The sequence below is a fragment of the Amborella trichopoda genome, chromosome 11 (genome assembly GCF_054954075.1).
Source record: "Amborella trichopoda isolate Santa Cruz 75 chromosome 11, AtrichopodaSantaCruz75HAP2 v2.0, whole genome shotgun sequence".
NCBI lineage: Eukaryota > Viridiplantae > Streptophyta > Magnoliopsida > Amborellales > Amborellaceae > Amborella > Amborella trichopoda.
In genome coordinates this window covers 8,464,817-8,579,568 of record NC_142346.1, presented here as the reverse complement: position 1 = coordinate 8,579,568, position 114,752 = coordinate 8,464,817, and the positions used below count along the sequence as shown (strand labels likewise).

General features: G+C 35.4%; 4 protein-coding genes across 6 annotated transcripts; all 4 read right to left on the bottom strand.

The window, feature by feature from the left end:
- Positions 1 to 2,353: 2,353 nt before the first annotated feature.
- LOC18444401 (UBX domain-containing protein) lies at positions 2,354 to 21,184 on the bottom strand. 2 transcript variants are annotated; one of them, XR_002282658.2, is made up of 5 exons: positions 20,071 to 21,184; positions 11,519 to 11,689; positions 11,197 to 11,400; positions 3,573 to 3,908; positions 2,354 to 2,550 (listed from the first exon to the last, which is right to left on the bottom strand). XR_002282658.2 is itself a non-coding variant. In XM_006854574.4 (4 exons), exons 1-4 carry the CDS (start codon positions 20,893 to 20,895, stop codon positions 3,675 to 3,677), a joined length of 1,434 nt encoding a protein of 477 aa, XP_006854636.1. In that variant the 5' UTR covers positions 20,896 to 21,184; the 3' UTR covers positions 3,180 to 3,674. The 2 variants fall into 2 exon arrangements, 1 of the variants encoding a protein (XP_006854636.1); XM_006854574.4 differs by lacking the exon at positions 2,354 to 2,550 and having other exon boundaries at positions 3,180 to 3,908.
- An 18,411-nt stretch (positions 21,185 to 39,595) lies between these two features.
- On the bottom strand, positions 39,596 to 53,539 carry LOC18444399 (F-box/FBD/LRR-repeat protein At1g13570). Of its 2 annotated transcripts, XM_088852602.1 has the most exons (4): positions 52,724 to 53,497; positions 52,411 to 52,575; positions 51,933 to 52,273; positions 39,596 to 39,780 (listed from the first exon to the last, which is right to left on the bottom strand). In XM_088852602.1, the coding sequence occupies exons 1-3, from the start codon at positions 53,414 to 53,416 to the stop codon at positions 51,938 to 51,940; spliced, it is 1,194 nt and encodes a 397-aa protein (XP_088708728.1). In that variant the 5' UTR covers positions 53,417 to 53,497; the 3' UTR covers positions 39,596 to 39,780; positions 51,933 to 51,937. The 2 variants fall into 2 exon arrangements, with proteins under 2 accessions (XP_088708728.1, XP_006854634.3); XM_006854572.3 differs by lacking the exon at positions 39,596 to 39,780 and having other exon boundaries at positions 51,702 to 52,273; positions 52,724 to 53,539.
- A 7,264-nt stretch (positions 53,540 to 60,803) lies between these two features.
- On the bottom strand, positions 60,804 to 69,381 carry LOC18444398 (NC domain-containing protein-like protein). Its single transcript, XM_006854571.4, has 2 exons — positions 69,038 to 69,381; positions 60,804 to 61,706 (listed from the first exon to the last, which is right to left on the bottom strand). Exons 1-2 carry the CDS (start codon positions 69,129 to 69,131, stop codon positions 61,006 to 61,008), a joined length of 795 nt encoding a protein of 264 aa, XP_006854633.1. The 5' UTR covers positions 69,132 to 69,381; the 3' UTR covers positions 60,804 to 61,005.
- A 16,290-nt stretch (positions 69,382 to 85,671) lies between these two features.
- HDA08 (histone deacetylase 8) lies at positions 85,672 to 93,413 on the bottom strand. Its single transcript, XM_006854570.4, has 4 exons — positions 92,857 to 93,413; positions 90,944 to 91,524; positions 89,272 to 89,587; positions 85,672 to 85,867 (listed from the first exon to the last, which is right to left on the bottom strand). The coding sequence occupies exons 1-3, from the start codon at positions 93,122 to 93,124 to the stop codon at positions 89,276 to 89,278; spliced, it is 1,161 nt and encodes a 386-aa protein (XP_006854632.1). The 5' UTR covers positions 93,125 to 93,413; the 3' UTR covers positions 85,672 to 85,867; positions 89,272 to 89,275.
- Positions 93,414 to 114,752: the final 21,339 nt, after the last annotated feature.

The window sequence follows — 114,752 nt, the reverse complement described above, 5'->3', positions numbered from 1 at the left end:
GATGAGGGGGAGATGGACGTTTAAACTACTGTAAGGTTCATGGGATGAGAGAGATGGGACTCTTTAAAGGAGGTTGAGAGAGGGTGGAAGGGGGGGGAATGGGATTTGTTTGTCTTAGGGGTTATTTTGGGATTATAATTACCTGAAGGGGGTTATATCTTTTCCCCTAGAAAAAATTGTTTTAGGTGAGATAGATAAAAAAAAAAAAAAAACTAGTTTTAAATACATACTGAAGAATTTTCAGATAGGATATGTTAAATATGTATAGAAAAAGTTGGGATTAACCCATTAGCTTATAAACATGTGAGTCCAACCATTTAGATTGAATTTGGGCTGATCTGACGATCACGGATGTCCGGTGGTGTTTGAATTTTATTTTATTTTTCTACAAATATAAATCACTTGAAATTTTAGGCGTGTGTTTATAAAAAATAGGTGAATATTCGAAAAATATCAAAAAAATATTTTACGTGAAATAAATTGATCAAAATACCACTGAAAAGTTTCGCATGGTATTTTGGTCTTTTTTTTTACAAATATATTTTTTTATATTTTTATTAGGTGCGCTTTGATGAAAAGAACACACCTAAAATTTCAAGTGATTTGGATTTATAGAAAAATAAAATAAAATTTAAGCACTACCGGACATCCGTGATCGTCAGATCGGTCCAGATTCAATCTAGACCATTGAGCTCATATATTCATATGAGCTAGTGGGCTAATCCCAGCTTTTTTCAGATCGGGCTTGGGCCTCATTACCATGATTTCAGGTCAGGCACGTTTTTAAACTAATTTTTTGTCACCCGATTTTGGCATGTTATCATGATTTTTTGCTGGGCTTGGGCGACCGCTGGTCTGCCGGCCTGTTAGCTGCATCTTACTGGCCTTCTTTAAAAACCAAAACAGCATCTTGCTGATCGCGATTGTCTTGTTGGGCCATGTATATGATTGGTCATACGAGACCAAATTGTATATTTGGTTTTCAGGTCAAGATATCTTCAAAATCCAAAAATTTTTCAATCTTTGATTCATGCACAATTTCAAAGAAGAAAAAAAAAGGACAGTTGATTTCCATGGCCTTTCAAACTTTATCGTTCAACAATCGATCATCAAATGGATTATCCATGGGGAAAACAGTTATGATCAACTCTTGGACTCAAATTATATTTCTAAATTGGACATAGAGATGAAAAAAGGTGAATTTTTTGAGAATCTGGGAGCAAAGGGACCCGAACAGTATCCATCGAATGCGTGGCCCGTAGGAACGATTTGAACAATTCTTTGGGCTCTATATTATATTTCTAAATTGATGATAGTGATAAGCAAAGGTGTTGGGAGAGTTAGGGGTCAGAAAGATAGCGAGACAAAATGCACCACTTTGCTCCATTATTTGGCTCCACATCCATGGTGTTCTATCCGGCTAAACCAATTAATAGCATTTAAGGAATTTCCTGCATATTCCTTCATTTGTATATCCAATTGTGGATATATCCCTAAATTCCTAATTCTCTTGTCTTCAAAGCCAAAAAAAAAAAGGAAAATTGTTTCATGTGGGGACCACATTTCAACAGTTGCGATCCGAGGTATAAAACATCCATATTAAAAGATGATGCAAATAGGTGGTCCATTTAAAAATAATTAAAACTAACGGTCCAAACATTTTCTTAATAAAACTATTACTTTTAATTTTCAAAATTTATTTATTCTTTCATATTCATGGTCTCCATATTAGAGATTGCATATCCATCCAAAAATCCATTTTAAATATATATTTTGAAGAGGTGACTCAATTTATACATGTACTCAAAAATTGTGACCAATAAAAAAAGGGCCAAAAACCCTTTTTCCTGTTATTAATTTTTAAAAAGGTTATTAGCATTTTTTTAAAACTGTTAATTGTTTTCCAAAAGGGTTATTAGCATTGACAAGAATAGAAACTGAGACAAGTAGCTGAAACTGTTAATTGTTTTCCGAAAAGGTTATTAGCATTGGCAATAGAAACTGAGACGAATAGCTGAGTCACGAGTAATGCTACCATCTTGACCTCAACCCCATTTCTAATTTTTTTCCAACCCCATTTTTAACTTTTTTTTTTTTTCCAATTCGTAATTTTTTCTTTCCCGGAGTTGTGAAACTGCATAAAATATGGCCAACAAAGCATTTGCCTTCACGCAACTACTTTCTGATCAGAATTAGCCCCCAAAAAAAAACTACAAATTACTTGTTGGCAGGGTGATTACCTATCAGAAGTGAAAGACCCATCACGAATTTGCTTTTACAAAAAAAGCGTCAGTTTTTTTTGTTTGAGAAAAGAAAAAAGGCGTCGATTATAGTTACCTAATAATTACACCTATTTTTATGAAACTGAATAATTACACTTATTGAAGAAGGTGATTACAAAGTAGCAACGTTTTAAACCAATACAATCCCAGCCAATATCACTGGTTAACTGGAAGGGCTCCAGAAATACATTTCTAGAAAGGGAACGTGTTATATGCGTCGGGGAATGCATCTCCACACTTGCATCTCCCAAGGAACAAGCTACCCACCCTGCATGGAAATGATCACTCCTCAAAAAGTAAAATCTTCGGCTTGAATCAAAAACATCATTTTTAATTTTTAAAATTATTATTTTTTACCTATGAATGATCTCCATGTTAGGGATTACATATTTCCTAAAAATTAGGGTCAAAATCTATTCCAAAAATAGATTATTAAAGGAGGTCGCCTTTCTACATATAAAATGAAATATCATGTGAATGGCTAAATATCCAATAAGTAAAAAATATGAAATTATATACTATTAAATCATTTATTTTTGATACAAAGAGGTCACAATCATTTTTACTTATTGGATGTAAAATCTAATAGATAAAAATATATAATAATATTAAAATTTTTTTGTTTTGAACTTTGTATCAATATAATGATATATCCTCAACCGCCCAATTTCAAATCTAACGGTCAATAATGTTTGTGACGATCTTGTATCAAATGTAAATGATCTCATTCTATACAGTTCTAGAAAATATACCTCCCAATAGTTGAAAAAAAAAAAAACCCAATAATAAGGACTGACAACAACGAATGAAACAATCGCACAAAAAAAGGCATTAAACATAGACAGAAGCAAGATAAGTTAATCCATGTCTCCTTGATCCAGACGAAAACTACAAGGCTATTCAGAAGACAGTTTCATTAAAAAAAAATATACTTGAAACAAATTTCAGCTCTCTTATTTACTAGCATTCGATGAAAGTCGTCTTGATCTGGATTGGTGCAATACATTCCCACCCATACCAGCATTTCCATTTGATCCACTAGAAATGATATTAGCCCTGACTAAGAAATTGAAATATGGACCTTCTATCTGATCCCAGCATTAAATAAGTGCTATGAAAATGGCTTCGTGGTGCACACTTTTTTAGAAACCCATTTCGGTACATTAAAAATAGACAAGGCCCTTGAAGACCAAGGACGAGAAAGTAAAGTTGCAGGATAAAATAGACCAAAGCGAGAAGATGACTAATGCAGATTAAGGCATTGAATTCATGTTGATCCATACAACTCACCTCGGGCTCAAACTTGTGGCTTCTACCTTAGTCGCTGCTAATTTTTCTCATATGAATGAGAATGAGATGATCTGCGTGCTTAAATTTGGTAGGTCCGGAACTTTAGGAGTCCTCAACCTGAACATACAAACTAACCTGTGGGTGCAAACCTGCCACTTTCAATGACAAGTCAAACTTATCTGGACCATACACAACCCTGGGGAAATTTGTAACCAGGCTGTATTTCTCGGCATTTAAGCAGTTCAATGAATCAACATAGTCATAAAGAGAGTGGATTGTTGCAGAGCTATGGAACCTCCGCTCTTTGCGCTCTCCAGTTGGGAACCGTACAAGAACCTGGGAGTGAGCATTGAAATTTGCATCAATTATCAGTTTTTCTACGAGCTTAATCTCGAAGGTGAATCAAAACAGAAAGATGAACAATAGCAATCAATACCTCAAAGAGCATATAGAGCATACTATTTCCCAGCACTGATACGAACAGCATTTAGATATTCAAGGCACAATTTCACTCCTTTGATGTGTGTGTATGTGTGTGTGTGTGTGTGAGAGAGAGAGAGAGAGAGAGAGAGAGAGAGAACTAGGTCTAGACATTTTGGTCCCTTCTTTTCCCAATCTTTATTTTGAAAAAACCAAATCACCCTGATCATATTAATTTCTCACCATGCAAACTTTCACAACCAACCTTTAGATATCACGTGAGATGCTGACTATAATCTCCTCGTCTTCTTTAAAGATGAACATGGAAAACCTGAATCTTTTCAAGAAAGGACTTTTTTTTCTTTTCTGATAATTAAAAAGGACCATTCTTTTGTATTTGAAAAACGAATGCGGTCTCTAAATGAAGTGATTCAGAAATCTCTACAAAATTAAAATATGAGAGGTTACACAATTGCAAGGTCCTTGACAACCAAGCATGCAATTACTTCAACCCCTCGTTATGGATGGAAATCCCTAACTTAATTATTGGCAGAAAGAAAGGTACTCGAAGGGCCGAGGTGCATGATGAAGAATATGGCATGACTGATTCAGCAGAAGGGGCAAGAATACATGTGGAGTTGAAACCAATTTGAATTGTCTATTACAGAATTTAATTGACCTCTCCAGTAAATTCATCCTTCTCAACGTAAAATAACAAGCCTCTTGTTGCATCAGGAATGGGAGTAGGCTAAAGGGTGCAAACTGAGGTAGAAGAATGCGGAGCAGTCAGGAGTTGGTATTTTGCAATCTATGTTGAACTTGAACTTTGGGCTTAACTGACAGGTGTAACCAAACCATAAGGGGATTCGGGACCAAAGATGGAAGAGATCTAGGTGACGCAGGGGGTTGGGATTAAAATGCATCCCCTGTATATTATCCAGAAATCATGTAAGTCCCCCTGAACCTTGAAGAAACTCCAAAATAATAGGAGAATATGATATGTGGGTATGACCTTTTTCTCTTTCTCAGAGTTTTTGGTTATTTTTAAAAAAGGCGAACTCTCAATGTTGTTTAAATATTATGGGAGCTTAGCAGCGGATTTCTTTGTCCTTTGTTCTACAACTATCTCCCATAGAGTAGGTATTCATATATTTTACGACCCCATACAAATATTTCTCCCATTCTCCAAATGATCGTCACCTATATATAATCAACAGTATTATTAACTCACAGTTGATATTCTCTTGAAATAAAATGACAGTTGACATTAAACAGGAAAACAAATAAATAATCAGAGCATGAAGATGTGGGAGGGATATATATTTAGGTGATAATAGCCACTTGTCGCATCCAAGGATTGTCTAGAGGGTCCACACTCTGCTCCAGGTCTTAGCTGTTGGATGGTTGGCATGCCATGGTGTATTGACGATTGATCGCCTTCGGAGGAGAGATGCAGATTCCGTATTTTATGTTGAGCTGAGGAGGAAATAGCAAGCCTCCTTATTCATTATAGGTATACCATGACCATATATAGACCTATTTTCTGTCATGCGGTACCAATTTCAGCTTCTGTGGATGACCTTATGGTGATGTGTCTAAGGGAATCCCACCTAGGTCCAGGTGCTTTGGTAATAAGCATTACAGCCATTATTTGGTGCATTTGAATTGAACGGAATTATCGTATTTCCTAGGATCAAAAGGGTGCACTAGTTGGTCCTTCGGGAGATAATTAGGAATGTGGAGACTTTCTGGGTGTTGCTTCTACCAGACTTCGAGGTTTCAAGGCACTTCATCAAGGATTGGAAGATTTCACCTTATCAGGTCCACCCTTGCTTCAATCTAGGGCAGTTTGGATTGCTCTGGTGGAGGGTCATATGAAGCTAAGTTTTGATGGATATTCATGAGGTAACCTGGGAGTAGCAGGTGAGTGGAATTCATAGATATTAAGGTAGGAAGCTTAAAAGACATCTGGGCCCACTGGGAACACGTGATTCTACATAAGCAGAGGCCCGTGCAATTGTAAGTCTGCAAATCAGTCACTTAGACGTCAATTAGTAGTAAGAAAGTAATATCATGATATCATAAGATGGGCCAGAAAAGCGTCCTCTATTCCATAACGGTTGGCTATGATATTTGTGAGATCTTCAACATTCATAACACTCGTAATGTGACGTGCACATTCTTTGGGGAGCTAAACCAAGAGGCAGATACTCTTGCCAATGGAGTTATTCAAGAATCACTCTATGTTGACGCAAGTTCAATTTTGTAATCCTAAGATGTTGTCGTGATATCTCTTGGCCTTTGTTTTATGCTATTGATTTTCTTTATAATTTTATTTTAATAATAAAATTTATTGCTATAAAGAATAGTATTAATCATCCCTCCTTCAAATACTTTTTTTTGGTATAATACCTTCCTCAAATACTTATTTTTTGAAAAGATCATCCTTCTCTCAAATTAATATATGAACAATTTTGATGTAGATGTACAAGATTATCTTCCTTTCAGTTGGATATTTTATGTATTTATTTTCGAAGTGTTAAAATTATTTTTTACGAGATAAAATTATCTTAAATGTTCAAAATTTCTATATTTGACCTCCCAATTGCGCCACCTAGTCTTACGTCGATTTGACTCAGTGATTGACCAAGTCAGGATCTAGGTTTGGGGTTGTGAAATATGGTTGAGATGCACAAGGAACCATTCCCACACAACCACCTGAGATCCTAACATACAAGTATGGCCATGCAAAGCTTTGCCACGAATACCTCTTTGATCCCCAACGACTGCTGTCAATGGCAAGTAGACACCTTGCTTTTTTGTACCGCGTGTTAGAACTCCAATACATGCCATTGATTAGACCACAGTTGTTGGAAACGCCTAGGAACCTGAATCGTTTAGGAACCGGAATCACAGCCAGTTAGAAGATTCCTGTTTTAGGAATCATTGTCCGTACAATAGGAATCGCTAGGAATGAGATTCCTAGTTTTTGAGAATCGTGTTTCAACTGAAATAGATCTAAGTTTCATCCACATATGGAATCGAGATTCCCATCCCCCTAGAATCGACACTCCAGAAGTAAAGATTCATTAATATACGGAATCGAGTTTCCGACATCTATGGAATCGAGTTTTTGACATATGTGGAACTGAGATATGTTGCTGTTTCGAATCGTGATTCTAACATATTTGGAATCAAGTTTTTGAAGTATATGGATAAGGGGTCCATGCCAGTTTGAGATCGAGATTTATAATAATATCGACTATGGAATGTGTTTGATGACCCCTACCAGAAATCGAGATTTCATTTTTATGGAGAAGGGAGCCACAAGCACATCTTGAACCTCATCAACTTTAGAACCTATATTGGATGTCTCTTATTAGAAGGTTTCCCAAATTTTAAAGTGATTGTGTTGACTATTGAACTTAAAGTCATTATATACAAAAGACAAGTATTTCTAAATTGTGATTTTGACTTCATTATTATAAAAACAAAATAGGATTATGTCTACGCCATGGTTTTACTTTTAATTGTATGCGTTGTATTTATCAGCTATATTTTAAATTTAAAGGCCATCCAGGGTGACACAAGTAAAATAATGAAATCCTGCTACCGCTAGAAGCATTCGAAAGAAGATTTCTACTCGAATTGATGTGGAATCAAAATTTAATCCTCACTATCCAGATTCGATATATTTGGGAACGGCTACCCACAATTAATAGGTCCAAGTTTCTAAATATGTGTTGGATCGAGATTCCGAAATTCAGCAATCGAGTTTCCTTGGTTCTGATAAATGGTTTCTAAAGATGTGTTGAATCGAGATTTTGAAATTAAGGAATCAAATTTCCCTGGTTCCAAAAAATGGTTTCTAAAGATGTGTCGAATCGAGATTCCGAAATTAAAGAATCGAGTTTTCTTGATTCCGAAAAACGGTTTCCGTGGAGATTTCTTAACGGAAACGTGGAATTGGGTTTCAAAACCGGAAACGTGAGGTCGGGGAACAGATTCCGGTAACTATGGATCAGACATATGGAACATACATGTTTCCATGTCAAGGCTCTAAACAAAACATCTCAACGGACATGTAAGAAGTGTTGTTCAGTTAAAAACAAATGCAATGACGGCACAAAATCCAAGGTAGCAAAGAGATGGCATGAAAAAGTGGACCGTGAAATGAATACAAATGAAAATATGAAGCCTAGAGGAACTTTAAGATCGGCATGGGTCCCCAGGCGGATTTCCTAGTAAAAGTGGAGTACTTTTTGGTTCCAATTAGATTAGGATTTGTTTGTATAGTTTCTCCAATAGATTCTCAAAATTGATAATAGTTTCTTTTCTAATTATTTCCTAGTTGTAATGGGTTTAAAGTTAGTGTCCCAAGGAACTAAAGAAGTTCTCTCGGGACACTAAAGAAGTTCTTTCCTATAAGGACTAGAACCCTTTTCATTGTCTTCTAGTTTGATGGGGAAGCTTTTTTTTATTGTTTTATAATTCGACTATGGAAGATTAGGATTTGGAAACCACTATAAGTAGATGCACAGGCCATTGGCCAAGCAATCAATTCTTGAGAAATAGAACTTAAGTTTTCAATTGTGATGAAACACCACCTTTGGATGAGAGATTTTTATTTTATTTTATTTTTTTTAATTCTTTGGTTGAGAAATTCTTTAAACTCTTTTTGTAGAGAGGGTGATTCTACAAATCTAGTTTACGATTAAGGAGATCTCCCCAACAAGCTAAGCCTTCAGTGGCACATCCCCAACTAAGATCCTCAATAACCAAATTTGTCACCCATTCAAATCCTTCCATAAACCCTAGCCAAACTTCTCCAAACCCTACATAAATAAACTGGTTCACAAGCTACCCTAATGCCTCCATAACCTTCAAACTTAAGTTTAAACCCTAGATTTGCCCCTAGTCCTAAGTCCTAATAACCCAAAATCTTTCTCATCATCCTCCTACCTTCCTAGACCTCCTAGATTCCAGCATCTTTAACACTAAACCTGAAACCTACCTAGACCTCGTCCAACCCAACCAAACCCTTCTCTATGACCTTTTACGTGGTTCTACTTCAAATAGACCTCATTATCCAAATCTCAATTCAGAAATCTTCATAAGGCCCAAAACCTGCCATCCCAATTTTCATAGGAACCTAAATCCTTTTAGGACTCTTAATCCAAACCTATTCAGAACTCCTAGTCATCCCCAAAATCTTTCTTTCTACACCAGCCTCGTGTGCCATACGTTAGGAATCAAACCCCTTAGTCCTACATCATGTGAGCCGTGAGATAAAATGGCTAATCTAAAGCAAGGTTTCTCTCTCTAACTCTCACATCATCATCATTATCATCCGAACCTTTTCCCAACTATTTGGGGTCGGCTACATGAATCCTAGTCCGTTCTATCAAGGGCCATTACCCTCAATGAGGCCATAAGTCCTCGTATCTCTTCTTATTACTTCCAACCGTATCCTTCCAGCCTATCCCTTTCCCTTTTTGAGCCTTTCACTTGAAGCAACTCGCACCTCCTGATAGGTGCTAGTACATGGTCAGCACTACACATGGTCAGCCCGCCTCAGTCTACTTTCTCTCCTCTTATCACCTATTGGAGCCACACCTAAGTTCTCTCGAATGTATTCATTTCAAATTCTATTTCCACTTGTCTTGCCACTCATCCATCTCAACATCCTCATCTCAACTACCTATAGGTATGCCGTTTCTTGACCGCCCAATATTCCGCCCCATAAAGTAAAGCTAATGTCATAGCTGTCCTAAAGAAGTTTCCATTCAGCTTCATTGATATGCGACGGTCACATAAAACTCCGGTGCACATCTCCACTTCGTCCACCCAGCTCTAATTACACGTGCGACATCTTCCTCAATCTCTCAATATTCCTGGATTATCGACCCAAAAGATATCAAAAGTATACTCTTTTTGGTATTTCTTGGTTGTCAATTTTAACTACTACTTCTAACACCTAAAGTGACAATTATTATATAGTTTGCACAATTATATCAATAGGTTGTCTAAGAAACTCTATGTTCAAAAAGAAAAGTAAAAAACTACTTATGTGGCATATTTTTTAAACTTTGTTACGACAAAATTTCAGATTATGTTTTTATTTTTCTATTTTCGCATATCTTTTCATTACATTAAAGTTTTCTATAATATTTATCTATACATAATACAGAGTTTCTATATAAATACTTGCATAGACATGTAAAGCTGTATTGGCTTTTTGGCCCAAATTATTGGGATACCTTAGACACGTTCACCCATGGCAGGGTTCACCCACAGAAAGAGCTTTATGTTTCACTCACAGGAAAACAACTAAGATATTATCATTGGGAAAACCCATTCCGTGAATATGTAAATATTGAAGAAGACTCAACAATCATGAGAAAACAACCTGGTAATAACATGAGTAGAAGTTAAAATGTCGAATGGCTCCTTCCTGTCACTATAAACCACATGGAAAACCACGTCGGTTAGGGCATGCATAGATGCATATCATATGCCAATACAATTGGTAAATGATAGCGGCAAGACTTTTTATGCAAATTATTGATACTCCTGGAGATAAATAATCATAGCCACAAAAACCAAACACATGGTGGCACCAAAGATGAAGTTTAACAATGAGAAGTTGACAAGGACACATGACTGGGGTACCAAAATGTTGGATTGGCAGTCAATCTCTATATGGGACAGGGAAAGCAGTTGGAGATACAACTGCTTTTCACATCTAAAACTACTTAATCCTAACAGATCCTGTTAATTATTCTATATTTAATCAATCCAGATGATAATGAACAATATACTGACAGTAAATGTTTTCGAGCGGATGCAGTTGCGTGTCCGACAAAAATGGACAGCGTAAGATGCACCGACACTGAGATGGTGACAGTGCATCTTCTGCTGCCTGTTTCAATTGGACGGCACAAAAGGCTACAGCTACATGCAAATGCAGACCTGCTGGATCCCCGTTCTATACTGAACTGGCTCCTACCAATTAAAACTGAAAACATATAAAACATCCATGAAATTCAGCAAGAAAAGGGATTCCAGATGACTCTGGAAGACATGGATCAATAAGAAGTTGGGCATTCAATGTTAACAGTTGTAAACTTCTATAGAAATACAATGTTAACAGTTCTCAAAAAAAAGAAAAGAAGTTGGGCATTCAAAGAAAGCAGTAGTTTACTTCTGTCACATCTGGTCCTTTTTCAGGTTCAGCACCCAATGACAACGCTTTCTCCTGACGCCTTCTTTCCAGAGCAGCTTCTTTCTCAGCAGTCTCTCGGGCTGCCTTGGCCAAGGCCTCTTCTTCTTCCTTCTTCTTTCTCTCAGCTTCAGCAGCCTCTCTTTCCAATCTTTCTTGCTCTTCTTTTCTTTGGCGCTCCCTAGCCTGAGGTTCAAGAAGATATCAACATCATACACAGCAATAAAAATTATGGTTGTAAAATAATATACGTGAAGAGAGGAGAGAGAGAGAAACAAAAAATAGTTAAAAAGACACAGCATACTTGGTCAGCTTCAAGTGCTGCACGATATGCAGCATCCTGCTCTTCCCTCAAACGTCTGTCGTGTCTCCTTTCTTCTTCCTCAATCCTAGCGGCAACAAGCACTGTGCCACTCTCTTCAACTACTTTCTGAAGAATGGGAATAAACACCTCTATGGATTTTGGTCCCTCAATCTGCATAGCCAACACACATTAAAAGAAATCTATCATCTGAAAAAACAGAATAACAGGGTATCTGCATAGGTGAAATAATTGGACTATTGGACACTGGTGCGGTTACTCTCTCCTCGACATGGATGGCAAATGATAAGTCATTTGATCTTGACAACTTGATATCACTCTAAGATACATATGCTTCCAGACTAACAGTGAATGCAGAAATATCCTTCTGTTTCTTTTTTTCTTTTGCTTCCTTGGAAACATTAGAAATGTCCATTTTTTTATTAGTAAGGTTTTGTTATTGGTGTGAGTGTCGAAACTGATACTTTTGATCATTATATGTACAAATTAATGCCAGTCCCCACGCTTCAAGCTGCATTTCATCCTGAATTTTCCACATCCAAGAGTGGAAATGTTGCTTACATAGAAAGTGCTCCCATGGACATTGCACAAAAATTGTTGTCACAATCAATTGCACAACCATAAGCTTTACTTTCCATTTTTAATCAGTATCCTTAACATATGCAAGGGCCAAGAAGTAACTAAAAGAGACTATTTTCGATATATGGGGCCATAAGAATGGAGAGATTGAAGAAGATGTCGCACATAAAATTAGTAGGGCGGGTAAAGTGGAGATGTACTTCTAGAGTTTTATGTGATCACCACATATCAATGAAACTGAAGGGCAAGTTTTATGGCTGTAAGACCAGCCATGTTTTATGCATCGGAATGTTAGGTGGTCAATAAGTAACATATCTATAATGAGTGTAGTTGAGATGGATGCGTGGCAAGATAAGAAAGAATAAAATTCGGAATGAATACATCCGAGGGAACTTAAGGTAGTTCCACTTGGCAACAAGAGGCGCGAAAGTGATTTAGGTGGGCTGGCCATGTATAGTGTCGACCTAGAACAACACCAGTGAGAAGGGGCAATTTGGTCTAAGTGGAAGGCTCTAAAAGGTAAGTACATGGATAGTAAGAAGAGATATGGTGACTTGTGTTCTAATTGAGGAGATGGCCCTTGATAGAGTGGAATGGTGGAACAGGATTCGTGTAGCCAACGCCAAATAGTTGGGATAATGCTTAGATGATGATGATGATAATCCTTAACATATGCATTATTGCAGCTGTCTTACCCAAACATTGATACGAATGTCCATTTCTCACACATACCTTTCAGATATGCTGCCTAAAAATTAAGACATTAGACAAGTCCACGCATAAATTAAATCAAAATAAAAGTAAAAGAAACTACTGATATGTCAAAAAAAAGCATGCCCACTATGCTCTCATGGAAGCAAATTGTACATTTGCTCCCTCGGCCCCATCCATCATTCGTTGAAATGAATGGTGGATTGAGCTTTGATTCAAAAACAATAAAACCAATACTACCAATTACCTCATTGTAAATAAAAATTTAGGGAAAGTATACCTATACAACTGCGAACACCATACACCAACACTCCTTTCCTTCTCTCTCTCTCTCTCTCTCTCTCTCTCTCACTCTCTCTCTCTCTCTCTCTCTCTCACACACACACACACACACACACACCACACACACCACACACCCCACCCACAACACCACTTATGCCCTCTCTTCTCTTCATCATTCCCCACAACCTTCCTCCCATCTTAGCTCAACCTTATTTCTACTGTCTCTTACAAATCCTGTAACTCAACAAAGGGAGCTCTCAAATGCCACTCAAAAACCAAGAACCCCTCTGGTTCATAGGCAGAGACTTCTCCATGTAGCTAAACACTGAAACCCACTTTTTTATGCATAGTAGGAAGAGAAATGAGATAGAGAGAAATTTACAATCATATATATCATTACTGAAGAATTTATTATTAAAGAAGTTGAGTACGAATTTACAGCTTCAAGTGTCGTTCTATATCAAGGGCAAACTCAATAAGGGGCTGATTACAATGCCTAGGTTACAGCATTCCACCTTCAACCAAAATGACCAAGGTAGAGCTTACCACCTTCAACCAAAAAACAATACAAGTACTTAGCAATCATGGAGTTCCATGAAACCAAACTTTTTAGCTTTTCACTGGCAATTTATCAAAAACGTGGTGAGGACACTATAACCCACCGATTAAAAAAACATACACTTGTACAATCATTACTTGCTTAACCAAATGGGCCTTGTTCACCTTCTCTAAGAGCCATTAGAGACGAGCAAAAGTCTTGAGCACCATTGTGAAGTCAAAAAGTCTTTTGGTGTGATTCAAACTTAAGGAAGCCAATATTTTGGCTTGATTCAAACCTCATAGAAAAGAGCAAGCCTTTAGCACTATGTGAGCTATACTCCATCTTTTCAAATATGACAAATAAGAGTTGAGACTCCCTGTTACTATTAAAGGAAATTGGACCTACGGCAGAAGGGTTGGGCAAGGAAGCAAGAAAAGCAAAAAGCCATGAGGCAAAAATCCAACCCCATTGACTTGATATGCACAGCAAAATATGAATACAATGAGCTAAAGCAAAATTTTTGGTTCATAACACTGAATCCCTACGAGAAAATCTCCTTATGCAGATAACCTAACGGAGAAGCTGACTCTCACATATAAGTCTCATGTCTAAGGCAGCGACCCTACTGTATGGGGGCTTGGAGATGGATCCAAGGTAGAGAGAGAGAGAGAGAGAGGCAAAAAATAAGGCAATGAGCCTATTGCACGAAGCGTTAGAGATGGATCCAAGGTTGAGATATAGAGAGAACGAGATGAAAAAGGGTTTATGTCTTCAAAGAGATGAAGATGGATTCAAAGTAGATAGACAAGGAGAGGAGAGCCTAGATGGAAACAAAGAAGAGATGAAGAGCAAAGAGAGAGAAAGAGGGATGATAGAGGAAGAGACAGATTAAGTGGTGAGATAGAGAGAGACAGGCATCGAAGCATAAAGAAGGAGATACACTAGGTGCACATGTACAGACCTACAACTGCACACCTTTATAATAAACATGCAGATTAAGTGGTGAGATAGAGAGAGATATAGATAGATAAAGAGAGAGGAAAGGCGGTGGGAGAGGCTGAGGCATCAAAGAATAAAGAAGGAGATACAAGAGGTGCAAATGTACCTACAACTGCACAACTTTATAATAAAGAGAGAGGAAAGGCGGTGGGAGAGGCTGAGGCATCAAAGAATACAGAAGGAGATACACTAGGTGCAAATGTACCTACAACTGCACAACTTTATAATAAAGGTGAACCAGCTACTCCGGTTCCTCTTTTTGAATGTCACCTATCCAACGATGGATATAATGAGTGGTAGATAAGGCCGAGAGAGCATATCCAAAATCTGCTCCTGCGAGAGCAATAAATCTTTTTGTATTTAAAAAATAAAGGAAAAATAAAAATGCAACACAAACTGAATTATGTACTATAGTAATATCATTATGATTTTAATCCATGATCAATTGTGTGTGTGTGTGTGTGTGTGTGTGTGTGTGTATAAACATATATAATATACGAGGAAACTTGGGTGTGGGCTTCAATAGGCGATAAAATGAGGATGAGTAGACTTAGGTGGGCTAGCCATGTGCAACGTAAGCCTACCGCAACACCAGTTAGGAGGTGCTATTTGGTTCAAGTGAAAGACTCTAAAGGGACAAGGGGAAGACTAAAAAAAACATGGATCGAAGTAGTGAGAAAACATATGGTGACTTTTAGTCTTACTAAAGGTATGACCCTTGACAGAGAAGAATGGAAGAACATGATTCATGTAGCGGACCCAAATCATTGGGATAAGGCCTAGATAATGATGATGATGATGATGATGATGATGATGATGATGATGAAGTATATATATATATATATATATATATATATATATATATATATATATATATATATATATATATATATATATATATATATATATATTGTAATATGTACCAAAAAATACTGTTCCAAAAAAACATCAGGCATTATTTATTACACTATGTTACCGAGACATCTTGATTTGGGTAACATTTCACGTTTTCACATGGAGAAGCATGCCGATACTTTCAAAACATATCACACTCTTTGCTTGAACAGATTTATAGTGTACTGAATAAATGCGTATGATAGAATAGACACTCAATGACTAGCAAAAACCAAAAAATACAAATAATGTTGACAAACCAAAATATAATGTATATATTACCTATGGGGTGGTCTAAGAAGGTTAAGGGCCTTAAACTTTTCCTTAACCTGTCCCAAGCCTGGGAAAAGGAGGTGGGTTGTGTTATGTAGGCAGCCAATGTAAAAATTTGCCAAAACTTTTCATGAATCCTGAATCTACATTATCTGCTTATGCTAGCCCGTTCCCCATAAGTGACGTGCTGTACCGGAAGCTAGACACAGTGAGAAATGAGCAAGGGTTAGCTAGGGCATTTTCCAAAAGCGACAAGCCGCAACGCCACCTAGGTGCGGTGAAAAATAGGTAAGGGTTCCCGTGACATTCTGGACAAGTGCAGGTAAAGAAGCTAGTCCAAGAGAATAGGATTCACCTAGTCACATGGAATGTAGGAACACTTACAAGGTAAAGAGTGGATTTCGTGGATATAATAAGACGAAGGAGAATAAACATAGCTTGTCTACAGGAAACTAAATGGAAGGAAAAAAAACTAAGGAAATAGATGAGTATAAACTTTGCTATAGATGCAAGTATAATAATAGAAATGGCGCAAGTACAATAGAAGGCAAAGTTTTAAAAGATACAATAATTAATTTCAAGAGAGTAGGTGATAGACTTCTAGTAATTAAATTTGAATTAGGAAAAGAGATAATTAACGTAAATAGTACTTATTCACCACAAGTAGGACTAGAGGATATTATTAAAAGACAATTATGGGAGGACATGGATGGATTAGTTCAAGACATACCAAATAGAGAGAAGACCTTTTTAGGAGGGGACTTAAATGGTCACACAGGGAAGGACAGTAGAGGATTTGAACGGATACATAGGGGATATGGGTTTGGTGAAAGAAATGAGATGGGTGAGGCTATTTTAGATTTTTTTATGGCCTAGGACCTAGCAATAGTAAACACTTACTTTACAAAGTGAGAGGAATATTTAATAACTTATAAAAGTGGATCACATAAACGCTAAATAGATCTATTCATAGTTAAGAAGGTAGATCGATCATCATGTAAAGAGGGAGAGTTTGACTACATAGCATAGGCTCGGAGTTATGGATGTCTGCATAAAGAGATGGAAGACAAGGGGTGAAATTAATAAGTGTCCAAGAACTAGGTTTTAAAATTTTAAAAATGATAAGATAGACTTATTTAAGGATAAATTAGTTGAAGAAAGACAATAGAACACTGACTACGATATCGATGTTAGGTGAAATGAGATTGCTGACTGTATTAAAAAAGTTTTAAGAGAAACTAGAGGACAAAGAAATACTGATAAATAGTAAGGCTAAACTTAACGCACATAATAATCTATACAGTAAATTGGGAACTAGAAAAAGTGAAAAGATGTCTTCAAATTAGTAAAAATGAGAGAAAAAAAAAGAATCTAGACCATATTAAATGCATTAAGAGTGATGATCAAAGGGTCTTGGTGAGGGATGAAGAGGTCAATGAAAAGTGGAGAGCTTATTTTCAGAAATTATTAAAATGACTAATACAATGGGAACACAGCGGCAGAAGGAACCATTGGCAAAAATGAGGACGGAGGTCATATATATATTCATAGAATTACGATATTGGAAGTGAAAGAAGCTTTGAAGAGGATGCAAATAGGAAAGGCTTAAGGACTAGGTGTATCCTGATAAAGGTTTGTAAGTGCATGGGGACATCGGCATTGACTGGCTGACCAAGTTATTCAACAAGGTGTTGAGAACAAAGAAAATGCTAGACGAATGGAGGAAAAGTACTGTGTACCTATTTACAAGAACAAAGGAGACATACAAATTTTTGCGAACTATCAAGGGATCAAACTTATGAACCACACTATGCAGCAGAGTACCTCAAGATTTAATTTGGTGGGTGTTGGATAATAAAAGAGTCTCCAAAGACTATATCGACTTGGTGAGAGATATGTACAAGGGAGCGTTGACTAGTGTGCGAACTAGTGGAAAGACGAGTGAGATTTCGATAACAATAAGTTTATATCATGGGTCAACATTGAGCCGGATGACTTAACTAAGCACCTACAAGATGACATACCGTGGTGTATGTTGTTCACAGATGGTATAGTTTTAATTAATGAGACCTGAAGCAACATCAACACAAAGAACTTTGGAAGGATACACTAGATCCTAAAGGTTTTAAAATTGGACACAGTTTGTATGAGTCCATGTAAAAATGAGTCACCTCTTACAAATCTATTTTTGAGATGGATTTTTAGACCTAATTTTTAAAGACATGTAATCTCTAACATGGAGAGCATGCATATGAAAAAAATAAAGAAATTTTGAAAATTAAAAATAATAATTCTATTAAGAAAACATTTGGACTGTTAGTTGCAATTGTTTTTAGATGGACCGCCTATTTGCATCCATCTTTAAGATGGATTCTTTATACCTCGGGGACCGCAAATGTAGAAATGCGATCCCCACCGCATGAAACAAATTTCTTTTAAAATTAACCGGACTAAGGCATAGTAATGGAATGCAAGTTTAGTAATAATAGCAGTAGAGGTGCGGAAGTAATTAACATTGATGGCCAAGAAATACGAAAAAAGAACACACTTTCGATATCTTGGGTCGATAATCTAAGAAAATAATGAGATGGACGAAGACGTCACGCATAGAATTAAAATTGGGTAGACAAAGTGGAGATGTGCAACCGGAGTTTTATGTAATCGCCGCATACCAATAAAGTTAAAGGGAAAACTCTATAGGAAAATTGTGAGACTAGCTTTGCTTTATGCGGTAGAATGTTGGGCGGTCAGGAAACAACATACCCATTGGATGAATGTAGTTGAGATGAAGATGCTAAGATGGATGAGTGGCAAGACAAGAAGGGATAGAATTTGAAATGAATACATTGAGAGAACTTAGGTGTAGCTCCAATAGGCGATAAGATGAGAGACATAGAGTATGACACATGTAGGAGGTATGAATCGGTTCAAGTGGAAGGCTAAAAAAGGGTAAGGGGTAAGCCCAAAAGGATATGGTTGGAAGTAGCGAGAAAAGATACGAGGGTTTATGACCTCACTGAGGATATGACCCTTGATAGAGTAAAATGGCGTACTAGAATTCGTGTAGCCGACCCCAAATAGTTGAGAAAAGGCTATGATGATAATGATGATGATATTACCTATGGGGCCCAAGTCACCTATCATGACTAGTTTACTCATATAGAATAGCTATCCTCGCATTTATGGGGGGTGGTAAATTGGAACATGGGGCTGCAAGCCTTAGTAAGCTATAATATTATATTTATTATTATAACGGAAGTTAACCCTTTCCATTTCAATGTAAATGATACACTATAGTTTTGTATAATATATAATTCAAAAGTCAAGATAAACAATCAATATTCAGATTAATGTCATAACTAAAGTATGATATTATTTATTGCAGGTAATTCTCTTTATGATAGTTTTATGTTCTATCTTTATAAGGTGTTTTACAATGTATCAACGATTTTTATTTGTTTACTAAATTATTAATATTATCTATTTTTAATTTACTTGGGCAAACATGCCTACTTGTGCCTTAATTTTCAGGCAACATATATGAAACTTATACAAGTGTCAGAAACATACACCTGTGTCCTTGTCTGCATAACATACACTCAGTAAATTTCAGAATAATAGCTAGTCATACTTACCAAGGTTTAGACCAAAGCTACATTTTCAACACCAGTAATCCTTAAAATTATGAAATCTTTGCCGTATATTATGTAATAAGCATAAAGAACCATCCTCAGATTTCAGATTATCTGTGTAAACCACCATTCTAGATCTCTCTTTTATCAAAAAGTCACAGTGCCACGCTAAATTTACGATTCTCTTCATGAGAAGTCTTCTAGCTACGGTTATCTGCCAATTCAATAAGGAACTCATACCATAACTCAATATCGTGCTATTTCAATATAGAAGCAAAGGAATATTAAAAGCAAATGAATAATACCTTGCATATTATTACATTTACCCAGACGAAAAGAAGAACTAGAGAACACCATACCACCAAAAAATTTCATTCAGTACTCAAGCCATTGCATAATTTGACTCAAATATCATTCCAACACATTGCTATCATTCGAACGCATTGCACATGTAAAAGAACTCTGTAAAGAACATGAAAACACCTTGCAAAACTAACTCCAAAGAAGAAATAAATTCAGATAAAATACCAATTTGAGAAAAATTAGAAAATGATGTCTCAATCAAAATAAAAGCAAAATATAAATCACCACCAAAACCCTTAATTTAGCTCCAACTATAGTACCTGTTGAAGAAGCGCAATCCTCTGATTAGAAGCCGCCATGACCACTGCACAGAATGGAAACTTCGAAGCCCTCAAACTGTTACTCATCTTGAAACCTTCACTTGACCTAACACTCCCACCCCAACAAACAAAATTCTCATTCAAAAACTCTACAACAGGCTGAGCACACAAGGTATCACGGCAAAAAGCTGAAGTATCAGGGTGATCAGGAGAGTGCAAATACACAAACAACAGCTTGAAAGCCTCTCTAGACCTTCCTAATGATTCCATGAACCCAAGAACTGCGAAATTAGGGTGAAATTCCCCATATTCACTCTCAAAACCATCGATGAATGCTCGAGCTTCTACTGCACCAGAAGAAAGAGAAACAAATGAAGAATTCTCCTCACCTCTCTCATTCCCTTGACTCCCCAAAGCCCATCGAAGAGCCCCTATCGAGTACGAGAAAGCCCCGCCTGCTGCCCATAAACCAAACCCAATTGCCCCTGAAATTAATCCTAAACTCCCTCTGATCAGAGAAAATGGAAGCTTTACGACCTTCCATACAATACCAGGAGAATTAGGATATGGAACAAACTCTTCTTCTCCATGATTGGAAACCCTAGTTTCACCCCTGAATCCCAGCTCTGCAAACCCTAATTCTGAGGGCCCGCCATCCAAACCAGAGGAAGTAACAGAGGGCTCAGAGGTAGAAGTAAATGAAGAGACAGCGAGTTCAAGATCCCAGCCATGGGCTTCAAGGATCTCTTGACATAGAGCGAGGTCCTCAACCCCTGTAATCGCTTGGAAATAGGTTACTTTATCGTCAATTCCAGGATCCACCATTTCTGACTGGAATAAAGTACTCGAAAGCTTAATCAGAAACCCTAACCGGGGGACAACAGAACCAGTTCGTAAGGTTCAAAGGAAAGTAGAGAGGAACAGAATGATAAACCCTAAAGTGAAGGATCTCTCCATATACGTGAGAAATAGGGTTACCTTGTTGGCAATCCCACAGACTTGGCTTACTGCTCGAGCGAAAACGAACTGGAGCAAAAAGCGATACTCCTGAAATCAATCCAGACTTTGTAGAGAGAGAGAACTTTTCCTGCAGCTTGAGAGAGATATCCAAAAGGTGCACGATTCTACAGGCGATCGTAATAAAAGCAGCTGTGTTTCTTACCGAAAAAATGCAAAAAGCACGTATAGTACGCTCCCCCGGGATCGTACTGTGCAAATAATCACACTTTTTAGCAATGGTGTACGCATAGAGCGTACAGGCGGCAATGGAACTGGACCGACCCGGGACCCGGCGGGAATACCCGACACTGGTCCGCGTATGGGTCCAATATTTGGACCTACGGGTCGGGTTGGGTCCAAAACCTGGATCCAAATACTATTCGGCCATATTCATTTGGGTGTATTAAGGATCATATAGAATAAGAATCCGTAGTCATCTTTAGCTATTAAAGAGCAAATTAGATGGGTTGAAATTTAAGAGGGGTAATTTTGACCTTGTTACCACTAATATAGGTACATGATGGAAAAAAAAAAATAAAAATAAAATAAAAGAGGCTCATAACGACAATAGCAATGGACCCAACCAAACTCATATAGGTATGGACTTTTAGACCCGATAGGTCGGGATCGAGTTCAAAACCTAGACCCGAATTCCAGGTCCGGCCAGACCGAACCTATTGCCACCCCTAATACAACACTCTCGGGAGATCATACTATGCAAAAGAGTTGGGACAATTTTCTCTAGAAGTTAGGGATGATCAACGCTAGATCCACAATGGATGACGTTTTTATGAGAGCTAGGTTTTATAAAAACAAAATATATTTTCACCTCAAATCCTTGTCAAGAGAACACTTTCGGTAACGAAAATCTCCACGATGGATCTAAAATCAATTTGCGACACTTACAATAAGATTAGAAATTCAAAAAATGGTACAAATCTTGCATATCCATAAAATCATTTTTAGAGGGAAATGGATGGCCTAGATAATTGATTATAATATACATAATTTTTAGAGCTTAAAATGTTAATTTTTTTCACAACCATAATGCTCACACCAAGATGACCAATTTAAAGGTTTTTCATACTTAAACTGTAATATTTTATGATTACAAGGTGATGCTTTACTTATTTTGATTTGATAGGGCTGCAGCCCTATCAAACCATTTTCCTTCTAAAAATACTTCTAAATACAGAGTTTTAAAATTTATGATCCGGATTGGGAATGCCCATCCCGATTGAGACTTGTCCACGAACCAACAAATGAAAAATGCTCTAGATATCTTTTTACACAAGTGTCAAGTAGTGAAACCCCAGCATGCTCTTTATTTTACAAGCGAGCTGTATATGATACTAATTTTTTAGATTTTGTTTTTTAATATTTTCTCAGATAAGTCAATCGCGCCCCATCCGGATTATTGATCTTGCGATCAAACATGGGAACTTACCTATTCATTTTTTCAAACACTCTTTTTCCAATGGAAGCAAGTAACTTACAAAATACAAAATCTAAATGATTGTGCGCCTACTTAGGCTAAAAACAAGACCCCATATTCTAGGATGTAACATCGTTGTGGGGAACAATTTTAGAAAAATTGGAAAAACTACCATTTATGGGGGATCAAAGTCCTTAAAAAATTATTAAGGGTTCTATTTAATTTTCATTTGACTTAGGTATCTTTTCAAAAATGCCCAAATTGCAATATTTGGATGAGGGACCGTCAACAAGTAATGACATTTCAATAATTTTATCCACTTAAGAGGCCCCAAATGACAGTACCCCTGCTTATTTAGGTGGATCAATTTACTAAAATGCCCCATGAATATTCAAAGGGCAATTTAAATATTATGAAACTATTTTTTAAGGAGTTATTTGAGTAAAATGAAAATTTAAAAAGTAAACTCTCTTATGGCAATTGTACTTGAGTAAAATAAAAATTAAAGTGTAACCTCTTTAATGTTAATCGGGACTTTTTTACTTCTTGTAATAATTTGGTCAGGACTTTTGACCTTTAATTGACATTTTTCCAAAAGTAAAAAAAAAGAAATTATCACAAATATACCTTAATCTTTGTCTATTTAGAAAACTAATCCATTTTATACGATATTTTAAGTACCATAAAAACTAACCCATATTATACGGTATTTTAAGTACCATAAAAACTAATCAATGTTATACGACACTCAAAATGTGGTAAACCCTCTTCTCCTGTTCACATTTATCTCTTTCATCTCTCTAATTTTGTTTTTTTTTTATGTTCATCTCTTTTTTCTTTCTAATATTTATCTCTTCTTTCTCTCTATAAATCTTTTCTTCACTAACTCTCTTTCTCTCTCTCTACTTACTTACTTCATCAACTCAACAAACATGATTCTAACGCGATACAAATCTGACTCCGCCTAATTTTCATTCGTAAGGTACGCATAGGTTGTTTTACAAATCTCCTTGGAGAGAGAAAGAGAGTTAGTGAGATAAAGAAGAGTTAATGATAGAAATAAGAGATAAATATTAAAAAGAATTAGAGAAAAAAATAAGAGATAAACATAAAAAGAATTAAAGAGATAAATAGATAAATATAAACATGATGAAAGAGATAAATATAAACAGTAGAAATGAGTTTACAACATTTTGAGTGCCGTATAACATGGGTTAGTTTTTATTGTACTTAAAATACCGTATTACATGGGTTAGTTTTTAGAGAAAGTTACTAAAACCCCCCTAGAATGTACTCTATAGGCATTCTACCCCTACCCCAAACTTTTCTCACTTCTTTTTATAAAAAACCAACTTTTATAACTAAAACCCCCATAATTAAAAAAGTTGTAATTTTTTTGACGAAACTACCCCATCCCGTACCTTCACTTTATGAACGACGGACTCCAATAATACATTCGCCCGACCACGATACTAATTTGCCAAACTCATCACATATGTCAGTCTGATTTACTACAATACTGGATTGCTTATTTAGATAGTGATACGTCGGATTGTAGATAACTAACGCCGGACCCAGACAATGAATTGCCGGACTTCCTACTCCAGTTAACAAACCACCGGAGCGTAGCTCTACAACGCCGGAGTTCTTCTTTAACAGTATCAAAAATGCCAAACCAAGCACACTAAATGGTGGAATGATCGAGAAAACCACTAGATTGATGCTATAAAAAATCGGACCGATGATCTCAGTAAATAATCGTCGGAGTACAATACATAAAAGCCGGACTGTTCGATGATATCGTCGGACTGGTCATAACTAAAGCCGGACTGACCTTTGCTAGAATGAACATCACCGAGCTGCTGCGTGATTGTGACGGGGTGCCATGAATCCAGTAAGATAATCGTCAGACTCTAGCGGTGCCTGTGCCGGAATGCTTAAGAGTTGCCGGACTTCCGCGTGACTTTGCCGGACGGCAATCCATCCACCAAATCGCCGAACTGCCACGGTTAGAGTGTCGGAGTGGCGATGAATCCAGGAAAAATATCACCGGACTACTGCATGATTGTGCCGGTGTGGCAATGAAGCCAATCGCCGGACCCACCCCTACGGCATCCTTGCAAGAGTTTCCATGCTTTGCCGGACTGCTGCGTGACTCTGCTAGAGTGCCATGACTCCAGGAAACGAATCGCCAAATTGCCGCAGTTACAGTGCCGGAGTGCCAATGAAGCCAGTAACGAGACCGCCTGACTGGGGCATGAATGTGCCGGAGTACCAGGAAGCAAATTGTCGGACTGCAATGGTGAGTGTGCCGAAGCCCCCAGAAGCCTAGGAAACAAATCGACGGACCCCTGCGGTGACAGTGTCGGAGTGCCGACAATCTGCCGGACTGACGTGTGACTCTGTTGGAGTGCCATGAGTCCAGGAACCAAATCGCTGGATTGCCATGGTATGTGTGCCGGAGTGCCCATAAGTCCAGGAACCAAATCGCCAGATTGCCATGGTGCATGTGCCGGAGTGCCCATAATTATAGGAATCAAATCACCGGACCGCTATGCATGAATTGCCGGAACGCTCTTCATGGAGTGTTGATGAGTATGCTGGAGCGCCTTCAGGAAGTGCCGGAGTGCTATGAATGGTGGTCCAAACTCTTTGTGTTGGGCAATGAATGATCATCTTTATTAGCAAATCTGTGGTCCAACCTCTTTTTGTTGATCAAATTACTACGACTAATTATTAAGACAATAAATGATTATCAACCATCAAATGAATTTCAAATCCATTGAGACTGTTTGCTGATTATCAACCACCATATTTTCCATCATCTTAAATTATCAACCACCATATTTTCTCAATCTTTTCAAACTCATGGCGTATGCTTGACCAAGGTTCAAAACAGGAACTACATTGATAAACAATACATTGAGCTGTTTGCAGATATCATTTGAAAGGATATTGATATTAGATTTTGCTTCTTAACATAACGACAATAGAAAGAATGAACATTTCATTAACTGGCTATTATGATATAGTAGCTTCAATTGTATAAAAATGACTTAACATATGTCTCAAAAAAAGAAAATGAACGTAACATATGTCTCAAAAAAAGGTTTATAACCTTTTAAATTTACATTTTCATGTGTTATCTAAAATGCACATGTCAAAATGAAAAATACATGATATTCCCTTTCTTGGCCTCAACCATTTTTTGGGCCAACTTGCAATACCCTTGCCCTTATCATTTCTGCTCTTTGTTCTCCTCTCATTTTCCTCATCAGTCTTGCTCTCTCTTTCCTCATCTCCACCATCTGCATCCTCAGTCTCTCTTTTCTCATCTCCACCATCTTTCTCCTCAATTTTGCTTTCCTTATCTCTATTTTCTTCTTCCTCGCTTTCACTTTTGTCATCTCCACCATCTCTCTCGTCGCCCTCGCTTTCACTATCTCCCTCCACAATCTCCTCGACATTCTCTACAGGAGTGTGCTATAATAACAAATCGTGGGTCGTTTGTACATAATTTCTGGATTCCCCTGCTAATACTTCAACATGAAGTGCAGCTTGTAACATCCCTATATAGGTTAATCGCTGCAAGTAGACAATAAAAAATAATATAAATAACTGATTTGAATAGATAATTATTTTAAGTCAATGAAAACTAAAATGTATAATATAACATCTCATCTCGTCATCATGGCCTGCGAGGGGGAGAACATTTGATTGCGACTGTGAGAGAGTAGGGGGGGGGAAGAGTATTTCCATATCTATGAGTGAATATGATGTACAAGGGCATATAATCTTTGGTAGGCATTCCACTATATTTATCTACAATTGCCTTGATATTGTGTTCTCATTGCCGCCAATCGTTTATCTCGCTAGCCAACTCGTCAATTCAACTAGTGGGGTATAGACCGACCTTCTCTCTCATCTCTCACTTGGGTGGCCTACCAAAAATCACTTGCATCTTCCTAAATTGTAGCAACACACAATCCAACATATAGTACTCTGTAATGTGGAAACGTATAAGATATGATCGACACAATGCATTTTCTTTACAAAGTGTATCTAATGGGCTGAAGTCCTCATATGGTTACTAATTTACCGACAACAATAATATAACACAACATCGTTAATGGGTCTTTGCATTAAAGGCTGTCAATTGAGATGTCGTAAAAAACATAACACTAACACTTACAAGACAAATATAACACTAACCATGTCTATTGAGATGCCATCAAATACTGTTAATGGGTATTTGCAGCGTGATTCTTTCTTCCACTTACAAGCTCTAAGCATTTCTATAGTGATAGTATTAGGTTTGGTGCCTAGAGCTGGGAAATGCCCATAAATCCAACACTGCACAAGAAAACTAAAAGTATTACTTTGAAGCAAAAAAGACTGCAAATATTTAAATATTGATTAAAGATAGGTGAAAATTACCTATTGTAGTGTTGCTGATCCACTAAAATGCATATCCTCGTCTATGACCTTAGACAATGAACGAACAATAAGGCAAGTGTTGTTGCTCCCTATGCATACTTCCATGCCTAATTAAGATCTCGAAATAGTTGTAGGTAACTTGTAAGCGTGGACCCTTGAGATGCATCAGCAAATATAGTTGTGCCAACTAAATAAAGGAGATAAGCTCGAGTGTGTTGAAACAATTTTAATTTGGTAGGCTTTTTTAGTAGTTACCCGAATTTCGTCATCAATCAAGTATGTTTAAGGCGACTTAACTTATCGCCTTTGGCCAATCACCTAAATACTCTATAATGAAAGCCTTGTAGTCTGTAGGTTTGATGCATGTTACATGCTCTCGTGTCACAAGTATCTTTAATATATGCCATACATCATACAAGATTGGAGTCATCTCACCAACAGTTAGACACGCGGTGCTTGTCACCTTGTACAATTTACCTATAAAGCTCCTCAATAGACTGCAGTCGATATGGGAAACCCCAATGTCTATCAAGGAGCTCAATTTGGTCTTTTCAACCAAAGGTAATAGTCGTGGATCTAGCTCCCATTTGCCTAGGGTCTTAGTTGATTCATTAACAAGAAAATTTTGTTTCCTCTGAAACAAACATCACAATAAAAAATGACAATAGTTATTAACAATATAATAATTACCTAATTTATGTAAATCATGAAGTAAAGTAAATAGACTATCGTACATTTTCCATGTGCTCGGACGAAGTTGATGGGCCCCTTGTTCCTCTTGACTGTTGTGGGTTTTGCATCGCTAAATCTATTTATATTATCAGAGTTTTACATGTGCACATCACATCAATTAACAGAATATATCCATATGAATGGGCAAAAAGAGGATAATATAATAATAAAGAAACAAACATAAATATATGTGCCCCAAAAGTGTAAAATTAACATAAGTGGAACAAATACTAAAATCAAACACCATTAATATATGTAATAACAAAATTTCCAATACGTGGGTGTTACAAATTAATAATATAGAATAAAAAGGACAGATAAATACAAGTATATGCCTTTAAGTGGGTGCTTTACATGTTGCCCTGTTATGACTAATTCCTTTCCACCGACTACAATGAATAGGTTGCACAAATACTTCTTGGGACTCGATGCGCTTCTTTTTAGGTTGGCCAGGGGGGTATTGAGTGAGGTGGAAACACTCTTTCTCCATCTGGAGGTAGTTGTCCATGTAAACTATGCACAGACAAGTCGATCAAAGAAATTGACATGATATGTATGGAATATGTTTCACAAAATTTTGCAACTGTGAAATATTCTTCACAATAGTCAACATGATCCCTATTCAGTACTTGTAGGGCTTTACAAGCATGTTTACAAGGCAAACATGTTATTTGCCAACCCCGACATTCACATTCTCGTGCAATAATATTTACTGTATAATTCAAGTGATCACCCCTTGCTTCATACACTGCTCCATTTGATGCCATCGTGACCTCATGGAAAGAGATTGCTTTATGATATTTTTTAGTTCATTTTGAGCTTTCGAGGTAAGTAATGTAGTCCACGTTTCAGCTTTCAAGCTGCGAGTGCCCATTAGTTCCATGAATTGTCTCATAATCAAGTTAACGCACTGAAGAATTGACATATCTCATGCTTCTAGAATCTACTTGTTATATGACTCGGCCACATTAGTTGTTACTTGGTCATATCGCTTACCCCTGAACTGTGATGTAGCCCAACGGTTTGGTGATGCGTCCTCCAAAAGTGATCTAATTTCCATCATCTTATCAAAATACTACTGTTGCCTTTATGCTTTACATGCTCCGATAAGGGCACAGACAACTGCTTTCTTAACATCATTAGGTATGTGTTTTCCTTCATTCTTGAAATTCTCTGCTAAATGACGCTCACAGAAGGCATAATGAACATTCTAAAAAATGATAATATCTACTAGACCAGGGTGTTTATCTGACAAAAAAATGATTTCACGATCCGTCCCAATAGCAATCTTTAGAGATTCAATAAACCATAACAAGTTATTAGTACTTTTGACATCCACAATTGCAAATGCAATGGGAAATATTTGTCCATCCCCATTGAGTGAATTGGCAGCAAGTAGAGTCCCAAGGTATCGTGCTTTCAGTGATATCCCATCGAGAAATACAAGTGGACAATATCTATTTTTGAAACTATGTATTGACCCATAAAAGCATAAGAATAATCGACGAAATCTGTCTCCTAGCCATACTTGTCCTATGGCATAATTACTAGGATTCATCTCCATCACACAGTTTACATATACTGGTAACTGCTTGTATACCTCCTTTTATGAACCATATATGTCTTTGATGATCGTTTCTTTTCCTCGCCAAGCCTTCCAATAAAGTACTTCTAACCCATAATCTCGAGACAAATCACTCATGATTTCTCTAGCTTTGTAATGCGCAATGTCACTTAATTTATCCTTGATTAAGGATGTAATAAATTTTCGTGATGCTCTTCTCTGTACATCATTGTTTGTCCCAATATTGTATGAGTGATCTTTTTTCCATGTTTGGATTTTAAAAACATTTGTCAAACCAAGCTTTGCAGCATATATCTCTCAATTGCATCCATCACCCTTGCATTTTGCTCTTATATGATACCCCTCGTTTTAAACGAGACTGTATGCGAAATGGTTTGCTATAGCAAACTTGCTAAGCACTTTGCGGAAATTTTCCAAAGATTCAAATTGTTGTCCTACCCCAACAAGTGCATCCTCCCATATGTTAAGCAACCTTGGTGCATTGCTTTATTCAGAGCCAAAGATCAAAACATTAGATGGTTCTGCAGGTTTGACCTCTTCTTCTGCCATAGTGTTATGTGAAGTACTTCTACTGCTACATTCACTCCCATGAAATACATAGAAGAACACTTGATTCTCCCCTTCCTGTGCATTCAACATCCTAACAATATCATCGTCAATGAATATGTTCATAAAAAATCTCTTATTTCTTGGGACAAAATACCTCAGTGATATCAAGTGCATGTCAAGTGAAAAACGCTCTGCTACGTATTTTCGCATGTCATCTAACTTAGTTCTACAGTCAGTAAAAAAGGTAAATACATCACCACCAATATAATCTAAAGTCTCATCAACACTTGTTCAGAGTTCTCCACTAAAAATACAATAAATTAATCTGCTATTACCCATTTTTTTTTGTATTTGTAGTAACTTACATAGACAACATCTTCATTACTACCTTGAACTTGCCATATGCTTATTGTTTTTTAATAACAAATTATATTTTAACAAGAGCTCTACAAATTTCCTAAGAAATTCTATAATAAATAGATGTTGGGGAACTGAATCTAGCTGTTCTAGGGAATGTCACTTAGAGGGATTGATCTACATAGACGAGCCAACCAAAGAGCAAGGCTATTAGGTAGGCTGGGTTCCCCTATGATGGAATGTTGAGGATCTGACATGTTTCATACAGTGAAGCATGCTGATATGGTAAAAATTACAAAGTACAACAAGATATCAAGGGCAACATTGATTGTCAGTAATAGGGCACTTAATTTCATAAATTGGAAGAGAGCCAGTGATTTAAGATGGTAATGAACCAGAAGCTCTCAGAATCTTTTTTGAAAACTATTAGTTGTCTTCAATTAGACAGCTAGTCATTCCAAAAAATTACAAAAGAAATAACACTCATTTAAACTTCATGAGAATTAGTGAATATAAACACAATTTTCTCCATTAGTTTTTCAATGATGGCTAAAGTTACATTAGAAATTGAAGAGACAAACACCAAAATTACTAAAGATTCCACTATACCTTTGACAAAATCATAAAACAGGAACTTGTATAGTAACCAATTTGGTTTGGACAAAATTAGACAGAAATAACCAACCATTTTTGTGGGGTAAGTAGCAATAATCCAATACTACATCTTTGAACCCGGAATCACATAATTGAATTCAAGTTCCAAGTGACTTACCCCAGCGGAAATACAAAAAATGGACAATGATAAATGGCAAACAAAATTCAAAGCCAAAAACAAATTACCTATCCATTCTTTTATTGCATACACCTGAGTTTTGTTTGCCATTTATCATAACAAATTAAGAACAAAAAAATCAATACATCTTAAGAATCACCTATCCATTCTTTCAGTTGTCAATGAAAAATTAAATCTAACCAATGTGGCTAAATAAAAACCCAACAACAGATTTTTAGGATACATTTGCATCCACCTTTTGATAAAAACCAACATACTTTTTATTTTCCCTAAATTTAAAGACAATCTATTTTGATTCACATTTTTACTTCATATGATTAAGAAAAAGGTTTTCATGCCAAGCTTTAACCACAAAGTTGAAGTTACAACATAAATAACGTTATCAAAAATGTTTTTAAATGTTTAATTGAACTATTCTTTCATACCTGCTCTTAAAAAATCGAGCTCGGCTTGTGATGGGATCCGAGCTCTATGAGACCTTTGTAGAGAGTTGTGGGACCTTCGTGGGGGAGAGAAAAACCTTCGTAGAGACTGTGACAAAGTTATGAGACCTTTGATTGAACAGAGAGAAAAAAAACCATGATACTTTGTGGGAGAGAGTGAGTTAGTGGAGCTTTCGTAAAAAGAGAGATTGAGAGAGAAGTAGAGTTTTGGCATAAGTAGAGAGAGAAAGTAGGGCCAAAAGTAGAGAGAGGGGGAGAGTAAAAAAATAGGTAAGGAGAGAGAGAGTGGGCCTTGTAGAAAGAGAGGGAGACAAGAACTCACATTTGAAGAGAGAAACGAAAAGGGGAAAATCGTGGAGTTGGAAACGGGAATACCGTGACGAAGGAGAAAGAATGGAGAAGGGCGTGAGGGAAAATGGTGGAGACAGAAAGGGGAAATACGCTAATGAAGGAGAAGGAAAGGGGAAATTTCGTAAGGGAAGGAGGAGGAATGGAGCAAAGGTAAAAAACACAAGGGCGTAGGGTAAGGGTAAAAAAAGAAGAAGAAAAAATGTACATTAAAAAGGAGGGGTAATTTTGCCCTAATTTTTATGTTTTTTAGGTTGGGGGGTTTTAGTTATAGAATTTGGTTTTTTATAAAAAGAAGTGAGAAAATTTTGGGGTGGGGGTAAAGTGTCTATAGAGTACATTCTAAGGGGTTTTTAGCAATTTTCCCTAGTTTTTACGGTACTTAAAATTTTCCCTAGTTTTTACGGTACCATCTGTAGCCATGAGAGATAACTGAACACACTCAATTTATAAAAGGACTAATGCCTTATTTTAATGAATATTAAACCATGTTTTAAAACCCTGGATAGGCCAAGGGAGCTGGCCATCGAGAAATCCAATCCGAATAAGCAAATTGGACCGATTATCATGTTGAAAATTGATCCCAAAAAATAAACGAATATAAGAAATGAAAAATAACAAAAATTATTGTGTTGAGATTAGGCGATCCAGTTGGTGATCGCCTAGTCTGCATCACCCAGTTCCTTTATAGACTCGCATGAGTCCAAGCAAATTGGTCCAATTCTTAGTTTCGATAAGGACCCAGATTGGTATGGACTGATTCCTATTCCTGATCAGCGATTCCCCGATCGAATTGCCCGTTACTTAAACATTGATATAAAGTAAGGAGATTTATGTTAATGACCCCTATGAGTTGCGGTATCGAAAAAATGAAAGTAGTGCATCCATCATGGGATGCACTTCTACAATAGTGTCCCCTGATGCATGTAACATCCATCTTGTAGATGGACGTTGGAAAATGGTAGCTCTCAAAAAGTTTAAATTCGGTGGTGTAAAAATTGTGTAAAAACATTTTAGTTTTATTTGTAATATATATATATTTTTTTAAGAGTTTCTACTCATCATAGTTGAGATTTCAATCCTTAGAATTTTAAATCCAAAATCTATAATTAAAATACATATAGGAAAGCGGACTTCAGTTGATTCAGCCGATTCCTAGAAACCATATCTTAGGGCCAGTTTGGATGTCAAATAAAAAAAATTTGTTATCCAATAAAAATACATTTTTTTCAAATACCAATTGTAAAAAGTACCAAGCCTTTTTTCTTTTCTTATAAAGCCGTTTGGGTGTTAAAGTCTATTTTTCTCTCCGCGTGTCTCTCCCTAAACAAGAAGGGGACAACTACGCAAATTAACACTCATTCTCTCACCTTGCTGCAGGTTTCTCCCAACCACAAATCGTAATGGTGAATTAATGATCTACTTGCTTCCCTCTGCTCTGCTCCCCTTTAACAAGAGACCCTAGTTAACAAACTTCAATGATGATAACAAACTTCAATGATGAATTAAATATCTTCTTGCTTCCCTCTTCTCTTTTCCCCTTTAACAAGAGACCCAATGTCACACCCCAAGAATTTACAATACTGTTATTCCTGAGATGTGACAGGCAAAACATATATACATCTATTGATAGGACAAATTTACAGTGGCGAGGTCTTACAAAGTAAATAAAGAAAGCTAGCACAACAACAGTATCTTCCAAGGTTGATCTTGACTAGCACTCAAAATGAATCCGCAGTTATCCTGAAAAATGTTTACCATAGTTTGATGAGTTTGGCTACTCAATAAGTGATCATCATAATCCCAAAAATAATAATGTTTGAAAGATATCAATATTTTCCAAAATGAGATCTATTAACAGAAATGCATCAGCAGTTTCACTTTCAATAAATGCATAATTAAGTATAATCCGAGTAATTGAAATGCTTATAACACTTTAACGCGTCAATGCATAATTCAAAGGATTTCACAAAATACCCTACTGGCGTCCCAAGTAGGTCACCTATATACCCTATTAGCGTCCTGATGGGTCCACTTAATCCCTATCGGCGTCCCAGATAGGTTCACTTAATCCCTGCAGGTCCACTTATACCTCACGGACGTACCGGATGAGTCCACTTAATCCCTACCGGCGTCCCAGATAGGTCCACTTATACCTCACCGGCGAACCGGATGAGTTCACTTGCATACTTAAATTATTTCTAAATCTCTTTAAACATTCGAAAGCAGCAATATCATGTACTCAACATATCACTGAAATCATTAATATGAATTTCACTTAAACCATTAATAACAGTCACTCTCTATAACATTTCAAAAATAACCAATCAAATATTTTGAGCTCAAATTTAGAAAGGTAGCAGTTTGTAAAGGCATTCTAGCATAATTGCCAATTTAATAAGTATAGAAAAACTCTTATAGAAATTCAAGAATACGGAATTATCACAATTTATGGGATATCAATCCACAAATAAACATTTCACAACAATACTATAATCAAATTGCAAAAATGTCAATTTTTAAATAATAAGGCAGTCATTTGCACATGAATTTTACAATGTCTAAATATTCAAAACAGTAGAAAGAAATATCACAATTTTACTAAAAGCAGAAATATCACATTTATTTCTAACAATAGACAAGAAAAATAAATAAATTTATTTTTCTAATTTACAGCATTCAAAATTTCTAACATAGATAAAATATCACAATTTTTATTAAAAAGATTATTTTTCAAGATAATGAGGTCGTGTGCGCATAAAATTTATCATGCCTAAAATTCATGATAATAAGGAAAAATAATTATTTCATTTTATTTTTAAAAAGAATGGATTATTTTTCGAGACAATGAGGTCACTTACACATAAAATTAATAAACTAAAGATCCTAGACGGAAATATCACTATTTATTAAAAATAGACTAATTTTCGGGAAGACGATGTCACTTACCCACAATTATTTGAGAGGGAACTTCGATAAAAATTCGGCTAGAGAGAGAGAGAGATCTCAAAATTTTCTAGGGTAGGAGTGCTCACCTCCCCTATTTAAATTCTTAGAACGTATTATTATAATATTTTATTACGCTCTACCTCATACCTGAGGTGTCGCGTTAAGCGTTTGCTTTTAACATACGAAAACCACGTCCGCTAAAGGACGTGGCGAGCAGCAGGCAGCAAGAAGCAAAAGCAACAGGCAAAGGCAAAAGCAAAAGTTTAAACCAAAGTAAAAACTTTTGAAAATAGTGATGGTCCTCAAGGACCATCATACTCAAACAGACCATCACCTATTTAAAAGCATCTTTTCTCCACTTTTTTTTTTTTTTTTTTTTTATAATTTTAGGATTGTTACATTCTTCCCCCCTTAAAGAAATTTAGTCCTCTAAATTTGTGTACCTGATTACTGGAAAAGATATGGGTTTTTTTCTCGGATTTCGTCTTTTCGTTCCCAAGTCGACTCTTCTCTTGAATGGTACTGCCATAATGCACGGACTAAAGGAATCTCCTTGTTACGCAACACTTGCACCCTTCTATCCAGTTTCAAAATTGGCTGCTCAATGAAGGATAGGTCCTTCCTGATCGGTAAAGGTTCATATTTTAAGATATGGGACGGGTCGGGTTGATATTTTCGTAGTGAAGATACATGAAAGACATTATGGATATTTGCCAATTCGGGTGGTAAGGCAAGTCTATAAGCGACACCTCCGATTCTTTCTAGGATTTCAAATGGTCCGATGTAACGTGGGCTCAACTTTCCTCTCTTGCCGAATCTCATAATACCCTTTATTGGTGAGATTTTTAGGAAAACTTGATCACCTTCCTTAAATTCAAGATCTCTCCTTCGGTTATCGGCATAACTCTTTTGCTGACACTGAGCTGTCCTGAGCCTTTCATGAATTAATGTTATTTTATCTGTGGTTATCTGGACAATTTCGGGCCCCAAAAGCTTTCTTTCACCAACCTCGTTCCAACATATGGGTGACCTGCATTTCCTTCCATACAGGGCTTCATATGGTGCCATCTGAATACTGGCTTGGAAGCTATTATTATAAGCAAACTCAATCAGGGGTAAATGGTCATCCCAGCTTATTGTAAGGTCAATAACACAGGCCCTCAGCATATCTTCCAAGGTTTGGATGGTCCTCTCCGATTGTTCATCAGTTTGGGGGTGAAAGGCAGTACTAAAGGTGAGTCTCGTCCCCATGGCTGACTGTAGTCTAGCCCAAAATTTAGAAGTAAACCGAATATCCCTGTCCGATACAATACTGACAGGAACTCCATGCAACCGCACTATTTCCTTAATGTACAGCTGAGCCAGTCGATCCAAAGTGTACGTCGTGCGAATCGGTAGAAAGTGAGCAGCTTTGGTTAACCGGTCCACAATGACCCAAATGCTATCATGTCCTGAATTTGTTCTAGGCAAGCCAGAGACAAAATCCATAAAGATGTGCTCCCATTTCCATTCTGGCACCGGTAAAGGCTGCAACAACCCAGCGGGCCTTTGATGTTCAGCTTTTACTTGCTGGCATGTTAGGCATTTAGACACAAATAATGCTACCTCTTTTTTCATATTATTCCACTAAAAGGTTTTCTTCAGATTCTGATACATTTTAATACTTCCGGGATGTATCGTATAACGAGAATGATGTGCTTCTTCTAAGATAGCTTTCTTTACACTCTCATCATTCGGGACACAAACCCGACTTTTGAATTTTAGCAAATCCTCACTACATATAGAGAATTCATCTCTCTTTCCTTGCTTCACCTCTTCTATAATTGTTATAAGCTGATGGTCTTTCTTTTGTGTCAATCGAATCTGTTGGATTAATTGGGGTTCCGCCTTAATATTGGCAATCATACTTACCACACCATTAATGGACGGAGTTGGATGCCAATCCACTATTTCCTCTAACAATCGCATTTCTTGGATCATTAGATGAGCTAAGACTCCCGTAGATTTTCTACTTAGAGCGTCGGCCACAACGTTAGCTTTTCCTGAATGATAATGGATTGTACAATCATAATCTTTTAAGAAATCCATCCATCTTATCTACCGCATATTTAAATCCTTCTGAGAGAAAACGTATTTCAAACTCTTATGATCCGTGTATATTACGAATTGCTCACCATAGATAATGCCTCCATATTTTCAAAGCGAATACTATTGCAGCTAGCTCCAAATCATGAATTGGATATTTTTTCTCATATTCTTTCAACTGTCTGGATGCATATGCCACTACTTTCCCATATTGCATTAATACATAGCCCAAATCTTTATGTGAAGCATCACTATAAAGCACAAATCCCCCACTCCCTTCAGGAATAGTTAAAATAGGTGCTGAAGTTAATCGAACTTTTAGTTCTTGAAAACTCTCCTCACATTCACTTATTCACTCAAATTTGACATTTTTCTGTGTCAATCGAGTCAATGGAATTGCGATTCGAGAAAATCCTTCTACAAATTTTCTGTAATATCCTGCCAATCCCAAAAAGCTTCGAACTTCAGTCACATTACTTGATTGTTTTCAATTAACAACGGCTTCAACCTTTGAAGGATCAACTGATATACCTTCTTTTAATATGACATGTCCTAAAAATGTCACTTGTTCAAGTCAAAATTCACATTTACTAAGTTTGGCATACAATTTCTTTTCTCTTAATATTTGCAATACCATTCTTACATGCTGCTCATGTTCCTTCTGATTCTTGAAATAAATTAAAATATCATCGATGAATACCACAATAAATTTATCCAAAAAGGGCCTAAAGATTCGATTCATCAAATCCATAAATGCAGCTGGTGCATTAGTTAATCCAAAAGGCATAACTAAAAATTCATAATGACCATACCTTGTTCTGAAAGTTGTCTTGAGTATATCTTCACTTTTAATCTTAAGCTGATGGTATCCAGATCTAAGATCAATTTTTGAAAACACTTGTGATCCTTGTAATTGATCAAATAAATCATCAATTCTAGGTAATGGATACTTATTTTTCACTGTCACTTGGTTCAACTGTCTATAATCAATACACAATCTCATAGTCCCATCTCTCTTTTTGACAAACAGTACTGGAGCACCCGAAGGTGACACACTGGGCCTGATAAAACCTTTATCTAATAATTCTTCCAATTGTTGTTTCAGTTCTTTAAGTTCTGCAGGAGCCATTCTGTAAGGTGCCTTAGAAATTGGTGCTACCCCTGGCAATAATTCAATGGAGAATTCAATTTCCCTGTCAGGCGGTAATCCTGGCAATTCTTCAGGAAAAACGTCGGGAAATTCTTGGATAACCGGAGTGGTATCCAAATTTATTTCTTCCTTCCTATCTTCTTTGATATAGGCAAGAAAGCCTTGACACCCTTTTCGAAGGAGGCGATTAGCTCGAATACAAGAGATTAAATATGATGGGGAGTCTTCTTTGACACCATTGAAGTAAAATACTGGTTGATTCGGAATGCTAAAGGTAACAATTTTCTTCTAACAATCAATACTTGCATGGTATGCAGAGAGCCAATCCATGCCTAAGATTACATCAAAATCTTGAATTTTCAGGAGTATTAAATCAACCAACAGTTCATTTTCTTCTATCTTTATTACACATGATTTGTACATTATATTGGTGTTAATTGAATCTCCCATCGGTGTGGCTACCTCTAGAATGTATTTTAATTGTTCTGGTTCTACCTTTAAGTGGCATGCAAAATGTTGTGACACAAATGAATGAGTAGATCCAAGATCAATCAAAACATGAGCTACTTTTTGGACGATAGTAAGAGTACCTTGGATCATTGATTTTGAGGCCTGAGCGTCTTGCTCGATAATCGCAAATACTCTTCCCTTCATCTGAGGCTTCGGAGCTATCTCTCCTTGCTTTGGAAGCTGTTGTGTCTGTAAGCTAGGACATTGTTTAATCTGGTGTCCCAATTTTTCACATTTAAAACAGGCTCCGGTATTCCAATAACAAGGGCTTGATCCATGATTTTTCCCACATTTTCTACATGGTTCTATTGGGTTTTGAAATGGCGAGGGCCTTGGCTTCTTGTTTGGCCTTTCAAACTGTTGTCGATTAGATGATGTAGGTCTAACATGACCGTTCTGATTTTTTGTCTTTTGGTAATCTTCAAAATCTTTTTCGACAATTTGGGCACGATCCACTATTTCTTAATTTCAAGACTGATATTCTGCTTCTAATAGCTGGCCTGAGACCCCTTTCAAATTTCTTCACCTTTCTTGCCTCATTGTTAATCATATGTGGTGCAAACTTGGCCAATTCAGTAAACTTGGCCTTGTACCGTGCTACTGTCCTATTTCCTTGGATTAATTCTAGAAATTCCATTTCTTTTTGGTCTCGAATAAAATCTGGGAAATATTTTTCATTAAATGCCTCTAGAAATACTTCCCAAGTCAAAGTTTTATTTTCTTTGACCAATACTCCTTTTGCCATTCGCCACCAGTGTTGTGCCTCACCTTCTAACATAAAAACTGCCAAGGCCACCTTCCTATCATCAGGACATTCCATAACCTCGAATATTTTTTCCAATTGCATAATCCATCCCTCGGCTTCCAGTGGGTTTACAACACCCTTAAAAAAAGGTGGGTTTAATTTCTTAAATTGTTCGATATTGCTCCCACCATTTCCTGTAACTGACTGCCTGGGTGGATTGTTGTTTTCCATCTGATGTTGCATTAGAGCAACCATATTTTCCAAGGCTTTGTGAATTCCTTCCATATTGGCTTCAGCTATTCTGGATCCTGACTTTATCCCGGTCTGTACACACAATAAATGTGATTTTTAAGTACATTCTTTTTAAATTTCCTAAGGATCTTAAACCTATTGCTCTGATACCATAATTGTCACACCCTAAGAATTTACAATACTGTTATTCTTGAGAGGTGACAGACAAAGCATATATACATCTATTGATAGGACAAATTTACAGTGGCGAGGTCTTACAAAGTAAATAAAGAAAGCTAGCACAACAACAGTATCTTCCAAGGTTGATCTTGACTAGCACTCAAAATGAATCCGCAGTTATCCTGAAAAATGTTTACCATAGTTTGATAAGTTTGGCTACTCAATAAGTGATCATCATAATCCCAAAAATAATCATGTTTGAAAGATATCAATATTTTCCAAAATGAGATCTATTAACAGAAATGCATCAGCAGTTTCACTTTCAATAAATACATAATTGATTATAATCCGATTAATTGAAATGCTTATAACACTTTAACGCGTCACTGCATAATTCAAAGGATTTCACAAAATACCCTATTGGCGTCCCAAGTAGGTCACCTATATACCCCATCAGCGTCCTGATGGGTCCACTTAATCCTTATCGGCGTCCCAGATAGGTTCACTTAATCTCTGCAGGTCCACTTATATCTCACCGGCGTACCGGATGAGTCCACTTAATCCCTACCGGCGTCCCAGATAGGTCCACTTATACCTCACCGGCGAACCGGATGGGTCCACTTGCATACTTAAATTATTTCTAAATCTCTTTAAACATTCGAAAGCAGCAATATCATGTACTCAACATATCACTGAAATCATTAATATGAATTTCACTTAAACCATTAATAACAGTCACTCTCTATAACATTTCAAAAATAACCAATCAAATATTTTGGGCTCAAATTTAGAAAGGTAGCAGTTTGTAAAGGCATTCTAGCATAATTGCCAATTTAATATGTATAGAAAAACTCTTATAGAAATTCAAGAATACGGAATTATCACAATTTATGGGATATCAATCCACAAATAAACATTTCACAACAATACTATAATCAAATTGCAAAAATGTCAATTTTTAAATAATAAGGCAGTCATTTGCACATGAATTTTACAATGTCTAAATATTCAAAACAGTAGAAAGAAATATCACAATTTTACTAAAAGCAGAAATATCACATTTATTTCTAACAATAGACAAGAAAAATAAATAAATTTATTTTTCTAATTTACAGCATTCAAAATTTCTAACATAGATAAAATATCACAATTTTTATTAAAAAGATTATTTTTCAAGATAATGAGGTCGTGTGCGCATAAAATTTATCATGCTTAAAATTCATGATAATAAGCAGAAATAATTATTTCATTTTATTTTTAAAAAGAATGGATTATTTTTCGAGACAATGAGGTCACTTACACATAAAATTAATAAAATAAAGATCCTAGACGGAAATATCACTATTTATTAAAAATAGACTAATTTTCGGGAAGACGATGTCACTTACCCACAATTATTTGAGAGGGAACTTCGATAAAAATTCGGCTAGAGAGAGAGATCTCAAAATTTTCTAGGGTAGGAGTGCTCACCTCCCCTATTTAAATTCTTAGAACGTATTATTATAATATTTTATTACGCTCTACCTCATACCTGAGGTGTCGCGTTAAGCGTCTGCTTTTAACATATGAAAACCACGTCCGCTAAAGGACGTGGCGAGCAGCAGGCAGCAAGAAGCAAAAGCAACAGGCAAATGCAAAAGCAAAAGTTTAAACCAAAGTAAAAACTTTTGAAAATAGTGATGGTCCTCAAGGACCATCATACTCAAACAGACCATCACCTATTTAAAAGCATCTTTTCTCCTCTTTTTTTTTTTTTTTTTTGAAATTTTAGGATTGGTACACCTAACCTCTTGTTATTGTTGTTCCTCTTCTCTGCCTTATTTGAGCTTCATCTTTTACCTCTGTTTTGGAGGTATGATGAGAGTCTACTCCTAGTTTTAGAAAAGAGAGAGAGAGAAAGAGAGAGAGAGAGAGAGAGAGAGAGAGAGAGAGAGAGAGAGAGAGAGAGAGAGAGAGAGAGAGGAGGAGCTCGGTCATTCTTGAGAGGGACAAACAGGCTTTAGTCCAGCCTGTTTTGGAACTTCTGTGAGCAAACAGAAACTCAAGTGGCTATCTCCTTCAGAATTTCTTTGTAACAGTTGATTTTCCTTTAAAGATTTTGGGTTAAGTAGTTGAGAGAGAAAGAGATAGAGTAGATTTGGGGTTTATGAGGCAGAGATAGAGATTTGCGGTTTCCAAGGTAGAGAAAGAGAGAGAGAGTAGTAGATTTGGGATTTATAAGTCTTGAAGGTAAGAAGAGACCGAGTCAAATTGCTTGGTCATAAGTTGGTTATTGGTGATAAAGTCTCTTACGATTTACCTCTATCTCCAAGATTCATTGCGATTGTTCTCTATATATAGAGGCACATATTTGTGTAATCTTTATCCAAAATAGTGAAGATATAGGCGGTTGGGGTTTTAGATCTGTGGACGTAAGGCTTCTGCTTGAACCACGTAAATATTGTGTTTTCTCTTCTTCTCTCCATTCTCCATTTAATGTATGTACATTCTTTAGTGGTTTCTCTTCTTTTCTCCATTCTTCATTCAATGTCGGTACATTCTCCATTCAATGTTTGTACATATATGCTCCCACGAATTCTAACATGGTGTCAAAGCAAGGTTAATGTATGCATAATTTTTTTGGGGTTATCATACTTTCTCTCTCTACTTTTGGATTTATGTTTTGGGGGCCTACCTACTCATTTGCCACATCTTCCATTTTTGGGGGTGACTTTCTCTCTCTATATTTAGGTTTTTGATTTTGAGGGCTTGCGTCGTTTCTCTACTGTGCCTTCCCTCTCTCTCTTCCTCTGCCTTCACTCTGCTCTGGGGCAAGAGCATTCCCTATCAGGTGTCTTCTCTCTCTGTTGTGCTTTCTTCCCATAAACACTCTACTCATCTTTTGTTTATGGTATTTGGGATTTCTATTTTTGATCCCACTTCAAAGAAACCCACTTTTCTCTCTTTACTCTGCAATACCCTGAGTCTCCCTTTCTCTCTCATCGCAAGAACTCCCCCTTTCTAAGGTTCACACCGGTTACTAAGGGACTTAATAACTCCATTAAACCCTTGAATTTAACCACTAAACCAAGGCAAACCTCTTCTCTCTGTTTCTCTGAATAACTTTCCATCGAGGGTTAACATATAGGGTTTTGTTCTTTCCTTGTTTGCAGGTGCTCTCTACATATATATCAGTGGTATTAGTTTCATGGCGATCCATAGGGAGTGAATTAGGGTTTGCTGGTCAATGAACATGGCGAATGGGTACATGTATGCTGCCGATACGGGATGTAGGAAATCAATTACAGGTGAGGATTTTGAGGAAGAGGATGTGGGATGTTATCAACGAGAATAGTAATGGCAGTCTCCAATTTACAGAGAAAAAGTCACACGTTCCTCCGTCAAGGTGCATTTCCTCTGCTTTTAGAACGATACCGAGAAGCAGCAGTGGCGTTGCCTTAGAACAAAGAATCGTGGTGCAACAACTATTGGCGCCTGTAAACATACCTGACTGGTGGAAGATTTACAGCAACAGGGTAGTCAAGTGCAATCACATGGATGACAATAATGACGATAATGGGGAGGAGTCTCAAAAAAAAAAAAAAAAAAAAAAAAAAAATTCCAGCCTAGAGCAAGTAAAAAAAAAAAAAAAAAAAAAGGAAAAGAAAAAAAAAGAGTGGTTTTTTTTCTAAGACGTGGGTTATTGGCTAGAAGCCAAGTTTCATTGGCATTTTTTTTTATATATCAGTGTACTCAAAAAAAAAAGAAAAAAAAAGAAAGAAAGAGTATTTTGCAAGTTGGGTGTTTCTTAGCATCTGCACTCAATTTGAGGGAGAGAATACATGAGATATGGAGATGAGATGAGTATAGATGAAATCAACATCTCTAATGTAACCGCTATATGGACAAGAACATCTGTTCTTGCCGTGATTCACCCATTTTTCAGTTGTTTCAAGTGTTATTTGCTCTTAGGACATCGTCATGAAGCAGAGGACTTCGTCACACCATTGTTGTAGTGACATCGTCAGGGGAAGCACATTCATGATTGACAGATTTTTCAAAGAGAAGTTTTTCACCAATCTTCAGTGTTTGTTGCGATTTTATTCGTCACAGAGCCATCTTCGTTGTGCCTTTGTAGCACTTTTAGAAGTCTTTAGACCAAGTTTGGTGATCACGTGTCCCGGATCACATCTCGACACTAACTTGAGAGGGAGTCTTGAAGATAAAAAGAGACCAAGTAAAATTGCTTGGTCATAAGTTGGTTGTTGGCGATATGGTCTCTTACGATTTTCTTCTATTTCCAAAATTCATTGCGATTGCCCTCTATATATAGAGGCATATATTTGTGTAATCTTTATCCAAAATAGTGAAGATATAGGCGGTTGGGGCTTTGGATCCGTGGACGTAAGGCTTCGGCCTGAACTACGTAAATATTGTATTTTCTCTTCATCTCTCTATTCTCCATTTAATGTTTATGCATTCTTCAGTATTTTATCTATTCTCCATTCAATGTTTGTGCATTCTCCATTTAATGTCTGTGCATGTACTCTCCCACAAATTCTAACTATAAGGTAGAGAAAGAAAAACTAGATTTGGGGTTTTGAGGTAAAGAAACAGATAGAGTAGATTTTAGGTTTCTAAGGTTTAACGGGGTTGTTGGGTCACAAGGTGGGGTTTGCACGGTTTTGTTTTGATGCTGTAGAATTTTTTATTTCAATCTAAAAATCTAATAAAATATTGTGTTGTCCAATCGTTTAAATCTATATCACAAGATTTTTGGATTACAATAAAAAAATATTGCAATTTTGGGTACATCCAAACTAGCACTTAACTATTTCAAGCCAATTTTGTACTCTTACTTTTCTTTATTTTTCCAAAATATCCCCAATTTGGAATCTAACTTTTGAATCAGGATCCTTTCCTTTATTATTCGTGGGCGAGAGATCAGCTTGGAATTGAAGTTTTGAATCCAATTTATTATGTAACTAGAGCAACTCAAAGCTTGATGTCCCAAACCAGTTCTTCACTCTTAAAAGCCAAGTGAAAAGTTCGGAACTTCAAATTGCCTACCGCCCCAAACTGTTTTTTAGAGCCCAAAATTATAATATGGTAGGATGATGTACTCTTGGCAGAGCGCATTGTACATTTAGTCCCTGAATAGAAAACCTATTCAAATTGAAGCTCCTATTTTTAAAGGTTAATTATCGGGCTATTCTAAACTCTAAAAACATTTATTTATTTATTTTTTAAACACCCCAAATTAAAAAATTCAAGTTCTAGACTGAGGCTTTTTTTATTTTTTATTTTTCTTACTCTTACTCAAAAATTAGTTTGGAACTAGAAATTCCAAACCATTTTTTTTTTTTTTGTAAACTGAGGCAATTCGAAGTTGAAGTTTGAAGTTGGTCCTTCACTCCAAAAAGTCAAGTGAAATGACCAATTTACACTTCAAGTTCCCCATTGTCAAAAGCAAATGAAAATGGGTATGGTATAGTGTGCTATTGTGGGAGCACATTGTACAATTAGCCCTTCAAAGATAAATATCAATTTAGATTGGATAAGACATTCTTTTAGTGGATAATCATCATATAATTCTAAAGTAGTTTTCAAAATTTTATGCATTTTGATCTTTATTTTTCTTGTCAAAATATGCGTATGCATGCGCACTCTTATGCTTGTTCCCTTGGGTAAAATGTATTTTGTTTTCTAAATTTTTTAGATCTTATCTCAAATTTTGGAATCCTGCGTATAATTATTTATGAAAAATATTGGAATGTTCAATCTAAATTGATATTTTGTTCTAGAGTCTAAGTGTATAATGTGCTCCAATAGGAGCACACTATACCTCTTTTAATTTGGGTCTCACTGCTGCTATATAGGTGACCGGTGAGATAAGCTTTGATCTATGTGACAGAATGTTGGAAAAACAATATACCCATAGAATGAGTGTAGCAGAGATAAGAATGTTGAGATGGATGAGTGGTAAGACAAGAAGGGATAGAATTTGAAATGAATCTATTCGAAAGAATTCAGGCATGACACCAATAGGTGATAAAATGAGAGAGAGTAGACTTAAGTAGGCTGGCCATGTGGAGCACCGACCAAGCACAACACATGTTAGGAGGTGTGAGATAATTCAAGTGGAATGGCTGAAAAGGGCAAGGGGTATTTCCAAAAGGACATGGTTGAAAGTATATCGAAAAGATATAGGAACTTATGACCTCACTGATATGACCTTTAATAGAGCAGGATGGCGAATCAGAATTTATGTAGCTGATCCCAATTAATTGAAAAAATCCTAAAATGATGATGATGATGATGAAGAAGTTATAAACCACTCTTTTAATTTAGTCTCTTTTTGAAGTGAATGACCATTTCCAAACTTTAAGCTACGAACCACCTCAAAATGGAAAAAGTTCAGAATTTATCTCTTAGCTATAAAAAAGAAGAAGAAGAATCCTCGGTTTGGACCTTGAAGTTCTAGACTTGGGGTATTTTGGAAAAAATAAAGAAAAATAAAAAAAATGAATAGGAAATATGAGATATTGGGATAGTTTTCAATGTTCCAAATTGCAGGAATATAGGAGATATTAGCATAGAATTCCCTATAAAGTAAGACTTAGCTTTTATTAATTATAAAGATGTCACATTACTCATAAGCGTAGTCTGTGAAATGAGAAGAGTTTAGCATTAACTGCATTGGAGAATAAAAAAAAAAAAAAAAAAATTCAATTTTGGGGGGTGAAATGACATACCCGAGTCCTTTGATTCTACAACTAGTGTATGGATATCTATCGTGTTAGTATTGATATACATCATTATAGATACATATCAATATAGATGTATATCTGTATATATCTTGATTATAATAATATTAGTTAGTAATTATCTATAACTGTTGGTATCTATCCAAAACTCTATTATTAGTTATATATTTATGCGGGTCTTATATATTCGTTATCAATCAATACACAAAGAGTTCTCTGCGGTATTTTGAGATTCTCACATGGTATTAGAGCCCTAGACTCCTCAACCTCATATCTGAGCTCGCATTGCTGTTGGCTCGGATTCGTGAAAAAAAGTCTTTCTATGTTTCATGTCAGAAATTCTCTCTGTCAAGTTGTGTTTCAACTCCCAGCTGAGTCATGTTTCGACTCTCTGTCAAACAGCTGCCACACCCTCTCTGATGTTGTCTTTCTCTTTCTCTCTCTAGAATTCATCTATCAAGAAAGCATATGTTCATCATGAGGGTTGCGAGATAAGGGTTTTCTTGAAGAAGTGACGTGACGAATTTCCATATTCAATCACTACATCGGCACAAAGACGAATTTTCTTTTGTTAGACAACCTTTACAAATTTTTTTCTCTTGAAAATTTGCAAAATTGGTTGTGAAGCCACCCGCTGCCCGTGTAACTGAGATTTGCCTTTGCTTTGCAATTTGATTCAATCACTACAAGTCTGCTTGGCAAATTTGCTTTTGCAAATTTGCTTCATGTTATCAACTCCCCACAACTCCTGATGAATTGGAATAGGTTTTCACTCTTCGAACAACTTCGTAAACAAGTCTTCTTCACTTAATTCAGTGTCACATCTATTGCTGCTCTCTGCCGTGACCTTTGTATCTTTTCTTCTTTGATGTCAGAGCCAACAGTGGGCAGGGAGGCCGCGTCCTCATCTAGCACTTGTGATGGCTCTTTGGTCTTAACCAATTGTGACTGTGTTGCCCAGCTTTGCTTATTCAGCAGTTGTTGTATATCTTTGCTTTTGACTAAAGGAGCCTGAGTGGCCTGGCATTGCTTGTTCCTCTCCTCAAGAATATGTTGTCATCTTTGTATTTTGGAACTGTGTACTCACGTACACATGGCTTTGGATCTGAAACTTGCCTCTAAATCCACCTCTAAAAAATAACATCTGAAAAATGGCAGATCTACCCCATCTGAAAAACCTGATCTGCACCATTTGAAAAACCACCCCTCTGTCTGTTTGTTTTTGCCTTTGGATCTTAATCTCACGGTCCAGATCTGGCTTAAATCTTTAGTGACCTATTGTGTTTTCGTTTTCTTATCTTTTTTTATGATCGATTTTTTCGTTACTCGATGTTGTCTGATGATCGAGTTTTTCGTTACTCGATCGTGTGTGTTCTGATTTATGAGATGTTGAATCAGTCTCGATTCTGCAAGTTGTTGAATCCGTCTCGAATTCAAACCGAGTTTTATTGGCTCTTCTAAGTATCATTTTGTTGGTGAATCAATTTCGAATCCAAACCGAATTCTGTTGGCTCTTCCAAGTGTCATTCTGTTTTCTCAGCTGTCTCGATAGTTTTTCTATCCTTGGTGAAGATCTGGAGATTTTTTGTGTGATGGCTCAAATATGTTTATGAGGCTTGTTGATATGCCACTGCAATTTGTGCTTGTTGTTCAATCAATATGAGCATGGAGACCACTGCTTCTATCGGTCACACCATGCACCTGAAGACTTGAAGATCTAGAAGACCCAACTCGTTTGTTTATGCAACTTAGTATTCAAATTCCATCTCCTTTGTATCAAAGGTTCTTGAGTTTTAGGGGGAGTCTTAGAGTTAGTATATCTATTGTGTTAGCATTGATATACATCATTATGGATACATATCAGAATAGATACACTGAAGATCTAACTCGTTTATTTATGCAACTTATCAAACTCCAACTCCTTTGTATCAAAGCATCTCGAGTTCGAGGGGAATGTTAGCATATGAATATCTATCGTTTTCATATTTATATACATTATTATGGATACGTATAGATATGTATCTGTATGGGGTATATATCTTTTGATTATGATAATATTAGTTAGTAATTATCAATAATTGTTGGTATCTATCCAAATCTCTATTATTAGCTCTATAAACGTATTTTAGGATTTTAACACTTTGGGGTCTTGGGATACAGTTCAATGGTCAACACCAACTTGAAGTTTGAATCATAATTGCTTGCAAATGATACAATTATGGGAAGGGGAGAGTGGTAGCAATGCTAGCTCGATGGTCAAAAAATTTCTAATACATTATCGTGGTGCGGTTTGGTTTCTCTATTCATTAGTAGATGCAGCTTTTATAAGGTTTAGGCTTTATGAAAACAAAGTAAAGCCTCACTTCAAATCGTTAGAAAATACTTTGGGCATTAAACTCCATGATGACTCTAAAATCATTTTTCAATACGACTATAAAATATGAAGCTCAACAAATCATACCCTCTCTCGTACTTTCTCTACCTCTCTCCACCCATCCTCTCTCTTTCTCTTTGTACCCATTTTTTTCTCTTTCTACCTTCCCTGACATTCTCTCTATCTCTTTCTCTCTCTATCTCTCTCTACCCTCCCTCACTGTTTCTCTCTGCCGACACACCGAGAGAAAGAGTGAGGGAGGGTAGAGAGAGATAGAGAGAGAAAGAGATAGAAACATGTGTGATAGTTTTTTTGGCTAAGTAGAGAGAGTTTGAGAGAGAAATATAAAAAAGTTCTTTGAAAAGGGGAAGAGAGAGGGGACATGTCATTTTGGTCTTAAAATACTTCAAATATTGAATATTTGACTATGAGTAAATACAAGAAAAAATTGTCTTAGGGTTTAGGGTATAATACAAAAAGTATTGAGGGTAAGATATGTAGAAAGTTGAAACTAGAGATACTTATAATTTTCCAAAATAAAAACTACTATGGGAACTGGTTGAAGATCATGGCGGTTTCATTTTGACATAATGCTTATAGACCGGCCTGACCCCGATGATATTGGGGGACAATGGTCGGTTCCAGATTGCCATCAACGATTTTCGATTTGGATAAGGCGGTTTCGATCTGGATCAATGATTTTTCGATTTTTTTTTTTTTTGCACATTAAAATGGCAATCAAGAATGCCAATTCACCAATTTGAACTACTTTTTGGGGTGCCCGATCCGGATCACCGCTTTGTTTTTAAAGTCAGAGGTTCTTGCCAAAGCTGCTGCGATCGTCTACTATTGGAATTTTGCTACACAACCTGGAAAATTTTGGAAAATTGCCTTTACCGTGGTACCAAATTCTTTACCATACGTAGCATGTAGAATGGGGCGTAAAACTCATATTTACATCAATATTTACATAAACTATCTGGTTTCCATTATGAATCGAGTTCCATTTATCTTTTTAGACTAATGACTATTATAACAACCATGTTTCATTTTCAGATACTATTTATACTCCTTGATTTTCTATTTCTAATCCACTTTTGCAGCCTTTACATTAGGTAAGAGCCCTTATTTCGAACATTTATCTTAAGAATTTCTCCATGAGCTAAACCCTAGGTTACAAAGAGCTTGTGTTTTTTATTTCCACGTCTTATTTATTGTCGAACGATGCATGGACATGAGAAAAAAAATGGATTTCAAGTTTTGGAAATAGTGTATTTTTTAATGCATTTTTGGACCATCAGTTTTCATGATTTTCAAGTTTTCATAGATATGTCGATTGACACTATTTTTTAAGTTTTAAACTTTATAAATAAATATGAAAATATATTTTAAAGCTATCACAAAGATTTTCAATATTGAAACTCTATTTCTCGACACTATTTGAAGGTAGGCTCTAATTTGATGGCACCCGATTGATTTTAATCGGGTGCATATTAAATATATAGAGGGGATTGTTAAGTACCGGGTAAAATTACCAAATTTATCTTTTGGTCTACAAGTTACATAATTTTACTGTGAGGTCCCCCAATTTTTACTTTTTATTTTTCTAATTTTCCCCTGTCCACTTAATCTTTTTTTATTTTTATTTTTCTGACACTTGTAAGGTGTATTCCCTAGAACTCGTCGATTTGATACTAAAGACAGCCCCACAAATATAAAAAACAGTAACAAAATGAAGAGTTTTATGTTTGAAACGTTGAACGCGGGGCAGAATTGAAAAACGAATAATAAAAATCACAGTACGATCTTGCGGTAAAATCAGCTAAATTTCCGCGGCGGTCATAAAAAAGGTTAGTCCATGGCTGAATGATAGATGGTACTCCCACGGTATCAATATATACGAGCGTTTTAAAAAACGCCGAGTCGAACCGGACTCGGAAATCGTAAAAGGGGACCGGATCGCCTAAAAAATCGGAAATCGTCTGGTTCTAGAGAGAACCGGACGATTCTGTACAGTGAATACGGAATCGGTGAGTCCGAACAGTGAATCGGCTAGTCCGTACGGAATTTTTTATTTTTATTTTTTTTTTATTTTTTTATTTTTTTTGTAATCCATGATAGATTTTTTTGTAATACTTGATCGATTATTTTGTAATCCATGATCGAATTATTTTTGTTTTTTTGTAATCCATGATCGAATTTTTTGGTTTTTTGTAACCCATAATAGAATTTTTTGTAACCCATGATCGAAATGTTTGTTTTCTTTTCTTGTAATCCATGATCGATTTTTTTGTTTTTTTGTTTTTGTTTGTAACCCATGATAGAATTTTTTGTAATCCATGATCGAATGTTTTGTAATACATGATCGAAATGTTTGTTTTTTTTTTGTAATCCATGATCGAAATGTTTGTTTTTTTTTTTGTAATCCATGATTGAATTTTTTGTTTTTTGTTTTTTTTGTAACCCATGATAGAGTTTTTTGTAATCCATGATTGAATTTTTTGTAATCCATGATCGAACTATTTTTTTCTTTTTTTGTAATCCACGATTGAATTTTTTGTTTTTTTTTGTTTGTTTTTTTTTTGTAATCCATGATCGAATTTTATGTAATCCATGATCGAATTTTATGTAATCCATGATTGAATTTTTTGAAAATTTGTGATTTTTTTTTTTAAATCCATGATCGAATTTTTTTTTGTAATCCATGATAGAATTTTTTGAAAATTTGTAATTTTTTTTTTAATCCATGATCGATTTTTTTGAAAATTTGTTATTTTTTTTTTTTAATCCATATTATTCAAAGAGAAAATGAGAGAGATGATGATTCTGAGGCCACCTTATCCCAGCCATATTATTCACATATCGAGTCCCAACAGCAACAGTGTAGGGATGAGCACGAAATACTGTAAATTAAATGCCGAATGGCGGTTCATGCAGGGGAGGAACATATAAATATTCGCATATTCATTCAAAAATATGAAAATTCTTAATGGAGTACCTTCATTTTTTATTGAATTCCTAAAAAACAATATTTATAATGAATTTTAATAATTTTTTCGAATTTTTTTTAAGCTTTATTCTGACCGATTCACCCGATTCCCGATCCGAATAGCCGATTCGCCTATCCGGATCGGTTTTTTGGAGTGGAGGGAAATAACTATCAAAATAACAAGTTCAACCCATAACAATAGAAAAATATCACAACACAACATACCATGATCAGGTGAACACAATCTTGGCATGAGAAGAAGCTTTAGGAAAGGAAGCCAACCGCTCCATCAGATTACATTCAGCCATTTCTTCTTTCTCTGGGCTAATCTTTATATTCAAGACTTCCAATGCCGAGGCATTTAACAGCAAGAGCTTCACCATTGCGATATCCTTGGCAAAATCCACAAAGGGTGACTCTATCTCCACTGTTTTAAGGCAGACCAACCATGCTCTTGATTTACTCCAGTACTCTTCAATACATCTATCTCCTTCTTCTTCGTCTGTGCCTTCAACAGGTTTCAACATGCTATAAATTTCTAGTATTAGTTCTGATGGATTAGCAACCTGCAAAAGTGAGAAGAAAGAAAAGAAAAGAAAGTTAAATCCACACATAAAGGTTAATAATACAATATTTGAAACATGAAAGCGCAGAGAAAGAATCATTACTCATAGTAAACCCGGTATTTTTGACAAAAATGTACCTTGATACGAAGAACCTCTAAGTAAGGGAAATTCTTTAGGAAGCTGACAAGTTCCAATGCTTCAGAGGTGGATAGTGTATCAAGAAATATGTCAAACTCCTTTAGATGAAAGTACATCCTAGAAAGTGTCTCAAACTCAAAATCTGGAATATCTTCATAAATTTCCTGCATATCATTGACTATATGAGAGGTCGAAAGCACAAATAAAATGGTAGTACCACAACATGAGACCAATAAAGAAAAACCATCAAGAACACTAAAGAAAAATCACTTAAAAGCAGTTCAGTAAATTAAAAAAAAAAAAAACGCTTACATCTGCACTCCAACCATACAAGCACAGAGATTTCAATCCGCATATGCCCTTAATAATCCAACTCAAATCGCTATTTGGAGCTTGAGTGTAATGCCAATCAATGGTGATTTTGATTATGTTGGTGCTACCTTGCAAATCAATCTCACTGAACTCACTTTGGAGATGGAAAGATAGGAGGTTTGGGGCATGAACCCTAATAACATCGAGTCGAGTGCAATGCACTACCTTCAGAGACTCCAAACTCTCACTTCTGGAAACCAATAACTCAAGAGATTTTTCTTTGATCCAAACGTCTTCTAGAGAGAGAAACTTAAGAGAGCTAAAACCTGGAAAATCAAGCGGGGGATCGAAAATACAGGAGCACAAATCCAGCGATACTAAGGAGTTGAATGAAAACAAAGATGAAGGCAATATGTATGGACAAATCCCACTCCTCAATCTTTTGGGTTCTTGGGTTCCTCTCTCTTTTTGGGCATTGATCCATTGATCCATGTTGAGGAGGCTACAATTATTCATGGATTCTTGCAATCTAAACCTTAGAATGTGCACATGTTTGTCGACTACGAGACCTCTATCACAGTTTTTCTCTCTCTTTCTCTGTCTTTGATAAAGTCCACAGCAGTTTAAATCAAGAATGGCATCAGAACAGAAGCGTGCCTTCATTGATGAGAGAGAACTGAAATCTTGTTCCATTGATGAGAGAGAATTGAAACCTAGTTTTAGAAGCTCTCTATGAACGTCTCTCCTATAATCCCTCTCTCCTTTCTCTACAACTCTGTTAGCCAATTGCACGTCAAAACTTAACCAAAAAAATAGGAAACAGAATATTTAGCCTTATCTCATTCAATTTAACCTTAATAATTCCTCTAGGAACCAATCCCAATGGAATGTAGAAGGATTAGGAAGAGGAAAGTTGCTAAGATTTAGGAAAACAAGAAAAAGGGCAAACGATTTTTTTAAACGCCAGGCTGGGTTTGTTTAAATTTGGTTAGTAAATAATCAAGAAACACTTTCTATATATTTATTGAAGGCATTGTGGAGATTAACATATCCTTTCTTATGGAAAACAAAGAACACGTACTCTTTAAATATAGAAAGTTTTGGGACTTTTAATCGCTCTTGAAATAAACTTCTCTTGAATTATGAATATCACAATGAATTTGTCGCATTTCTTTTGATATTTACATATGCAGAAAGTTTCCTATTACCGTGGATAGGTGTATATTATCTGTTTCCTCCCTCAAGCAAAACTCGTTCAAGGGACACTTTTTCAATCTCAAATTTTGGGATATAATCTCTACACCCATATACTAATCTCAGGTTAAAAATAAAAATAAAAAAAAAAGAAAAAAAAAAGAAGAAAAAAAAGAAAAAGATAAACTCTCTTCGTACTAGAAAACAATAATGCCTCAATAGAGAGGCTTCAATATTTGGAGGGCTAAATGTGTGCCTTAACTCAAAATAAATTTCTTCTTATGAAAATAACCTAGTAATTTTTATATGGTTTTCAAAATTTTAGACTATATAAAATCCTCTTAAATAGGTGACAGGTGTTTTGAGCGAGGGAGTAGCCCCGAGAGCATACTATACGTAAATGATCACTCGGTATCGTATTTATCTTAGATAATTATATTCTTGCTTTTTCAATATAAATACACTATTTACATTTGGTTATATATTCGTTGCTGTTTCAATATAAACACACTATTTACATTTGCTTTAGAGGGATCCTATTTTTTGGTCCCGGCTTAACTCTTCTTTTTTTTGGAAATATATTGAAATGCATATGAAATATTACATATTTAACTCAAATAGTTGGAAAGGATAAATTATTAAATTGTCAAAAAATTATATGTATTTTGATAAATTTCCCTTATTTAAATAAAATTCGCTTTGTCTTTATTTTTTTAATTAAGACACAATATACATATTAGACTCGATTTTTTTGGGTAATTCAGTGGGGATGACAAGTAATTCAGTGGGGATGACAAGCCCCTACCCTTTTTTCAAATTGTTAGTGGTTTTTGAATGAGTTAGGTGAGAATAAAAGCCCAGACCTTAGCTGAATCACAAGTGGTACTATCACCATGACCCAAACCCATTCTCCATTAGACTCGATTTCCAAAAAAAGCATTACCACTTCAAAAACTTGATACTGGAATTTCTCGAATTGAATACCTCTAGTCACCACGTTGTGGTTTCCATTCCGACCAGTAATACCTTCAAAAAGCTAACTCCTAATCTACTTGAAGAAATGCTTAGAGACCTGTCTTTCCCATTGGATTACCCAAAAAATTAGCACCCCATTTGCTTCCCTATATATGGATTCAAAAAATATCTAAATCCCCTCATATATATCAATTTTTTAACAGCTGCTTTCTCAACCTCCACCGGTTCCTTCTTGCACCACTTCACTACATTTAGGTTATCAAACGCCCTAAACAAAGTTGTTTATTCTAAATAATTCTAAATCCTTGCTCTCTTCTTTGCTTTTTTAGTAGATGTCTTACCGTTGGGCTCATATGTTCATATAAGCTAGTGGGCTGACCCCAGCTTTTTCCACATATATATATATATATATATATATATATATATATATATATATATATATATATATATATATATATATATATATATATATATATATATATATATCCTGTCAAATCACAAGCTGACTGCTTATCTGCCAACGACTTAGATTGATTTAACCAATCTAACGGTAACGATTTCATTTTGTATTTGAGTTTTCATTTTTTTTCTACAAATCCAAATCATCTGAAATTTTAAGTGTTCATTCTTCACATCAAAACGTACCTAATAAAAATAATAATTTGTAAAATATAAATCGATCAAGATACCCTAAAAACTAATAAATTTTATTATTTCATTGACATGTAACACAAAACAATTGACAATTCTTTTGCATTAATGGATTTTATGCTTATGTTAATAACAATCCTATAGTAAGGGCCTCTTTCTCTCATAACCTGGGATTACAATTTTTTGCCCGGTAGGCCCTAAATAGTATCAAGTAATGATATATAATTATTGTTCGATCACTTTAATGTATCTTTATACTTATTGTAAACTATAATTCCTTCTATAATTCCATCATATGTCATCCTTGCATATCTGATTTGTTTCATACACTTTTTTTTTTTTTTTAAGTCGCTTCTCTTTGAGCGAAGCACCATAAATCTTCGGGTTTTCAAATACCGAAACTCACGCGGTTACCTGTTACATTTTATAACTTCCCATAAGCAATCAAGGACGTGTAACTGATTATGCTACGTAGAGAGAGTACAAAAAGGAAAATGCCACCTTAATTCTTTGACACATAAAGAGATATATATAAAAAAAAAAAAACAGAAGTAATACCCCCCTCAAAATAAAAGTCAAAAGTACCCATATTTTTTAAATTTAAAAGAAATTTAAGTATTTTTCATTACTATGCTCTTAATTCTAAGGGCATTAAAAAGTAAACTTAAAATCAGTAATACTAGAATAATATTTCAAACCATTTTATTTATTTACTATTAAGTGTGATAATAAATATATATATTATTAAGAAAAAATTATATTATTTATAAAATTTTAAAAATAAAATTCTATTTATTTTAAAATAAATAAATAAGAACTGAAATCTTCGTGCATCACCAAATTGCTTCATTTATTGACTCGTATTTGTGCCACAATTTTACACCCAATCTTTTTGACAAAACCGATTTAGTACAAATACTGGTTAACCGATATAATGTTATTCCCCGCCTTGCTTACTATGGCACTACCTATGGATTCTCTCTTTCGTATTGACCAGTTTCCTCTTTCAGCAACAAAATAGGTTTACTCAACAGCTCATTTGCTCCTGCTCTTTTGGAATCTAATTTGATTATTTGCAGTTTATTCAATTTAATGCCTCCAAGTCACTTGGCAAATAGGCAGTTCTTTCTTTTCATATTCCCGGGTTTGCACATTTCCAACTTATATTTTATTTGAAAAAAAAAAAAATTAAGTTGAATACTCAAAACAAAAAAAAAGGAAAAAATTGCCGCCAGTACTCGATGAAGTCCGTGCAGAAGTAAAAATCAGGTGGACTGTCTGAATGGTCTGTAAAAATACCAAGAGCAAATTTTATTTGCTAGATGACTGTTTGAATGCTTTCCAAATTTTAATAAAGCAATTTTTATTGTATATAAATATCAAAATTTTGGAGTTTTCATTCCACCCCTCCAAAGTTGTTTGGCCATTCTCGAAGCTTTTTTTTTTTGTATCACTCCCATCGGTCAAAGAATTCCATGCTTCCATACAACAATCTCTCTCTAAAAGCTGAAGACCTCAAATATCTTGGATAAACTCCCACCCCAAAGCCCCCAAAGATTAACATAACCCCACAGACCACTTGAAAGTAAAGATCATTAGCCCCAAAACCTCCAATTAAGCAAATCTTGGATTTATGGTTTCGCTTTATAAAACAAAAGAAAGAATCACGAGAATGGACTATTAGCGCTGCCAGAAAACTAAGCGGTGAACACCCACAAAGAGTTGAAAGTTAGAGAGAAGCGACCATAGAAAATGAGGATTTCATAGGATAGCCTAAGAAGGGAACTGAAGAGAGAGATGAGCTTGGCTTTTGAGATGGCCCTAGAGAGAGAAAGGTTGAAGGCACTGTAAAATGAATTAGTTTAAAATTTTAAATAGACTGCAAATGAAGGTAAAATGTTGCCAACTGCATTATTAATGCAATACACCACTCGCTATTTCCTCTAGCCTAACAAATCTTAACATATGCCTCGTCCTCTAATTCAATCTGTAAAGAAAATATATGTACGAAAGGACGACTCTACTTGAAAGTTTTCAGTAAGTACAAAGCCCCACAAAAGTTGAGTCACGTACCCCATGTCCAATGGGTTAGAGAATGATCAGAATCCCTGGAAGAAAATCTCAAAAAGAAAAAGGTGGCCCATTTATCTCGAACACCTCTCCATACATGAGGTCGAAAAATCAAAACTAGAATCTCACGTATGGAGATGGTTGCTATAATAATCGTAGCTTGACAGCCTACAGCCCAAAACCAATCAGCTGACATGATTAAGAACCTCCTCGTAACACAAAAACCTCACAGAAATAACCCCAGTAAAGCTCTCGTTGAATCTTAATTCCAGTTTCTTCATTCAATTCCCAACTAGAAATAACGATATCATCAAGCAACTGTTGCAGACAAGTTGACAACCTGAAACTTTTGCATCTAGCTATCTTCAAACATGTTAAAATCCTCTGAAAGACAGCCCAAACCTAGGATGTTAAATGCCTTATCCATATTAACCTTCGAAAACTCAGCAATATAAACCTCCCGAAGACAAACATAACCACACCTGGGCAGCATTCGCACACAACATGTTCTCCAAGAAGCCTATTCTAATCCATTCCCACCAATAGAAAATTCTTCTCAAATTCAACCTTCAGCCTTAATGCCAACTTGCAAGATACAGATAAATCTTAGGAACTATGTAACACATGGCATGAAAAGCTTCTCATCATGAGAAGCCATCTCAACATCGTTCATTACGCTTAATAGACAAGTTAATTGGGTTCAGGGTCTCAATAGTAAAAGTATTGGGGACCCTTGCTCTCATGATGAGCTCGAGTCTAAGTTCTTTGCTTTGAAGTTTGGAACAACCAAAGCATAATGAAAATCCATAAAAAGCCAAAATTAGTCAATGTTTCAATGCCACCCACCTCGACTCCACTTCGCACAATCATAAATAGCAAGTGATAGGGGATTCCACTACCTTGGATCATGCATGTTGCACAGCAATAATATAATCAAACATGTATGCCCCCAGTATCCATCCCCTCAAACTGCTTTTGAAAATCAATGGCTCATCCAACCAAATATGTATAGTAAAAAAATCTTTAAATCATGCAGTTATACACCATTTCTGTATATACCACGCATACCCCTCTGCGTTACTGTTCCTTGAAGTCAAGCATAGATGTGAACTGTATCATCCACTGTCCACAGTGGACAAACAGATCCTAACCGGGATTATATCCAGCCCAACACTTGCTCCAGCGTCATGGACAAGTGCATAACTAAAATCCTAAAATCCTATTCAATCTTTCATCCAAGTCGAGTATACAGAAAAAAAATCCGAAGTTCCAGATGTCTTCATCTGCAACTTCCAAATAAGAATTACAAAGGCTTCCTGTTTGCATAATGAACTTCATTAAAATTCAAAGGAGAGTACAAATATCAGAATCAAAAGGCAGGCAATCTGTGCAATCAAACTGAGTTACAAATATTGCATCAGCTATGAAAGACTGCAATCAACTAGAGTTACGAAGACTTAGATTCATCCCCTCGATAATCTAGCTTCCATATGGAAATTTTAAAAAATTTCATCCCTTTCATACTCATCCGAGACACCAGATAATAGCAATCTCAAAAACCTGCCAAGAATAAGGGCCATATCTCCACCACATTGTTTTGATACTTCTTATTGTCTCACATCAAGGACAGACCGGTCTATGAACACCTTACCTTCAAAACTGCATTCCAACCATGCAGGTCCATTGCAAGCACTGCAAACCCTATCACATGCATTTGAGGAAACCTCAAAACAATCAGTATATGGTCAATGTAGAAGTGACCATTACTGCATCTATAGTGAGAGGTCCTTCCGGTACCCAATCCACCAGCAGAGACAATCACATTCTACAAACATTAGCCTCCTTAATGCAAAGTCGTGTATCTATAGACACCTCTTTAGCCATCTCATTATTGATGGCTACTCCACACAAATCATATTTACTTAACTACACACCCAATACACCAGCAGAGACAATAAAGTTTCCTACCTCAAAACAAGAAAATGGAAGTTCCATAATTCTATGCACATTAACCCACTCAATGGAAAAAATCATGTATATATATGTCCTCTTAGCAATCAAAACTTTTACTCTTCATTTATTTCGGAAGCATCAGATTAATAGTCATTATATTCTATTCTTCTTATAATGTCATCTAAAGTAGTTTTCTTGCTAAATTAGAAAATGACCTATGAATTAGGTCACAAATACTAAAAAATATTCATGGTCGCCAACTAACTTCATACTTCCCTTCATTACGATCTCTTTCTCCTCTCTAACCCATATGCACAAATTGAGCCTGATGCTTCAGTAAATCATCCTTCTCTTATGCTACCATACATAAAACAATTTAATAATGTTAGTCAACCATTTTATGCTCTCTGTCTTAACCCGAACTCCACACTGAACCCAAGTCAAGGAAGAGAAATGCTTTTGACATTTGGTCATCCACAAGGAAAATTCATATATTGTAAATAATTATAACAGAAAAAGAGAATTTTATGATTAAGATAAATCATAACAATACTTGTGAAAACATAAAAATAGGATCGTATACTCCATATGTAATTAATCAAAATCACTAACATCCACCACTTTTATATGGATTCACACCATCAAAATCATAATAATAAGAATAATAATAATTAACCACTTCCACTTCCATGTATTCCAAAATCAATTAATATTCATTTTTTCATGAAAGCTTAAATTCAAAGAGTCAAAATAATAATTACATAACATAATTAACAGTAACAGTTTAGTAACGATTAAAACAGGAAACAAAATTAATTTCACTTCAAAATAACCTATTATAATGAATTTTGAGCATTGATCACCGACAAAGATCTTAATAGGGATAAATCTTACTTTTTTCATCGTTATGTTATAATTTAGCATAAAGGTTTTAACATGAATGTTAAAACACAAGACAAGCTTTTAAATCTTAAAAAAAAAGAAGAAAATTTTCTTCCTCTTAAGCACCACCTTAAATAAAATATGAGTTGAAAGTAAAAGCTTATTTGACCCCAACAGTTTTCTCGTAAAAATGACTGAGATAAAAGAAGTAACAGAACTGGCCACTGTACAGACCTTTTGCTGAGGAACATCTTATTCCAGTTGCTAAAAAATTCTCCGAACTGGTTTTCTCAGAGGCTCCCATTGGTCAGAAGCTAAAGCAGAACTATTTGACCTTCGTCAAAGAGAAGTAAAATTTACACAACTAGTCAAAATATTTATATCAGTAGTTCTTTTGTTCATTTACTACTACTACTACTGAAATTGAAACTAAATCCTTACTGCTCCACATCACAAAAAGTCCCATAATCCATGTCATAAGCATCACATGTCTTTACATTAACATCGCCACATCAATCAATATAAGGATACATAAAGCATTAATCAGAGAGACCACATCAATCCACTGACCTAACAGCTTGCGCAACCGGTGCAAAGCCAGCACTTGCCGCAATCCCTGCCATCGCTGCCAGCTTTGTTGTGAGCTCCTCAACTTCGATCTTCACAACATCAGGGCGAACACTAATGTCACATGCATACCGACTCGCGCAATAAACGCCAGCTGCTGTAACTGCCATCCCATAAATGTTCGTGCTCACGACCCTCAGTGGCGTTGAGAACACTGCAGCAAGGGGTGCGCCCAAGATAGAGATTGCTTGCCCACTTTGCCCAATCCTCCCATTATCCAACACAAGTGAGCCAGTCTTGCAATATATTGCAAAGTCCTCGCAATTGTTTTTGAACACGTTATAGCAACCGAACCCATGGTTTAGCAAGTGCAAGGCTCGATGGATCACGGTTTCGGGAGGGTCAGCGCTTGCGAGGGTGCACGTGCCCCCACGTGCCTTAGCAAGGAAAACCCCGGGAGTGACTGAGTACTCGAAGCGGTAGAGGACACCGCCAGCAAGGAAGCAGTCAAGGCATGAGGAGACGACACCGTGGGCATCTTCTACTGACGAATGGCCACAGGTGGGGCAGGGATCGAGGGTGCGGGTTGGGGCAGAGCTCAAAAGGAGGATGTCAAGGGCAGTCCCGGTGCCCACTTCTTGGCCTCGGCCTCGGGTGAAATGGATGACCCTGTTGTCTCCGACATAGATGCCTAAGTATTAACCATGGTAATACATTAGGCCAAGGTTTGAATTATCTAAATTGGAATGAAACTGCATAGGTGCATGGGTGTGTGTGTGTGTGTGTGAGAGAGAGAGAGAGAGAGAGGAGAGAGAGAGACGTTTGGGGACTGCACTCCTAATACTAAGGAGTATAGCGGGTATATAGGTCCCCCCATTCTCTCTCTCTCTCTCTCTCTCTCTCTCTCTCTCTCTCTCTCTCTCTCTTTTTTTTAGTGGAGGTTGGGCATCTAGTACTACAGAATGTAGTGGTACCATAGTTTCAAAAAGCACTAGGCGGCACCCAAGCGGCCATGGGGTCCAGGCTGCCCAAAGCCTAGGCGGCCCGCCTAGGCAATCGCCCAGAACCTGGGCAGCCCAGTTATAAAAAAAAAAAAAAAAAAACTGATGAGTGACTGATGACTGATAATGATTAATCCATAAGAATTTTTATAATCCATAAGATCATAATCCCAATTAAAAAAAAAGATAGCAGTTGAGAAGAGAATTTTGATAATCCATAAGACCATAATCCATATTTTCATACAATGCTAAAACAGTAAAACCATACAAGTATACACTGATAGTCTGATACACTGTAAACTGTACACACAAAAGTTAGATAGTAGAACTAGAAAGTAGAAACTAAAAATAAGAAAAATAAAATATACAGAAATGCAGAAAATATATAGTCTAGGATACAATAGTCAACACTCAACACCAAGAGTCTTCAGTCATCATTATTATCATCCTCATCAGAAGGAATAAGGTCAGCTTCATCATATGCATCAGAATCGAAGCCATCATCATCAGAGTCATCTCCCTCTTCAATATAATGCTTGTCCTCCTATGTTTCTTCTGAATCTGCCTCTTCCTCCTCTTCTTCTACCTCCCTCTTACTAGTATGTGCAGATCAGGCCCTAAGAGTCTTGGCTGCTTTACCCTTTTTTATCTTTTTGTGCTTCTCTAAACTCAAATATTGTATAATCTCCTCCCTGGTAGCCTCAGGAACAATTTTATACAGGGCAACATCCCCCTTAATACCGACAAGATGTCTTTTAAACCGGTAAATGCCCCCATTAGTATCCTTTCCACAATAATTACATTTAATACGATTTTTATCATTCGGATTCGAGTTATAGTCATACTTCCAACCCGGATCACCACTTCTAAAAGAACCTGGAGAAGATATTTCTGTTCCGTAGAACAAGGCTCATTTTCATCATTTTTTGGTTCTTTTAAATTCAAAAGCTGTCTAATCTTATCCCGAATAGCTTTAGGAACCTTTATACAAGAAGCAACATTACCATTAATACCAGTAAGGTGTTTCTTCAATTAGTTAATACCCTAATTGATATCTTTTTCACAAAAATTACACCTTATATAATTTTTATCATTTGGTTTTGGGTTATAACCATACTTCCAACCTGGATCGCCTCTTCTAGAAGTAGCAGAAATAGATTTATTCAAATGACACGGATTTTGTTCTTATTTTTGTTTTACAAAACTCATATATTGCTTAATCTCCTCTCTGATAGCTTCAGGCACATTTTTACAAGGGGCAACATCCCCCTTAATACCAACAAAATGCTTCTTAAACCCGTTTATTCCCCTATTCGTATCTTTTTCACAAAAATTGCATCTAATGCAATTTGTGTCATTTGGATTCGGGTTATATCCATATTTCCAACCCAGATCTCCACTTCGACTAGATCTTGAAGAAGACATCTCAAAATAAAACAAGCAATCTAAAAAATAAATTTTTGCACTTACTTTGATTGTTCGAACTCCAAACTCCCACCTCTGAGATGTTGTCTGGTGCTAAAATAATAAAAACACCTTTTAATAGGATTATAAAACTCCAAACTAAATCAAACCTACCTGGGTGATGTTTGGATCCATTTTCCGTAACTTTGAGAAGCACTTCGATCCAATTAAAATCAGAAAATTTAGTTTTCTTGAGGTTTATTTCTCTCTAAAATGGGCTATTGTGGATTTAAGTTTGAAATGAACCTAAAACCCATCCTTCAAACCCTTTATATTTAAAAAACAAATCAATACAACTAAAAATAAATAAAATTTTTTCGCATCTAGGCGGGACGCAGGCCGAGGGCAGGCCGCCCAGGGCTAGGCGCTGGGCACCCGCCTAGGCGGGTTCCGTACTGCCTCAGCGGCCGCCCAGGGATTGCCGCTCAATTTGTCCGCCTAGGCCTAGGCGCTAGGCAGTCCGCTTTTTTTAACACTGAGTAGTATCGGTAACATCTATTTTCATCTTAATGGATGACCTTATCTTCTCAATCATAGAAGCGCATGGGAGAGTTTTGGATCTTGTCCCTAGGGATATTCTTCCATATACTATTAAATAATAAGGGAAAAGTAGTTTTTTTCCCTCTAAGAGCCAAATAGGCACCATTTGGCAGTGTTTCCTACACAAGTGGATTCAAAAAGTGATGGGCACAAATGACTTGGGGTGGGATGCTCGCATGAGCAGGGGAAGTTAATAGCAGAAAACCCATTTGGTGGTCCATTGGCCATAAATGGGGAGAATGAACCGCCTTGATTAACCTTAGTACTGGTTTGGACTGAGGTTCCTGTATTTATACTTGAGATAGGGCTGCTGTCAAAAAGTAATACTAACTAAATTGCTCACACACACAAGGAAAGTGTGAGGCACCAAGAACTGAAGAATTGGTAATTTGGTTTTAAAATCTTTACGGTCCCTAGTTATGTCATAAAACAATATCTGCAATCACAACTTAAATCTTAAGTAATGAGTCTATGTCCCATAAGAAAATTGAAACAGTCTGTAACATGAGATTTCCTATGCAGATCACATGTGAATTTTGTTTTTCTGCAAAGAACAAGAAGAAGGGGCGCATGTGAATTTTGTTTTTCTACAAAGAACAAGAAGAAAGGGGTCAAATTTGCCAAGATTTCAAGTGCTTCCTACCTACCAAATTAATCCACTTGAATACATAAACTCAGATTTCTAGCTAGAGTTTCTTACACATCCCAAATTATTGACACCAGAAGTCATATATAACGAGCATGTAGATGAGATTTCATATATCCCTGGGTGGCAAGTCCAAAACTGGAAAATATACACTGAAATCTATTAACACGAAATCCAAAACTCAAGTTATATGCTATGTTCTATAGTTTCTACTACCCACACCAGAACAAAAGAAAAAAGAAATCGTGTCATCCAACAGAATTAAATGATCTCTTCGTTGTTGTTCACCTGGGACATCTCTATATTTTCAGCACCCTTTTCCCTCTTCCTTGGTTCCTTTTTGGCTACCTCTCACTTTTTGGTTCAATGGCTCCCAAGAAGGCACCACCCAAGTCTACTGAGAAGAAAGAGGGGGGAAGCTATGGTTCCTTTCTGTCAAATTCGATGATCCCCCCACTTCCTTACCACCCGTATTTCAAACGGTTTTTTGGGAGGAGAATTGGCCCGTAGAGTGCAGGGATTCCCTATTCTTCCAGAATGGTTCTGCGAATGGTATGATTCGACCCGACAATGCCAAGAATTAAGACCATTCATCATCTTTCAATTCCAAGGTGGGTGCCAAACTGTTTAGCGCAAATCTGGAGAGATCTCCTCCAATTCGTGTCAAATAGTTAAAAATGAATAAATCGATCGAAAAGTGGGGTCGATCGAATTACAATTTCAAAACTGATGCAGATCTAAGCAAATCTGACACGTCTAAATCTGCTGGCAACATGAGTAGAAATCTCACACCAAATAATTTTTTTTAAAACCAATAATGTAAACTAAACTGGAATAATCACAAATAAATCAAGAAATCAGAAAATAAATGAAATAAATAAAGAAGAAGAGAAAGCAATTTATGATGCAAATAAAAAAGTTATTTTTTAAAATTTTTATATTTTTCTAGGACTTAGAAAATATGCTATTTGGATTTTTAGTTTTCTTTAGTGTTACTCTTAACTTTTTTTAGTTGTAGAGATTTAAGCGGTAAAATTGAAAGCTTAGTTGTTTTTTAAAAAAATATGGATATGGATGATTATGGTTGAGTTGGTTACATTAGATTTGTTTTTAAGAAACAAGAGAGAAAGATTTTAGTTTTTTATTTTTATATTATTTTTATTTATTATTCCTTATAAGTTTGGATTTAAAGGGACGAGATCCCTTCTTTATAGAAAGTAATTATAGAATAAAGAAAGAGTTTGATCTTGTGAAAATATCTTGGGGGACTCCTTGCAGACCAAAAGGGTAATAATCTCTCAAAATTTTATTTTCGTTTTATTTTTTAGTTTATTATTTTCATCAACCATATTGGGATTAGGTTTTTGTGGCATTGCGATGACTGGATCTTAAACCGGCTTGGATACCAACTGATGTAGGACGAAAATAATAAACTAAAAAAAAAAAAAAAAAATAAGGGTTAAAGAGATTATACCCTCTGGGTTTGCAAAGATGTTTGCAAAGAAGTCTACCCCAAGGTCTTTTCACAAAATCAAACTCTTCCTTTATTCTCCAATTCTATCTACAAAGAAGGGATCTCTTCCCTTTAAATATAAACTTATAGGGAATAATAAATAAACAAATAAATAAATAAATAAATAAATAAGAAACTAAACTCTATCTCTCCATTTTCTTTTAACAAATCTAACATACCCTAACCACCTCAACCATGCTAATCCTTACCCATATCCATATTTTTTTTTAAAAAAAATTAAGCTTCCAATTTTACCCCTTAAATATCTACAGCTAAAAAAATCAAGAATGACCCTAAAAAAACCTAAAAATCCAAATAACATATTTTCTAAGTCTTAGAAAAATATAAAAATAAAAAATTTTAAAAATCACTTTTTTATTTGCATCACTTGCCGAAGACCCGAAAGCCAAAACCCGGAGTATCGGGCTCGAATTAGGCTGCTCTCATGCATACATTCTCCTTTTTGGATGCTTTTTGGAGAGCATTGAGTGGGAAGCACTATGGCTACAAAAATTGAAGGAATTAGGATTTCCCAACTAGGATTATTTCCTAAGATTTTTCCTATTTTCTTACAGTTTTCCCTAGGGTTTTAGGCAACTTTGGGTATTTGGGGATTTTTAGATTTTTTTGGATTTTTCTGAACTTTTTGGGAATTTTGGATTTTTAAGTATTTTCTAGACGATTTTCTAGGAATCCTATTAGCCAGAACTTTAGAGGGGGGTGTCCACATCTCTATACATCAATGTTCTTAAGATTGGATTGGACCTACCGGTCCAACCAGGAACAACTAGACGTACACCTCTGTGCACTGTGTGGCATGGGTGTCTAGCTCACCTACCCGTGATGTGTGCTAGGCACTGCAACTGTGTGGGTGTGCCTAGCTTGAGCTTCCAGCTGGTGGTGGCCATCATGATCCCTTCTTGTTGTAGCTTGCATGGGCTGCTTGGATGGCTATAAACCCCCTAAACTGGAATATTCATTGAACCGATGCCGAACCAACGGCCAGGCCAATTCCATGTATAGATCGACTGGTTCAACATTAAATGGGCCAATCTCAATATAGATCCTAAACGACCAAAAATAATTTTGAGATGAGTGGCCTTTTCATCCTTTGAGATATCTTCTAGGCCTAAGTTTATTACACCCTTTTTCTATTTGTTTTTATATTAAGAAAAGAACAGAAAAAATTCCTAATGTTTTGGGTTTTTACCAAAAATGATGTTTATTTTTTAAAAAAATCAAAATAGGTTGCTTCTTGTATTCAATTAATACATGTTTGTGCTTTAATAGTTTCATCTTGTATATAGATATTAGGTTTTATTGGTTTTTGTTTTATTTATTTTTACATTTTATTTTTGGTCCTTTAATACTTCAATGGAACTATCATAAGATATGGAGATATTGTGCGTTATAATTACATTTTGGTTCTATTTTTATATTTTCTGGTTTTTCCATATTTCAATTTTCTATATTTTACGGTTTGGCTGAGTTACTCAGGCATATTAAAATAAATAAACAAAAATAACATAAATTTGTGGGGGATCAATGTATTAGAATTATTCATGTAATTTGGATTTTTTAAAATGATTTATGAGTTTCACTTGTGGTATGCCTTATTATCGGATTCTCCTCTTCTGGTTTTTTATTTTTCTAAAACGCCTCCAACCGCAAATCAATTTTCTTCTAAATCCATATTTTATATTTTTTTCATCTTATTTGGATATTTAGGTTGTTTGTGGTTTTGTTCCAGCTCTTAATCTTCTTCTTCTTTTTCTTATCCTTTTAGCAAATTTTGACTTATTTTAAAAAAAAATTAGGCTTTTTGTGTCCTATACATTAGTCGGCCGACTCGGCTCAGATACTCGGCTCTGGCAAGGGCCAAGCCTAAGGCCGAGCTGGTTTTAAAAACATTGCTAGAGACATATGAAAAGGTCTGAATTATTCTGATCAACTTTCTTCTTTCGAAAAGTGGTATAATTTCCAAGAAAACAATTCATTCAATTAGAGAATGTGATCTTTCGCAGCCGTATTCATTTCTAGTACGCTAAACCCCAAACATTCATTGCATATATATGTCGTCCAAATACAGTCACCTTTCATTAGAAAAAAAAAAAAAAAAAACAGCCCTATCAAAATGGGTGAGGTGTGCACCTCTAAATTTTGCCAAAAGAAGTGTAGTTCGACCTTACTATTTGCTTGAAAATTTCTCTGAAAATTCCTCTCGAACCCTAATTATAAATTTAAAATTATAAAAAACAGGGCAGTTGGAGCAGATCTATAAACACTTGAAAATCTTTACCGGTCCAAATGGCTTAATCCCTATTACAAAATAGCCTATTTTTAGGACCTAACATATGATCAATTGAAAAGGTTTTCCAATTTCGGATAACTCTTTTTTCCAGGATTTTTGAGATGTACCTAACTTCTATAATATAAGGTTGCAACCTTATATAAACCTTTCCTATCCAAATAGACGCCGTGCCAGAAACAATAGTTACACTGGATAAAAATAGTGTTCATTGGAACTTGAATACTCCAAAGTAAGATATAATAGCTCCAAGATCCCCACGAATTACTTCATTTTCCCTTCATTTTATTTGAAATTTAGGCTTTTGCTTCCCAATGCAGCATCAAACCATAGAATCCGCATATTATCCTTGAACTTATACATATACATGTAATCGTCTTTAGAAAAAGAACAAATCAGCACTTATACATATATATGTAATCGTCTTTAGAAAAAGAACAAATCAGCAAAACACAGTAAAAAATAATAATCACACCAATTAATACACCTCATATCATGAACAAAATAAAAGAAACAAGAATATTCATTGGGAAAGGGACATAAAGAATACCATGATGAGCATAAATATAGGCAGTTCTCCACGAGTATATGTGATCCCCTGGCGTGATCAATGCCCTATTGATCCTATTTGAGAGAACACCCATCTCTCACTCTCTGTAAATCCAGAGGCAAACCCTAAAAACTGGAGTCACCCTCTGCAGATCGAGGGGCAAACCCTAAACGAAAGATTTGCTCTCTCAAAATCGAGGGGCAAGCCCTACAGTTGGAATGTCACTCTGCAAATCCAAAATTAAACCTTAGAAATGGAGAGTATCTTTGTAAATCAAGAGGCAAACCCTAGACATGGAGAGCAGCTCTATCCCTCTCTGCAAATCCCGAGAATCTAATCGCGAGAATGTAAAAAGGCAGAGTGAGAAGGATTAAAGAGGGGTTTCAAACTTTCAGAGCGGTACATCTATCCTTACCGATTAAGGAAAGGCTCGATACGTGTACACGTGTCGCGTTTGGAGGAACTCCCGCCATGCTTCAGGTCATGTAATGTGTCTCTGTAAATTGTGCCAAATCGGATTAACTTTTTGGGTCACGGCTATTAACGGGCCCTTTTTGCCCTGCCCGACCCTAGCCCGAAATAGTGCAGGGTCATCCTTGGTTTTGTCTAAACCACAGTTTTAAAAAACGCTCACTTACTCGAATCGCTTTTCTGGATTTACAATCCAGTTCAGCGATTCAGTCTACCAAAATAGTCACTAAAAAATTTAAAATTTGATAAAAGTGGAGCTAGAGAACCAACCAAAACACGCTATCTCATAGGGAAAATGGTCGGTTCCAATATTCAATAGAAACCGCATCGTCCCTTGTAATTCACAACCCAGATCAGCTGGTTCTTATCCAGATCAACATTTTAACCTATAGAAACAAGTTAGAAGTTTCGCCATTTTTTTTTTTTCTTTTTAAATGTTATATTAATAACATGATATTGATAAAAATATTATAAATAATAATATAGTAAACGAGAAAATATAACTATGCCTCGCTTCTTATGCCATGTGACAGAATATTGGGCATTTGTCTCGCGGAATGATTAAATGGATATGAAATTTCTACACAAAAATTTGACATAACAAATTAAGTACGATAGAGAGGATATTATTGTAATTATAGTTAATTCAATTATATATGTATTTAATACTCATAAAATATATTAATTAATAATGTTGTTATTCTAAAAATATATGTTATAGACCACCCTTTGAATTTTGGCAAGGGGGAAAACTCAAAAGCCTACAATCCTAAACCTTAGGGACCACACTAATACAAATGAATCACAGAACTAACTAGACTATATAGTTCACACCCAAACATAGACTAGACTTTAAAGCCTAATAATTAGACAAAGAAAGGTATACGGCTAGGGAAGCCTATGCTCATGTAGAAGAGAGGTTATGGACGTTAGAATCTTGAATCCTAATTCTTTTTGTTTTTTTTAATTTTATTTTCTTCTTTCTTTTGTTTTTAAACCTAGTTTGCCTCCCACCTTTCTTTTCTGGTCCCACTGTTACATAGACACCAACATGGATGTCGTGGGTGTCTAGTACTTTGACTTAAAATAAATTTTTAAATATTGCAAATTCTAATTTGAAGAATGGAAGTATAAACTTTAAAAATATAAATTTATTCTTTAAAAGAAAAGCAAAATCATATTCCATTTATTTCATGCAAAGCAATTGGTAGATCTGTTGAAAAATCTAATATATTTAAATTTTAATCCCATAAAGTTTAATTTGGATTTTAAAATGTAAATTATATTGAATTTATTCATATTTTATTAATATGGTAATAATGAATATACAAACATCAAAGATATGCGTAAGAGATAATATTTTATAAGAGACCTTCTCTTTATGCGTAAGCATATGTATGAGATAATATTTTATAAGAGATTTTCTCTTTCTTTTAAATATCATTTTATTTTTAACTTTTCCGCTTGCAATAAATGCAATGTCCTTTTTATTATTACATTTGTGTTAAATGCAATGTGTTTTTTACTAGTAAATTGTGCATTATTTAAAGGAAAAAAATTAATAAGTGTAAAGCTATAAACAATCAAATTAGGGCACACCTCAAAACTTTCATTAGAAGAGGTGGTTTTGATGCCCAAATATCTTCAAATTAATCATCTTGACACCTTAAGATGAATGTACATGAGAAAAAAAATAGATTTTAAGTTTTGGAAATAATGCATCTTGTAATGCAGTTTTTTACCGTCAAATTTCGAGGCTTTCAAGTTTTCATGGATCTGCTCGATCTACCCTATTTTTGAAGCGTTAAATTTTATAATTAGATATGAATATATATTTTAAGGCTATCTCAAATATTTTCAATGTTAAAATTATATTTTGGATATATTTGAAGGTGTGCTTTATTTTGATTGTTTAAAACCTCCGTTCTATACAAACCGTACCCTTATTTAAATGTAAAAGAGTTCATTTCTTAACTACTGGTAGAATACTTGTTGACTTTACACTTTTTTATAGTAATAATTACAATAGACTTCCTCTCATTACCATCATTGAAGTTGACAGTGTTGTAGTAGAGTTTTTAACATCGGGAAGTTCAAAACCCATTACAGAAAGGGAAAGGTTTATACAGAGCCGAGGCTTTAAACAATCAAATTTGAGCCTACCTCAATACTTTTACTAGAAGAAATTGTTTTGATGCTCAAATATCATCAAATTGATCATCCCGACATCAAGATGCATAGACATGAAAAGAAAATGGATTCTAAGTTTTGAAATAGTGCATTTTGTAACGCATTTTTGGAATATCAATTTTCAAGATTTTCAAATTTTTATAGATTTATAGATCTAAACTATTTTTGAACTTTTAAACTTTATAAATAAAGATGAAAATATATTTTAAGGCTATCACAAAGATTTTCAGTATTGAAACCACATTTCTCTATACTATTTGAAGGTAGGCTCTAATTTGATTGTTTAGAGCCTAGGCTCTCTACAAACCGCACCCTTAAAGAAAACCCAAACCCCTTTTATTTTATTTAACGAAAAAGTTTATATAAAGATGCAACCTTATATTGTAGAACTATGGATGCACCTCAAAAATCTATCGAAAAAGGTAGTTTTAATATTGAAAAACCCTTTGATAGATCATCTGGACATCAAGATGTATGACCATGAAAAATAAAAGGATTTTAAGTCTAAAAAATAGTGCATTTTACAACATATTATGTACACCGTCCATTTTCAAGATTTTCATATGTTTATAGATCTACTTGATTTTAACCATTTTTTAAATTTAAAAATTTATAATTAGATATAAAAATTGATTTTGAGATAATACTAAGAACATTTTACATCAAAATTATATACTATGATAAAATTTGAGGGGCACCTTACCTCTACAGCTACAGATGCATTTGCATGCCAACTACACCATTTATTTAAATAAATAAAAGTATTATGACATTTTTTAGAAGACGATACAAATTGTCGGTACAATAAGTGTCTGAACATGTCAACATACATTGGAGTGTTTGCTTATCCCCTATTCTGATATTAATCCAACATCTTCTGAAATTATCTCTGTATTTTATGATATTGATCCAACATCATCTGAAAGCTCTAATATTGTCCCCTTATTTTATGATATTGATCCAACATCTTCTGAAAGCTCTAATATTGTCCTTGTATTGGAAGATTAGGGAGATGATCAACCAACTACTATTAGAAAGCTCTAATATTGTTCCTATATTAGAAGATCAACCAACTACTGTAGAAAGTTCCAATCAGACACCCCCCATTTGCAAAGCTCTAATATTGTCCCCATATTAGAAGATCAACCAACCACTGTAGAAAGTTCCAATCAGACACTCCCCATTTGCTGATCCTCTAGAATGGTAGACAAAACATGTTAATCCGTTCCACTTGTACGGTTTCCTGAATATGAAACTTTCTTACATCAACACCAAGTCTTTCATGCTTTAGTTTATTCTTATTTTGAAATCTAGACTTATAAAGAAGTTGCAAGTTAGCTTGAGTGGGAATAAACAATGGCAAATGAGTTGAATGTTCTTCATAGAATACATGCTTAGGATCTTGTGCCTCTTTCGAAAGGAAAGAAAGCTATTGGATGTCAATGGGTATATGAATTAAAATGAAAGCAAATGGCAACATTGAACAATATAAAGCTTGTTTTTGGTGGCAAAATAATGTAACCAACAATATAGAATTGTCTTTGTAGAAACTTTTGCCCCAGTGTCCCATATGATTGTTGTTTAGACACTAATTTCTGCAGTATATATATGACAGTGGCCTCTATATCAGCTAGGTGCTATAAATGCATTTCTCAATGGGGATCTTGATGAAGACGTTTCTATGAAGTCACCTCCTAGAGTTATAGATCCTCAAAATAGAGCGTGTAGACTTCGGCGATCTCTATACAAACCCAAACAAGCTCCTCGGGCTTGGTTTGAAAAAATTCGATGCAGTAGTGTCAATAGGATTTCGACAAAGCCATCATGATTTGACTATGTTTATGTTTGAGACTCTTCAAGGAAATTGTTCTATTAATTTATGTGGATTATATGATTATCTCTAGTGATGATGTGGGCGCTATTAACAAGATTAAACAAAAACTCAATCCAATATTTGAAATGAAAATCTTGGGCTTCCTACGCTATTTCTTTAGTTTAGAAGTTCCTTATTCTTCTCATGGTATCTACTCTCTCAGCTTAGGTGTGCCTCAGAAATTGTCCTCCAAACACGCCTAGATGATGATACCAAGTGAGTTGATACCCCAACTGAATTGAATGTCAAACTTCGGTCTACGGATGGTGAACTAAACTTCTCCTTAACCCAACTTTTTATAGACAACTAGTTGGAAAATTGATATATCTCACAATTTAACAACCATATATTAGTCTTGCAGCTCGTTCGGTCAACCGATTTCTGAATGCTCCTCTATCTTTTCATCTAGATATGGTATTGTAAACAATTCATTATGTTAGGGATACTATGCATTATTCTTTTCTACTTCTTCCTCACTTGAGCTTGGACAGTGACTCAGATTTTGCAGGAAATCCGATTGACCAAAAATCCACTACATGATTTTGCATTTTTCTAAGAGATTATTTTATATATTGGAAAAGTAAGAAACAAAAACGTATTGCCCAGTCTACAAATGAAGCCAAAATATATAGCCATGGCACAACTTATCACAGATATTGTTTGGCTTTACTGGTTACTTAGGAACATGGGCCCACACCATTATATTGCAATAATAAGAGTGTTATTTATATTTCAAACAAATCTAGAGTTTTGTGAACGCTCTAAAAATATTGAAGTTAATTGCCACTTTGTTCAACGAGAATATTAGTACGTATTATTTCTCTCCCTTATGTGTCCTCTTCTGAGTAGCTCGCCTACCTTCTCACCAAATCGTATTTAGTACGTCATTTCTCACAGTTTCTCTATACACTCTCCATGATTTCTTTCAAGTCATCTCGAGTTTGAGGGGAGTGTGAACACATATAGAAATTGTATATTGCATAAGGATATAGAAACTAATTGTATACTGAATGTACACCCATGTATGACTTTCATGTACAAGCCTCTTCAACTATACTCAAAATGCTCACAATTACTTTTCCTTGCACTAAGTGATCTCTCTGTCAGCCCTATATGTTTTGGAGCGAGGCTGAGGAGCCATTTATAAGAGCTAGCTCCTCAATGCTGGTCCTTAGTCATTTCTTTAGCTTTGCTTACAGTAGTTATGTAGTTCCTACTTTTTTACATTTTAGCATTCTTTGTTCAAGAATGTGCAAGAAAGATGAGACAGTATTCCCACTTCTAAGTTGGCATTAACTCCAAATACTATTCCACATGTCACCCTTTGCACTTCTATGCATTGTTCCTTCAATAGATTTGCCCCTGGAATTTTCTTAAGCAATTCATCCTATTCTTTGAGTGCTTCAATTGTAATATTTAGATTACAGCCATGGCACGCTTTAGAATAGCTTTGCTTCACAATAAACTCATCCAAAGGTTTTGATTGTATGATGGACCAGGTCATACAACTTGGATCAGCCTTCATGGGCCACTCACATTTTACAGAGAGAGAGAGAGAGAGAGATATTTATTTTCTTTAAGTCTCATGGAGAGAGATAGAGAGAGAGGTTGAAAGTTTTGGACTTCATGGTTTCTTAAGCTGAATTTGAAAACTATTATTGTGGGTTTAAGATTGAATAAATTTATGGAAATGTAATTCAATTGAAATGGTCTTATTTTGGATCCAAAATTTGCAAAATCCCTCGAATTGAGCCTAATGTAATACGAAAACTGAGAAAACATTTTTGAAACAGAACTTTGGGATAAAGATTTATAACAGTCTTTGACTTAATACCAATTTCTCATTATGTGGAACATTTTTTTTATGGTGATGTTGTGAATGTCATGGAAAGAATATGTAGAACAATGTTCGAAGGTGCAATCACAAGGTTGGAATGTTCAAAGGTGCGATGAGTTGTAGCTTGGAATGTTCGGGGCCTTTGAGGTCATTGTAGGGTTTCTGATGTTGGTGTTAACAAGAATCAACATAATATTGGTCTTCTTTTTCTCCTAGAAACAAAGTTGCATTTAGATTTGAATCATGTTTGGTCCAAGAAGTTGGGGTTTTACAGTAATTTTAATGCTAATGAGGTTGATGGTAGATCTAGAATCGTATTTCTTTGGAATCCTATGATTTATTCAGTCAAAATGATCAATCTGAATGATCAAATGATAACTATTGAGGCCAATCGTTTATGCAATGGGAAAATCTCAGTCATTTTAGGGGTATATGCTTTTAATTCTGTCTTAGAGAGTTATGCTTCGGGGACTATATGAGGAGTATTGGGGCCTCCATTACGGTTCCTTGGCTGGTAACTGGGGATTTTTACACACTATTGGATAACTCATAAAAAATGGGGGGAGGTGCTCTTTACCCCCATATTCAAGAGATTTTGCTCAGATCATGTCTGATTGTGCTCTAACCGACTTTGGTGTAGCCCGAGGGTGGTTCTCTTGGTCTAATAATTAGCTTAACAAAATATACATAAGAAGGACATTGGATCGTGCAATGGCTACCACAGACTGGGTCTTGGCCTATCCAGAATCCAAAGTCGAGCTTCTTCCTAAAGGGACTTCATATCATTGTCCTCTACTTGTGTTAATTTCAGATTTGGGGCCGTTGGGCCTAAACACTTCAAGTATTTCTCAACATGAGAAAAGTCACATGGTTTCATTGAAATAATTTCAGCATCTTGGTAAGGCAGAGTGGGGGTTACACCCATGTTTCGATTTGTTACAAAGTTGAAAAGGTTGAGGGGGGACCTGCGAGCATGGAACAAGAAAGTATTTAGTCATGTGTGTCAATTTATTGCAGTAGTCAGGCTGCAACAGTCTTTTTTACATGATAGCGTTCACAACGATCCTTCCAATGAGGCATTCATGATAGAACAGAAGGAGTACGCCCAGAGGTTATAGACACTATTGGAGCATGAGGAGAGACAATGGAGGCAGAAGTCAAGACAGAATTCGCTAAAAGCAGGGGATTCCAGTACCAAGTTTTTCCATCTATCTACTATGATAGGAAGAAGAAGTGATTGTATTGTTTCTCTGAAAGATCAGAATGAGAATGCTCTACTTGAGGCTACAATTGAATGTCATATGATTGGATTTTTTTTAAGATCTTCTTGCCCAAGAGAGTGACACTAACATTCATTTGGTTGATCAATTTCTACCACCATATTCTCTCAGCCTTTATCAGAAGGAAAAGGTGGTTGAGGAGCTTAGCAAGGAGGAGATCAAGGCTTGTATTTGGAACATAAAGTGTGAGAGTGCTCCAGGTCCCGATGGCTTCTCGGTGGAGTTTTACAAATTTGGATGGGAAATAATTAAGAAAGATATTTTTCTAACACTTAAGGACTTCTTCAAAAAATGTAAACTTCTCAAGCAAATCAACTCTACTTTTATATGTTTAATTCCCCTAGTGTGATGAAAAACTTTCGCTCTATTGGTTTGTGTAATGTCCTGTACAAAGTCATTAGCAAAATCATCTCCAATCGACTATGAGCAATTCTGGATGATAGTGTTGACCCTAGGCAGGTTGCTTTCTTGAAAGGGAGAATGATCTCAGATAACATTTTTATGGCAAATGAAGTCACTTCTCTTTGCTATAAGGATTCAGCTCGGCCTAAAATGTGCTTGCAGATTGACCTAAGCAGGGTGTATGATCAGGTATCCTGCGCCCTTATTTTGGCTAAGCTACATACATTGGGTTTTTTGGAGTCGTTTGTTTCTTGGATACATCTTTTCATTTCCACTACTTATTTTTCTGTATTAAGGAATGGCTCTCCAAAAGGCTACTTTAAAGGGAGGAGGGGGTTAAGGCAAGGGGATCCTTTATCCCCATATTTATTCTTATTGGTCATGGATTTTCTAAGTAGGCAGTTGGAAGATGCTATGGTGCAAGACATGGCTCCTAGGGCCTTTCCTTCAGGGTGTGATCATGGAGTTTCACACCTATTTTATGCTGACAATATTGTTATTTTCTGTCAAGCATCTATTTCCTCTGTTGTTACTATGATACAGGTTCCTACCAATCTTGAGGTCACCACTGGACAGATGTTCAATGCCTCAAAAAGCAAGGTTTTCCTCTTTGGCGTGTCACAGGCCGGACGAACTAGAATTTTGAGGGAGTTGGAATTCAGGGAAGGCTCCTTACCAGTTTGATACTTGGGGCTACCTTTATTCCATGGCCATCTAAAGCACAATTATTGTCACAGTTTGGTGGGCAAGGTCATTGGCAAGATTGATACTTGGCAAGCTTTGTATCTATCCTATGCAGGTCGTCTTCAGTTGCTGAAATCCGAATTCAGTGCATCATCAATTTTTTCAATTTTATCATTTATTCTTCCGAAGAAACATGTAATATGATAGAGAGACTGCAGAGACCAAGTGTGCTGATCTTGTTAAATGGAAAACAGTTTGCCTTTCTCAGGAAGAAGGTGGGCTAGGAGTACAAGATATTGGTGATTTCAATACTACAGGAATGATAAAGTATGCTTGGAGGATATTGGTAAATCCCTCATCTTTATTAGCTCATTTTTTCAAGCATAGATATTTCAGAAACTCTTCTATATGGGATGTCAAACTGAAGAGATACTACTTTTATGCATGGAAGGGGATTCTATTTGGTTTATTGTATCTGTAGAAGAATGTACAATGGATTATTGGTAATGGTCAGATGTTGGATTTCTGAAAGAACCCGTGGCTATTAGGGTAGTCGATATGCGAATCTCATGATTCCCAAGAGGATCTAGGGGACTTAGTAGGGAGGAAGGTCTGTCACTATATAGACGGTTCCCCTCAAGCTTGGGCCTTAGCTTTACCTATATCAAACGTCTCGAGTAATATATCGATGGAAGTAGAGACCTATACTCTCACCTTAGAGCCTCAAAATGATTTGTTGGTATGGATTAATTCTGCTAATGGTTTGTTTTCAATCAAAGCAGCATGGGATTTTATTCGAGAGAAATGTTCTTCACAACCTATGTTTAGACTACTTTGGTCCTCTAAATGCCACCCTCGAGCTAAATGGTTCTCTTAGCTGGCTCTGCGCAATTGATTGCCTACTACAATTTTATTTCAGCAGTGTGACATTCATCTGGCCACTTTATGCCCTTTTTGTACGAACAGTGATGATAGTTTCTGTCATCTACTGTTTCATTGTGCTTTCTCGCAGGGGGTATGGAGGTCGGTGGCATAACGTTGTGGTAAGCTGTTCATTAGTGGTATCTCTACTCCTGCTATACTCAAAAGTTGGTTGGCCTTCAGGTTTAAATCAGACGGCTTACTCAATATTTGGACATTTACCTTCTTCATAACAATTTGATTTTTATGGGATGTGAGAAATAGGAAAATTTTCCAGTCAAGGTCCACAAGAAGGGAACAAGTTGTCAAGCGTATCTCTTCACATGTGAAGGAGTTAGCAGATGTAAAAAAATGGACTAATCATTTGTCAGAAAAGGCAATTATTGAAAATTTTAAGATCACATGGCAGCAGCAGAAATCCAGATCTCTTATTCAAGTGGCATGGTCATTTCCTGACGATCAGATTTTTAAGTTGAATATCGATGGTGCCTCACTATAGAACCTGGGGTTAGCAGTTGGTGGGGGTGTTATTAGAGACAGTATTGGGGGTTTTGTTGCTGTATTTGTGAAGCCCTTTGGTATTACTTCTAATTATCAAGCAGAATTATGGCCCTTGAAGAAGGTATCCAACTTGCTATACAGGAACATTGTTTTCCCCTTTAGATAGAAAATGATTCGTCTCTGCTCGTAAATGTCATCCAGGATCGTTGTCGTGCCCCTTGGAGATTATAGACAGTTGTAGTCAATTGTCGAAGCATGCTCTCTACCCACATGTGGTCCATCTCATATGTCTTTCGTGGGACGAATATGGTAGTTGATGCACTTGTTAAGAGAGCATCTTCTAGCTCTAATGCCACTATGTGGCGCTGTCGGTCTCCATATTTTATTTGCACACTGTTATTTCATGACTTTGCGCAATTAAACTACTATAGGGTTGTAAAATAATGTGTTATCTTTGTTCTTATCTATTATTAATGAAAATCGGGTAGGGAGCCTTCTCCCCCACTGACTTACCCAAAAGAAAAAAAGTTCGATCACAAAGTAAACCGTCTAAAATCGCAAATTATGGCCTAAGGCCATCTCTCAGGCTACCTTTGGCCACTTCTAACTCATTGAACGATCATGTCGCAACAAGGATTGAAGGTATACTCAAAGACCAACTAGGTTGAATATTCCTGGTAATGTTATGGGACTTGGCTGGATTCACTCAGACTCGGTTGAGTTACTTAGATGAGGCTGAGTTGCAGCAAGTTTTGTATACAACTCAAGGGTACAAAAGAAATTTTAAAAACATCCCACAAAAATAATAAAAAATGGGATTGTTGTATAAATTTTTTTTCTATATAACTTGGATTTTATGGTGAAGATTGGTAATCACTATAATGCTTGTTTTTATATTTTCCTTTTCTTTGATTTTTTTTTTTAAAATGTCGCCAACTATAAGTCAAAATTTTTAGATCATTTTTTGTATGTTCTTTTTAAAATTTATTTGGGCTTTTAATGTTGCTTTTGATTCTTTTTAACTTTTAATACCTTTATTTATTTTTCATATCTTTTCAATTATTTTTCCAGTAACTCGCCTTGGGGGGCCGAGTACCTAGCCCAATGTGAATTTCTAGGCCTTGCTTATTTGCTTAGAGCCCAATTTGTTGTTCACAAAATGTTCGTAAAATCGAACCGAAACGGTTAACCGGTCATGAGGTTGGGAGCGGTTCGAACCGGAACCAGACTACCGAAGCGATTAACCGGACTAACCGGTCAAGTAGATTTCTTTAAAAAAAAAAGAGTCAAAATTCCCCAAAAAAATGAAAACAAATAGAAAAACTTAGATCAAGTATACACCATCATATTATATACATTTATCTTATAAAAAGTTTTGATACAACTTTTTCTATAATTTAATAGTTAAATATTATGAAAATATGCAAGACAATTTATAATTTCACATAAATTCAATGGGTGAAGTTACAAAGTCCAACTAACAATGGATGATGCAAGAATATATGCTTCTATATTGTTTTAATGTTGATGTTGAAAAATGTTGTTTTAATGTTAAAAAACATTTTAATGCAGTTTAGAATCGGGTTTGAGAGTGAATTTTTTATAGCACGATGTTCCCAGCTTTACGAATGGTTGTGAATCAAGGTAGTAAGAGAGAGCACCTCATTTACTTAGTAACTTGGTTATCAAATGCAGGGTGTGGGTCAAGGTGTTAAGTGCTGCTTCAAATAGCCAAATCACATATTTTAAAAAATTATGGCCAAGTCGATTTTCAAATGGCCAAATCGATTTTGAAATGATCAAATCAATTTTGAAATGGCCAAACCTCATTTACTCAGTAACCTTTTGAGTTGGGTTTTAACATGAAAAAAAAAATATATATATATAAGATGGCAACTGTAAAATGTAGAATTAAGATGCATATTTAAAATAAAATAAAAAACAGGTTAAGTTTTTATCGATTTCAGCATGCGGAAATATAAGAGATGAGTAAAACAGTTTTTAGCTTCTACCTCTTTTCTTTATAGAGGCTAATAAACAGATTTAAGGACTCTGAAGTTGCAACAAATAATAGATAGCTCGTAACAAATAAAAAAATAAATTAGCAGAAAATGTCACAACTAGACAAGATGTTGAGAACACATACATCAGTAACATACATAAAAAATAACCTTAAAAAGAAATAATTTTTTTCTCATATTCATTACAAAATAATATTTTTATAAAAAATATATATAAAACATTAAAAACAATCCAACAAGCTCACCAAAAATGTATAACATTAAAAAGAAACAAAGTTTTTCCTCATATTCATCACAGATAAACATACTTTTGTAAAAAAAAATATAACATTAAAAACAATCCAACAAGCTCACCAAAAATATATAAATTTAGAAAGAAAAAAAGTATATTAATTTTTTCTCATATTCATCACAAATTTCATATTTTTATAAAAACAAAACGAATTTTATTTAAAAAAGTTTGTTTTAAGAACCCTAAAATTGAGCCAAAGAATACGTAAACTTTAGAGTCGAAATCAACCCCAAATCTTTCATTTTTTGAACAAATTGATATGAGGATATGATAGATACTTGAATTAATATTCAAATGCATCAAATTTCATGAAAACTTATTCACTATTGAGATCTTTATTAAAAAAATTGCGCTACTTCACGCAAATTTCAAGAAAAAAAGCAGCAAAAAAAAATTGATATAAAAAAATTTGATCATATTTATTTGATAGATAAGGACTTTATGATCAAAATTCAGTGATTAATTCGATGTTCGATCAATTGATCAATTAGAAATCAATTTGTTTGGATAAAAATAGTTCTTTGAGCAGCAGTACTTCGGCCTCAAAAAAACCTCAAATCTTCATCGTTTTGGAAAAATTGAAATATATAAACATTGAATCCTTCAACAATCAATCAAAGCCCTCCATTTATATGAAAATCTATGAGGTATTTGATAGAATGGCGGAAATTTCTAATTTTCAAATATCTCCATTTCAATCAGCCAAGAACCCTTTGTTTTTTGACTTCTGATTCAATAATAGATAATCTATAGAAACTTTATGGTGTATAACATTAATATTTGATTGTAAAAACAAAAAAAAAAATACTACAACATGGAAGAAACAAATGCTACAAAATCTTGATATATGAAAATAACGGGCATGTGTAAAATAACGACCGTTAGTTTATGCGTTATAAAGTACGAAAACAACAGTAAACCAGACTGGTTAGGAAAACCTGCCGGTTTTGAAAAAAAACCACCGGTTAGACATTGAACAGGCCGATTTTGGCCCCGATTTTTTTTGGAGTTCCGTCTTACCATGTGTACCGCAAAACCGGTCCTAACCGAAATCGCCACCCCACTAGTAGCGATCTAACAGGCCGATTTTGCAAACAATGTGTACTGCTAATGAGGGGTATCAATTTATTTGGATTCTTAGAAGTTAAATAAAAAGAAATGGATGATGTTAAATACTTCATAGCTTGAGTGTTTTTTGATGAATTTCCATCCTTAATATATTCTTAAATATTTATTATATTATATAATTTGATTTCTACTCCAATCTAAACTCGAATAGATTAAATAAATCTCACCAAATAACTCATCGAAAATTGCTATTCAAGCATTAAAAAACCTTTACATCGATCATCTTGACTTGAACATTATAGTTGTGAAAAAAAAAAAAGATTTCAAACTCGAAAAACAATGTTATTGTAACAAATTATCTAGAACGTCTATTTCGCCCTAAAAATAAGTATTCATAGTTCTACAAGATTTGTACAATTTTTTGAATTTCAAATTTCATTACTGGTGGTAGAAATTAATTTTAGAGCCATGATGTAGGTTTCCGTTGCTATAAGTGCTTTTCGGACGAGGATTTGAGATTAGGCTTTATTTTGTTTTCATAAAGGTCCTACACAAAGAAATCCCCGTTAAAGTATTTAACACTATACACCTTGTGAATGGTTTTTTTCTCATCCGCTCCCCCCACCCCCCTCCCCTTCAGCAAATTTACAAATACTTGTAGGATGAAATTGCTCCTTAACGAATGGAACAAAAATAGATTTAAACGCTTCATCTTTCTCTCTTCCCAGGTTTCTTCTCTCTCTAGATCTCTTCCGTGCTTGATTTTCTCTCATCATTCTATTTCTCAAGAGTACTATTCTTTACTTGAATTACCAATCGAAGGAAAAATAATTCCAACAAACGAGAGAAAAGTTCTACTAATTTCAAGAGAGAACATTTCCCCATGAGTAGTTTTCGAGCCCAAAAACCTTTCTTTTCTAATCCAATCAAAGTGGATTTACTTCATGAGCTCAGCTCAAAAGGAGCGCCTTTATCTTGCCTCTTGCACAGGAATGGGCTCAAGACCAGGTGGTCAGGTGTCGCAGGGCACCAAAACTTGATGCCTTGAGTTCCATTTCTAGACTGAACTACCCGAAAAAAAAAAAACAGATGGCCCCTTGCACCATTAGAGCTATCATCAAGAGTTCCAAGATTAGGATTGGCCAAAAGCAAGCAGCAAGTGATAGGCCTATAGCCAAAAACACCAGTCAAGAGGAGAATGCCATAAAGCATCCATAATTGCAAGATTTAGAATGGAAGCATTAGCAAGACCTGGCCCACCTTCACTCATGGAGAAAGGATAGCCAATTCCAAATTCCCCACTCTGTCAACATATCAATGAGTACAATCCATGTAGTTTTTGTGGCAATCGCACAGTAATTTCATCTACTTTTTCTTTCCAAAAATGATGAAAAAAACTCGCTTTAAAACATCGAAAGAAACCCATGCACAATTTGAGACCACTCTAAGGCGACCAACTTTCCCTCTCAGTAAGAAGATAGAGAAAATTTAAAGAAGCAAGGTAATCCATGTAGTTTGGGACAAATTCTGGTTTTAACTCTATCTGGAATGATCAATGAAGAAACATAGTGATCCACTTGCATGTTCTCACTTGGTTTGACACAACTGAAATGGGCATCGTGGATGGAGCCACCATGCCACAGGAGGCTCTTCATGCTGAATTTTGGTTTCTCTTTTCTCTCTTCCTAGTCATCAATCGCTTCCTATTCTTGCGTTTTTCTTTGAGGAAACATATTTTTCTCTCTAGCCATTAGAGTCTTCAAATAATTGGGACAAAAGACAACATGAAATCCTTCAGATATGATCTGTTTCTCTCTATAACCTCTGGTTTAGAACTTTAGATCAGTGAGTCAGGCCAGTTCGCGCTGATTCAGTCACGTAAAGCCTAGAAAAAATCTGAGAAAAATGTCGATTTTTTGAAATTGAGGTAGGTGTAAAAGAGTTGATGATTGTAATATTTATTTTGATGAGGTTATTGAAACACATAAATGCTAAGATTCTAGCTCTTGTCAGAGTACTGTATATTTATTTTATAGTCTAAAATAGATGAAGTAAATATCAAAAATAGAGAGTTGAAGACGAGGCAGACCCATTTGTTAGGCAGATCACATATAGATAAACAGTTGGGCCAAATAAGGTAGGAGGATATAATGCATCAAAATCTCCTATGAAAAATTTGGGGGACTTAAAAGGCAGATCACATATAGATAAACAGTTGGGCCAAAATAAGGAAGGAGGATATAATGCATCAAAATCTCCTATGAAAATTTTGGGGGACTTAAAAGGAGAAGTACAAGGCGTTTCAAAAGTTTGTGATGCCAGGTGAAGAGGATAATACAGGAATTGTTTCCAATTTGAACAAGACAGACTATTGGGCCACAAAATATGGAATTTTTTAAGGGTAGAGGAGGGATTGATGATAGAGATACTAGTGTAAAGTTTGATTGCTATTTCCAAAAAAGGTTGCATGATCACAAGAGATATGGGGAAGGAAAGCGTAAGGGTTTATCATGATGAGCTTCCCAAGTATGAGGTTACCTTCAAAGATCTTGTTATATATCCTCATACCAGGAATGGTTTAATCCAAATTTTGCTGTGATATGTCTATTCCTAGTGATATAAATTTCTCTCTTAAGTGCTCTACCTCAAGAAAGAATTATTCCTTTGCTTCCTAAATTCGTTTCTAATGAGGGAGCCAGAAAGACTGCTTCTAATGAGGGAGCCAGAAAGACTGCTACCTTTCAGGCTAGTTGTGAAGGAGAAGATTAAAGATCCAAATAAGCCGAAGGTTCCTCCTGAGGAACAAGGGATTCCCACAATTGATCTTAAGCTTAATATTCTTGAGGAAACATAGCAAACTGCACTAATTCCAGTCACCATGCGACTGGGGTGGCAACTCCGAGAAGGTGGGAAGCAGGGGCAGAGCTCTGCTATGCCTATTGAGCAATAGAGACTTTGAACATTGTGCTTAATTGGAGGTCACTCTATTACAGAATGTATGTCACACCCCAAGTTTTATGACACTAACAATCCTGAGGTGTGACAATCTATTCTTAAAGTATAAATAGAACAAATTCGGAAATTCTACTATATATTGCATCAAAACTTATTTTTTTCCATTCAGAAATTTTCAAACTTGTACAAAGTCTACTCACAACTTATATTATCATGAAGGTTTATATATATACAATTTTGATAGAACAAAAGGTACAAAAACGAGTTTAATCATGATTACAAACTTCTTTCAAGCTACTCCTGCTGTACATACGAACAATAAGGCTGCAATTACTCTGAAAAGAATTCACAATAGTTTAGTTTGATGAGTTTGACTACTCAGCAAGTAACTATCATAATCATTAAAAATCATGGTTAGAAAATGTAAATATTTTCTAAAAGAATGCATATTGAAACAAGATAAAGAAGAGCATATAATTCAACTACATAAGTTAAAAGATTTCACAAATACCCTACTAGAGTCCGAAATAGGTCACCTATATACCCTACCAACATCTTGGATGGGTCCACATAATTCCTACCGATGTACCAGATAGGTCCACTCATATCTCATCAGCGTACCGGATGAGCCCACATAATCCCTACCGACGTACCGGGTAGGTCCACTTATATCTCACCGGCATACCGGACGAGTCCACTTAACCCCTAACTCCGTACCAAATAGTAAGTCCACTTAATCCCTACTGACATACTGGATAGGTCTACTTATATCTTACTGGAGTACCGAATGCGTCTACTTATTCCCTACCAGCATACCGGGTAAGTCCACTTGTATACTTAAAGTATCTTTGAAACTTTTTATCACTAAACATCAGGAAACAACAATATTGTATATTTAAAATATCCTTGAAATCAATAGCATGAATTCACATGAAGCAATTTATAGCAAACACTTTCACTGATATTTCTATAAATACCCAATCAAACATTTTGGACTCAATTTCTTAGAGATAGCAGTTATGAGAGACATTCTTAAAAATTGAAATCTAAGTTTCAGAAAGATAGCAGTTATGAGAGACATTCTTAAAAATTGAAATCTAACAAGCTAAGCAATCTACTGACAGTAGAAGAATTCTTATGGAAATTCAGAGTTGAATACTAAATTTTCAACTATCTAAAATCCTTAATAATAGTGGGAAATATTACAAGTTTATTAAATACAGAAATACCAGTTTTCCATTAAACTATTTTACAGGAAAATAATGTTACTTACACATAAAACTTACAGTATCTAAAATTCATATCGATAGAAGGAAATATTACAATTAAATGCAGAAATACTAGTTTTTAAATAATTATTTTACAGAAAAATAAGGCCACTTACACATAAACCTTATAGTATCTAAAATTCATAATGATATACGGTAATATTAAAATTAAATGCAAAAATATCAGTTTTCAAATATCTATTTTATAGGAAAATAATGTTACTTACTATTAAAACTTATACGCCACTTTGAGATGGATATGTTGCTACCGTTGCTAGAGTAAGACCAGGATCAATGGTGTTTAGCTAAGGTATGGGAAGACACCAAATGAGTTTATATGGGGAGAGGGAGCATAAAAAAATGGATGTATTACAAGAGAGAGACAGAGAAAAAAAAAAATTATATGAAGAAAAGAGAATTATTTTTATCGTAATGAGAACATTATGAGAGAGAAAACCTTTTATGAGATTCTTATGAGAGAGAAAGAAATATTATATGAGAGAAAAGAGTATAATTTTTATTATAGTGAGATCATTATGAGAAAGCGAGCATGAAGAGAGAGAAAAAAAATTGTTATGAGAGAGAGAAGGAGAACTTACATATGGGAAGAGAGAGAAAAGCCAACATGATAAGCTAATGATGAGCCCGTAAGGGGAGAAGGGTTTTTAAACGTGAGGGAGGACAATCCTTCATTTGACACATGTCAAATTATGTGTCCCTTTCTTTTTTTAACTCTTCACTTATATGTGCCACCTCATGACACATGATCATTTTATAATGCACATTATTACCTTATAATGCCACCTCACGACACATTATTTCCTTATAATGCCACATCATCCGTATGAGTGTATGAGTGTTACATGAGTGTTCAAATCATGTTATACCTACTTATCTCAATTAACTAATCTTTTTAATGTAAAAAAAGGGTGGAAATGAAAAGTTTAAAAAAAAATGGTCCCATGGTGAATTCTTAGCATAATGAACTATCACTCAAAATTATATGAGTATTTTATATTTTCATAATTATTTTATATTTTCATTATCATTATTATTATTATTATTATTATTATTTTATTATTATTATTATTTTATTATTATTATTATTATTTTTTCTTTTAGTTCCAAAAGTTTAGGGTCGTCACAATGTAGACAGGGTGGTGAAAAAAATATAATCCAATCCAATTCACCTAAGGTAGAGCAGAGGTTGTTCAAGATAACTTGGGGTCCCTTGAAGATTCAGAAAAAGAATATCCAGAGATTGTTTGAGGCAATGGGAGTGGGTCTGAACGAGCCTTTAACATAAGTAGTGGCACCGATAAAGAGGAATATAAAGAAATCGAAAGAAGAAGCTGATATAGGACGGAGAAGAACGTGAAGGCTCCTAGGAAAGTTGGTGCTAGGAAAGCAAACCAGCTAGGATAAATACATATAGTAAAGTTCCTAAGAGTAAAAAGGATCACAAAGATAAGGACAAGGAAGAGTCAGTTTCTGATGATTCTTTCAATTCCATGCCTGCTATTAGGGGCATGCATTACTCCTTGGTGTGGAGCCTCTTCTAGAGCCAAATGAAAATTATCCGTTGGAATATTAGGGGTATAGGGGATCTTAAGACAAGAAAGGAGGTTTTGCTGATACTACGAAAGGAAAAACCTGAAGTCTTTATTTTGCAGGAAATATAGATCCCAATACCAATTATCCAAACCAATGACACATATTTGGGGTGGAGGGTTTGTTGAATTTTTTGGAAAAGACGTGGTTGGTCGATCTGGTGGCTTCTGGATAGTGTGGAATCCAACATTGTTGAAGGGACTCAATTTTGTATGAGGGGAAAGATCACTATCAGTATTTTTTTGGGTCCTGTAAGCGAGTTTAAGTGGTTGCTGATTAATGAATATACTCCTAATATATCTTATTTAAGAAGAAATTTTTGGTTTGAAATTTCAGATGTGGTGGGTGAATGAATGTGGTCTACCATGGTGTGCTGGGGGGGTGATAAGGTGGCCTGAAAAGTCTACTTCCATGAATAAACGGAACACATGTATGAGGTCCTTGAGTGACTTTATTTTATATCACGACTTCATTGATGTTTCAATTTGACAATCCCCCAAAACATTTGTGAGATTATAATAAATATTATTCATCGTATCGGAATAACACTGTGTTAAGGGGCTTACGAGCCACAACAAATTCCAAAGTTCAAATCTCAGATTTCCCAGCCAAAATAATTATTGCAATAGTTTTGAAATATGCAATGTATTGTAATGGATCCCCACAATCTCTTTTTTCTCTTTGTATGTGTCTCTTTGTTTCATTTTTCCTTTATTCTCACAAAATTTCACATAATATGATGTCATATATACATTTTCCAAATGCATGCACAAGCACAGCATGCTATTGCACATGCATACATGCCGTCACATGTACATGCACACAAACTCCCCATAATCTAAGGATAGATGAGGATGTACCTCTTTAAGATGATCTATCTGTCACCATCCATGGCAAATTCTCTCCCCAATACTTCCTTATGAAGTCCACTACTTTAACCGGTAAGGCCTCATCTTCTGGATAATAAGCAATGGGATCTGAGAGCAAACGAAGAGGCAGGTTGAGAACACCTTCTAGTGTGGCATGAAGACAATATGCAGAGTATGTGCGGTGGTATCCCCCTTCTTGAACTATGAGTATCCGGCCCTTGGCATGCTTATCAGATAAATTCCGAATTATGCGACCAATTTCCCGGTAACCCTCCATTGTGAGACATTGTCTTCCATTTGGATCAAACTAGTGCAAAAAACAGAAAAACACAGTTAGGATTTGAAAAGTTCCAGATTTGAAGGAACATGCAGCTTCGATTGAAGCTTGGCCAAAATTATTCTATAAAAGGAAACTTTAATTGCAACAGGAAGAACATATGTATATGGATGTCTAGATGAAGTTTCAAGCCTTGAAGAAACTAAAGGCGAATATTGAGGTTGCTTTGGCCACAACATTTGAGGGGACAGTGATCAATGGGGTTGATATAGGCTTATCTACGAAGAATCAACAAGTAAACAACTCATGATTGATCGCTCAAGAGATTATGCAAATAAAAGAAACTCAAAAGAAAAATATGAGGTTTCAAAACAAATAAAGTAGTTCATGTTTTATGTAAGGTTTCAGCTTACAAGAAAGTAGCTTATTGATAAGTTCCCACGAAGAACTTTATTGACTAAATGAAGAACATACTTGTTCACACAAGAATGATAAGTCACAGTGACCAGTAAACACTCAACACCCTAAAATAATATCAATAGAAGTACAATAAATTTACATTACTAATGTATCCATCAGAAAACAAAAATAACAACTTATAACACCTCTTCCTTTAACCTGAGGCCATGACATCAATTAGATGCAATTTGGTTCTCAAAGTAACTTTTCCCTCTCTAGTAGCTCAAGTTAGGAGTTCATCATCATCATCATAATAATAATAATAATAATAAATATAATAATAATATTATTATTATTATTCCTATTATTATTATTAGTTGTAGTAGTAGATATATATTGAAGGCAAGAAAGCTCCAAAACAAAGAGGTTATCTGCATACTAATGTCACTCAAATAGAAAAGGCTAATTGAGGGCAATTTGTATGGTACTCAAATCGCCACAATGTAATGGGAGGAGTCCAATTCCAAAGCCAATCAGTAGAATTTCAAACAGCACAACCCGGCAGTATGCCTGAGCATTTGATATGGAAACCAATGATTAATGCACCAGAAAAAAGCCAACAAACGGATAATATCATCAAGAAAACTGAAGTTCATCCTCATGGACAAGCATTTAACATCCAGTGTGAGTACAACTTTCAACTGTTGTGCAATTTCTCATTCACCGGTAGCATGTGAAAACACACAACTCCTAGCTTGGTAGTCTTCAGATGCCACAGGAACAAGTTCTTTCACATGAAACCATGAAGCTCAATTGAGATTCAATTTTAAAAAATATTCTAATTATAAACTCTTACAAGTTACAACTGTCTATGCAAATGGAAAGAATGGGGCCATCAGTCACAGAACCCTCAACTCTTAAAACAACATGAAAACAGAGAGATGAACAAACTCAACAACATGAAAACAGAGAGATGAACAAACTCACCGCACTGGCATCTTGGCCAATAACAAGAACCACAACCTTAGGACCAAATTTATCGATAGCTGGAACAACCAACTTGGTCATTGCATATTCATATCCCTTATCTCCTGTTCCATTTGGTAATGGTATATTCAGATTAAAGCCACTTCCCTTGCCTTTCCCAATCTCATCAATTGAACCTTTTTGGGGATGTGATGGTCCCCATGACCCATGATTCATGTGTAGAGAGATGGAAAGGACATCACATGTATCATAAAACCCTTCAGCTGTACCATTGCCATAATGGACATCAATATCAACAACTGCAACTCTTTTGATACCAGAGTTTAAAGCCAGCTTAATTGCAAGCCCGGCATTGTTTAGAAAGCAATACCCATCCGCTTGAGAAGGCTGAGCATGATGGCCAGGTGGCCTCACTAACGCATATGCAATCTTTCCATTTCTGTTTAATATGTGTTCCATCGCTGAGATTGTAGTACCAGAGGCAAGAAGAGAAGCACCCCATGAACCCGGGTTCAAAACAGTACCAGCACAAAGTTGCTTGCCACCATTTTCATCAGCTTCGATAAGCTCCTTAATATAATCTGTCAATTGATGGATAACAACAATGTGCTTGATTTTCACTGATAAAACTATTTTTTTGGGCTTTTCCCAATGAAAGGCCAGGATATGAGTAAGGTATTTTAGTTCTAGTGAAACAACCATCATACTAATCCAAGTTTTAGTCCTGCTACTTTTGAATTAGTTGAACTAAATTTTAGTACCACACAAAGCCAGGTGATTGGATGACACAATCTTTAGTATTCACTAATAAAACTGCCTTGTCATGTTTTTTTATTTGGAAACATTTTATATAGAACCGAGGCTCCAAACAATCAAATTACAGCCCACCTCAAAAATTTCACTAGAAGAGGTTGTTTTGATGCCCAAATATCCTCAAATTGATCATCTTGACATTAAGATGCATGGACATGAGAAAAAGTGGATTTCAAGTTTTGGAAATGGTGCCTCTTGTAACGCATTTTTGGACGGTCAATTTTCAAGATTTTCAAGTTTTCATAGATATGCTCGATCTACACTAAGTTTGAACCTTTAAATTTTTACAATTAACTATGGAAATATATTTTAAGGCTCTCACAAAGATTTCCAGTATTGAAACCATATTTCTGGACACTATTACAAGGTGTGCTTTACTTTGAATGCTTAGAACGATCAGCTCTATACAAACCGCACCCTTTTTATTTTTAACCCCTAATGAAGGCTAAAATGTGAAAATATGCAATTTTTGTTCTACTGAAGCAGCAAACATTTCTAAATCTGAGTTTAAGCCCAGCTAAGTAGTAATGGTCTCTAGGCCTTTGTGGTCAGGGTGCTTGCCTAGAGTTCCATTCCTACCAAAGTCGAAGTTAACATTAAAAAGAAAACAATAATAATAATTTAAGCCCTGCTATGTTCTTATTACAAGTTTCATATCCTATGAATGCGTCCTGAATTCGTGCTCCACAGCAAAATTGAAAAAGCGCAATTCATCACAAGCCCACAAATTTCTAGTACCTTGATGGATAACACAATGCTTAGTTTTCACTTCAACACTAATTGTAACCTTTTTCTTTTTGGTTCCTTCAAAGAAAGGCTAAAACGACAATCCACCGGAAAAGCAGCCCCATTATTTTCTCAATAATAAAACAAAATTTAATATGACGCAAATGTTTCCTGTAAACTCAGGCTTCCATTTCTATCAAAAGAGCCAATTCAAGAACAATTATTTATTACCAAGAAATTTTGTGGCTCATTTATTGCAAGAAAACAAATGTAAGCAGCTGATTTTTTAGTGAGATATCTCTGCAAGAAGAAGATGATGATGATGAAGAAGAAGCAAGAGAAGTTTGCTAAGAAGAATTAGAGTTAGGGAAAACCTGGAGTATGAAATAAATATAACTCAGAAATTAGAGCTGGCCTTCCTAAATGCCATGAAATGTAAGGCGAAATAGGCCCCCTTTTGAGGATAGAAACCATATTTTTGACTCTATCTCCATTTTCAGGGTGCTTTTCAAGAACATCAAGAAAACCAGGGTCATGTAAAGTATCAAAGACCCCTTTTCCTGTGTCATGTTGTAGCATTCCAGGGTGCCAAAATACATGGAGAAGTTCATCTGTTTCAGATGAAGCCGAAGAAGAATCCATGAGCCAAAACCCTTAGGTGTTGCAGATGCATGAGAAGAGAGAAACCCTAAAATGATTTAGAAGTTGCGGAGGAAGGAAAACTCGAAGTGTAAGATTGTTGTAGAGTAGACATAAAGTTCAAAAAATAATAACCCTTTGAACTTGGTGAGTCCTCCAAGCCATCTAATTTTAGATCTAATAAATTGAAACGCATGCATAAAAGATAAAGAAGATTAATGATCTCTTCATAGACAATCTCAAAAATAATAATATGAAAAATATTTATACAAGTGTGAGGCTCTAAACCACCAAACTAAAGCACACCTCAAAATTTTCACTAATAGAGATTGTTTGGATGCTCAAAATCTTCAAATTGATCATCTCGACCTCAAATTGTATAAACATGAAAAAAAATAGATTTCAAGTTTTAGAAATAGTACATATTATAATGTATTTTTAGACAATCAATTCTCAAGATTTTCAAATGTTCATAGATCCGCTCGATCTATACTATTTTGAAGCTTTAAATTCAAATTTTATAATTAGAGATGAAAAATAATATTTTTTAATACTATTTGAAGGTGTGCCCTACCTTTATTGTTTAGAGCCTCGGCCTTATACAAACTATAACCAATTAATATTGCTCTCGAGTTTTATTTATTTTGTCTTTTTTTGTGTGTGCCTGAAAATACTGATAAATCCACCTATTACCCTTTTCTATAGTTGCTATCTATTAAAAGTTGCTCTACAAATTTTGTAGCTCTTGCATAAAAGAATGCATTATCCCAATACCACTAATGGTGAACTTACAAAAACGTGCTCTATACTGATTTGATACAAGAAACGCTCTCACATTGTTTATTGCAAATTAATTTAGGGTGAAATGTGTATAATGGGTGCAGTTTGTATAGAGCCTAGGCTCTAAATAATCAAATTAGAGCCTACCTTCAAATAGTATCGAGAAATATGGTTTCAATACCGGAAATCTTTTTGATAGCCTTAAAATATATTTTTATTTTTATTTATAAAGTTTAAAGCTTCAAAAATAATGTAGATTGAGAGATCTATGACAACTTGAAAATCTTGAAATTTGACAGTCCAAAACTGTATTACAAAATACACTATTTCCAAAACTTGAAATCTATTTTTTTATCATGTCCATGTATCTTGATATCGAGATGATGAATTTGAGGATATTTGGGCATCAAAACAATATCTTCTAGTGAAATTTTTGAGGTAGGCTCGAATTTGATTGTTTAGAGCCGTGGCTCTATATAAACTTTTCCCATATATAATGAGAGTATATTTGCAACTAAAACATAGTCTTGAATGTGAATACATGCTATACTTTTTGGGGAAAGGTTTCTACTTCCCCTACAGCATATAAGATATATGTTTCTATAAAAAAAAAAAAGCATATAAGATATATGTTTCCCCCTTTATCTACCCGTCCAATTTAGATCAAGTGAGCCACTCATTGTTTGATCTAGGTCTGACGCTTCAGATTATTTTATTTTTAATTTTTTTTACATATTATATGAATATAAAATTTGGTACATGCCATCTTCCCAATGGTACGCACATAAACAAAATATTAAAAAGAATATTTCAACAAAATATAATAACCAAAGTACCCCTTGAAACTTGGAGGGATATTTTGATCATTTTATTTTATTGATAATATTTTTTATAAATGCGAGTTTAAGAGAGGAGTGGACACCCAAAATTTGGTGTCAAAATAATTTGTATAGAAAAACTTAAAAATAAAATAGTGTAGAGAGGTGATATTGTGATTGGAGCCATCTCAGCCGTCCATTCAGAATGAACGGTTGGATAAGGGGAAGCATATAAGTTTCATGCTATAGGGGAAGCATAAAAAGCTTACCCGACTTCTTGACCACTAAATATTATGCCTTCCTTTGCATTACTCTTTTATTATTATATCCTTGGCAACTTATATAAATGATAAACATGATTCGATGTCTTTAAAACACATTCCGCATTGCCTAATAAAACATAAAGGGACAATAATTCAATTAAATCACTTCTATAAGTACCTTTAAAAGAATATCTTAAAAAATGAATAAATTATCTATGTTCAGGATTGAATACTTAAACAAACATGAACATTTTAGCAATTTGACACTATTCAAATGGCATGACGAAAAAAACCTTGGTTGTTCAAAGATAGCAACATAAAATACTGATTTACAATGAAAATAAGTGAACTCCATGTTGTGAGCCCTAAATCAATAATGTATTATCCGAAGTTGCAAAAAAACTAGAGATATTATCATCATTTTAGCTTTGCTAGTCAAATAACTAAAATATCCATAATTTCAAGGTTTCCAGCGGGGTTGGTAACATGCCAGCTAACCCTATCCGGAGCTCGGACCGGGTCCCTATATGACAGGCTTGAGGCTGGCCTGGGTTGGACTAGCCTGAAGGCCCATGGCTGTAGGCCAGAACTAGGGCTAATAGACTCCAAGAAAAAATAACCTACGGAAAACATAGTGCCAGGCCAGGGCCAGCCCTATCGGAACCATAGCCAAGGCCCAGTCCTTGAGCCATGTGGCTTGAAACTCACGTCACATTTTGTGACCTAGGCCCTAGTCAAGACCAGACCCGGTCGACTAGGCTGGGGAGGGCCTCTTGCCCATTGCCAGGCCTAGTTTCTAATCCTAGACAAGGGTAGTTTGTTCTCTTTTACATCTTTTTGGAGAGGCACTTGATTGAAATAAGAGTCAAAATGCAACCATCCTAATATTGAGGTTTCTGTTAGGTGATTTGACAATTTAATCAATACTTTCCCATAACTTCCCACTCTTCAATGAGGCCTAAAAACTTCGTGACAGAGTAGTTTAAACATCCCCAATATTTGCATTAGAGATGAAGGCGATTGTTGCTACAGTGAAAAAGGCTTCGGGAAAGTGTATTGTGCAAGGGGGCGCAATTCAACATTAGCGTCCCCGGTGCACCTAGCCTCTATGGAAACAAAGAAATTGTGGTGCCACCGAAAGGATAAAACTAACCATAAAAAATTGTTCTTCAAATAATATCATTTTTACTTTTAAAAATTTAATTAGTTTTATACATTAATGATCCCCATGTGAGAGATTATATATTCCTACAAAAATAAATTATTTTTACTAACCTATTAAGTCTAAATCCATAATATTAAAATGTACTTTCTCGTTAGAAATCTACTTATTATGTTTACCGATAAGTAGAAAACATAAATGTGTTTCAACTATTAAATAAATGTTTTTCTTCTCTATATTTGAAAACAATACCAAAAAATTCATTGTAAAAATAAAAAATAAAAATAAAAATTAAAAATTAAAAAACCAAAAATTATTAAATAAACTTTGATATTTTTCGCAATATGTCTTGAAGAAAGCATAAATGCATCATAATATTGGAGAAAATGCATTTTTGGCATTTTTCTAGAAGACAGAGTTGTTCCGTTATTGAGGAACTTTGAGCCCTTCTCGAATTTGTCATTTTATGTGATCCTTTTATACTAACTTTTTTGCACAAAAACACAAGTTTTTTATTCGAGGAGTGACTCATGTAATGGTTTTTTTTTAAACGGTAACGTATGACTTATCATTAATTCAAATGTAAAATACAAGATATTTTAGCAAGGACACAAGATTACAAAAATGAAGTTACCATCATTAATTCAAGTGTAAAATACAAGATATTTTAGCAAGGACACAAGATTACAAAAATGAAGCAACCAACAGAGATGGAGTATGGACTCCTTCTTTGGCAAGAACAGCGACACCTTCATTCGTCTCTCTATAACAATATTGCACCATTGCCATAGAGGTTGACAAAATATCCCAAATTTGATGAAAAATAATCCTTAATCTCCAAAGAATATGGGCCTTTCTCTTGCTCCAAGCAAGGACATTTGCCGAGTCTCCTTCGATAATAATGCCCCCTTCCAAAGTGCATAGCAATTTCAAACCTTCTAATAAACATCGTGCTTCCGCCTCATTTGCTATTGTAATACCACAAGGACATGAGTAAGAGAATATAATGTGGCCCAAATTATTTCTAAAGAGACAACCATAGCTAATTGGTCTTAGATTCCCAAGTGAACTTCCATCAAAATCAAGTTTGAAGGAATTCACTGGTAGTAGTATCTAAACAACCTCACTACGAGTGTTAGTGCTAACACCTATAGTTGCAATTGTCAAGAGATTACTAATGATAATACTTTTAGGAATAGAGCTACTATCCTTATGAGTGAGGAACCAGTCAGCTGTAACTGCCAAAATATTCGATTTTAATGTCGACAAATCTGTACTTATACTATAAAAAACTCTTCTATGTATTTCCTTCCACACACTCCAAAGAAGACTAACCCAAATAGATCTCCAAAGAATACTTCTCAACTTTGAAATATTGGGTGTGATCCATTGGTCAAGAAGAGTTCTGACATTATGGAGCAAAAGTAATAACAGATTGAGGCACTATCGAGCCCAATGCCAAGCAAAAATGCATGAGAGGAAAAGATGTTGCAAAGTTTCATCACTGTCTTTGCATAGGATACATACATTAGGGATAATAAATCCCCTCTTTCTCAAGTTGTCAACAGTTGCTAATTTATCTTGGCATAACATCCATAAGAATAGCTGCACTTTAAAAGGCACATGCAATTTCTTAATCTTGAATAAACTAGGATCCAACTCTCTCCAACAATCTGAAAATAATAAATTATAGGTTGACTTAACCGAAAAATCTCCCGAGGAGGTAAGATCCCAAATAAAGCTATTATCTATATTTGGAGTCAAATATATGTCATTTAATAATTCCAATAATGTTTGATACTCCTCAATGAATCTGTTAGTACCTCTCCTGTACCTGTAAGGAATTGACCAAACAATATTAGTATAAACACCCCCACTAGCCTCCTTGACATATGCTAGTGGGTTTAAAGGTTTTAAGAAAACCTCAGGGAAAAGGTATCTCAACGGGTCGTCTCCAATCCATTTGTCAAACCAAAAGAGAGTGGATTCTCTATTCCCTACTATTTTTCAGAATTGGCGTAGATAAACATATCTCTCATAGTGAATACCTCTCCAACCATGGGACAAACTTGTTTTGTTTTTTGGACTTTTAATAAGGCCAAAGTTCAAATCCATTCAATATTTATCTCTCAGAACAATCACTCAGAAAGAATCAGATTGTGTATGGATCCTCAACCACCATTTTATTAAAAGTGCCGCGTTCATATAATTCAGTCTTTTAACACCTAATCCTCCCTCTTTCATTGGTCTACAAACTTTTTCCCAACTCAAAAGATGGAATCTTTTCCTTCTTATGTCATCTCCCCACAAGAAATTTCTTATAATTCTCTCTAGTTGCTTTTCAACTTCTTTTGGCATCTTAAATAAGGACATAAAATATACTGGGAGGTTGGACAAACTGGATTTAATCAACATATATCTTCCCCCCATAGAAAGAGTTTTAGCTTTCTAAGTGTCCAGTTTCTTGCTAAATCTCTCCACCACCGGATCCCAAATTGATCTTGAAGGCTTTGAATCCATTAAGTGAATTCCCAAATAAGTACAAGGTAAGGACTCAACCCTACAACCTAATAAGTGTGTCATTCTTGACACAACCATTTGCGGACATCCAATACCAATGATGTTGGTTTTACTCAAATTAACTATAAGTCTGGTTGATAGTCCCACACTTTTCAAGAAAATCCATAGGCAAGTGATTTCCTTAACCGTGGGATCACAGAATATAATGGTATCATCATCATACTGTAAATGTGAAACTATAAGACCATTATTACTAATATTAACACCTGATATGATCCTTTGCACTATCAATCTATTAAGCGTAACACTAAAGCTCTCAACTACCAAAGTATATAAAAATGGTGAAAGATGGTCCCCTTGTCTCAATCCTCTTGATCCTTTGAAAAAACTAGTTGGTTTGCCATTAACAAGAACTGAAAAATAGGTAAAAGACAGGCAACCAATTCACAATCTCCACCTTGAACGAAAACCCACTTTAGCCATGATACTTTATAGTACTCCCCAATCAACCTTATCATATGCCTTCTCAAAGTCTAGCTTACAAATAAGGCCCGGTTTGTCATCCTTGATTCTCGATTGGATACATTCTTGTACAACCAAAATACTATCCATAATTTGCTTATCTTTCTATAATATTGATTGTAGTCCTTTAATAACCATATGAATCACTTGACGCAGTCTATTGGTTAAAATCTTTGATATGATTTTATATAGACTACCAATAAGATTAATAGGCCGAATATCCTTGATCTCCGTAATGACATTTTTTTTGGAATTAAAGCAATAAAAATGGAATTCATGGCAATATTAATTTTACCTCTCCAATAAAATTCTTCCAATAATTGAATAATATCATCTTTCAAGATATCCCAAAAAGATTGAAAAAAAGCCATTGGGTATCCATCTGGGCCAGGAGCCTTATCTCTGCCTAGGCCAAAGATTGCATATCTGATTTCTTACTCTTCAAATTTTTTCTCCAACCACTGAGCTTGTTCAACGGCAACCTAGTAAAAGGTAGATATTGAATGGATAGTTGAATCCCACTATTAATCTCATAAGAACTCTTGAAATGATCAATCAGTGCCCTTTCAATCTCTGACATGTTCTCATAATCTATTCCTTCAATATGGAGGCTTTGAATTGAGTTAACCATTTTCCTTGCATTAGCAATAACATAGAAGAATCTCGTGTTTTTTATCTCCCTCCTTGAACCATTTCAAACGAGATTTTTCCTCCAATGAATTTCCTCTAAATGAAGCAACTGTTTTATATGTAGCCACCCATAAGCTTTTGTCTCTGAATTGATCATGTGTTAGAGTCTTTCCCATAAAATGAACATTTTCTAACTCCTCTACATGAGACTTTACTGCCCCAATTTTAGATTGTAAATCTCCCCAAATATTCCTCTTGCATGTAATAATCTTTTGTTTCAATAGTTGGAGCTTCTTTGATATTTGGAAACCTTTCCAACTTCAATGGTAATATTTTCCAGAAATCTTGAATCAGGCTGAATAAAGATCTCTCTGATAGCCACGCCAATTTAAATCTAAACGGGGATGGTCCAGACAAGAAACCGTTAGAGTTAAGGAGAAGAGGGACATGATCAGAAGAAATTTTTGGCTAGGCTTTCACACTTATTTTTGGGAAAAGAGTAACAACCTCAGAAGAGACAAGAAACTGTCTAATCTTGTTAAAATAGCATCGTGTGAATTATGATTGGACCAGGTATAGTTAGTCCCAGCAGAAGGAAGATCAAGCAATTCATGCTGTTGTATAAAACCTTCAACTAATCTCATACAAAAAGACATAGGAGGAGAAGATGTAGATTCACTGAGCCATCTAATAATATTAAAGTCACCACAAACGGACCAAGGCATATTGAAATTTAACTGAATATTTGCTAGTTTCTCAAAAAAAGTCGATCTGTCAGCAGCTCTGTCAAGCCGATATACCATAGATAAATGCCAAGAAAAACTATCTAAAAGCCCTTGGAAAACAATAGAAATGTGTTTACTTTAAATAAAGTTTTGTGAAGCACTCAAAACTAAAAGGTCCTAGAGGATCCAAATACCACCAGAAGAATCAGAAGCATCTACTCCCAAAAAATCCAAAGAACTGTTTTGCGAAACCAGTCTAGCAGTGTTGGGGCTGCAATTAGTTTCCTGGAGAAGTAAGGGCTACATGTACTGATTGCAACGGCCCGGACTAGCCTTCACCCTAGGCCAGCCATTGTCCCCATAGGGCTGGCCATGGTCTTGTTAGGGCCGGCCTAGGCCCAACCATGGTCTTGTTAGGGCCAGGACTGAGCACAAACAAATGAAAAAAAATCAAGGAGAAAATAAGAAAAAAAAGACGGCTAAATCGGGTTGGCACTTGCCCTAGCCCGGCCCTCGGGCCACAGTTTATGGCCCAAGCCCTACTTTTACCCCGGTTCATTACCAGCCCTACTAACATGCATAAGACCTAAATACTTTTATATACTATTTATTTATTTATTTGTAACAATCAGCTTAATTATCCTTATTTAAATTTTTTTAACATACTAATACACTTTCTTAAACCAGACAACTTATGTTGAAGTTGAGCCTGTTAGATTTGAGGCTATCCAAAATCACCCACATAAAGAAATCCCATATTTTGAATCTGTGAGTACTTTAAATCGGGCCCCATAGAGATACTGCCTCTAGATCTTTAATGCAAACCCTACAGCTGCAAGCTCTAAGTCATGTGTTGGATAGTTCTGCTCATACGTTTCAATTGTCTGGAGGCGTATGCAATAACCTTTCCCCTTTGCATGAGTACACCCCCGAGTCCTTTATGGGATGCGTCGGTATAAACTACAAAGTCTTCATTCCCTCCGGGTAAGGATAATATTGGGGCCGTGGTTGATCTCTTCTTAAGTTCCTAAAAACTTCTCTCATAGTCATCTGACCACAAAAATTTCGTATGCTTTTGGGTCAGTCGAGTAAGGGGAAGTGCCATTTTCGAGAATCCCTCTACAAAGCGTCGGTAGTATCATGCTAACCCTAGAAAGCTATGAACTTCGATTACATTTGTTGGTTTCTCCCACTTAAGCACTGCTTCAATCTTAAAGGGATCGACCGTGATCCCATCCTTAGAAATGATGTGACCAAGGAAGGCTACACTAGGGAGCCAAAATTCTGGCATTCAATCTTTTCGACCTCAAAGTTTGCAAGACTGTTCTCAAATGCTGCTCATGTAGTTCCCAACTCTTCAAATACACCAAAATATCATCAATAAAAACTACTAAGAAATCGTCTAGGAAAGGTCGGAACAGTCGATTCATCAAATCCATGAATACCGTAGGGACGTTGGTTAACCCGAATGACATTACAAGAAACTCGTAGTGGCCATATCGGATTCTAAAAGTAGTCTTTAGGACATCTCCCTCATTAATTTGCAATTGGTGATACCCCGATCGGAGGTCGATCTTTGAAAACACCTTAGCCCCCTGGAGTTGATCACAGAGGTCATCAATCCTAGATAGAGGATACTTATTTTTCACCGTCACTTGGTTCAACTGCCTTTAGTCAATATATAGCCTCAGGGACCCATCCTTCTTTTTCCCAAATAGGACAGGTACACCCCAGGGTGACACACTAGGTCGGATGAACCCCTTATCCAATAATTCATGCAACTGCTCTTATAACTCCTTCAACTCAACTGGGGCCATTCTATATGGGGCTTTAGAGACGGGAACCGTGTCTGGGACTACATCTATCTCAAATTCAATTTCCCTTGTTGGAGGCAGGGAGGGTAACTCTTCTGGGAATCCTCAGGGTACTCCCTAACAATCGGTATTTCCTCTAGTTGGGCCTGAACACCCCTATTCTCTACTACATAAGCCAGATACCCTTTACATTTATTAGTCAGGAGGGGAGAGCCCGAAGGGCAGAAATGAGGTGCAGAGGGGAAATGTCCCTAGTGCCCTCAAAGTGCAGTACTGCTTGATCAGGACATTTAAAGGTTAGCGTCTTTTCATGACAATTGACGGTGGCATGATGGGTGTACAACTAATCCATACCCAGAATAACATCAAAGATCTGAATATCTAAGAGGATCAAGTCTACAGGTAGGTCGCACCCATCAATTTTAATCCCACATTATCTAAATATCCTATCAGTTTCCAGGGAATCCCCCATGGGTGTGCTTACTACCAGAGTATAATTGAGATATGCAGGTGTAACATTTAAATGGCAAGCAAAATGGGATGCAACAAATGAATGAGAGGAACCAGGATCAAGTAAGGCTTTGGCTCTAGCACCATAAATAGAGTGCGTACCTCTGATCACCAAGGTGGGCATTATATATATGAGATGAAAGTGTAGAGAATTTGTGTGCCCTATTTGGGTCATTATATGGGAATGGTGGTTCCTCTAGAGAGCAAGTGAGATAGAGCTTCCTGTACATAAGATGCGATTTCCTCACAGAGAAGAGAGCTTCATTTAGACAGAAACATTGTGATGGTGCCTCTTTTGGACTCCCGAAGATTGAGAATTTTGGTTTTTGTAGAGAAGCGGTTCCCATTGAGATTTTGGGTGATTTCCCTTTTAGTGAGATAAAGTTTCGTTTGCTCTCAAAGTTGTTATCTTCCTAGATATTGGTCTAGTTATGGAATAGAAATGAAAGATCAGCAGTGGTGCTGTTTGGGAGAGAAAGTTTAAAAAGGTTTGTTCGACTTGTGTTTTTATCGAGGTTTGTTCTAAAATCTTTGATGTAACTTTCATTGGTATAGTGGATTTTTGTTTATCGTGCCCGTGGATGTAGCCCTCTTGGGTGAACCATATAAATCTTTGTGATCTTGTTGGATGTGTTTCATGCTTTATTTCTCATACTTTATTTACCAATTATTAACCCATCAAGTTTATTGCTTCCGCGTGCACAACAAGTGGTATCAGAGCATAGCAGAGCCTTTGTGTGAGGTGGTGTCTGTAAATGTTATTATGTTGAAGTCGAGCTTTCCTGTGACGTAGTATCTGTAATTGTTAAATTTGAATTAATCTTCTCACAAATTATTGCTATTTTCCGCTCAAGAGTAATATCGTGACCTTTTTTTTAAGTCCAATTCACAAGTATTTTAAACTTTTTTGAGTGCTACTGGTCATAGATCATCTCTCTTCATGGAATTCAAGATTGTACTCACATGGTATACCATTTGGACCTTCCTTTGAACTTTGAAACACCAAGTTAAGAAGACTAATGTTTGACATTGGTAATAGTCATCCAGAGGATACAAGGGTATTCTTTTGATGAAAATTTAAATTGCTTTTTTCTAGGAGATATGGATTTTCATTTTGTACAATTCAATTGCTAACCATAGGGTAATTTGCATCTTATGAAACTTCGAAGCAAAAACTTGTATCATGCATATAACAATTTGTGTTTTTTACATCTCAGGGGAAGTCCTAAAGAAGTATTAGATTCCTAATTAATGTCAAAATTAAGCTTGAGTGGATCCTCTGCTCATTAGGTGCTTGACACCATTGGTTTAGATCAGAAAGGATTATTTCAAATATTTAACATCAACATTTTGTGACTTCTGCCTTAAAACTAATTAAGTCCTTGTAGGTATAACCACTGAAGAATCATAGAGTAAACGTATCCCTAAAATATGCATTTGGAGATGGTCTATTGTAAGTTATAAACCAAATAAAGGTTCTATTATGAGGCAGAGGCTAGATCTCTCATTATGAATGTGGAGAGGTTTATATATTTCCCCTACAACATAGAAGAACTATCCTCCCCTTACCATCCAGCCATCCAATTTTGATCAAGAGAGCTGCTCACCATTTGATCTTAGATCCGACTTCTCAAAGTATTTTATTTTTAGTTTTTTTATACAAATTGTATGAATATAGAATTTGGTACGTGCCATCTTCTCATTAGGGCACACCTATAAAAAATATTAAAAATAATTTTTTGATAAAATATAATGACCAAAATACCCTTTGAATGGTCATTTTATTTTATTGAAAATATTTTTTATATATTTTTTGCTAGTGCGAGTTTAATGGAGGATTGGACGTCCGAAATTTGGTGTCAAAATAGTTTATAGAAAAAAATTAAAAATAAAATAGTGTAGATACGTGACATTGTGATGGGGGCATTCTTAGCCCTCCATTCAGAATGGAGGGTTGGATAAGGGGAAGTATATAAGTTTTATGTTGTAGGGGAAACATAGAAAACTTTCCCTTATGAATGAGGGCTCATTTATTTCATCTGAAGAGCCTGTGGAAAACTTATATGAGAAAAAACCCCATTATTCTACTCCACTACCGATCAAGGAAACCCAAAAAACATCTTTCATCCTAATCTTTATATCAATTTGATCCCGTCTAAACTACTTGTGGTATACTACCCTATCCTCGTTGCTGGATATGTTCCATAATATTATGAAATCCCCTAGCACAATAAAATATTCGTTGAATCTATTACATGTTTGGTATTATATTGCATGAATGGAAGGAACCTTATTTAATTACAAACTTTTATTAAAAAATTGTATTTTGCCCGTCATATCAATGAAATACATAATGAGTAATATTACATGCAGTTTCCAGTTTTTCCATTACCAAATAGGTGAAATTACCAACACCATAGTTTATCTTCAGCTTTTACCCTACCAATTTTCATATGTATTCCAGAATTCAGGAAGTTAGCAAGAGAGGTGATTCCCAGGTCACTACAGTCGTAATTTGCTTCCACTCGTGCCCCCTTTTCTTTTTCTTTTTGTTTCAGGCTAAAAGAAAGAAAACTAGACATACACATTTGGTAATACCTGTGTCAAGTTGCTTTAGTCTAAAAACAATTATAACTAAAGGTCCAAATGTTTTTTGAATATAATTATTTCAAGTTTTTTTTTTTTTCATATTCATGATCTCAATGTTAAAGATTATATATTCTCTAAAAAATAAGATTAAATTATATTTTAAAAATATATTTATTTTCAAGCTCGCATTTCTATAATGTGCGGGCTGGCCGACTAGAAACGGTGTCCAAAATAAATTTTTTTTAAAAGAAATACACAAATGGAACGTGCTTGGTTTGTTCCTTCGAATTCACCCAGTCCGAAACCGGGCTGGATTGCTGGTTTTCTGACACATTTGGCAATTCTATCATAGAACTGTACATGGGGGGAACCAGCCCGACCGGGAATCGGTGATTTCTAAAACCTTGCTTTCTACATTATAGGATATTCTCTCTTTCTATAGGAATGTTTCCACATTTATGATACTTATTTCCGCATCGTAGGATGTTCCTCTTTTATTTATTCAAAATAGAGAGTGATCACTTTATTTGATATCTTAATGGATACCCATGCACCTTTGTTTCATGAAGCTTCTCGAATTTATCCTCTGTTGTGAAATCGAATCGTTTCTACAAAATAGCCTTATTAAATGGGGGCAACGAAACTCTATCCAAATGACATGAGTATATTTCCTTAGAATAACTTTGACTTCTAAAGGGTGTTAATAAGTCAAGTCCATGCCAACCTAGATCCCAATTTGACCCAATTGTATCCTAGATAAAAAAATAAAATAAATTTTATTGTATATTTTTAAAGTGTTATGATAGGGTGCTCACACAATAGAGTATTCTATAATTGCAAGCAACAAATTTTGGATACTTATATATCTTTGTTTTATATATGAAGCATTTTTTTAGTAAGAGTATTTTTGGTTATTAAAAAATGTGTAACATCACCCGTATGGAGTATACTAGTGGTATTTAATTCTCCATATGGATGATATCACAACCCTCATAAGGACCTAATGTACATTTTCTAAAAAACTATTGCATTACAAAACAAGGGTATATAAATATCCAAAATTTGTTGAGTACAATTATAAAATGCTCTATATTGTGAGCATCGATACATAACCCATTTTTAAAGAAACACGGTTTCTATGAGTCCATGTAGAAATGAGTCACCTCTTAAAAAGCTATTTTTAAGATGATTTTTGGACTTAATTTTTAAGGACATGTAATCTCTAAGTTGAAGACCATGAATATGAAAAAATAAATACATTTAAAAAATTAGAAATAATAATTCTATTAATAAAACATTTGGACCATTAGTTGCAATTGCTTTTAGAGGCCCACCTATTTGCATCCATCTTTAAGATGGATGCTTTACCTTTGTTACTATGAGGTCGCAAATTGTGACCTCTTTTATTCAAAGTAAATGGTGTCTTTTGTGTGTGTGTAGGGTCAGGTCTGCTGGGATGTTGATGCAAATGACCCTCATTTTGTATTTTTTCTTTTGGTAAAGCGTATTTTTATCATAGAAAATAAGCATTTTATGGAGGCTCATAAAAAGACATTTTTGGAGAGAGAAAACCTAAGGAAAGAAAAAGAAAAAGCACAGAGAAATTTTGAGAGGTAGAGATTGGGGGTATACAAACCCTAGCACCATTGTAGCCTTTTATTGGGCCGACCGGTTTTTTATCATCACTTTTTCTTTTTCTTTTTAATGTTTATATATTGGTTTTCATTGGCATTTCTTTGTAAGTACAGTCTTAGTCGAGGGTGACAAAGAGGGGATTCGATTGATGATGGTGTTGTGGTAGAAAATTACTAAATGAACTTTTGTATGAGGTAGTCTCTACAAAACCTCAAACTTGTAAATTTATTCCTTGATAGTGAGTGGACATAGCCCATCTTGGGTGAACCACATAAATATGTGTGTTCCTTCTACGTTTATTTGTATTGTAGTTTGGTGATTTCCCATTTACGTGTTTTTCTTCTTTTTATATCTTTTTCAAATATATTACACACTGGTTATTACTCACATTGTTGTTCTTGGGTATTCTATTGTTGTGGTGGTGCTCACCTCTATCAAGTAGGTATTTGGGTTATCCCTAGTTGTCAACAAAAGATAATCGAGATAACATCAGTTGCCAACAAGGTCAGTAACTTACTAAGTTCAATATTTAGGTCCAGCGATAAAATTGCCATCCTATTTGTCATATCTGTGTCATTTGGAGGATCGGTCTTTTGATTTCATCTAACTACGTTGTGATCACGAAATACACAAGCCCCATTCGTACCAGTGGGTGGCCTTTTGATTTCACTAACTATCTTCAAAAGCCACTCCATTACAGATAAACTTATATTGGCACTCGTTTTTTTAATGAATTTGTGTGCTTAATGTGTTTGCTTTATGGTTCAAGCTTTTATGCTGGATTGATATTACTTTATTTTCTGCGGCAAAATTGATGAAACAATTCTTAAAGTATTTAGGTAAGGGTTCAACTCATACGCAAGCAACCCATGTTGTGCGTACAACTTATGGTAAGTATTTTAGAAAAATTCAAGAAATGTTAAAAACAGAGCAAAACCTCATTTGGAAAGTACTTCTGGTGTCAGATCAGAAATTTCTATGATGCCTCTAAAATCAATTTCCAACATTGGTTATGAAATTTGAAGCTTAAAAAATAGTACAAATCTTGCAGATCCATGAATACGTATTGTTAGGGTGAAATAGACGCTCTTGATAATGGGTTACAATATATACTATCTTTGAGCTTGAAATCCCAGTTTTTTTTTTTGAAATCCCAATTTTTTTTTACAACCATAATCGTCAAACCCGAAATAAACGATCAGAAAGTCTTCCAATGTCAAAACTACAATTTTGAGTGAGTTGAGATTTAAAGTGAGGCTTTACTTATGTTGATAGGTAATCAAAACATTTTCCTTTTCTTAAAGCTACAACAAATATGTAGCGCTTCATTGTGAACGCAGTTATTTAGAGAAGCACTTCCCTTTTTAGCCACGCTTCTCTATTGTGTTTTATCTAATGTTTAAAAGATCGGTAAATTTTTAAAAAATCTGCCGATTAACTCATGATTGGTGACTGGTCGATCCTGATCTGGCCCGATTCCAACGCTCATGTATGCATGATTTTTTTTTTAGTGCACAATCACCGACTAATCGGACTAATTAGCACTAATTAGCCAATTAGTGCACTAATCGACGATTTGTTTTAAAAATCAGCCGATAAATGCACTGTCACAGTGCAAAGTCTGCAAAGTTGTCCTTATAACATTTTTTTATATAATTCTCTTTCATTTTCTTTTTTTTTTTCTTTTTTTATTTCTGCACTTAAAAATTTATATATTATTACAAATTTTTTAATACAGTTTCTATGCAGCCAATCCTCATATTATAGAAATACGGGCTTGACAATAGATATATTGTTTAAATATAATTTGATCCTAAATATATGATCTTTAACATAGAGATCATGAATATGAATTTCTTTTTTCTGAAAACTAGAAATAATAATTATATTAAAAAATCATTTAGGCCATTAGTTACAATTGGTTTTAGATGGACCACCTATTTGCATCCATCTTTAAGGTGGATGATTTAGACCTCTAAACCGTATATTATAGAAATGCGGTCTAGCCCGCATGAATTAATTTTCTCAAATTTTTTATTTGCTAATTGCAGGGTTTTCCACCTTGGGTGAGTCGACTCAAATGCACTAGAGTTGGTCGGGTGCCACAGGGTGCCAAACCCCTAAGTCCCTCGACTAGGGGCAATATAAATTTTATTCGTTGTTCATCTAATTCTATCGTCAATCTAATACCTACACCACTAACCCCCCGAGAAGCATATAGACACATATATGAGAGACATGGAAAATTTTCAAAATTGTCACAAAGAGGCGAACAATTTTATATTTTACTTATACTTTTAATATAATTCCAAATGGTGTTGAGTGTTGGATTTAGTGCTATCCAAAATCACCCACATAGATAAATCCCATATTATATGGGATTGTGATTGATATTGATTAGTTTCCTAAAGGAAATAGAAATTCAATAAGATTACGACTCTAAGATCTTTCTCTTGGTTCTTGATATATATGTATTATCTATAGAAAGTTTCCTATTTAGTGTGGTTCCTAACCTTATATATATGGGATGAAAGAGTAGAGAATTCATGTGCTCTAATCGGGTCATAATATCAGAAAAGTGGGTTCCTCTAGAGAGAGAGGAGGGCAGGGCCTCCTGTGCATAAGATGCAAGTGTCCTCTTAGAGAAAAGAGAGCTTCTTATGGAGAGAAACATTGTTGTGCTTCTTGCAAAGTGAGAGGTTGGTTTCTTGTGACTTCAATCTTTCTTCTTGTTAAGAGCCTTGTTTCTCGTTGGCAGGCAGCATCTCAACAACCCAAAAATCACTCCAGACAGGAACCCGAAATGGCAATGATTTCGAGACCTAAGGTTAGACTATTTACACTCTTTAGACTTTTAGACTCATTAGACTTTGAAAAAGCATGCCAAGAAACCTAATACCCTGAGAAAACCCTAGATCTAGGTAGACCTTAGCTTTAGGCCATACTCTTAGGTTAAGAAAGCCATTCAACCAAGCCAAGGCAAGCTAAGGCCAGGTCAACACCTGAGGAGAAACAAAGAGGACGCACGTCATAAACGCAATCGGTCTTGATACGGCGAGGACTCAGGAGTCCCGGGCCAACTGGCCTAGTCTGGTATATTTTACTCATTCCTGCATATTTTTTCATTTATTTATTTACATTAGAGTTAAATCAGTTTTAGTACATTTTATGTAACATTTCGTATTTTAGATCAATGCTGGCTCTGCCATTGATATGAGAGCAGATCTACTCATTTTTTAGGAGATTTGGCCTCAAATCAAAATTTAATTGTCCCCACTCTCTATCACTCTTAAGAAAAATCAATTTGTGGTTCGGATCTGGTCGATTCTCATCATGAAATCGTCTGATCTGCATCGTGAATAAAAGAAAGAGTGATTTAAAAGGGTTGAGCTGCATCGTGAATAAAAGAAAGAGTGATTTAAAAGGGTCGGCTCAACTGTGTTTTTTCAAGGGTTAGAGAGGTAACTTCATGTCCTAAAATCTTTGATGTAAACTTTCATTGATATAATAGATTCCAGTTTGTCATGCCTATGGATGTAGCCCTTTTGGGGTAAACCACAAAAACGTGAACCACAAAAACCTTTGTATTCTTGTGGTGTGTTTTGTACTTTGTTTCTCATACTTTATTTTCCAAAAAATCAAGCCATCGAGTTTAGAGTTTCCTCGCACAACATTGAGTTGAAATACTGTATTATTTTACATATTATATATCAATATTTATTTTATTAATGTAATTTATATTATATAGTATATATTGATTACATATTATATATAATATATAATATTGATATATATTTATTATATATTGATCACTGAAAAAGTATTATTTACGTGCCTAATCAGTTTTTCCAAAATCCAAATATGCTTATAATAGTAATTTTTTGTTTTTTATGTGACAATATAATATAAAAAAATAATACACGTAAATTTTAACATTTTTTATACTTTTTTACATTTTTTTTGGGATTGTTTTGGGATTCTTCGAGTTTTTTGAAATTTTTTTTACCAAAATTGCATTTTTCAAAAAAAATTGGAGCACTAATCGGAATCGATCGGACTAATTGGATCCGCCCAGGGCCGACTAATCGGCCCAATCCGTTGTTCTCAACACTGGTCCTATCATGATAATCTAATCACTGGTTGCAAAACTAGAATGGGATCCATCACATGTATAATGCCACGTTTTAAAGGATGTCACTTTCTTTCCATCGCAATTTCATCAAAAAAATTGAATGATTGCAACACTCATGACCATAGATTTCAATAGTCACACTGGGAATATTCATTATCCATCAAAGAAAAAAACTTCAACCAAAAGAAATTACTGCACAAGAGGCAAAGTCCTTATTAAAGGTTTCAAAGACGTAGATGTTGCCTATATTTAAAGCAAACCTAATTATTCCACATCAACATTGCCATGCTTTGATTTAGGCTATCATTTATTTATCGGAGAAAATCCATTTATCAAACAAAGCAGTAGCAAAGAAATGGAAATTCTCAATGATTAGCATATGAACGATGAATAATATGGTCACTAGCAGGGATGTGTGCACTCGCAAACGGTGGGAGCAATGCAATCGCTTCTTCCTCCTCCCTTAAAATGATAAACGCAGAAGAGGGCGCATGAAAAAACATTGCAATTTTCCATGGGGACTTTGCTTGTGCAGTCGCCTTGTACCATTTCTCCACCTGCTCACACAAAGAGGAAAATTATTAAGGTGCGGTTGGCATATGGATGCATCCGTAGGTGTAGAGGTAAGGTGCACCTTCAAATGTTATCATAGTATATAATTTTGATGCGAAATGTATTTAGGATTATCTCAAAATCTATTTTAATATCTAATTATAAAATTTTAAATTTTAAAAATGGTTAAAATCAAGTAGATCTATAAACATAAGAAAATCTTGAAAATGGACAATGTAGATAATATGTTGTAAAATGCACTATTTTTGAGACTTAAAATTATTTTCATTTTTCATAGTCATACATCTCGATGTCGAGATGATCAATCAAAGGGTTTTTCAACATTGAAACTACTTTTTCCGATGGATTTTTGAGGGGCATCTTGAGTTCTACATTATAAGGTAGCATCCTTATATAAACTTTTTCCAAATTATTATAGCCAAAAGACTTCCTACTCTTATGGGAATGTGCTATCTATTTACTCCTTTCAAGCAAAATACATGCTAGGAATACTTTTTAGATCTTAAATTTTGGGTTGTGATATCTAAAACCCCACAAACTAATCTCAATTCAATAAAATTCCAGAATAAACTCTCTATGTATTAAAAAGAATAGTGCCTCAATATGGAATCAAGACCATCCAATTTTTGAAGGGCTATATGTAAGTATCCTACAACTCAAACTTCTAAATTATCCTTTTGAAATAATCATCCAATAATTCTTATATGGTTCCCAAAATTTTAGGCTAAAAACATTTTCCTAAATAGGCAACCAAGTAGATGCACAATATACTCTTGTGGGAACATAGTATACTAGCTCATTCCTATACCAACTATTAAAAATAATATTTGAGAGAGGCACAGAGAGAGAGAGTAAAATTGACAGAGGGAGAAGAGAGTAAAATTGAGAGAGAGAGTAAAATTACTCTCATTGGAAAAGAAGTTTGAAAAATATTATCATAATCTAATTTTTTAAACGCCAACCCAAATAAATTAAATTGTTTTAACTATATTCTTCTATGGTATTTTAATGGGAAGATGATGCTTTTTTTTTTTAATTTGACCCTTTGTTTTTTTTTTTTTTTTCTGTTCTCACTCGGGAGTAGGTCCCTACTCTTAAAACACAAGGACTTCCCAATAACTCAACCATTCATCAACAACTTCACGCCTCTGATTCTCCTATGTGGTTTTCTTCATTAATTTCAATCAATAACTAAGCAAAAATAATTGTATTCTTTCAATCACTTTGGTAGATAATTGCAGCGCTTTTAGAAAACAAGGGGATAAAAAGTTGGGGGTTTATGCATAGACAGGCTATAGCGGACCAAACGTGTTAGTAAAGTGCTCAATAAATATCAACTTTTTTGAGTGATTGTCTATCAATATCACATTAAAAAAATACTATTACTCAGTAAACCATCAAACATCATCAATTCATCATTATTATTATCCAAGTCTTAACTCAATTATTTTTGACCGATTATGTATAAACCATCAAATAATTTATTTTAAAAAACACATGATTTTAATTAGTCAAAATCATTTTTAAAGGGCAAAGAAAACGAATGTAAGATTAGAAATGAATATCACCTAAAGAGAGCAATAAGAGAACAAGGAGTAACGGAATAGCCATGGATTTCATTTTTGCAATGGTGGAAAGGAAGAGGAGGAAGCTCTCTTTTGTTTTCTTTGTGGTGAAAGAAAGAAGATCCAGAGTTAGTGAAATTTAGGTGGTATTTATAGAAACAATTCGGAGCTCGTGCTCCCGCAGGAGCATATTATTCACTTACTCTAACAGGTACAATTCGTTGAGGGGCCAAATTTACATTGATTTTGCCTGTGGGACAAGCTTGCAATCTGCTCTGGGGGAGTACAAAATCCTTTCCCAATATATATATATTTTTAATGACAAATTCGATGGCTAGCCATTTAAGGTAAGTGTTATTCTTGCACCTATGATTCAAGCTGTCATAGTGTAATTCTTATTGAGAGAAAATATTACCATATTAGTGAAGATTTCGTTAGGTTCTTAATTCAATATTGCTACACATAATGGATTAAATGTAATATCCACTAATAAATGACTGTGATTGACTAAAATTGTCTCAATCAACACAAATATCCTCCCTTAAGTAGCAGAATGTACTAAATATTCACTTTAATCTTCCATGAAATAATTGAAGTTTCAAATTATCAGGCTTGGTTTCTAAAAAAAACCAAAATTTGTTCAATCAACACAAATATTTCGCTTAGGAAGAAAAGTCTACTAAATATTCCCTTTAATCTTCCATGAAATAATGCACCTACTAATCTTGGCCATGCTATATTTAGTGTTTTTTTTTAATGTTAACAAATTTCATTGAGGAAACGAAAGAGGTACAAACACTTTCATCTTCTAATGACTCCAAGGCTAACAATGTTCCCATGACATGCAAAAGTAGTAGCTAGTTAGTGGATGCCCAAGAGAAAGATCTTATACCAAACTTTTGCCATACTATAATCAGAGCCATAGAGCGTCTTTAGAACGATTTGCAGTGATAAAAAAGGGCAAGATAACCAAGTTTTCATTTTGAGGGACAGCTTCGAAGGGTAACTTTTATTGGGGGTTATATGACAGGTAACTAAAATCGACTGCTGGCATTTGAACTTGGGCACATAAGCTTTGACACAATGTTCGGACTCAGGCGAGTTACTTGGAATCCCCGTATGCACAAAGCTGAGTAGGATGTACAACATTATTTTATAATATAAATAATATCATGTTCAGTTTAATTTGAGGGTGCAGTTTGCATACGGATGCATCCGTAGGTGTAGAGGTAAGGTGCACCTTCAAATTTTATCATGGTATATAATTTTGATGTAAAATGTTCTTAGGATTATCTCAAAATCTATTTTTATATATCTAATTATAAAATTTTAACTTTCAAAAGAGGTTAAAATCAAGTAGATCTATAAACATATGAAAATCTTGAAAATGGTG

Coding starts and splice junctions, on each gene's coding strand:
- LOC18444401 (XM_006854574.4), bottom strand. CDS start 20,895: ATGGTGGATCCTGGAATTGACGATAAAGTAACCTATTTCCAAGCGATT. Junction 11,690..20,070: donor GGATTGCGCTTCTTCAACAG/GTACTATAGTTG, acceptor TTGGCTATGCAG/ATTGAGGGACCAAAATCCAT. Junction 11,401..11,518: donor CAGCACTTGAAGCTGACCAA/GTATGCTGTGTC, acceptor CTTGAACCTCAG/GCTAGGGAGCGCCAAAGAAA.
- LOC18444398 (XM_006854571.4), bottom strand. CDS start 69,131: ATGGGTGTTCTCTCAAATAGGATCAATAGGGCATTGATCACGCCAGGG. Junction 61,707..69,037: donor CTATATTTATGCTCATCATG/GTATTCTTTATG, acceptor GTTAATACTTAG/GCATCTATGTCGGAGACAAC.
- HDA08 (XM_006854570.4), bottom strand. CDS start 93,124: ATGGATTCTTCTTCGGCTTCATCTGAAACAGATGAACTTCTCCATGTA. Junction 91,525..92,856: donor ATATTTATTTCATACTCCAG/GTTTTCCCTAAC, acceptor ATCAATTGACAG/ATTATATTAAGGAGCTTATC. Junction 89,588..90,943: donor TTGGCCAAGATGCCAGTGCG/GTGAGTTTGTTC, acceptor TTTTTGCACTAG/TTTGATCCAAATGGAAGACA.
- LOC18444399 (XM_006854572.3), bottom strand. CDS start 53,416: ATGGAACAAGATTTCAGTTCTCTCTCATCAATGAAGGCACGCTTCTGT. Junction 52,576..52,723: donor TGTATGGTTGGAGTGCAGAT/GTAAGCGTTTTT, acceptor AATGATATGCAG/GAAATTTATGAAGATATTCC. Junction 52,274..52,410: donor TAGAGGTTCTTCGTATCAAG/GTACATTTTTGT, acceptor TCACTTTTGCAG/GTTGCTAATCCATCAGAACT.